This window comes from Mastacembelus armatus, chromosome 17 (assembly GCF_900324485.2).
Source record: "Mastacembelus armatus chromosome 17, fMasArm1.2, whole genome shotgun sequence".
In the NCBI taxonomy this organism is placed as follows: domain Eukaryota; kingdom Metazoa; phylum Chordata; class Actinopteri; order Synbranchiformes; family Mastacembelidae; genus Mastacembelus; species Mastacembelus armatus.
In genome coordinates, this window is record NC_046649.1 from 17,502,572 (window position 1) to 17,646,750 (window position 144,179).

Below are 144,179 nucleotides of genomic sequence, written 5' to 3' on the forward strand. Positions count from 1 at the left end.
AACTTTCTCGGGGGCACAAGGGCGTTCAGAAGGAAAAAAAGGATTATTTTTTGTTTTCTTTTCAGACTTTGACTGGTTAAGGGATTGAAAGGTAACCTTCTGGTCAGAGGGGCTAACCTTTAAGTTGCTGCCCAGCTCAGTGTGCTTTATGCCATTTCATATTCCCACCTCTCTGTTGGTTGTTTGAAATCCTGAGAAAGATGTACGTTTATGGTGAAAAGGAGAATGCTGTAATAGAGCACATGATTTTATAATTTTATAGTGGTGTGTTTCTGCACTCAGGGGGACAGCTAAGGTCCAAGTCTGTTTCGCATACATGGGGAAAAAATAAGTCCAAGAGTGGAATGATTTTTTTTTTTTTTTTACTGTGAAAGCACAGCCAAGAATGAAAATGCAACCCTAGTGTAACCTCACTATTCAATTTCTCACTTTCTCTTTAATTCCTTGTCCACCACAGACACTTTGTTGCCTTTGCTAGCACACAAATACAAAAGCGTACACAGATGCAAGCACAGATGCACACATACACACGAATTCAGCTGACGGTACTGAATAATTGAGAGGTTGCAATAAAAGAAATGGTGCACACTGGAGTAAGAAAACTCCGGGATTGCCTGCTGCTGAGAGTTAATATGAATCTTCCTATATAGATGTTAGGGGTAAAACACCACATTTTAGCAGTCTCCTGAGACAGCTGGATTCATAATTGTCCTTTTTTATTTTTCTCCCCTCTTTTTTTCCACCTCTTTAGTGCACATGGAAACTCAGCAGAGTGCAGCGCACAGCGAACAAGTCCAATGAAATGGAACAAATTTAACTTGATGGCCTTTTCACTACATCCAAGATTATGTTATAAAATATGAATATACAAATATTGAATTCAAATGTAACTAAAAATTACTTTGGGAATGTGGTTTTATGCTTTGAAAGTTATGAAAGCCATGGTGGAAAATAGAGAGGATTATACAACGCTGAAAATGGGACCAAGTAGTGTTTAACACATTCTTTGACTGGAACATGCACTTGACCCTTTATAAAAACAGGAAACAACTATTTTTCACAATTGTACTTCATCACACTACATTGCCCAAAGCATGTTGGCTTTAACTATTTACTCAAGCAATAACTCATGACAGGCTATTACACTGTATCACACAACACAATATCAGATTTTGACACAAGCAGTTTCTGCTGTATAACTTTGTATCCTGGAGACAACTGGGGCTGGTAAGTTCAAGACCATGATGCTCCAGGCCCCCTGGAAATGTTCAGGGGTTATGCTTCTTGTCTTATTTCAGGCTCTGTACTTGCTTTTTCATAGTTCTCTCCACCCTTGTTAGGTAACTATGGAGGTAAAAGTCACCCTGAAGCCATGTTCAGACTGATAATAATAGCACAACGCCACAAAGCCTCCTGCTTCATTTATGAGAGGCCACTGTAATGGCAAACCTGAGGCCCCAAAGTTGAGGATACTGACAAAAAAAGGGGGGCTGCACCAATTCAATTTGATGAATGAGTTTAAATGGTCAGGTTCTTGTCATTTTGAGGCTCTCAACCATCGAAGCATTTAACAATCCTTAAATCTTTAAAAATCTGCAACAAAATCACTGTATGCAGCCCCTTTTCTGTTTATTTAACACTGTGCTTACCACAGTTCAGGGATTACTCCTAATGCATGTGGTTGTTGGATGACCTTATTGTACACAACTGTTATATGGTTATTATACCTCTGGTACACCGGTGTAACCTGCTTTGTAATGGAGATCATAGACACAGAGATGAATGAATATAACCTGCATGTATTGAATTAAACTCTAATGGAGAGTTGTGTGAGAGTAATCTGCAGGTTGATTTTTACACTAATTATATCCCCATAGAGGCGTTTTAGCAAACAGGGAGCTGCATGGTGCTCATGCCAAGTCTATCCTTTTTGCATTGAATTTATTGTAATAGATAAATGATCATGATCATCAATAAATATGCTTCCAATATAAAATCACCAAGATGTCATGAATAGAAACACATAAACAAAAGTATTTCTAAGGCTTTATTGCTGCCTCCATATAACAGAAATAACTCTGACTTTAAAGGTATCAGGTACATCATTATGGAGTTAGTTATGAAGCTAGAATCACCATGGCAATGATTTTAACTTTATTTTAACTTTACAACCTTTCCTTTGAGCTTAGCTTCCATGACGATAGGGTACCAGGCTGTGATGTGCTGCTATTTATAAGCAGCCGTATCTCTGAATAAGTAATAGGACCAGAATAGAAGTATAGGTCACCTTTATACTCATTTCATCAAGTTCTTCAAGATTTCAATTAAAGTCTGCTGGAGATATTTCAGTCAAGGTAGCTTGGTGAAATGTGGATTTGTGACACTCAGGCTGACCTTTGAGTAAATGGCTTTCACAGCACATTTGTCTCATGCATTACAAATGTCTGTTACTCAAAAAGGTGACTGATTTTGATCATTAGCATGATATCAAACACTTTGTGGGGATGTTTGAGGAAAGGAGGGGGTAGAAGTGGTTTCTCACAGAGAGACTTAGAACAAACAGGTATACACAACAAAATCAGACTATGTCTCATATTGGACACGAAAAGGAACTGTTTATTATTAGCTCAAACAAAGCACGTCTGGGGATTAGAAAGGTAATTTTTTTTCCAATATTGTCCTACCCTAATAGTGAATACAGTGTTAGGATAATTGGCCAGGTTTTTTTTAATAAGTTGAACAACGTGGATTTAATATTGGAATATTTAATGTTTCTTTTCAGGTGCACAAACTAAAAATATGTGCAAAAAGATTACAAATACTGACTTCATATACATAATCCTCTATTTTCTAATATAGTTCATAACATTGGGATAGTTTCCTACAGTTCAACTGTGGTTTTCAAGCTGCACTACTCATACAATGTATCATACTAACAATGGAATAAATGACTGTGTATAATATTAAAGGAGACACTTGCAACAAGAATGGATAATTAGCACAGACTGCAATTCCTCTCAGCTCTGCGAAACATTTTAGTGCCTTTAAGCATTTTTTGCCTTTACACTCAGAAAATGTGTAATTTTTCTGTTTTGCTAACATCTTTGCCACAAAGCTGTATTACTTTAATGTTTGGTGATCTAATGGATGATACGAGAAAGAAGACTTAGAGAGCACTGAATATGATTTTGATTCTTGGTTAAGAAAGATGTTCAAATGTAAGTTTATATTGATACATGTTTAACTTAGAATGTGTCCAGAAACTTCCAAGTCTGAGTTACACATATTGTAGTGAAAGAGAGGGTTGCAGGGAAAGAGGACAGGACTTTGGTGTAAGGAAAGCCACTGCCTGTATCGGATATTTACTGATGGGTTTTTTTTGTTTGTTTGTTTTAGTTTAATACAGCAAGTCCTAAAAAAAACACATTTAGGTTGCATGCTTGCTAAGACTACTTTCATACTTCATTACTTTCATCTTTGTATGCCAGTGGTTTACCTTGCCACTCTGTTTTCAAGGAGGACACATAATGAGATTTGTTATGAATTGCATGTTACTGCATGTGAGCATCAGTGAGACCAGTGAACTACAGTCAGTATGCAGGTTGGAGGCAGATCACCAGTCTATCACATGACTGACACACAGAGACAGACAAACACTCACACTCAAACCTATGGGCAGTTAAGAGTCACAAATTAACCTAACCCCAACCCACGTGTCTTTGAGCTTTGGGAGGAAACCACAGTACCCTGAGAAAATCCACATGGACAGAGGGAGAACATGCAAACTCCACACAGAAAGACTCCAGAGTCAAATCACACTGCCGTGCTGACATATTTGCCATTCTGTGGTTAGGAAACAGATTGCCTAATTAAAACTGTCACATGCAACAAGCATACATTGTTTTGGTCTTTACAGATGGTTTGGTTCCACCAAAGTGCACTGGGAATTTTTGAAGACATGCCAATTACCTTATCAGTTCCTCCACTTAAAATAGTTCAAATGTTCAACAGCTGATTCCTATATTACATGTAAAATGAAAAAAAAAAATGCATTCACATGAGATTGCTCTCTGTTCAGTTCTTCACCATTGTCTGTGCTGACAAAGCTGCAGGTCATGTGTTATCAGTTGTACTGTGAATGTACTGGTCTAATGCTCCATGCAGTCTATTGGTGATAACAGAGTGACTAATAGATGGAAAGACTGATGCAGATGAAAATGAGTCACACTATAGGGAGTACAGTTTGCTTCCAGCATTTGCAAAGTATCCGATACCTATTTCACCGCTGGCTTGTCTCTGAAAAAGCTTGATTAGCAGCAAGTTATGCCACACCATCAGCACTGAACCTTATTATAACATCCAACGGGGGAAAATGTCACTCCTGCTTGGCGAGAGTAATATCATTGTACCTGAAGTCAAGAATGATGCGAAGCAATGATTCCAGCTCATATTCTATATACTTAAAGTAGTCTTTAGATGTTTAGTTTGGACAAAAAAATGCAATACCAAGATGAAATATGACTGAACTTTTAATAGTATTGCTGGGTGTGTCCACCATTCATGAAAATATGCAACGTTAATGCAGCCACAGGACATGATGCATGTCAAATATGAAAGGAAAGCGGTGGTAAAAATGGCATACAAATTAGGCAAAATTGAAGCCATAGGGGATCAAGGAGGTAGCAGCATGAAGTAATACATAAGTGCTTCTTCTATGAAGAGAGGGAGACGGGATAGTAGGTGAGTAGAGTCTCCCAATCTCCAAATTAATTTCTTATAGACTAAATTCCAAAACGCATACTGATGCAGCCCACAACTGATACAAAATATTTATTTTCTGACTGTGATCGATAGTTTGAAAATTGCAGCTGACATAATCATGGATTGCTTTGTGTATCGCCCAATCTATCAAACAGACAGGCTGTCAGAAGTGACCACACTGAATCAACTTTTGGTATTACATACACATACTATACCTGCAAATGTGTAAATGCATCTGTTTAATGACTTAAGCTCTCTGCTAGATAAATGTGCTAATGTATTGGTTTGTATTGGTTGGTAGAGTTGCAGTTTTTTGATTTACAAAATGGGGAAACGTCTTTGTTCGTATTATGAAGAGAACCATTTCTGAATGGGGGGTCCATGCTGCACTATAGCTGCCCTTGGCAAAGTTATACAATCCCTGCAGATCACTGTGAGTATGTGCATTGGCACAGGGGTTAAGCAGACTCACAAACAGGCATGTATACATCCTCAAGTATAGTTAACACACACACACACACACTTTATCTCTATATCTCTTTCCCTCTCTAAATGAAAGAAGCTAAAGGGACTTTGGCAGCAATTATATTTAGCTGCTGCAGTCCTTTTTCGATGTAGTGACGTCTCCCCCAGCTGTTTTTATCAAGTCATTCTGTCAGGCAGGCAACCTCGCACTGCTGCATTATTCATACTCTGCCATAGAGACAGGGGAATCGGAAGTCCCAACCACCACTTTGATGACATGCAAAGAAGGGGGAAAGACTCTCTGCATCTCTTACATCTGCTGTCACCGGTGCTTTCCCAGCTGCTGTGATCATCAAGTTCAATAAATGAGACTGTACAAGTGTGTGGAGGGGCCGTTACCTGGGGGTGGTGAGATTTGTGTGGGTAAATAGGGTCTTACATGTGTGTTCATGGGTATTACGGGTGTGCCTACAACCATGCATGTATGTGCTAAATCTTCTGTTCACATGTGCATGGAAAATCAAATTTTACTTAATGTTATTCTCATCCAGTTTTCCCCCTGGTATTGCATTTATGCAGTATGTTCATTAAAGCCATTCATCATCTTCAGAGCTCTGGGTTTTCCTTGTACAGGCTACTAAAAAAAGTTTTCTTTTTCACCATAAAAATTTTTCATGGTGAAACACCTTCCTGAGGCTTTGCTGGAGACAAATCTAACATCAAACTTGGATAACATATGTCTATGCACATTATTGGGTGACTACATAATCTGAACATTTCGACAAGGCAGCGAATGTGATGGAAAAATGAAGAATGCGTGTCCCTCATACATCATATTTCTCAAAGTCTGGGTGACACTCAGGTTTAATAGAGATTTTGGTTGTAAGAAATATGACTGATTCTCTGTTACAGAAATTGTTTTGTCAGTCTAATGTCAAAATTCAGCAAAGCCAAATGGAATCACAGTAGTGCACAGACAAACACACACACACACACAAAACAAATGGCCCAGAGATGAAGGCATGTATAAAACCCTGACGTAAAAGTAGACAAGTAACGGTGTGACTGTGTATGCTGACGTTTGTTGATTTGCTGGTGTTTGCATAAATTGCCAAACCTGATTGACAGTGAATTCCTGTGTTGACTCAGTGTGATTGAGCTGGAGATGTGAGTGCACTCTGCTGGCAGCATTCTCCATTTGTCACCATCTTGAGCCGTGAGATAGGACGAGGGGCGCCTGCTGGACCAGAGAGCTCCTGCCTGCCTCTCTGTAATCCCACTCTTAGCATGTACAGGCACGTCTATGGCCCCCAAGAACACCCATCTCATGGAAACTAATCCATTGATCCCTCTCCGCATGTCAGTCACAAAAGCAGTTAGAGCAATGAGCTGCAGAGCTATGCTATGTCAAGTGTAGCCCTCAAAGCTCAGGAATCGATAGTGTGAAAGTAATTTGGGATGCAAATGGTCAAATGATGGCTTTGTGTATGTGGCACAGAGACAGAGAATGCATTGTTGAAATAGATGCTTTTGTAATTATGACTTAAGTATTTTCGACACAATGTGACAACCATGGTAGTCTATGTTGTTCATGATATTCTTTTCTATTATGAAAATAAGAGCAAAAAAAGCCATGGACAACCACTGGGAATAATCATTTGTTAGCCTTTGTTTTTCTAGAGTCTAAGGACACTTTTTTCCTTTGTATATATTATATCCCAGAATAAAACTCAAATATAAAGTGATATAAAATGATTTATGAGGGAGGCTCATTGAAGAATAGGGCAATGAAAATGCCATCCGCCTGAAAATCTAATAAGCATCCTCTCTGAATCGGCGAATGAAGCGGTGGCATGTACAGGAAGCCTTTCACGGGGTGATCATGTATTAAACAGACTTCCCCTCCTCAAATATTCATGGGTAGGGGTTTACTCATTAATCTTTTATTATCTTCTATCGCTCTAGTTTGCATACATCAGGAGCTTGGAGCTGTTACTGGTTACAATCACCTTCATTTCACATTTTGCGTGACTTTTATGCTTATTATATTATTATATTCCTTCTATGCAGCAGACACCAACTAAAGTTGATCTGAGTCCCTTAACAGTAGTCCCTTAACAGTTGTCCCGTACTACTACTAATACGTGACTACCTGTACTTAGTTACTTTCCACCACCATAGAACTAAGATCTAGTTGGCTGTTTCCCATTGTCTCTGCTGACAAAGCTGCAGGTCATGTTATCAGCTGTACTGTAAATGTATAAGTCTAAACGCCCCACAGTCTGTATCGCTGATAATAGAGTGACTAATAGACCGAAAGACTGATGCAATTGAAACTGAGTCACACTTAAGTGAGTACAATATGTGCCTGGTGTTTAAAGAGTGTCTGTTACCTGTTTCACCCCTGGCGTGTCTCTGAAAAAGCACGATTAGCAGCAGGTTGTGCCATCATCAGCCCTGAGCCTGAGAAGAAAGTCCGTCAGGGGGGAAATGTCAATCCTGTTTGGCAAGACTGATGTCATTGCGCCGGAAGGCAAGATTTTTTTAAAACTCAAGTATAAAAAGTATACTTAAGAGCCCAGTTCTTTAAAATTCAACCATTTCTGAGACGCTGTGACTTGAACTTCGTGTTCTAAATGAGACTTTTGGGAGAGAGAAGTACAAACTGTCGCTCTGAGATGTAAGAGGTGGGTAGACCACAGAGGTCAGTGGTTCACTGCCTGCATACTTTGCTTCCCAGAACTGCCCCAGCATGATTAAGGATGTGCTGTGATGTGATCCCAGTTATTACCATAGTTGACTATAGGAGGGCAAAGCTTTGAGATAGTGTGTAGGACTTCAGGGGGACACTGGTGGGCAGGGGCTTTATCGACCTGCTCCCATGGATTGCTGTTAATAATACACAGGGACTTAACACGCCTACACATGTGGACAATGTGCAGACGGAAACGCATGGAGAAAGTGCACACAGAGGTGGTAGAAGAACAAACAAGGATTTATGCTATAAATATACCACACGCTCACAAAGAGAGACATTCACACAACCTCAGTAACACCACAAATCCCCCTCAGATTTCAGCATGTGAGGAAAAAAAACAGTTTTAAATTAGGCAAAATCTAAATACTGCTGCTTATAATGACTTTGCTTACTGTCATTCATCTCCTACCATATTCGTCTCCATGGTTCTCAGTAGTGCAGACCTTGTTATCCTGTCCACTCTCTTTCTTCTGACTTGCTGATAACAGTGCAATTAATCACAAGCTCTGGGTAGTTACTTACTGGAAAAACAGTAATTCTCCCACACAAAAAGTTGATGATTCTTACCTTAACCCCCAAATTAACTTCAGTAGAAACTTGTGTGCAGCTTTTAGAGGAGTGTAGTGCTTCTCTTAGTCTGTTAAATTGTTAAGTAACACATGCTGATCTTTTCAGCTCAGAGCCAAGAAACCATGATGCTCACAAACCTGGAAACTGCTCTGATTATTTGTTCGTATTGATCATGATAGAAGAACAGTTTGGGGCCTTCTTACTCTTCTTCCAGTCTACTGGTATGACTAATGTAATAGTGAATCATTGTTGTGCAGAACCCAGTCAGGCTCATGCTGTTCCCACTGGTCACCCAGCTTTGAAGAAGTATGCATGTCTGCCATCTGTTGTTATTTGGAAACCTGCTGCCACCATACAATGATACACTGATTCATATCTATTGACATGTTTTTGGACTTATATACAGCCCCACCCTAGTTAAGAAATAATTAAATAATAATAAAAAAAACTGCAGTATATATGTCACATGTGCATTTCTGGTGACTTTGAAAGAGTGTTAATAATTTATCCTCCAGAGAGCCCAGACAAATTAGATTTTTAATATGTCCCTCTCATTTCATCATGATCACTTCCACTCCACACACTTTTTGGAAATCCTTTAAGCAAACTAATTTAAGGAATCATTAGAAAAAATATTTTTATATTTGTCGACCACTCAGTTAATTGAATAGTCGACAAACAGCAGGTTCTAATAATTCAATAATTGATTATTCACAGGATCATTTTTCTGGCAAAAAATCAAGAACCATATCTGAAGGTGAATCACTAATAAAAATGGTTATTTGTGTTTATTATTATTATTATTATTATGTTTTGACTATTGTTATTGGCCAAAACTATTTAACAGCATTTAGGATCTAATAAAGACCAGAACAAGAATATAATTAATGTCAGTGATGTGTAAAATGCAAGACTAGATGTCTAACTGGTGTGGGAGGGCCAGGAAGCGTGGGGTTGTCAAGTTAAAGATAAAGTAATAAAACATGTGCCTTTGACCTGACCTGAGTTCAATTCCCATTGGCCCTTGAAACCAATATTGCACCATGCCATCTTGATCAGAAGTGACACACCCCCCCATTGTGTCTCTCCTCCCACTTCAGCCCCATCCAGCGGAACACAGACGAGAGAAAACCCCATCTGTGTGCAATGAAAATGTCACTTCACTGTTACAAATCCCTGAGCGCTATGCACCGTGCACTGTCATTGAAGTAGAGCCCAACTTCACACTCAGCGTTCAATCATCTATATCTTCAGTGACCTGTTAGATGTGATACTCGCTGGCTGAATTACACTTCAAAGACAAAATGACAAAGGACACGTACTGATCCCAGAAGTTTACTTGCCTGCACCGAATGCATTCAGGCAATCACGACTTGGCTGACGAGAACTAATGGCAAGTCCCAAGATTCATAGAAAGAACAAAGAGTCTGATTCAAACAGCACAATATTGCACCCTCTAATACTGTGCCAGCTGCAACAGATGGGCAGATGTAACAGCTGTGTGTCTAAATTAATAGGGTGTGCAGCATCAAGCTGACAGCCTGTCTCCGTGGTCATTGTGTTAGGTACTGATGAAAACTGTAATCAGACTACAAACACTTTTGAAAAAGGTAGTCGATGTCTTGTTGGATTAATTAAATTTATTTTGAGGGAATTACAAACATTGATTTTGTCTGTTCTATGACTTTCCTGCTAATGTGTGAGGGGTTGGGACTGTGGTGTGTTTCTTTCCAGACACATTTCATCATTTGGGTTTTTAATGATGAGTGGGGAATACAGTTTTACATATCAGTCCAGCTCATAACAAATGTTTAATTGATGATCACATCATATTTGAGCAAAGCCATAGCCTTTGCAATGCCCTTTAAGTGAAGACATTAGTTATCTTATTTAAGATATTTGCTGAATCTTGGAGACACGTGTGCTAAAGAACCAGTGTAGACAGTTCTGCCTCTTCACACTTACAGTTAATGATTTCTCTAACATTTATGGACAGTTTGTGTCAGTTTATTTCTGGCACTGCAGTTCTGGCAGAAGTCTTTCTTGTTTTCATAGTTTACTCATGATGAGTTCATATATACAGTTTTAAAAACTAAAGAACTGAAGACTGTTTTTCTGCAGCTCCATACTATTCAGTAATATTTTTAATGTGTCTGAGAAAAAAGAGGAGACCAATTTAGCAAACTTATTCTCACTCAGATGAGCGGAATGACGAAGAAAACCATTTTTTGGGAAAAGAATGTCGGTTTATGTTTGAGCTCAGCAGACAATTAGTGTAAGAGAAACTCCTGAGACAATTACAGTTTAGAAACAGAGCAACAAGAAAGATTAATGGGGCTGTCTATATCTTGCTTCAACTTCACTTATACACTTATACAATGAACTACAAATGTTTCATGATGATGAGCACTTGTACTTAATTAGCAACTTGAAGTGCATTTTGTTCTAAAACCTTTGCATTAAAGCAGCTACATAATTTAAGTATGATTGATTTTTAGATTATGGTTTAGTATTTGACTAAATTGGTATTAGATGTGTTCCTAATAAAAAAAAGACCCTGACTTATTCATAAGTAATGGAAAATAGTCTGTGTTAGCATGTAATCCTTTAGATATGACACTTTGGAAGCTAACGTAACTATTCTATAACTAACAATAGTGTACATCTACCAGGAATTTAGTTTTTTATTATTTTATTTTTTGTGGTCACCCACACCCATATGTACTGTGTGGCACACTTGTGAGGATATTATGTGAGATTTATACACGTCCAGGGATCGTGTCATCAAGGTACCCGCCTTTGACCACTGCCCAATCCACTTAGCACCGGCCCCTTATGGATTCTCCTGCCCACAGAAGGTTGGCCCCACGTCACTCTTTCGGGCTTTGCCCGGCTGGGCCCCATGGGGGGAGACCCAGCCACCAGGCGCTCGCCAACGGGCCCCAACCCCAGGCCTGACTCCAGGGCCCAAGGCCATGGTTCTCAACTGGAAAAAGGTGGCTTGCCATCTCCAGGCCAGGGGAGAGATCCTGTCTCAGGTGAAGGAGCTTAATTCTCTTGGGATCTTGTTCACGAGTGAGCGAAGGACGGAACGTGAGATTGACAGACGGATCGGGGCATCGGCCGCAGTAATCCGTCGTGGTGAAGAAGGTGCTGATCCGAAAGGCAAAGCCCTCAATGTACTGATCAAGCTACGTTCCTTCTCTCACCTATGGTCATGAGCTTTGGGTCATGACCGAAAGGAAAAGGGAAAAGGAAGTCTGGGTATCCCTGCTTGGGCTACTGCCCCCGCAACCCAGGCTTGGATAAGCAGAAGAGGATGGATGGGTGGATGGGTGGATGGATGGATGGATGGATGGATGGATGGATGGATGGATGGATGGATGGCATTTATACACTATACTTTACACCTACAGAAGCAAGACCTTCCTACCTGTCCGTCTCGCTGGCTATCTTTTTATTACATTGCTCTTTCTTATACAGCTGGAGACACTGCAACACCCCGTGAGGATCACAAGAAAATGAATCATATTGGAACACACCTATTTTTTAAGGTTTACTCTTTGGCTTATACATGTGAGATTTATAAGCAGCATCCTGGGCTTGAAGAAATTTACAAATAGTCTTTCTATTGTTTTACCTGTGGGACATGTTTTATTCCAAGGTTTCAGTGTGGTTTGAAACTGCCTCATGGGTTAGTAGTCCATGAATGGGGTAGATTGGGAATGGATGTGTCACCAGGTTGATGGTGTGTTGCCTCTAAGAAATGTCTCTGGAGGCACAAACATCTGACATGTGGTTTTGATACTGTCTAATTGTTTCTGATGAGAATGAAGTCATCCTGCGGCAAAACGCTTCACATCTATTCTTAGGAGAGCAGGAATAAAGAAATAAAAAAATGTAATCTCTCAAGCTCCCACTCTACAGAGAAAGTCCTCAAACAAAAATGTTAGAAAAGATTAAAGCCAAGTATTACTTCATTTCCATTTTATTGGAGAAAAATAGACCAAAAATATACTGAGTCACTTTATTTAGAATCATTTAAGTAAGATATCTTTTATTCACTGTGTAAAGAATGCATACTATAATTAGCTTTTATGCTTTGACTCTACACAGTTTTTTTCTCATACCTGTGTATTATATATTCCCCATTTCAGGGATAGTGGCAATCTCCAAGTTGGCCTTGCATATAGACAAATAAAAGCAGCTGTAAGATTTCCCAGCATCCTTGTGGGTATAACATACATCTGCAGTTCTGACTCGAGACTACCCTCACATGTCGCCTGCTCTTTCTCTCCCCCCACATTGTTTGTTTATCTCTTCTGTGAAGTAAAGCCAGAATCCTCCTTTTTCACAGTGCTTTCTTTATATGTGCACCGGTCTATGAGCGTTCACTCTATATCCTTTATTCGCCTTCACTGAAGCCATTTCTTGTTTGACTGTGAGCTCCAGCCAGCTGTGGCAGATTTGCAATATTGGTAGTTTGTGATTATTTTGCTCAGTGTTTCATTATTACCTGTGTTGTGACTTTGAAATCCCCTTTTTTGTTTTCACACTTTTCAGCTCATGTTTTTTTTTTAGGTTAATTTATGCTATTTGTGATTTCTTTGGACTGAAGGTAAATTTGGCAATATCTATTGGGTCTGCTGTCGTGACACGGATTGTGTTCATATATCTAATCATGTGCAAGCTCCATGAGTATCTGTTTATATAGACATAAATTTGCATATATGTAACTATTCATAGATCAACATCAATGCTGAATCCTCCTTATTCCCCAATGACACATCAGTCTGCCATATTTACATGAAATATGAAAAAGAATAGAAGATTGAGAAATACCAACGTAGGTTGTTTTTTTTTTTTTTTTTAGATGAAAAAGAAAATAAAACATCAAATGTTCCTTTTTGAATGATCAGCAGCAATCAGCAGCTATATTTTTTCACTAGGTTTGTCTGTCTTCTTGTTTGGATCTATTTATGAACTCACCAGGGAAATGTTATATCAGCTCTGATCTGTCCCACTAACTGAAGGAACCGGCTGCAGCACTGCAGCATCACAGGAGGCTTAACTGTTTCTGCACCGGTACTGGCCAAATCAGCAAATCTGCTCTTTGATAGAAACACTGATACAAAACAGCCAACATCTGGAGTCCTCTGAGCTTGCCAAAATTGTGGCATTCAGACTGGCTTGCTCATGTTTCATTACAGCTGCCAATGCAGAAATACTAAGTCAGAATTCGGCTACTAAAATGTCCAAGTGACCAGACCCACAAAATCTAATTTAGATAGATCAGATTGCTTATAGCCTGCTGTACATATATGCCATGCCATGTATGCTATGGGAAAAGGTGCCTAAGGTATTAAAGTTTGTATATTTTCTTTTTTGTCTCATTGTATTGAAAGTCACACAACCATTCACACATTTAGAGTACAAGGCAGGAAATACTTGCCTTTGAGAAATGTTAATTGACTTGGCAAAGCTTCTTGGAACATTTTCTTCTTGCCATCTTCTAAACAGTAGCACAAGTGGGAATTACAAGATATAAGAGCATATTCAAGTTCTCTCTTCAGTGATTGCTTTCAGTTCATCATTAATGCCTGGTTAAAAAAAAAAAAAAAAAGGCAATTTTGTATGGACGCCCATTATAAGAGTCTTTTTGTTATAATTTTGAATCCATTAAGGTTCTATCGAGATTAAGGTTCAAATTCCTTATGTATGTCAACATACTGGCAATAAAACTGTTTCTGATTCTGGTATCTGTTAGATTTCCCCAGAGCCTGTTTATGCGTATTGTCAACCAAATATAAAGTCTGTGGACTGAGTAGGCAGAGTAGGAGAATATGCATGTGCAGTTTGCTACAAACCTGGAGGAAAGAAAACTATTTTTGTTTATATGCTGAGTGAGCAGTTTTTATTGAAATCACTGGGCACCATATTGATGTAGTATCCATGTCTCATAATTCACTTTCTACAGAATGTTAACTAACATTAGCTGCCATTAGCTGCTAGTCATACGACAGCACAACTATAACAGCAAGTCAGGATATTAAAGTGAGCAGGTGTATGTTTTATTATTATGGAATTGAAATTTTTATCTCCTAAATAAAGATCAAAATATGTTTTTCTTCTAAAATGTAAAACATCAAAACCAGGTATAAACCCAGAAACATCACATTTTGTTTGTTGATGAGGCTCAATACAAATAAACCCACACACCCTTGCACCCCCCACTGCTAACTCCTCCACCTTTGCTGAAGACCTCTCACCACTACAGTTGTCAACAGTATGTGGAAAGCTGCAAATTTCACCTCTTAGGAGAACAGAGTTCTGTGCAGCTATCTCATGTTAACTTTAAATGCATTATGTTTTGCATTATGTGCTGATAGAGTTGATGGAAACAACAGTTGCAGACCAAAACAGACACACAGGTTAGGTGAAAAAGAAAATAGAACCAGGAGCTTCAGGTTTAAATTAACCAAAAAACATATTAGATGTGTCTGCACTTATTGCTATCCCTTCATGCCAGTGTGGCTGTTAACCAGACATTGTCAATCATTTACTTTCACAGCTTTGTGCACACACGGCCACAGTCAATGCCAAGTCTATATCCAACTCTGGGGCCAATCAAATATTTACCAACCAAAATAAGGAGAAATCAGACATCTTGCCATCTGAATAACAAAAGACCTCACCCTGCTTTTAATAAACCTCAGATTCCCAAATCAATATGAATTAAAGTATTTGATTACCAGTTTCCTAGCAACCCAAGACCATGGCCATCTGTTGCTCCTGCAGACAGACGAGTCAGTCTGTGCTTTAGCCAGCAGGGAGGAATTCCACCACGCTTTCCATCTCTCTAGCTCATGCAGAGGTTTTATTTGTATTTGTTTTACACCAAAAGGTGAAAAAAAACCCAACAGATAGAATTTGCACGATTTACAAAACACCTCAGAATGACTCTTCCCCAGAATCTGTTCAATAATTTTGCAGTGGACTGAAGGAAAAACATGTAATATTGATCCAGGCAAATGTCCCACTCTGTTCCATTCTGGCATTCACACGACTGAGAGGGGATACCTGACACAATGGATCAGGACACTCAACTGTATACACCAGGACAAGGTATCAGCAGTGACAACACCTGCCAGTAGCAGTGTGTGAACTCACTCCAAGCATGTTTGTTTCACAGGAGGATTTCTCTGCTGTTTAGATTGCTGCTCTTTTATTTTAAAATACAAAAAACTGAATGGAAATATTTTAATAGGATGTTTATTTGATAGATTTTAAATGTGCTCAGTTTTGATTTAATTATAGTGAGTGACATAAATGGGTCAGATCACAAGCAAAATCTTTAAAAATGTTTTTAAATTAGTCCAGTGATTTGATAGTGTCATTAAGTAAGATTAGTGGACACATAAGAGAGCTTTAAAAGAAATAGTGAAAATCAAAGCAAGAAAGGCTGATAGCTTCACTTTTAATCCCTAATATAGTTCCAGCTCCAGAATGTATATAAGAGAGGATCTCTTTGTGTCTAGACACCAGTGATTCTGTAGTGAGTATGTGGAAGAATGAAACCCCTCAGTTGAGTCTACAAAATAATCTGAAGAGCCTAGTCTTGAAGGGAGGTTCTGGGTTGTGCAGTCATAGTGATCTTAATATTTAAAGCACAGTGTCCAAAAATCAATTGGCTTAAGAAATGTCCTTCAAATTAAATCACAAAAACCACAGATTTTCCATGTTCAGTATAAAAAAATACAAAAGTATTTTCTGATTTAATTCTAGTTAATGTTTGTTTAAGTTTAGGCACAAAAAAAAACAACTTAATAGATTTAAGTTTGGTTTTTCCTGCTTCTTTGAAGGATCAGTGTGATCTATTAGCAGACATTACATATGCAATAAGCATAAATATTTTACCATTAGTGTGTAATCATTGTGAAACCCTTGCATTTTCTTATCTTAGAAAGAGCCTATTAAATCTACATAGGGAGTGGGTCTCCTATTGTGGACGCAGCCATGTAGCCATGTATCAGGTAGCCCAGAACAGACGAACCAAACACTGGGTTTAGACAGGAAATCAAGTTTTGTTTTAAAGGTGGCGGCCACCGTACCTTCCCTCTCACTTGGAAACCTGGGGTGGGGTAGAGGTGCTCAGAAAGTTGCATTCTGCAATTTCACCACTAGATGCCATTAAATCTTTCAGATTGTACACATTGCACCTTTAATGTTCAGCAACAGTCTTTATCATGCTTAACAATAATCAATCTTGAAACAGTAAACAGACAGACCTTAATATAAACTTCCTATAAACCTCCCTACATGGACGTTTTCCCCTATAACGACATCACCTGATTTCCTTTTTGCTCTATTACTACAGCCACTAGAGGGCTTTATTGCTTAAACAGACACATTCTGTCTTTTTGTCACTAGCCAAAATGACTGGTGCTATCATTGGAAAGATAATCTTTGTTGGAAAAATGGATAGAAAGAAGAATTTGGTGGAAAATTGGGAGTAATTTTGACAACTGAAAAGAAAAATCTAACTGAAATTCAACAATAAAGGAATAAAGGCAGAATGTGAGAAAAAAGGTTTCCCTGGTTGAATTATCACTAAAGCCTCACATTTACTCACAACAGTGAAAGAATATAAATACAGTTATATTGATCTGCACATACTGAGAGACACATCTGTCTGAACCTGAACCACAAATCAGTTCCTGTCCTGGTTTAGTTTCAGGAATATCCCTGTAGCATATTTTCCATTATTTTAACTTTTGCATGCAAGTCAAAGTTGCACATATGAATACACCTGAAGTACATATGATATGGCCATCTTACAAAGCTTAAGATCCAAATGGGCTTTCTTCATATACTTGCCTCAAGTGTTAAAATTTGTAGGAAATGTTAACTTCACATCATCACAGTTAGGCTGGCACAAACATATATTTGAGTGACATCAATGTGTTCATTTGACAAAAAAAAAATGAAGCATCTGTTGGCAGCTTAGTGTTGAACTGCTTTCCTGCCAGCTGGAGCCTGCATTCAGTTATTTGGTGCAGCTTTCGTTTGTTTCTTTTTTGTTCTTCTGAAACATTTTATGTGTCTGTAATTTTGGCTTGTGTTGTGAGTTGTTACAGAAATCTTGAAATTTGCTTTGCCCAGCTGAGAGTTTATAGTAGCTGATTTGGCAGTGGGACATCTACACTGTTTAAAAACTCTCCCGCATCCTCTTGTCCTCTCTTTCTCCCTCTCCTTCTCTTCCCCTGCCTCACAGCCAAAGTGATTTACCTCCAGGCTCTGTTTGCCATACACTGCAGCAGCACTGAGACACTCAATAATATTTTTCTATAATTAGAAACTGTAGTAGCACACTCATTTCCCCTCTTTATTCTTTTCTGGTTATTGTTGGCTGCATCCCTGTTGATATAAGATACATTATGTCACCATATGGCTACCTGACATAGACGTAAACAGTTTAATATCCTCACTTTTATTACAGTACAATAATTTCCCTATTGATTCTCTGTTTCGACAACAAAACCAAGAGTTAAAGAGTACCTCCTGTTTTAATCTTTATTATAGTCTTTATCTGAAAATATCTGTGCATGTTGTGGCACATTTAATAATGAACTTTATAGCACTTCATGAATTCAAAAGGAAGCATGTAAACATCCGCACAGAAAATCGTTGTTTGCTTTAGCTGTTGTCTCTTTGCTTATAGGATCCTCCCTGTTCCCTCCCTCAGCCACCACTTGCATCATTACACCATTCAGCCCCAGTGCTGGTGTTAAGGGGGTAAACCAGTGCCTTTGCAATCCTTCAATGGCCATTATTAGTATTCTGTGGGGAAATAAAAGGACCCATCTGTGAAGGTGGTGATGAGGGGGTGACAGGAGGACATGGGGAGGAGGAGGGGAGGATAGAGGGGCGTCCCCCATGAGGCCAGGGGATTAACCACTGACACATGGAGCCTGCTAATAAGGCAGTTTAGATAGCCTTATCTATAGGATCAGTAAATACACTTGTAACACACACCACACACACGCACTTGCAAAGACACTCATAAAGGCATATGATTGCATAGCACTTTTTCTCATACACACTCAAGTGCATCTCAACATCTATGACTTACACACACACACAGGCAGGCACAAATAGTCGCATCGCTGCATCTTTATTAAATTTGTAGTAGGGCCACATCTGGTCACATATACCCAGAGAACAAAAGGAGAGGTAGAGGGGGGAGAAACGCCCAGTGTCAGATATGGAGATTTCATTCCATGCCGCAGAGTATTAATGTGCGTGTGCACGCGCCAAGCATCTGTCACATATAATTGGAGGGTGTCAGGTGCGGACATGGGGCCAGATTCAGTCCACCCACAACATGAATTGTCTGCTCCTGTGACTGGTAGAATCTGTGTATCAACATCTATATTTATTATGGGGCTGACCCAGAGGTTTGGGAACGATGACTGCCTGATGGGGAATGAATGACTCTCAAGATTGTCATGAATCACGCTGCATCACCTCACAGACAAGGAGCGTCTCATTTGCAGTGGCCTCGCCGCTGCGGTTGTCGATTTAATCAGAATTCATTGATTGCTCAGAGCTTTTCTCCACTGTGGTTTGTGTTGGCTGAGTAAAAACGTTCCCCTTAATGTCTGTTGTAGCTATATATGTTTACACTTGAGTTAATAGAGCATCTTTAAAGCAGTAAAGGGGGTCACATTTGTTCAGGTGCAAATTATCTTCTCACCAAGTGCAGCACACGTGTGGGACGTAAATGTATGAGCATGACACCCTCCCTCTCATGAGGCTTACCTGTCACTGTTGGTGCTCACAACCCCCCAAAAGTCTCATGCGGCTTAACAGGAGAAACCACTGCACCACCAGCTTTGCCAGGAAGGTTTTGACATTTTCTTATAGTTGTTTTGTTTGTGAAACCAGTCCAAATTGTTTTGGTGTGCAGTTCTAGTTTCCACTTCATCAGGCCGCTCATGTACGTCTGCTGACATGAGGAAAAGTATTCGTCATCACCTTCAGGTTTCATTCATGCTTGGTAGGTAGTGTCACACGGGTTGATGGAGACTGCCTGAGTAGAAGGAGGCAATTAACTGAAATGCAAAGCAGCCACCACAACAACATGACAAGGAGGTGTTGCCTCCCTCAGTCTAGCTGTCTAACCTAAATTTATCTGAAATGGCAATAAGGTTTTGAGTGCCTGGATAGAAATAGATCACTGGGACCAGAGGAGAGACAAGGTAATGTAATGTCATTCACCACAAATCAGGTCTTGTTGGCTTCCTGAGATACGGTGGATCCAGAAATAGAATTTTGCTGACAGAGGAAGTTGTTAAAGATCAATACACTCTCACTTGCCCCCCATGCTTTATACCTTTAAGGCATTTTTCTGAGCACTGCATTTTGTTTTCACTGATCTTGTCTGGCTGTGCCCTGACTTCAGAGACAGTGGTTTTGACTCTAACAAAGTTTACTCCTAAAAGGCTGTAGTGCCTGCAGGCTCCGATTAGTTTAGAATAATGCAGGTTGAGGTCACTCATGAAGCATCAGCTTTTGAAAATTTAGGATTAAGTCTGCAGTTTTTAATGTAAAGACTATTCACCAGCATGAAAACTTTCTTGGGTTTAAGTGAGTGATGAGCAACTTTCATTCAAATTAATGAGCACCATTTTGGAGTGCAGAATCCCATTCCTATAATACATCCATGCATTGGGCATAATCCAACATTATGTGGAACTGTCCAATCTCACTATTGTTGTCTGGTGAGGCTGTGAAAACTATAAGTAAACAATGTCACAACAAATGGCAGCCAGTCCATAAACTGTATGTGAGCAGTACATTGCAACATTGGGTGATTGTTGAGGGTGATTTGAATCTACAGTAGTTATTTAAAACTATAAATGGAGGGTTTGTATGAAGAAATAGCTGGCATCTGTCTGGCAGAGTGCTGAGTTTTACACTCAAATTTAAACACTGATGATTTTGCCTGGCGCCAACATGCGGCAGTCAATCTTTCCCCATATGGCTCCGAACATGCTCACAAGCTGCTGTCAGTCAGTGACTAGATACCTCCTACACGTAGCAGTGGAAGTGATATGGGCCTACGCTACACGTCCAGCAAAACAGCAGCAGATGGTGAATATTCTGGATCCTCGAGCCATTGTGATGGATACCTTTGAGACTCGACTGAGTGACAGCTGTTTCTCATTCTGTGTCCAGTTACTGTGCAATCAGCCGCTCAGGGAAATGACCTGGAGGTATATTGGCAGGAAAACTGGCAAAAAGAGCTTAATCACAGATGTGATGTCATCAACATGTACCTTTAGGTGTATCATTAACAGATAATGAGATAAAAAAGTTGTTTGTTTTTTTTTAGAGGACTGGATAATGTGCCATTCATTTTAAAAACAAGACTTTAGTTAATGTTCAGAAAACAAAAACATGGGTTCTGCTGTAGATACAACTGTGCAGGGCCTTTCAAAGGATCACAGATTGTAGCTTTGAAAGCAATGCAACTGAAATATTTTCATACTACACCTACAGCAATAGGACTTTGATCAGTGATGATTTTACATTTATCATATATCGATTTACATTTTACTTTTATCCTAGTGGGCATTTTTATGCTTTTCATAACTTGCTTTGTTAACATAGAGGCTTTTTGTTCAGACGTTTCACTAGCTCACATTGGTAACACTTAGCTGTCAAATAAAGAGTTAGTCTATTTATGATGAAAGATGACTGCATGCATCTCACCTGCATAAATTGCAATCAGCTTAAGGAAACAGAGTGTCGGAACCATCTGAGCAACCCATCTGTAAAGCAATTTACACACACGCAGCAGGAAAACTCTAAACCTACAGAACTGAAGTGGGTCATTGGGGGACTTTCAATATCTTTACTGGTATATTTGCAATGTTTAGTGCCCTGTTTCCCACAGATGTCTTGTCTTCTTAGAAAATAGCAATGCAAAAACCTTATCCCAAGCTTTTGCTAGCGTGTCAGTGTCTGGCTGATATCTGAAATTGCTCTTTGTCGAACAAACAATGTCTCAGATGCGGGAAAAATGAACTGTAAGAAATGCAGCAACATATTCTGCTTAAACGTTTGTGTGAGAGTTACATTTTAGTGTGGACAACGCTAGATTCAGTGCTGTGTGACCTGTTTTGTTAAATACATTCTTCTCCTCCTTTTTTTTTTTCTACTTCATGTTTTTAAAAATTCAGCACCCATTGAAACTTGACAGGGAATCTCAAAAGGAAGCTTCTAGAAATTTGCTGAATGATTGATATGTATATTCAATCGGCCACATTCACAATTTTTATGTCAAATAAACACTATGAAATCATTTTCTGTCAGTTAAAAACACATTTATAACATTGGAGGATATAAGGATTTTTATATAAGACTTATGTTAAACTCTTGTGTGATTATTGCTTAGAAGTATGTGATCAGTCTACACTGGGCTCATACAAATTTGACTCGGTTGTTGTCACAGTCTGGTGTGGTTATGGGTAGATTTACACTGTCCCAGCCCCGGATTAATCCACGTTTCTTCTGAAAAATATACAGCTGGGGGAAAAAAGCCTTAAGGACATTGAACTAAAGTGCGGTTTCAGTACTTCTTCTACATCATTTGTGACTTCACCAAGATTAACATAAGTAAAATTAGCTTAAAGTAATTATGTGCAATGTGTTTGTTTTTATTTGAAGACATCTTTGGTGCTTAGCAGTCATTGCTGTGTTGTTTCCACTGTGTTTCTCAGTAATCACTGTGCCAGCTCGGTGATGTCACAGGACCGACAGCAGCTGCCAAACCCCCAAAACAAACAGGCATGAGCTGTTCTACGGAGACCACAAATAACAAAACAGCAAAAATGAACACGGCCTCAGTGTCTGAGGAGACAAGAATATCTGCTGCACTTTCAGGCAGTTCATATGTGATTAATGTGCAGATTTATTATTTGTACTCATCTGTTAGAGCTCTTAGCAGGCAAATGGGCAAACTGATGAATTGCTCTATTGACAGTGACTTCTTACAGCAGTACAACATTAGCACTATGAAATTATGCCTGCATGAGCAGTTTCCTGTGTATCTAACAAGATGCAGTACATTGTAGTCACTGATCCAACACAATAAATATACACAGTCTAGACCAGGAGTGAGCAAATACTGACGTGTGCCCTAATCAGCCTTCATAATAAAAAAGATGAACTTCAAATTTAAAGTTTACATTTAAACTTTTAGCACATATTTAGTATCAATTCAAATATTAACATCATGTAAATCCTAATGAATATGGCCTCATTAGAGGGTGATAAAAGAAGAAAGCCACTGTGTGTCAATAACCCTTCCTTGACATCTCCAACCTTGTACTGTCATTATTGCAGTGACAGTAAAACATGACACCCTGCATGTCATAGTCGATTCTCAGGGAAGAAAACTTTTATGCCACAAACAATAAATCAGAACAAATCCACATATCAACCACAGCTAAACATACATGTTTTATGGACTGTGGGAGGAAACTGGAGTACTCGGAGAGAACCCACACACAAGAACATGCAAACTCCACACAGAAAGGCCCCCTGGGTTTCCAACCTGTGAGGCAACAGTGCTAACCACCAAGCTGTCGTGCTGCCCTCTTCCAAGCAAAATGCAGTGCAGAATCCATAAAACTCTACTTGACCTTTCAGGGCAAAGAAAACAATTGAATTTTAAGTGATTACAATGCAAGTCACAAGAGGGGAGGTTACTATGCAGAATGTTCATATTTGTTGTTGTATCTTAGTCTAAAGTGGAAATATTTGTATTATTTTTTCAAAGCTACATTTTATAACCAATTTCATACTAAAAATGTAAAACTCAATAACATCCCTCATCCATCAGAGGAGCATTTGCTGATCAAACCAGCCATCCATGCCTTTATTGTCACAACAGCAGGAAAAAAAGAAAATTCAACGTCTGCATTTCAGGCCATCACAGAAATGATGCAGAGGTTTGGTGCTGATGCAGTGTCTTTCCAGAGCAGTGCTCAGGAGGTATGTCTGAATCACCACAGTGTTGCATAAATCAGTTACAGGGAGCATTAGGCTAAAACATAATATTTAAATGAGATGGGTTATTGCTGGTTGTTTCAGCAAAGTGTCAATCAAAGTAACAAAGGATCCCTAATGGTAAGGGCTATGTGGGAGAGGAGTTGCAACAGAAGGGAAGAGTGAAAAAAGGGAAACTGTGGGGGACACAGACAGAACCTGTTTCTCTACTATGCCATCCGGATGCTGTACCCCAGGGAGCACAGGATGTAGCTCACAGGTGTGAATGAAGAACCTGGTTGGTTGCCTCGCCTCCCTGTGTTTCCCACTCACACCTTCCTGCTTATCACACAACTTCACTTTTTATAGAGCTGCCACTGACAATTCCCGAAGAGTTGCGTGTTGCTCTGTGACAGGCAGTACCTTTTGTTTTGAATATGTGTGAAAAGATGTAAAAAGCCTATTCCTGCTTTGTGCCTGCGCCTCCTAAAGCAAACGCTTACCCTTTTGACGTGCATGTGAGGGAGGCAAACTCTAGGATCTGTCTATGTGAAAACTTGTAAGCATGAGAAGTTTGAAAAGCAGAGCAGATCCATTTTTACAAAACTGTTCCCATTATGAACAGAAGATGATGAGATAATATCAGTGTCATGATGCACTTTCTTTTAAAAACTGTAAACCAGAGGAAAAGGACATTGCGGTTTTTCTGTTCTCCTGCAACTTTTTCTGTATTAGACTTTGCCAATATTCTTTCGCCATGCTGGAGCATCCCCCAACACACACCCCTCAGTCACTCATATGCTCATATCACACTCATTAAAAGAAAAGAAGGATACCATAACCACAAGCTGTATGTGTGTATAAATTTGACTTTCATGTGCACATAACGTATGACGCCTGAACCTAACAAGCGTTTCTCTTTCCTCTCGACTGTTCACCATTCATTAACACTCATCTCATTGAGGAAATCTGTCAGAGCTTCAGAGAAGAGAGGGTGAATGATGTGAAAAGACAAGCAACAGTGGGTATCTGCTGGGGTAGGAGTAATAGGCTCTTTCTCCCTCATTTGGAGGGAAGTGAGAGACATGGGGAGGAGTGTAAAAACATATAAACACGTTTCTGTTCACTAATCTAATGCTGAGTTTTCACACCTAACTGCTCCAGCAATGATACATTATTCAGTGTTTGCACAGCCTCGCCCAGTCCAGGATGAGCTCTGTGACTGTTTGAGCTACAGGCTGAATAAAAGACAAGAAATAGGTAAAGCTGCAAGGTGTTCATATGTTGACCTCGTACTGAACTCTGAAGGGCAGCCTTTTACAGCCAAAGGTGACTTTGAGATTCCTAAAAGGGGAGAACATAATGTCCTAGTAAAATCAAGTCACCACACTCCATTAAGTTCAAAAGCCCACAGGCCCACCTGCTGTTGCACAATCTCACTGTCATTGTTACCGACAGAAATTTGTAAGAAGCACGTGGGACACAACTGTTCTGTGTTCATGTCTTTTGAAGAACCGCACTGGGGGAAGGCAGCTTTAAAGAACTTCGTTTGATGTTCAACAACACAGAGCCACAAACTCCGGGGACTTTTCCAGTTAAGTACCACTGACTGCAGGAAATGAAAAGCACTGAGCATGAGCGTGTTAAAAATGTATGTAACAAATTAGGATTTGCACTGGCATCTTCAGTCATAATAGACTTAGATGGGAGGACAATCCTGCAAATACCAGATACCGATATGTTTTTTTATTTCTTATTTCTATACAAATTAGTTAAAACTGCTTGGATCAAGATTTTTCATTTTAAAATTGGATCACATGGGAAAGGGGTTGTTCTCGACTCTGTAGGGCATTTTAGCATCTTTCAGCCCATTGTTTTGTTTTTTACAGCTCACAAGTTCAATATTGTTTATATTTCATCAGTGGCATGTAAGTGTGGTTCCCCACTGCAGCAGACATTTGTTTTTGTTTTTTTTCCCCAGCAAAACAGATCTGATAACAGTGTACACTACCTGTTCGGCACCAAATGGTTGACAGATGCTGTTGGCAACTAGCTGGTTAGCTTTTAGCAGCTAACGAGCTAAATAGTTTATTCTGTGTAGCTTTAAGTTATATTTGGATTCTACACAAACTATATCACAACACAAAATATCAACTATATGTTCTAGCTCACTCTATTTTACCTTTTTATTACTATTTTACTATGATACTTTTTTTTTTTACTATTTATAAGCACCTTTATTTTGACAGCTGTTGAAATGAATACGATACAATGTGTTGAGTCATTTTTGTAAGGGTGAACTCTAAGGATGTTGTTTATTTTACGGTGAACATCATATTCAAACTTAGCTTGGACACACATATAGTCACTGACAAATAGTTCAAGTTATCCATGACTGGCCAAGCAGCACAGGTACAGTGTTTCCCTCAAAGATTGAAGCAACTCTTGATCAGTGGTCCATTTCTGCAAAACCCTCGCCCACATCTCCTGTTTTCTTCCTCCCAGTTCAGTCTTTTCCTTCTTTCTGCTCTCAAGGGCTGCCGTTCACTGCAGAGTGCTTAATGGTAGATGTGACCGAACCCACCACAAGATGGGATTTAGGGGAGAGGGGCACAGGGGGCCATCAGACCTGCCACACTTTTTTCATTGTAGGCATCACCATATGCCCCCCTGACCACTGAATGATTCATGAGTTGAAATGCAAGTGGGGGTGGAGAGAGGGGGTTAGGTGTATGTTTGCAGCAGCCTCTCTTGTGAGTGCCATATTCTTACCCCTGACACATGAGAGATGTAGGAGGAGAGGGATGGAGCAATGTTTGTGTTGAAGGTAAATAAATACAAACATACAATAAAGGGAAAAGCAGAAACGTTAATCAAGCAAGCAATAAATCAGCATCACACATGCACACACACTTCTGGCTTTACACATTCATCAGACAAATGGTGACAAAGAAAACTGGGCGTGGTTGTGGCAGCACTATGGGTATCCCCACAGGAAAAGCCCTGAACGCAACCTCCCCTCCCCCTCTAACAACAAATACATGATTAAGACATGTCTAGAGGCAGGGGCAGCATTGTTAAAAGCTTGTATGGTTCCAAACTATGTAGTTTGAGCCAGGCTGTTTTGCAGCTCTAATTTGGGGAGTTTCTACCTCCAAGAACCCACCAATAACACAACCCAGGGACACAACTCTCTTGAAGAATCAAGATCAATTGTAAAACAGCTCGAAGACACTAATGGGGCAGATAAGAAGTGGAGCGATGCCTGCCACAGTGGAGCGATGATGCAGTACTACAAGGAGGGAGGAGCCATATTTTATTGATTCAGGCATTAATGTACATTATGTACAAATTGGTTCAGGGTGGCCCCTCCTGTGAAGTCTGTTCCTGCACAAACAAATTGGAGCATCTGTCCCAATATCCATGTGTGGGCATATCAGGGTGTGAATATCAAATCCACTAAATTTATGACTGCATTTTTTCCATTTCACCTGACTCTTTCACGCATCTTCTATAAAAACAAAAAGATTCATGGGAGAAAACTAGGAAGCTCTGCTTGTCAAGAGGACTAAGGCTGATTTTCTTTTTGACAGCTGAAGAGAAGGAAAAGTGGAGGAATGGAAGGAGGGATAAGTAAGGAATAGAGATGTCCTATATATCACACAGGTAGCGCAAACACTGACAATCGACAATCTGTGAGCCTTTTCATAGCAACAGGGCAACTCCCATGAATCACTGTCTTCAGGGAAGAAACAAAGACGTATGTCTCAGAATGTGTGTGTGTGGCAGTTTGTAGTGCCTAATTCATTTTGTTGAATTTCATTAATCATGTTTACCACCTGTGCCAGTGAATCTTGGTGTTATTACAGTATCTGTGAGACGTACAGTGTGTATCTGTGCTGCTCCTGCTCTGCAGGGATTGTGTGTTTAGATAAATGTAATCTAGAACCCCATCCCAGTGCAGGGTCTGCTCAAGGTCTAGCTGTGTAGAGCACAAAAATAGTCAGACACACTTAAAGACATGCACACAAACACACATTCACAATCTCTCTGTCACTCCATTTCCACACATATAAACACAACGGACACATGCGTATACACAACCGTGTCCCTTTGTGGACCGTTGCCATGCAACATTTCTCTGATTGGGTTAGTTGAGCTCTGGAGCATGTGCACTCACACACTCTCCTGCTGGTTGATGAGGATTAGATCACACACACACTCCTTTGCCACACCCATTCTCCACTCTCACGGGACACAGCTGCACTTCCAAGGCCAGGGGTGGAGGGAGGAGAAAGATGAGGCTGTTCCAGGAGGAGGAAATCAGTGCAGGGTTGTAGCTTTTCTTCACGAGCTCCTTGGAGACATGGCATGGTTCTTCAGTTTAATTACAGGTGCATTTGTTTAGTTGTATTCCCTTTACCCTTTACTCCATTTTCATTTTAGAAACTGCAACTTGAAATTCTAAAACCACTTGGAAATGTCATTATGAGGTCTGCATAATGCAGTGAAAGTTTCTTTTGCTGACTGCTTAGAGCATTTCTTCACAATGCCCACTGCTGTGAGTTTGTCAGGTTTGCTGTTTGATTTCTGTTGATTTGGTTTTGGAAAGATAAATTTGACTTGATAGGACTTCAGGTCAACATAACCCACTAGAGAACAGCAGAGTCGGTGGTTTGACTGTGTTTGCTTCAGTAGATCTCTGCTCACAAAATATGTGGCCCTTGTTGATCATGTAAATTCAACATTGAAGACCCTTGAAGCTCGATTCTAATGAAAAGGGTGGTCAGGGTGTGTGCAATAGGTCTTTGCTGCACTTTCTTTGTTTCCCATGTGTATCATTTTAAAAATGATGTATTCCAATGATTAGACATTGATTAGAAAATGTTGTTTACAAAAATTTATTCATACAAATCTTACAACACTTCCATAACATTGAGAAACGTAAAACCCCATATAAGGACTCCTGTGTGTATAACGATGTCACTAAGGTTCACTTTTAAAACACAATGTTTTCAGATAGATAAGAGATTAAACATTGAAGTAAGGCGTTTGGCGCTTTCAGAAATATCAACAACAGGCATTTTCTATGATCTGAACAACATCTCTGTTCTAAAACCCTTTTATTCTAGATAGTGATGCACATAGTTGTAAATAATATGTCGGGGCTCTTTTCTGATTAATAAATTACTGACCAATATCAAAATAATCAACAACACCTTATAATCAACAGTAACAAACACTGGTCATTGTTCACAACTCTCACAGACACTGAACACCCCAAACTCATGCACACACATTAAATACACACACACATTGCCTGCTCCACCAACATATACATTCTATACTTTTTTTTTATTTATTTTTTTATTGAATAAATCATTGGCCATGCTTCAAAAAGAAAGCCTAATTCTACTACTGTTGGGGCAGACTAAGCCAAGTGATTAAACAGAGTAAAAGGAAGTTTCAATGTAAGCTAATGGACTGCAGCATTGTAGGGCCACTAAAATTGCCATCTGTCACTTGTGGCGAATTTTTTTTAGTTTTATTTTTTTCTCACGTCGAAGCAAGGCACCAAAGCCAAAAGCTGTTTCCACCTCCACATGCATGCTCAGTCACTCATTCACACAAACAAACATTAAATGCGCGCGCACACACACACACACACACACATACACACACATACTTAAACATAAACAGAAATGCGCGCAAATAGGCAGTATCTTACATCCCAACACACATTCACACAAAGCCTGTATAGGATAAAGCCAAATTGAAGAAAGAGTATATTTATAGTTTCAGTGGTCTGGAGGGGCTCTGGCCACTGATTGGGTTGCAGGGGTGCATAAAGCTGCATTTGCATAATACTGAATAAATATACAAGAAATTTCCCTAATAAACGTCAGTGGGAAGATTCCTCTGCTGGAGGGCTGAAATTCATTCACCTCCTTTCTAGTGCAAGAGGGAAAGTCAGCGGTGTTTTGTCCGGTTTCACTTACATCCTGTTAATCTTTCTGCTGATATCAAAGTGAGGGGAATTCAACATCCGATATTTTTTTATCAGACTCATTGACCCTGATCTCGCTTTGTCAGGTGAGGTGATGCGGTGGTGCACTCATCTCCTGTGCATTTCTGCATGCAGGCACAACATCCTCTCTCTGGCTCATGTCTCTTATGTAACCGCCTACTTTGCTATCTCTCTTCCAGACACACACACACACACACTGTCTCTCTCTGTTTCTTCCATTCTCTTCCTCTCCATGCATATGTCTCTCTCTCACACACACACACCTTACACTCTTCTTAGCTCTTCGTCACATCCTCACTGCACATACCCAGTACACATCTAATGCATATCAGCTTTGTCTCAACAATTCAACCACAGCACTGTCAATTCAACTATTTAGCACAACGATCAAGAAGCAAAATAATCTTTAAAAACTGCTATCAGGACAAATGCAATCAACAAGAGTGGGGGAGGGGAGGGTCCAGTGACTTGTCCTATGATATCCACAACCACAGCAGCAGGGGAAGGAAGAATTCAACAAGTCAGTGCAATACCAGAATCCACCACCTCCCTGTTCACATTTCCAACACATTGAGGAGGGGGGGGGGGTTTGCTGGCCTAGAACAACCTACCTCCCAAATAGCATACTCCAAAAACACACAACGGCATGCAGCTTCTAAGCAAAATTAGCAAGGTGTCAGATTTTCTGCATGCACCAATAAACAAGAACAAAGAGTTAAATATTGGTAACTGTAAACTGGAATTCAGATGCTACCTTTCCTCAACACCTCCTGTCAAAAACTGTTTGATTTCCTGCTTCTTACTTGCTCTGGGTCCTTTCTGAATATTTGCAGTGCCGCCTAAATACAATCAACAATTGGAGCACATTCTCTTCGAATAATTCTGTTGGCTGAACACAGACAACGATGAGATGAATAATCTGCACTGTGTAGTTTTTATACTGTACTTAATACACACATATGGAACATTCTTTACACAGTCCTGTCAAGTATGATTTATCTTCCACAGTAAATGACTTTGAGGCAAGTGAGCAAGCAGTGTTTTCTGCATACTGTTAACAGCAACTTCAGTGCTTCCTTTGTGTTTAGCACAGGCAGGGATGCCCTTGCAAAAGCCTGCGGTGAAATTTCTGTTTAAAAACTGGTTGGATTATACCACCAGTTACACTAATGACCGTGTAAATCAATCAGTTATCCATCAAATGAGTGGCTGTGCAACAAAAGCCATCTAAATTCCCCCGGAGGGGCAGCAAGATATACAAACCCACAGAGCTCCCGTTAAGGGAGCAGGGAGAAGGGTGGACAAGGGCAACATCTATGATTTAGGATAAGCCGGATATGCCTCACATAGCATGCTCACTGCTTCTTTGGGCCTGTTTGGAAAACAAACAACACTAAAAAAATAGAAGGTTGGTTACAAAAATAATTATAACATTCAATACTTTGATTGTCTTTTTAAAATCTATTTATTTTCTGCATATGTAGATGACCTTTTAAGATTTCAAGCGCATAACGTTGAAGGTGCACAATTATCTTTTTCTTCTAATTTCTTTTTTTTAAGTGATTTTTTATTGTTTTCAACATCTTAACATGAAAATAAAATATTGGTCCACAAAGTATAACTGTGCGGTATCAAGTGCTTTTGTACAAAAAGAAAAAAAAACGATATTATTATTAAAATATTCATTTTAATGGCTTTACTTCATACATAAATACATGTTGAAAGAACACAGGCGCAATCCACTGGTTGGTCAGATATATCTGAATGACTTTGATTTAACGACTGGATGTATATACACAGGAGGGCAGTTTGGGCGTTTTAACGACGCTACAAATAAGCAAGTCGACGTCCTTTGTTCCTAACTCTCTGTCTGTACCTTCTTCCCAGAACCGCTGCCAGGTATTTCTGCACGGCCATCTGCTTTCTATAGCGGCTGTAGCTGTCGGTGAACATCCCATCTGAGTGTCTTTTGGAAAGGGGCTCTGACTCGTCCTCCATGCTGTTATCATCACTGAAAAACAACAACAACAACAAACAACAACAAACAGCAGATTAGGTAAAGCTGCAGCCTCCATCATCAGCTCCCTGCTCTTTTTGATTCTGCATCTCTTCATCTTGCCATAGCGCAAAGTTGACTACAGGTCGTTAATAACGAATTCACGGGCCTTTTTATCCTGTTTTGCTTTTGGTTCTTTTTTCTTCGTTTTGCGTTTGAAAAAAGTGCAGCAAGCAAGGCAGTAAAAAGAAATATAAGAAAAGTTATTAATTATTAATTTGCAGCTCATTTCATATTCTGACGCATGATTTTTCATTAGTTCTAGATCAAACATTTTATGCATTAATCACATATAAATCGCATATTGTGTTTTAGTCTCAGAAAACTCCCCCCACGCCCCTTCTTTTTTTTTTTGGAGAAGGGGGGAGGGCATGAGCGCAGTGTTACGCCACGACAAAAACAAACAAACAAACAAAAAAAACATGTCTAGACGTTTTTCCAATGGATTTTTAAAAAAATCAACAAAACACGCACATAAAATGAGAGACAGTGATGCAGCAGCCTGAACTCGTGCAGCGGGGAAGCATAAAAAATGATGACTGCAGGTGAACGCTGATAAGAAATGCCCTTACCCTGCACGAATTGTCATCAGAGAATGCAGATAATGTCTCGCTGTTAACTGACCCAGGATCTCCCTCAAGGCTCTATCTAATTCTTCCTCAGCATGCCTTTCTGATCTGAGATGATAAAACGCCAAAACACATAGATCATCAGTGACTAAAAAGCGCAGACAAAATGATCAAAAGTAGCCTAAAACGTCCCCGCCCTCCCGCAGGTCCATTACCACATCAGGTGTAATCAAATCGGAGCCTCGGAGCCTTTACACACACACAGGCTTTGCTTTTTGTTTGTTGGGTTTTTTTTTTAAATAACAATGTTGAAATCAACATTTTAGGCTACCCGGTATGAAAATAACACTGAACAAATAACATGAGAAACTCTGGGGAAAACAAAGCAAGCAAACATCATCGCAAACAGCAAAAAAAGTCATTAACATGGAATCCAGCTCAGGGTTTTAGCTGTGAAGTGAAAACACGTTTACCTCTTCTCTGGTGGGTAGTATAGGGTGTACGCGTCATCGTTTAGGGATGGTGGACTTCGTATAGCAATCTGATCGCTATCAAAACCGATGTCGGATAATGAATTGCCATCCTCATCGAAGGCGTCGTTTTCAAGTCTGCAAAGGGGAGAGCGTTCATCACAAACTGGATCTGTGCACAAGTGGGACGCAGGAGTGAAAGAATGCCAAAATGTCTGCATCTGCTTCTAAAACCAGTGGGTGGTTGGACACATTAGAGAGCAGGGAAACCAAAAAAAATATCAAATGCAAAAGCTGAGGGTGTTTTTAAATTAAACCTTTAAACGAATTGTTTAGATTTGATTTTTTTAATGTTTTAAAATGTGTTGAAATTCGTGTTTTATTTATTTTTTCTGCTTTTAAATACATATTAATCGTGATTTTTATTTAACTTGGTGCTTCTGCTCTAAACATAGGCTGCAGCCTCATTAATTATTGAAAAATAGAAACAATAGGTGTGAAAACGATCACATTTAGTGAAACCAAAAAAACCAAAAAAAATCAAATCAAATAAAAAAAAATTAAAGGACGCTGCAATAATGTAATGAAAAATTAGAATCGATAAGAACCACGCCCAAATTGTGGATAAGCTTTTTGCAGAAAAAAATAATAAATCTTAAATGGATAGAGCTCTCCTATTCGTTTTGCCTCGCCTCGCCTTAGTGACGCCAGTCCACCGTCATCCCAAGGGCTATCCATTGCATTGACTGCACTCTCATTTTTAATAAGGGGAGTTCTGTGAACCGTCCCACTGGACAGATGCCTCTACGCAATTTCCATAGCTATTTTTCCACACAAGATTAGATTTTCTTTCTGTGTTGAAAATACTGTATATCCTTTTGTTTTATTCTCGGATTTAAAATTCCCTGCATAGTTGGCGCAATTACGCACGCACACTTATTTGAAATAAATTGTCCAGAACCAAATCACTTTATAATTACTCACAAAGCAGCACCATAACTGAAACATTGCATTCAGCAGCATTTAAAATGAAGAGATTCCAACCATTATTATAACAATAGGTTATGCGTAAAGCTCAAACACCTACCTAATCTTAGGGTAACTTAGTCCGATAGGTGTGCAGAAGACGCTGTAGTGCATTAAGATTCCGTAGATGAGCAAGATTAAAGTCGCTTTACTCGAACTGGCCATGCTGTTAGAAAATGAGAAACAGTAAGATGAAACAGGTTAGTCAGTCCTACAGAAACAGCATGCTTTCTCTTTGTTCTGTCAAATTCACACGAGCCCTGATTACAAACTAAAAAGCTGGATCGAATATAAACCTGTTTCAGTTAACTGGATATACGCGGCGTCCGTCTGCTCAGAACAAACTAACAAACAGAAAGATATCTGCTTGTTTCATTCATCCCATTTGGTAAAAGTTTAATTGATGGTACTGACACCGACCGAATCCTTTGCATGCAGCGCCAAAGTCAACAAAAACAGCAGATCTCCATGCAGCGCGGAGAAAAAAAAAGAATCATTTCCGTTACTTTATCTCGCTCTCCATCAATGAATTTCTCCGAGTTTTAAGACAATCCGCAGATAAAGCACATACCTATAGCAGGGAAGCAGGGAGAGCGCTGTGCTGTAGGATGTGATCCGGGCGCGGCTGTGGTGAGTGTGTGTGTGAGAGAGAGACGGTATCTTTCTCACGGCACTTCTTTCCTGGCTGAAGCGCCTCCGTCGTCTCCTTATGTTCCCCTCAGTGCTGCCTATCTCACTTTTCTACACAGTTAGTGGACTCAGCCTTGTCGCAAGGTGGTGGAAAGTGGTGGAAAGTGCGCTGTATGTTCGTCTACATATCGTTGATCCAAACTTTTGTCCTGTGCTGTGATTGCCTTGGATTTTTATCCATATATCCTAAGCCTTGCCCCCCCTCCTCCTCCTCCTCCTCCCTCCAATATGTCACATTAAGGATGCTATAGACGTCATCAAGTCTTCCTCCCGGAATATAATAGTACAGCTCCTTCCTCATCGATGCATCCGTCAGACTCACCCCCCACCTCCCTCCTAAGATGGAAGTTTACTTCCAAACTTTCTTTTTTTTTTTTTTTTTTAAGCAGAAATGCTCGGGAATGCATGCACAAATTCACGCACTGTGCACAGGACGATGTGACGCTAATAGCCTATAAATCCATTTGTCCGTCACCGCGACTGCTCCCCCCAACCCCAGCACTCATCATTAATAAGTCCAATTAGGCTTTTATGATTATGACTGAGCTGGGAAATGATGGTCTTAGCTGCTGCAGCTGGTGGTTTCATGTAACTGGATGGTTTGGATGGAGCGGTTAGTGAGGGGTGAGCTCAGCCTTCCGCTGACCAAGTTCAAGGCCTCTGGGGAGTCGGGAGCTGTCCAGCGCTGAAATGAATCGTCTCAAATTGCTTTCTGACTTTACAGTCACTTTTCCCTAATCATTTCCAATAATTGTTCGCTGGGTATCGGGGGGTGGGGGTGGGGGCTGCTTAATGGCCGTGCAATGGCATCGCTTAGGCCTCGGCCTGTGCCTTGGACTGTTGAAATAAACGACGCACCTAATCGGATTTGAACGCGGACTGGTGACGCAGGATGCCAGTTCAGAGTGCTGTCAGCCTACGTGGCGTTTTGCTCAACATTGTTCTGAAATTATCTTTATCATTATAATGTGTTCCCTGATACGTGACAACGAAAAAATGAGCAGGTTGCAGATATAGAGCTCTGTGATAATTAACCAACAGCTGGGCCAGATTCTTTCTCCTTTTCTTACTGCTGAAATGTTTAATCTAGTTTGATAGTTACTCAGATCTTAACGATTCTCACCTCTCTATAATATCCCAATTATTATTATTATATATTAAAATAGTAAAATAAAACTAGAGTGTAGTATGAACTAGACAAATATTCCTGACACTTGGTATAAACTGATAGTTTGCAGGATTATCCCGGATGCATGTTATATGAGACTTTTAATTTGAAGGGATGACACCTGTGTAAAAGTCTCATTTGGGGGCCCAGTGTGCAGAGGTCAGCACACCCTGAGATTTCTGGCTGTCACTGAATCAGACTTCACTTCACCGGCCATATGAAGACTTTGTCAAAGAGGAGAGACATGCACGTCAGCGTTTTGTTTACTCTGACGCAAAATGACGAACCGAGCCGGTGACTGCCAGAGGTGGAGGAGGAGGAGGAGGAGGGAGAGGGGGTCCACAACTTCTGCTATGAAAAGCACAAGTTAAATCCCGCATGTTGTAAATGGAGCAGAGGACTCGTTTTAAACCCAGAGCAGCAGGTGTAGACGGGCAAACGGCGCCATCATGAGGAGAAGAGAAAAACAGAAAGTCGTGCACACATGAGGATGGTAGGAAAAGATGAGTAAACCCTCTTACCCAGGCGGCGTTTCATCTTCAGCACAAAGGCTGCTGTACTTTCACATCAGAACAATGTGTAGTTGTGTCCACTAACAGCTTTATAATTACAATAATGCCACACTTTTTTATTCAGGGGGAAACGACAGTGCTGGTGTTAATTTGATTGACTCCTTTATTGCACTAATATGGGTACATGTTATTGTATTGAATTGTGGCATAGGTTATTAAAGGTCAGTGGATCCAACACACTTTGGTTGTGACCCATTAAATAAATGTCTCAGACTGTTTCATGTCTCAAAGAGGTAAAACTATGTCACATCGCAAAAGAAATGTTATCTTTGGAGAAAATGAATTTCAGATTTAGGGAAGATTTAAAATACACAGACCTAAATGAAATCAAATGAAATAAAGTGGAATATAATTCTCAGCACTGTAAATTGTATGTTTATCTCCAGGTGACAAAGCTCTCTCATGGATGTAGTCCAGGGAAAAGGAGCAGGTTAGGTTGTGTTTGGTGTAGAGACAATGTCAGGGGGATGCAGGGGTCAGCAAAACTTCAGTCTTTATTAAGGGAGACCAGTGACAGTGGTGTCGAATCTAGAAGGCACACACAGACGGCACAGTTTGTCTTTTAATTTGATGGATTTGTTGAAGTGAAGACACAGTAACTGCATATATAGCAGGAAAACATTCAACATATTGCAGTGTTTGTTGTATTTCACCATGTTTTATTTGATGTTTATCATTTGTTATATAGCTGACACAGTCCCTTCTAAAAGGCATTGTCCTTTCTCTGAACTGTCATATAGAAAATGCAGGTTTGGTGGTGAGCACTGTTGCCTCACAGCAAGAAGGTTCCTGGTTAGAAACCCAGCAGAGGTCTTTCTGTGTGGAGTTTGCATGTTCTCAATGTGTTTGTGTGGGTTTTTTGCCCATAGGAGTGAGTGTGAGTGTGTGAGGTTGTTTAAATTGATAACATCGTCAGCATTTTATCATCTCAAAAACATTGCCAGAATCAAAGGGATCATGTCTAAATCAGACTTGGAAAGACTCATCCTTGCATTTATCTCTAGCAGGTTAGATTACTGTAACAGCCTGTTCACAGGGCTCTCAAAACGAGCTGTAAGGCAGCTGCAGTACATTCAGAACGCTGCTGCTCGGGTCCTGACTAAAACCAGGAAGTACAACCACATTACTCCTGTTCTCAGATCTCTGCACTGGCTTCCTGTCCCTCAGAGAATAGATTTTAAAACAGCACTACTTGTGTATAAGTCTCCTCCTGGCTCAGCACCACATTACATCTCTGACATGTTGATGCCATATGAACCATCTCGAACTCTGAGAACATCAGGGACAGGCCTTCTGCTCATGCCCAGAGTCAGGACTAAACAGGGAGAAGCAGCGTTTCAGTTATATGCAGCTAAAACCTGGAATTGTCTTCCTGATGATGTTAGACAAGCCTCATCTCTGGAAATGTTTAAGTCCAAGCTAAAAACCTTTATTTTTAGTGTGGCATATAACATATGACAACTGACAGTGTTTTATCCAAAGTGATTTATCTGCACTTAGTCTCCTTTAATATTAATTTCACTATTTTTGATTCTTGCTTATGTATTTTTAACTTGTATTTTATTTCTGTAAAGCACTTTGAATTACTCTGTGTATGAATTGTGCTATATAAATGAACTTGCCTTACCCTTGTCTCTATGTGGCCCTGTGATGGACTGGTGACCTGTCCAGGGTGTACCCCTGCCTTTCACCCAAAGAGAGCTGGGATAGGCTCCAGCAGATCCCTGTGACCCTGGTTAGGCAGAAACGGGTATAGATAATGGATGGAGGGATATAAAAAATGCATATCTGGGACAGAATAATCTAATCAGATGCCAGAGCTAATTCCATTAAGTGAATCTATGGTGCAGGATATTTAATCACAGATATATAATGTTTAAGGCCTGTGGTTTAAAAAGATGCCAGTATGGGGATGCCAAAAGCAAATGGAAATTACTGCGATGCCATTACTGAAAATGGTTTCGTGTGTGTGTGTGTGTGTGTGTACTTGTTTGGTACCTCTTGTTTCCCAAGGGGGCCACGTTTTAGAAGTCATCCCATTGGATAAACCTGCAGTGCTGCCTGCGCACAGTGCAGTCAGAGTCAGTAGGGGTCAGCAAATCACTTCAGACTCAGATAGATTTCATCATGAGCGATCATTGAGCCTGCAGGGTTATATCTGTAGGCACTGGTTTTGCTGATGCAGCGTGTCTAAGACTCATTCTCAACAGTAGCCTTTTATGATTATATAAATTACAGGCCTGGGTCCACCCTCTTTCCCTTTGGAAACATAATAGAACTGAAACCACAAACAGCCTGGTCTGTAATACAGTAAGTGCAGATGTACAGTCAGTGCTGCAGCCTGTATTTGAACACACCTAGGCCTTTATTTCAAGGCAGTAAAAGTAAAACCCTGAAATCTGTTCTCAGACCTAGAGGGCGCCAGATGCTTGTACACTGTGACTATAGTTCAAAGGTTAAACGGCACCGGCACAGCAGCACATGTAGCTGATACTTTAAATGATACAAGTGACAGTAATTCTGACGTGATCGGACTGAGTGACTCAATTGTAAACAGCTTTTATATGTTTGTTACGGTGCAAGATGGTGGTTTCTCCTTAATCTGACTCAGGGATGTCGGCCATATTGAGCACACGGGAAAACCATTCAATAGGAGACGAGGCGACGTTCAAGTGATATCGGAAATTATACAACATCGATGCATAAGCCCGGATAGACGAAGAAAAAAGGACAAAGCCTATGTTCATTCTTCGGCAGCCAAGGAAAAATATTAAGGTGTTATTAGTGAAATTTTACTCAATTGTTGTAGGCTAATACTTGTTTCAACAACACCAATTAAATTGCACAAGTCCCATGTTTTCCTCTCATTGAAAGTATCCTTGTTTAGTGTTAGTCTAATTATTAACAAAGGTGAAATGATGAAATGCCACTTTCTATTTCTAGTTTCTCTTTTCTTTGGGTTTGGGCTGTTGGTCAAATAAAACCAACAATTTGAAGACATTATCTCTGCAATATAGGGATTTTTAAAAACACAATTTATTACTAATAAAAATAATTTGGAGATTAATTGATAATTAAAAAAAGGTTGCAGGCCTTTTTTTATACAACTGGTACAACAAAGTGACAGGATCCACACTGTTGTACTTTAGGTGGTCATGAGCCAAAAAGGTGATTTAATTAACACTTTGTGATATGGAGGGATCATGAGAAACTGTGTCCCTGGGCACAGACATGTAAGAGGCCCCTATGTCAAATACATTTACAGGAGAAATCACAGGATTTGTCATCAGTTTGTATCTTCATGTGGTTGTTTTGTGTCTTTTATTTTTAGCCATATTGTGCCCATTTTGACATTTTTCATCTATTCATAGTCATTTTGCAACTATGTTCAGATGTTAGGCGTCGTTTTATGTTTTTTTTTTTAATGGTCATCATTGTGCACAGTGTGGGGTTGTTTTCACACTGTTTAGTCAGTGAGTGTTTTGAATGTCTTTGTAGCTGCTGTACTTTGTTGTTATTTGTAGACTTTCCAATGGATAGGTCCCTTCAAGGTTCTCCTTTAGGATCCCTTGGGCCCCTAAACCCTTTCAGTAATACAGTACATCCATGCGTTGAGAGCGACTGAATGCTGGAAGCTTAAAATTACGAGTCGTGTGTGAGTGCGTGAATGCAACGTTATTCCTTCTTCGGCCTGGTCGGCTCCTCGGTACTAGTCCGGCTATTGTTGTGTGTCTCTCAGGGCAGCACTGACCTCTCTGCAGGCGGTGATTTCTGGATATAGCAATTGTTTTGCTCGGCGGCTGTCTGCCATATTAACCAGGCTTTGTCATCTGGCCGTGTGTTTTCTTGTTACCGGGATATTAAGGATCCCAGCGGAGGAGTTTGGGCTGGGAAGTAGTCGGTCGGTATGGGACAGACGGAAGACTGAGATTCCACGTTAGTGAAATTTCGTGCGTCTGCGGTTTTTCCACTTCTTCTTGGATTGTCGACGGGAAATAAACACAAAAAAAAACAAAACAAAAAAAACGTGGAGGCAGAAAAGATCAGAGGACGCATGTAGCCGAAGTACAACACTGCTGAGGTCGCTTTTTAAGGTAAGAAATTCTCCTCTAAAAAGTCACATTTTCCTTGGAAGTACAGCGAAAGGGGCCTTGTTGTGCTGTGACACTTGGAGGAAAGTTGGTGGAAAAGGAGCAGGAGAGTTTCCTCAGTGTGTTATGTTATAATACAAAACCTGGATCGTTGTTAAGCCTTGATCCAGGACCAGATGTGTGGGTCATTGTCCTGGTCCAAGGCTGCCACAGTGAAATGAACCCGGATAACAAATCATGTCCCCTAATTTATAGCAGGTATTGTTTCAGATCATATTAGTGTTTACGTTTATGTCCCATAACCAAGTTAAACCAATTTCACTTCTCAGCTTTGCCTCATCCAGTCTCATTCACACACACACACACACACACACACACACACGATCAGCTGCTGCAGGCCTCAGCTGCAGGCCCTTTTATTGCAAGACTTCCCAAAATGACTAACCCCCTGAAATATACCTGAAATCAGCTTAGTCCTCACATGCCTTTATTACCACGCTGCAATTTGCACTGACAAAATCTGGCATTTGTGTTTGTGAGATGACATGAAATACAGTAATGCTGCTGTACTGTTGTGCTGCTGTGTGCGTGTCCATACCGTCAGTTTTCTAACTGTGCATGTGTCTGTTTATGTGCTTATATATCTGGTGCCACAATAATCCTCCTCCATGGTAATCCCTCTGTTAGTGCAGCCTCACTTGGCTTTACAGTCATGTCTACACACACACACACACACACACACACACAGACACACACACACACACACACACAGCTGGAAGGGAGAGGGCTGTTGGCAGAGGAGTGAGGAGAACTAACAGGTGGTCCTGGCCAGAGTTCAGGGCCTTGAGTTTAACTGGAGGCATTAAGGATCCTCACATACTCCTCGAGTGTCCTCATGGCATGAATGAGACTCTACAGTATCATTACAGTTTGTTAAATACAAGCTTCCAAATCTTTGTATCACTGTAGAAAGGACAAAGTTTAAACATGAAACAAACACACACACACACACACACACATGTTGGAAAGCTGAGCAAGAGTTCAGATTCTGATGGGGGGAAAAGAGAATCTTGAGATTTCAGATTTCCACAGTCGACACCCGAAGAACAAGAAGAACTCTTCTTTTTTACAGCGTGAAGATGGCTCTTTCTCTTTCCCTGCCTCCCTCTAGCCTTTGACAGGCACAGCAGGTGGCCTCAATGGCATGAATAGATTCGGAAGGAAGTTCCTGTCTTTCCCTCTTCCCCCATTGGCCCCTCCACTCACCATGATTGGCAGAGATGGCAGGCTGCCCTGAAGATAAGACCGAGCTGCGTCTCAGAGAGTGTGCCAGGGCAATTTACTGAGTTACGCTTCAGTAATGGTTTGCAGCCCCCAGTAGCCACTCATCTTTTTGTGATTGTGGCCAGTGTTTATGTTTGACAGCTTCCAGGCTTATACCCAGGATGTATCTTTCAGTATAAAAGACTAAGTTTGGCTTATAGACTTCATAAGCTGCTGTTTTGTGTGAGCCAAATACACTTAAAGCACTGTAATGCAGATACTCAGTAGCAACCTGATGGCTTTTTTTTTTGTAGCGCTGACAAAAATCAATGGAGAACAAAACACTGTAGCGACCAATTAATAGTTTAAGTGATTTTTCAAGCAAAAAAGTGAAATAACTTGTTTCGGCTCCTGGAAAGTGAGGATATGCTGCTTTGCTGTGTTTTGTCACTGAACACACACATTTGGTTTTCAGAAATGGGTCATTGAGATTTGTGTTTCTCAGCCTTAGCAATTAATGGATACTTGTGAATATAGTCCCAGTCCTGTTGTTCAACGATTCATGTTTTACTTGGAGTTTCAGTACAAATAGTAAATTGGTACTTAAGAGATTTATGTATTTTTTTGAATATACAACCCCTTTTTTTCCCATTAGATTAACTGTCCAGTCTAATAATCTGTCCACCCTGTGCAGCACTGATGCAGTGTGGCACTATAGTACCACTTTACTGCACTACAGACATGTATAGTGTAGCAATCAATTGTTCACATCTAACTTGTTACACTAAACAGTTGTGTAACAGAAGAGCTGTAACCCATGTTAGTTTCTCACCTGTCCAGTCAGTGAGCCAAATGTGTGAATGTTACATAGGTGGTATTGGAACGTTAGAAAAATTGACCCACAAACTAAAAAACTGAACTGATGTTAGAAAGATGTAGAGGAGGAGGTTTTTCACAAAAGCTTTTTCACCGTCCAACAAGCTGTCGGCAGTGGCTCTTTCGAGCATATCCCAAAAAGGACCCAGAAATTTTGGTGTGTACCAAAACAGGATTAAAGTTTGATCTCATTCCTGTTCTCTAATTATTCAAAGTAATTAAGTGTTCTCAGATCATGTGTTGTAGTTTCTGAATATACATCCTGGAAGAGCACAGTGTGCGTCACAGTGTTTTCCCAAATGGCTGCAAAGGTTATAAGTGGTAGCTCAAAGGTCAGAGGGCCGCTCCCAGAAAACCCCAGAGTTGCATCTTATCTGGTTAGTCAGAAATCTTAAGAGGTAGAAACTGTGTCATACCTCATCTGGCTGAGTGCGTCACACAAACCGATGGCCGATGATCCCATTTACACCTTCGCTATCAGAACTACACAGGCATTTGTTGAGAGCAGGAATTCATGTGATAAAAATAGCTTCAAATGATAACACAAAGCTTGACTTGCATTAAAGCTAAATATAGAGTGATTCTGATGGAATATATGATGATCAGTTACTGCATAATGTTGCATTTTCTTTTCATCTGTAGCTTTTTTTACTCTGCTAGTACATATTTCTAAAGTTTTCTCTAATTGTGTCCTCTTTTTTTGTTTTCTTGCACCAAACAGTTTCTATTCAAATGTCTGAGTTTCACTATTGACCCTGTTTTTCTCTCAACATGGCTCTCAAATCATTGCCAAATACTGTAAAGACCTTTCAGCCTGTTACTGTGACTGTACAACTTAATTATTTAAATAAAGCTGACATGTACAGTAGTGAGTTAGTCCTTTTTTCATGGTATAAAAATGTGGAGTTAACCGTTTGACCTGATAACATTTAGCGTTGGGATTTTTTTTTCCTCCTGAATGTTGCTGCCTGTCGGCTACAGGAAAAGCTCCTCTCCTGGATCTCTCCAGCTTTGTTGCATTGGGCCCTGTGGGAAACAGCGGTCTCTGTCTCTTTAATCTGACACGGCGTCACCGCCAGTCGGGCACACAGCCTCACACGTCACATGTCCTTGGATAGGGTCTGGCTCCAGCATTAGTTTGAACTCATATCGGTGCCTTTTGTGTGCTGCTGTACAGCATGTCTGGGAGTGAAGTTGCTCACAAATATGTGTGGGAGTGTGTACATACCTTTACTCCCTGTTTCTTGTCATATCTGACTTAGCTCATTTATACTTTGTCATTTTTGTGTGGTCGTATGGATTTTGCTGCTGATTAAGGGACTTTCCACTGTTTTGGTTTTGTAAATACGTAACATATTTAAAACAATTTAACTAGCCCCAAACAGCTTACAGGAGTATTTTTAAATCAAAGCCATGACCCACATCTCTGTTTTTTGCGTTCCCTTGGAGCCACCAAAACAATAGCACATTTCTTCCAGCTAATTTCATAAGATGGTAGAACCTCTCCCAAACATTGATGATGGTCGTTCTCTTGGCCACACATATTCTCAGACTTTCTCAGTTACTTAGTTCATTTCGAGGGAGGTTTTTCTTCTAAAGATTTGATGATAGCACATTCAAATGTGAGTGAAATAGAGCAGCACTGGGGATGGTGCAGGAATACCTACTGAGGAACCCCAGGCTGCAGATGTGTGTCCTTGACACTCTGGGAGGTGGTTTGGATGCAGTTACTCACTAAAGAACATATGCTGTAAACTACAGTCATTTTATTTTGTTTGTAGTTTTCTCACTTCGTACCAGCTGTGGTCGTAAATCTGTTTCTGTGTATGGCGGCATCTGGTTGTTTTGAATATTTAATCGGGGCACATGGTTTGATTGATCGTTGGGTTTTTCGGCTCCAATGGATTGTGTGTCTGTGCCCTTATTAGCATGTGTGTTGCTCTGCGTTAGCATGTGTATGGGATTTTATAGTTCAGGGGGGTGTGAAACTATGGGGGAGCGCCACTAGGCACTTTCTCTTTGTCTATAACAAAAGGTGGATGAGACTGAATAAAGAGGACACCAAAAGCCTTCCTCTGTGGTGCTAAACAGGGTAGGTGAGGTTTCCTGGTCTTCTCAGGGCCCAGGAGAGAAGCAAAATGTTAGTCCCATTTCCTCAGCAGTCTCTCTTTCTTATTGCTCCATTGTTGTCCTTAAAGAATGAGCTGCTTGGTCTCTGAAGCATCAAGAAAGGTGAATAACATAATTACATTACAGACCCTCCTTAGCGATTTTTAGATTTAGTTTTTGAATTATTGATAAATTAAAATTTTAATTAGATAGAATGATGGATTTCATTTTATATCATATTTTGTATTTCATGCCAAATAGAAAGTGATCCAAAGTAAAACTGTTGGACGTTAAACCAGTCTGACACGTCAGATCACGTGCAAAACGCGTGGGCTCGCTCAGTTTTTGCAACCTATTCGTTTTCAAAGCAAATACTATGAATGCATGCATAGTGTAAATAGGAATGGATGACAATCACTAAGGAAATTCGTTTTTTAATATATTATTAATCCTATAATCACTTTACAACATTTGGAAACATGATTTTAAAACGTCTCCCAAGCAGAAGTAGCCCCTGATACCTTGAAGAATCCTGAAGGTGTCCAGATACGATGATACAAATAAATTGTCTTTCGATCAGCCATGTTGTTATGAGTTTTCATTACGATCATCAATCCTGATGGTTTTACCTTAAAGCACATAGTCCAAATACTCTAAACACTACAGATTATCAGACTGAGACAGAATATGTGTCCTTCAGCCCCAGATACCAGGATATTTGATCCCAGGGCACCACAGGCACTATAATACTAGTCTAGTGTAAGACTCTCTACACTAGACCAGCACTCTGTCACAGTGTTTTCCTCCAGATCAGTGGTTTTTAGGTTTTAGGAAGCTTTAGGGTCAAACACTAAGTGATCTGGACATTTGGAAATATGTCATCATTGGCATGTTTGACAGGATAAGGTCAAAGGTGTCACTCATGTTTCTGTTGGCTTCTGCTCTGCTAATTTGCTAATTTTTTGTTTTCTATATTTCTTGTTCCTTTCATTGACATTCAGATTAATTTGGGAGATAAAATGCTAAAGAGAATCATCACAAAATAACCTTTCCGTAATAGAAATATAAGACATGGTTGATACACCAACAAAACCATGTTTTGACAACACCAGCAGCCATTGATAATAAGAATAGCATCTCACTGAACCAATCATGTATCTGGAATAGAGAAACAACCACACACAGTGCAGAGTGTAGGAGTAGCAGCCAGCAACAGTATATGTGCTAATATTTGGACTATTGCCTGCAGCTCGTGCCTGTATAAATATTGTACTTATGCACGTTACCTGAGACTTTTATCAAACTATGTTATTGTCATTTTGCAACAACTGCATTGCTTTGAGTACGAGCTGTTATGGTTTATCCTGTGGATGACTGGTTTCCCAAAACACCATCATTTGTTTAACGGGGCTCGTTTCCCAGCCAGTCCTCACGGTTGGACTGACAGTTTAACTTACTGGTCTGGTTGTATTTGCATTTGTTTCAAATTGAGCTCAAGCTGCATCATATTATACTTGTTGCATGTGAAAACAGCAGTTAAACATGCACAGTACTGCTGATCTGCTGATCACAGTTAAATGCAAGAATACCAATGGTGATTGTGCAAATGACTGAACAAAGAAGCATGTAAGAACCTGTCAGCTATTGAACTGAGACAATGGTGCATTTTCATTTTAAGCAATGTCTCTTCTGTTGAGTATCAGTCAGCCTCTCCCACCGTCCATCCTGTTCTTCAGCTTCTTTGTCATTTATAATAACCGATTTTCATCCAACCTACAGTCGCCATCATTCACTGTCTGTGTATGCTGCCTCTCAGTGCTGTTTGTTCATGGGCGAAAGTCAATACGCTATCCATATCAAATAAATTGATTATAGATCGATTTGTTTTAGCTGTAGCACAGCTTTTTAGTTTGAGCTTTTTAGTTTAGTTTTAGTTTGTAGCCTGTAAATGTGGCATCTGCATGCTGATTGACATTTGCTTTTATGCTCATCTGCAGATGATTTCCTTCAGAAAGAAACACCACTCTTTTATTTTTATGTGTAGAGAGTAGATGGTGTCATTTTGCTGTTCAAAAAAAGGAGTATTTATTCAAAAAAGATGTTTTTCTGATTGACAGCAGCTGGTCGTCAATTCGAGTGAATGGCAGACAGGTTGGGGGGAATAGTGAACAGCATTTGCAGTCTCCAGGTTAAACCCCTAATTCAGGGCTGAAGAACAACTGGTCATTTCAGTCTAATGTTGGCTTAGGTATAAAGCTGTCAACAGTATTATCAACAAATCAGAGTCCACTGTGCAGAAGTCATAATCAGAGAAATACTTTTCTGATTGCGTAGTTCACAATTTAATCTTTAAGTACTAGAAAAAGGACAGAAAATATTTCCTTTTAACTGAAGCAGAGTAAATAAACTTGTAAGCTTCATCATCGCAGGTTTACATGTACATGTGATTAAGAGGATCAGACGAGGTGATAAAATCAAACACAACAGACAAGACCAAACATGCAAAAAAAAAACACTTGGACATGTAGACACAAGCCAAAATTTCCTGACTAATTGCACATGCATCTCTTTTACATAAATGTAAATATATATATTATTATAATATACAGTGTTTGTTTGTTTTTTGTTTTTTTACATGTTAGCATGGACACAGTGCCACTGCTGTTTTTTGTCTTGATCTTGCCAGGCGTCCATCTATGAAAGGCAGCAGCACAAACCTTTGTTGCTCTGTTACAAACAGCTGGGTTCAACCTGTCGCTTACAGACACTAGAAACTGTGTTGTAACATTGACAGGAAGCCAGGATCTGAGTCACTGACAGGTCTTGGTGTGAGCAGCTTGTACTGTTGAAAAGACACGCACACAGACTGTAAACAGGGGCCAAAGGTGAGAGAGAACTGAGCAAACAGGGCAGGCTGTGTGGATGATGGTATCAGCTCATGATAACACATTCACACGTACCCGTAAACTGACATACGTTTTTAGATACCCTTCTTGTGAGGACATCATTTTTCACAATCCAAGACAAACACCCACTGAGCCAAAAATTACTTCAGAGGACAATGTTTCTTTCTGGTGGTCATAATCCTTGTGCTACAGCAAACACTCTCAGAAAGGGGCCTCATATTTCACCGTGTTGGAGAGGGGAGAACACCAACTTTTAACACCGAAGGGCTTTTTGCTCATCTTAAATCTGTGTCAGTGATGGTGTGATCACAGGGGAGAGCTGAAATGCCCATCGGCAGTAACAGGATCTAGTTTCTACCTTGGCTGGCTTGACAGGCTTTTGTTGGGACTTGTGAAGTCATGTGAAGTCACTCATTGGCTTGCAGTCTTTATCTTCTGGTGAGCAGAGTTACACAAAGACCATCCAAAAAGCTCCAGGCTGTTTGAACAATATTTTAATTATTTCTCTGTGTTTGTGGCAGGAACTCAGCCCAGTGACGAAGCCTGAGCTGAAGCCTTTTAGTTTCTGTTGCTTTTTTATGAACCAATACTGTCTCATTCCTGATCATCTTCAAATAACGAATTGCTTATGGTGATAGATGAGTCACTGATGACCTTTTTAAAAGCAGAGTCGAGGTTTGATTATCATTTTAAATTGTCATAATAGTTTTAAACATTGACATTAATGAACCATATCAGCATTGTCAACATATAGAAGTAGGAGAAATAACTAAGAACACGCCACAAAAATGCCAGAGCTTCCGCTGACAGTACACCTCATGCAGCAACAGACAGCTGATGGCCTAATCAATGTAAATGCAACCAAACGTGCCTGAATGAAACTATAAGCAGCTCTTCTTTTCCCTCCTCTTGCAGGCTTGACGATGGGTTGTGTCAGGAGTAAAGAGGACAAGGGCCCGGTGCTGAAGTACAGACCCGATAACTCAAATGCTACGCCGGTCAATGCCCACCTGGGGCACTACGGGCCTGACCCCACCTTGATGGGTCATTCGCCAGCTTTGAAGACACATAACAACAGCTACAACAGTCACGCTGCCGCGCTCACTCCCTTTGGTGGGGCGTCTTCTGTGATGACGCCCTTTGGCGGCGCCTCCACCTCCTTCACCTCAGTGGCTGTGAGCAGTCCGTTCCCCAGTGTCATCACAGGTGAGTCTGCAGAGAAGATTTACACTTCCAGAGGGGAACATGGAAACCAAGTAATCTGCATAAAAAGGCTTTGAAAGATTCTCAACTTGGGTAAAAGCTCCTTTACTATTCAAATATATTCCTATAACTTTGTGTCCTAAAGCCCCTTAAGAGACAAAACAGAAATCAAAAGCTGTGCTTTTTATCCAGAATGGCAGGCACAAATTCCCTCAACTAATCTGCAGCCTAAATACAACCTAATACTTCTGGAGCAATTTTCTGCAGTTTTTGTTTTTAACTTCTTGTAATTATGTGCAAATCAGCGTACAACTCTAGAATAAACTCGGTTCAGTGTTTGCTATGGTGAGGACGTTATGACCAGCAGATGTTATGCAAATTAGACATTTAAAACCAGTCAGCCAAAACATCAAGGGTGAAGAGAAATTCAAAATAGGTCTGTAATATGGGCACCAGTGCAGCAGGCATGGGTCCTCCTGAGCCAAAGAAAACAACAAAACATGCAGTTTATAGGCCTCAGTCATGCTCATTCAGTGTGTTTCCAACACGAGTTTGAGAGAGAATAGCTTTCTGGTTAAGAATTAGCTGAAAACAATGACATCTAGTGAAAAACAAAATAATCTCATGCAGTTCATTTGCTCACACTTAGCCCTCAGTCCCTGCCTCATTCTCTCAAGGAGAAAAATCTGTCCTCAGGTACTGGTGTACGTCTTACACCCTGCCTGTTCAATTTCCTCCCAAGATAAGCATATCAGAGTCATGCTGCCCCCCTGCACCTGGTCACTTCACGCTATTGACACATCAGCTGTTTTCATTGCGTCCAAACAATAACGTGACATTAGTTTGAATCGCTTGAAGTGATGCCACTGAGGTTGAGATTCATTAAAAAAGTTCTTCCCCAAGTTAAAGTTTGTAGCCTGCAGTCTGAGGCACATCTAGTTGTTTTCTGTGATACAGTTCTGAATTGTATCAGCATTATTGTTGATCTGATTATTGTCTGTTAATTAAACACTGAAATACAGTAGAAGTGACAAAAAAGGACAATCACAAAGAGCAATTTGTTGTCTTCATTTTGGTTTGATCTGTTGTGCAAACATTTTGGGAGAAGAACAACTTGATTAGAGGAAGCATTTCTGAGGGATTATCTAGCTCTCGTGTGTGCACAGCATTAACGCTCACTTTCTGTTACTTTCAGGTGGTGTGACGTTTTTTGTCGCTCTGTACGACTACGAAGCGAGGACGTCAGATGACCTGTCATTTAAAAAGGGGGATCGGTTCCAGATTATCAACAACACGTCAGTACATTTGCTTTCAACACTGATAAACTCCTGCTGTGCTGATGTGTGTCTACATTGTGGATTTGTGACATCCTAGTGTTAGTGTTGTGTTGTGTTGTGTTGTGTTGTGTTGTGTTGTGTTGTGTTGTGTTGTGTTGTGTTTAATCCCTCATTGTATGTCTGATATTAAGGCTGAAATCTGTCTGGGTTAATGGGTTCCTCTGATGGGCCATCTGTTTAGCCCTCAATCACTTTTCTCTTCCGCACAGATTATTCCTCTAGTTTAGAGAATATTTTGGATACAGCGAAGTTAAATGTACCACTTTTCTCTCCTCTAGTAAAGTAGTAAATTAATATCTGTTTTATTGATACAGTAGTTGTATTCAAAGACATGCAATACTATAATTTTAATACTAATATAAAATATAGTGTTACTTATTCCCTGCTTCAAACTTTGAGAGCACCATCTCCACCACTTCTATTGTCAACATCCATCACAATCATCTCCTGTCACTGTCCATGTTAATAATGCAGACAGTTTTCTTTAGTCTTCTATGAAAATGCCATTTGTTTTTGTAGAGACCCAGCAAGACAAGCAGCTGACTTACATACACATATGACCTTGCTTTGGTTTTCTCAGTATACTTTCATACCATCAGGTTTCTTTTAAGTGTTAGTGTATTTTTGAAACCTGCTTGTATGTGTGTATTGTGTTGTTCTAATTTCTGATTGGTTTGTCACCTCAGGGAAGGTGACTGGTGGGAGGCTCGCTCCATCAACACCGGACAGAAAGGCTACATCCCCAGTAACTATGTGGCCCCAGCTGACTCCATACAGGCTGAAGAGTGAGAACTCATTTCCTGTTCTAAAAATCTGCATCTCCATGTTTCGCTCCTGTTTTCTCCTTCTCATGCCTTTCCTGTTTCTCACCCTGTTCAGTAAGTTCTGCTTTCATTAAGATGACATGATGCTGCTTGGCAGTCACACATTGTGACTAATCCATCGTATACACATGTTTAAAAACAATGGAGCCCTGGTTTGTTGCTGGGAGCCGGTGGCATATTATGATTGCTGTTTATTCGGTGTGACCGAAATGTTGAGGGACAGTCCTGTTTTTAGGCAGCCTTGGCCTTGTTTCTAATTGGCTCATGGCCATTATGATATTATTACAGATGTAAGCTGCTCATAAAAAAAAAAACTGGGGAAACCAGCCAGTTAACTTTGCAACAATACGTGGCACTCATTGTCGTCTAAAGTCAGTACTGCGTATTGACAGTGTGTAGGTTTTTTTGGATTTTCTCCTGAAATTCATGTGGGAAAACAAAATATGGCTGTAAGATGAGATGGATCAGCTCATGTCAAACATAACTGGAATCTGAAAGAGTCAGCGTGTTCTTGAAGAAAAGCTAGATTTTAAGATTGTTTACAGCCATGAGTGAATGTGTTGCTTATTTATTCGTGGCAGCAGTGACTGAACTTTTTATGGGACATTTACGTGTAGTTGAACAAGCCAACGTCTGACTGCCCGGGGCAAAGTTGGTCATTAGCTGTAATTAAAATAGTGTGGTCTGAATTATTTTCACTTGAATCAGAATGAAAGTATTTCGATGCCGCTGTCTGTCCTCAAAGGTAAAACACTTAAGAAATGCATTAATGTTAACTGACTAATATCAAATCAGTTTTATTTGCCTGAGGTTTTAAATTAACAGTATAATATCAGACTTTATAAGATCCACAAAAGCTTTTCCAAGTCCCCACCATGTATATGTGTAAATATCTTGTTGGGCAGTATTTCAGTGTGAGGGCTCTTCGTATGACTAACTCTGTGATTTTTTTTTTCCTTTTTTTTTTTCCTATTTTGGCAGGTGGTACTTTGGTAAAATGGGTCGCAAAGATGCAGAGCGCTTGTTATTGCTTCCAGGGAACCAGCGGGGAACTTTCTTGGTACGAGAAAGTGAAACAACCAAAGGTAAGAAGATTTTATCTTTGGAATCACTACTGAAATGATACTGCTGAAGTTTTAGTATATTGGACAAAATATAAACCTGTTTTTTTTTTTTTTCCCTCTTACTTATTTTTGAGGGTTGTGGACATTAATTTGTCCAAATGTAGAGAAATGAAACAAATGAAAATTCTTTAATATATGTTCCAAGTCAGGTGTGCTTTTTTTGATTGATTTGTTATGTGAAATTGATCACTACTATATAACTTATTATGTGACTCCATATTTATTTTAAAGGTGCCTACTCTCTTTCAATCCGGGACTGGGATGAGATGAAGGGAGACAACGTCAAACACTACAAAATCCGAAAGCTGGATAATGGTGGTTATTATATCACCACCCGGGCCCAGTTTGACACGCTACAGAAATTAGTGAAACACTACACAGGTATGCAGCATGTCCACATGACCCAGTCACATGTTATTCTGCTGCAGGTAACATTTAGACAAATTGTCGTTTACAACTGGACAGACCAAGTCAGTTATTTTTCCTTCCAGACTTTCTGAATGTGAGAGCTGTTTGCTTTGGACAGACATGTTTATAATACCAGGGAGTGTGTTGCCTTTTTTTCTAAAGAAGTGTTTTCCAGTACTCCCCATAGTAACTTCATTTGTTATTTCAGCTAATGAATTCAGTGTTGAAAGTGGAAAATGCATTATTCAGCTGCATAGCTGCTGCTGGAATAAATGTTGAATAAGGTTAAGAGAGACTTTTTTTTCTGCAGTGATTTGAAACCTATTGCAAGCAGTGCATGTCAATGAAAGATGACACATGCAGGTCAAAGCAGTTATTGAAAACTGTGCAAAAATCCAGGTAAAGTCCTAGAAGCAGAACCTTAAACAAGAGGAGGCTTGTTAACACTTCCGGTGTGATGTTGCCCCTGCCCTGCTCGCCTCCACATGATGCATGCCCTCACTGATTTGCTCTTTATAAGTAATGACTGGTAAATTCAAAGCACTGCTCTCCCTCATATCCATGTAAGTGTAGCTTTTGAACTCCAAACAGAAGTCAGCAATAAGTGTGAAGTCATGCTGACAAGTAGGCAACAAATGCAAAGGCAAAATGTTTTTCACCTGATCGGTGGTTTTCTCATGTTTCTCCTTTTCTCTGTGCAGAATTCAAATGCAACAATTCTGTCACTGTCAGAGTTTCGCTGTGTCTCTGAAGGACTTTACATCTAAAGCTTTTTAGCTTTTTACTTTGTACTGAAACTGAAGTGAAATAGTTCAATTCAACCTGATTCACATCTTCGTGATCACATGTTTGCAGTCCATTTTCTGAAGTCATTAACTGTACAGTAGTATGGCTCAGCTTAGCAGGATGGTGATGTAAATTATCAGCTTATTCACTGACAACACCCATCTTTCTCTGTTTTTGTTCTTTTCTCCATGTGTCTTTGTGTCTTGTCTAGAACATGCCGATGGTCTGTGCTACAGGCTGACAACTGTGTGCCCCACAGTGAAGCCTCAGACTCAGGGACTAGCTAAAGATGCCTGGGAGATTCCACGAGAGTCCCTCCGACTGGAAGTCAAACTAGGCCAGGGCTGCTTTGGAGAAGTCTGGATGGGTAAGAGACCTTTAGTGCAGCCACACAGTGTATGCATGTCAGAAACACTTGCATATCTACCACGCACACTGTCTCTATGGGTCTTTGAATGAACTCACCCAGTATTTACAAAAGCTTTTATCTTGCTAATTATTCACTGCTAACAGTTAACTGTACGGTAGTGTTCGCTCCTTCTTAAAGGCTGACTGAAAACCAAAGTGCGTCTTTCTGTGGAGTCATTTAGACTGCATTAGAAAAGGTTAGACTAAACGGTATCGAGGGACACATCTGATATACCGTATATATTTGTTCTTTTTTTTCTGCCAAAACTCCACACTGCATACATTTCACATGATGTGTCATTTGGAATTTGTCCACATCTACAAGTAGATCCAAGTAAACAGTTATTTTTTAGTAGCAATTAATGTGCAGAAATGTTTCCAATTATTAATTTGAACCATAAAGTATCAGAAAAGCCTGTTACAGTTTTCAAAAGCAAGTCAATTTTGGTCTGAGATTCTTGTCTCTTACATAAGTGTAGTCTTTTGAGTTCTTTTTTTTTTTATTCTTCAAAGTAGCAAAAGGGCATTTTTGCTGTGAGAGTCCCTTTTGGCAAAGTTTTAAAATTTATAAAAGGATACAGGTTGGATCTCTTGTGTAAAATCTGCAATACTTTATGAAAAGTCAGAGTTCATGCTGATGTACCAGTAGCTCAACGATGGTGCTCTGCTTAGTTGCACTTGGATGGTTGCTGCGTTGACCGTGGCCTCCAACATTCATTTCTTTATACATACAGAGCTTATGTTGTTAGTAATGCACATACTGTTATGTATGTGCCCACTGTAGGACTGACTTTTGACACCAACACTGATCATGAATTAGCAATGAGTATAAACACATGTACCATAATGGTTATATAAAGAAACAAAGCCTCCCTTTGCCTTATTTATTACTAATTTCTTATAAAACAATGTGTTGACAGTGTTTAATGCTCATGAACTGCATTGCTTTATAGAATGAGTCATACTAGCATAAAGTCAAGTGGGACTGACCTTAGCAAAGAGCTCGCCTTGCTGTCACTGTGGCCCATAAACTGATGAAAATGCTGATTGCTGTTGGCCTCACACACACACACACACAGAGAACTCAGTAATCACGGGTCACCTCCCACGCCTCAGTCCTCGTGCCTGCATGTGAGACAGGAGCCTTTCAATGAACACAACTCTCTTTTTTTTTTTTCATCACTCACTCTTTCATTAAACCTGGCCTGCAGCAAGCCTCGACCTGCACAACCTCCACTGTGCAATCCCAGGAATCCCTCTCTGTTTCTCCCTGCACTGTTTGTTCTTAATGGCTTTTCTGCTTCCCATACTGAAAACCCCTTCTCTGCTAATGTGCTTTTTTCCTATATATTCTTGTGGCATTAGCTTTCATTGCCCTCTTATGTTCTCTCCACCTCATATTATTAGATTTTGTCATTGCCCTACTTTGTCCTTTAACATGTGTGTTTAAACAGTTTGCTTAGTATGATTCATTCATGAAGGTCAGCCTTATAATGTAAGCAGCAGATCTCCTGTCTCAGCTTACTGTATGTAAGCAGGGCGTGAGTAAGTGGCTCTCAACCAGGAAGTGGCTGATTATTCAAGCTGTCATGACCTTTTTCTCCTGAGCTTCTCTTTCCACATGAGAAAGATGCTTGAGATCACTGCCATAGTGGTTGATTTTAGGATTTACTTTTTAATCATTTAAAAGGATCTTTAATGTTTTTTGGTGCTTTCATTTTGTGGTAAATGTCTTTGATGAATAATTTTGGTAATAATACCCGTCACAAATCCAAATGGTTTATAGTGCCTTTTAAACCAGTGTGATGCATTTGTTTTTATTAAGGCACATGGAACGGGACTACTAAGGTGGCAATCAAGACCCTAAAACCAGGCACCATGTCCCCAGAGGCCTTTCTGCAGGAGGCTCAGATTATGAAGAAACTCCGACATGACAAACTGGTGCCTCTCTATGCTGTGGTGTCTGAGGAGCCCATCTACATAGTTACCGAGTTTATGGGGAAAGGTGAGGAGAGACATACACCAAGAAACAAAACACATGCAGATGACTGGAAAGAAGTGGCTAAGAACGATAGAAAGTTAATTATACAAAGCATATGTGGCATGTAACATAGCTGCTGGGTTTCTATGTAAAGTGCCTTGAGATGACTGTATTGTGATTTGGCACCATATAAGCAAACTGTACTGAATTGGATGCAGTATACATGCAGTATATGTACACGGCCATGGATAAACTCTCCAAAATCAAGCCAGCTGCACCTAAAATAACAGTTTTGAGACTGTCTTGTTCATGTAGTGTTTTTTTTTTTTTTTTTTTTCGTTACCTTAGGTTCCACCTATGGTTACAGATGTTTTTTGTTTCTTGGATGTTTGTGCTTCACTAGATGTGCTTTTTAATTAAACGTTATTGTCGGAAAGAAGATCAGGCAGAAATTATACCAAGCAGAGTAATAACAGAATACCTGAAATACATGATCTCAGAGTGTGATTACTTACCTCAGAGCTCTTGGCCTCATTAATCACTGGTGCCAGTCTGACAGATGTTTTATTCAAATTATTTTAGAGTAGTGATTTCAATACAAAATTTAATTTGGACTTTGGAAGCAGATCAGCAGGAGTGTGATGAAAATGAAACATCAATCTTTAATTTGGTAAATTAGATCTGGGTTGGAACTTTATTTTGACTAATTGTAAGTAAAAGAAGTATTGACTCTGCTTTAAAACTCTTTACAGGAAGTCTGCTGGATTTCCTGAAGGAGGGAGATGGTAAATTTCTGAAGCTTCCCCAGCTGGTGGACATGGCTTCACAGGTAGGATCAAAACTCAGCCTCTGAATGTTAACACAGCCATAGCTACTCCCTCTGCCTTTTACCTGTCCAGCGGCTCTTTTACCTCTGTTTGACGGAAGGATTGTCATGTATCAGCAATAAAGCAGAGAGCTCCATGTGGGTGGGAGTGTGTGTGAGTCAAATATTCAGTCCCTGTGAATAAGGGTTTCGTTTTGCTCTCCATTTGGCTGTTATATTTATTTAATCTCCAACCTGACATCTCTACCCTCCCCTCTCTCGCTGTTCCTCCTCGCTGCTGTATGTGCCTCTCCTCGTTCTCAACCACTTAACTGGCTGTAGCACTTAAACACTGCTCATGAGAGGCCACTTAAGCCTGCTGGTTCAGTCACCTACAGCTCTCTGCTCTTAATTCGCCTCTCCACACTCCTGAGCTGCCTGTTCTCCACGTTCAGCAGAGTGGAAAAGTGTTTGAGAATTAGGCCGAGACAAGCTGAATCCCTGAGACATTTCTGAGGGAGTTGACAGCTAGTATGAGGATAGTCCAGTAGTTCTCCTTTTGACAGCTGTAGATAATCTCTCCCTCTGCTAAATATTGCTAACCTCAGTGTGGGTTAAAATCTGGGTCAAATGTAACAAAACGAAAATCATTGCAACTCATTCTAATAGCTGGTTCCTCACTCCCTCTGTCATTTCCAATCTCGTACCAGATTGCAGACGGCATGGCCTTCATAGAGAGGATGAATTACATCCACAGGGACCTGAGAGCAGCAAACATTCTGGTGGCTGATAACCTGGTGTGTAAGATCGCTGACTTTGGCCTGGCTCGACTCATTGAGGACAACGAATACACTGCCAGACAAGGTGTGTGTTAAGAATGGATGAAGGAACTGCACTGGCTAGAAATAGGCAGCAAATTAATTCTGAATGCCTAATACCTGCCCTTCAGTTCACAGTTACAGCCTGACACTGGTTCAATATGTATTGTTAAAAATGCTAAAATGCAAATGGTATTTGCAGACTCGCTGCCAGGTTTTGTCCCTTTTTAGGAACTAGCATTTAATCCTTACATGCTGATGAACATGAGCTGTCAGGGTTTTTTGATTCTGTTAGTTGACAGTAATTTTGATTTTAAAGAAAATGCCAAAAACTTATTTAAATTCATTGCAAAAGTGGAGATTAATCAGCTGTAATCTTGTTGGCTGTTTCCTCTTTTTACCAGGTGCTAAATTCCCCATCAAGTGGACAGCCCCTGAAGCTGCTCTGTACGGCCGCTTCACTATCAAATCTGACGTCTGGTCCTTTGGTATACTACTGACTGAACTGGTGACCAAGGGCAGAGTACCATACCCAGGTGTGGAGAAGAGCTACATGTGTTTGTGCTTGTCAGATTTGGTTTTATGTCTTCCTTTGTTCCAGTTCACTTTACATGGGAGGGTGTGTTTTCCTGCTTTTTTAAATTTTTTTTTTATTTTATGTTTTAAAGTTCTTGGATATGTTGCTCATATGGAACTTAAATGCAGTGCTTTTAAGTTTTTTACATGTGAAAAAGTAATTTATTTTTGTTTCAGGATTATTTCAACATGCTTTTCAGATGTGAAAGCTTTTAATAGTGTTTTCTCACACATCCAAATTAAAATAGAACTGCATATAGATGATATGAGTCAATGCAGATGTCTCATCGGTGCATGGGAAAGTACCCCTAATGTGATCTCCCTCTCCCCATCCTTTGCCACCTCATTTCTGCCCCCTGCTGCCTGACAGCAGTACTGCAGCATGTCCTCTGTTGTGATTGACTGTCACTGATTACAGGCAGTGCCATATGGCAGACTTAACCATCATCTTTTGTAGAGGCCATCTGGCTCCTGTGGCCTCCCTGGTTTCAGCACAAACCGTTGTCTAATTAATTCACCCCAAGGCCACAAGTCCTAGTGACTGAACCTCCTTGTTGCCCTTCTTAAAATTGTTCTGTGACTCATTTTGGCTCCTGTCTTGCCGTGCTGCAGTCTATTTAAGGACTTCTCTTCCTTTTGCCTTGCTTGATAGTGAAGAAACCGTAGGAGGCAGGTAAACCAGGCTGATTCTTATTTTAGTTACTGCAGATATGGGTGCTTGGACACACTCATACGTATGACAGGCATGTTTATTGGGGAGGGGGATTTCAGGCAAATGATATAAATCACAGTAACACCTCAGCATCCTATGTGTCACTGCTGCTATCCTGGTCTCAGCAGCTGCTCTGAGCTTTTCCTCTCTTCAAATGTGAGATAATCTGATCCCTACTCTCCCACAGAGAGATGTCGGGGGGGTTGTGGTGGTGGAGGGGGGAGAATGTGGCTGTGACCATGCCACTGACCGCGTATCAGAACCTTTTTTAGCTACAGTTGAGCTCCCCATGGAGCCGAGTCACAGGGTTCAGGACCACTGTCTTCCTGTCTTCTGAAGGAATCCACAGCTTTCTTATTCTAGTAGGATGAAAAAAGCCCAGAAGATGAAGCAGCACTGTTTGTTTTTTGTTGGTATTTGCAAAAATTGGGTAATCTTGTTTACTTAATGCACATATGTTACCACTAGAGGCCGGGATAATTTATCTCTATTACAACACTGGAACATCTTTACTTCTACAAACTACTGATAATGTTTTGCCCTGTATGTGTTTTAACTAGAGCTGTCAATGTTAATGTCATAATAACAAGTAATGATGCGAATGCCCCAAATAACGCTTCTTTCTTTGTGTTTTGTTTTGTTTGATTTGTTTTTTTGTTTTTTTTACAGGTATGGTGAATCGAGAGGTACTTGAGCAGGTAGAACGTGGCTACCGAATGCCCTGCCCCCAAGGCTGCCCAGAGTCCCTTCATGAGATGATGAGGCAGTGCTGGAAGAAGGAGCCAGATGAGAGACCCACGTTCGAGTACATCCAGTCCTTTTTGGAAGACTACTTCACAGCCACAGAGCCACAGTACCAGCCAGGGGACAACCTCTAGTCTTGTGGTTCCGGGGGCAAACTGTGGCACTACAGAGAGGTACATCAGCAGAGATCAACACTTGGGACAACAGAAGTTCAGCAAGGCTGCACACGCTTTGTTGAAGCTGCAGAGATTTTTACCAACTAGCCCACGACCACACTGGTGTAGTTACAAATGCAAGAAGAAAATGTTTTCTGAAGTAGAGGTTTGACCCTCATGTACCAATGGACCAAACATTTGGGAAAGTGTCCAAGTGTCCAGATCGGTGCAGGCATGTTAATTTCTGGAAACCCTGCTAATCAGAATAATCCATATGGATGGCCACAACACTGTGATGAAAAAGAGAGAGCGATTTTCTCTTAATTTCAAATCCACTTGCAGATAAACTTTTTTTTTTTTGTTTGTTTTTTTTAACATGAGAAATGTTCCATCTGCTCCAGTTTTCCCCATTTTTATTTCACAAACACTTTTTAAGTGACCACTCGTCAAGTGTGTGCTGTGACTGTAAAGCTTTGATGGAGAAGAGTGAGGTGAAGTAGAGGATAAAGGTGTACTGTATGGATGCAATAATGTACTGACAGATATAAATTGTATTTTTAGCAGGTGGACGAATGAGAACCTGAAAGTGGTTTGTATGATTCCTTTTAACACGGTCGCTTGAATGGCAAATCACACCAATTTATTATGCTTTTACTTTTATTTTCATTTAAACTGGGACTTGAAATTGTAAAGATGCATTTTGATTATTTACCAGAGCAAAAAACAGTTTTCTTATTTTAACATTTTATAGATGTTTTGAAATGGACATTTCAGCTGTGAAATTTAACTGGGATTTAGTTCATGTTTGTCTGTAATTACCATCTTGGGTGCACAAATCTGCTTGTTGTAAACTGACTCTAAATTCGTTCTCCTTATATTGCGCACATTTACACAGTTTAGCAGAGCAGAAGATGAGTCATCCCATGATAATTGGTACAGGGAACTGTTATATCTGTTAAATTTATATTGATGTGTAAAGCTTACACACAGCTGTAGTATTTCTTTTTCTTCTCAGTAAAATCCCAACAACTTATGACTAAACATGCCTTCAATATCCTTTAGTCTGCTGGAGGGAAAATTATCCAAAGCCAACTACACAGAACAAATCTCTTCATTTGTAAGTGGAACTATGCAAAGCCATCTCCTGACGTTTACTAGAACGTCTCAAATGGCATTTGCCTGTGTAGAGCTCCTTTGTTTTTGTTTTTTTGTTTTTTTTTTTCTTACCAATTTCTCCAGTTGCAGAGATGCTGGATCAATTCTGAAGCAAAGTTACTAAAACCAGACAGAGTACACACCTTGCAGACAGTGTGGTCCAGATGGGGCTTTAGTGCTTTTGTAGAGATTGAAAATATGAAAGTACAGTAACAAGTTTTTAGAGGTACTTCCAGTGTCTGTCCAGATGTGTCTAATTCAGTAAGAAAGCTTAAGAATTGGACAAAGATGTGAACATTTTTATATACTTTCTGTGCGTCATTTGTGAGAACTTAATATGTGATTGTTCCTAAAGATGGGGGACTTGAACTAGTGGGGAGATAATAATAAAATTACTGAGAATGGCAACTAATATGATTTTGTACAGGAAAAAAATAAAACTTTTACTCAAAGGTTTTCGTTCAGCTGGCTTTTACTCAAAAAGACAGTGATTTTCATCAGGACATCTTGGTTTTGTTGTTTACATCAGAGAACTGAACTATAGAAAAGCCTATTTAGACATTTATGGATCATTCAAGACCTGTATTGTAGAATCTTAGCATTTCACTTGTTCTCAACTTTTTTGTTGTCATGTTGTTTCTTTTATTTACTTATATCGTTGAACAACAGGTAAGAAGTACATTTTCTTTTGTTGCGCTGAGTAAATAGCAATAACTGAAATAAACCAAACGTCAGTGTATTTAGATTTCAGTAACATTATACCTGCTACACAGGAAAATAACAAAGTTCTGCCCACAAACAAAGTGCTGGTAAAAGAAAAGCAACCACTATTTTACTCGTCCTCATACCTGTAAAGAAAAAGATGTATCTGTCAGTGATTTAAGTTATGTAATTGATTTTAAAGACATTGTAATCAAAGTTAAGAAAAGTAACTACACTGTGCATTTATCTTTTCTTTTTCAGCCTTTTTCTAAATAAATAAATCTGCAATAGAAGGAGAAGGCAGCTGATTGGTGGCACCTGTCCCTGGCACTAACACATAGCACTGTGCAGGTCATTAAAGTTCTTACCTGACCATCTCCTTGTACTTGTCCAGAGCCTCCTGGACCACATACTGGATAAAGGCTGGGTCCTTCAGATCCAGCTCCCCAGGAACAGAGATGATAAGGGGGGAAGAGTTCAGGATGTTTACCTCCACCTGGGTGTTGGTTACAGACAGGTTCTCTTTGTCATGGCTCTTTGGCACCACCTGGAGAGTGCAAGAAGTATTGTCACTATTGGATGTTGGTTGGCCTACATTTGGGTATTTTTAATGATTTGAATTAGTCTTAAATATCTATAGTATGCATTACAACCTGTTCCAAGAATCATCATCTTTATGTGCAAGGTTGTTATAGGCTAACAGCTGTGACCAGTCTTGCCCAGGTGATTGTGGGAGTTTGGGGTACTTCCACCAATATCATGAACCACCTCAGATCTTGACCTTCAGCTTGCACTAAACGAGGCGAGTGTGAAGTGGCTGGGATGAGAGTCAGAACCAAGTCTGAGCCTTTAGTGGATTGCTCATTCCAGGTTAGGATGAGTTACTGCCTCAAGTGAAGGAGATAATGCATCTCGTTCACGAGCGGGCGGGAGAGAAGCAGGATGAGGTTGACTGGTGCTGTTACAGCAATAGCGCATATGTTGTATTGGACTTTTGTGGTGAAGAGGAAGCTTGGTCAGAAGGCAAAGTCTTATTTACCAGTCAATCTATGTTCCATTGTTCACCTGTGGTCATGACTTTTGAGCAGTGACCAAAAGGGTAAGATCCTCCCTAGGATGGTCTCACCCTAATAAAGAGTCCATTAAAACTCTGAAAATCGATTTGTTTAATTTTTCTCAATCACCTTGTTAATATGAGCAAAGGTTTGTTTTGGGTGTTTCATACTGTTTGTGAAGTTCTCAGTTTGAAGTAGTTATGACTTAGATGAGTGTGTGAACAGTATTTAAAAGTTGTTTATGTTAAGCACTTTCAAATATTCTTATTTTTGCTTAACCAATATTACTCTGATATGTCTAGTGTCCAGTGTCATTTTGCTTTAACCACTAATACTCCTCCTGCTCACCATCGTGATGTGGAAGATGTTTTCAGGAGTGCTGCTGTCATTCACAGCCTGAGCCACCCAACTGAATTCAGCAGCCATGTTACTGAGCCAGCTGACTGTTTCATCAGCGTGGCGTTGGACTATAGACAGGATCTCATCGTACTGCTCTTTGGACACGTCCAGCAGCTGGGAAACCTCATCCAGTTCCATGTGCAGCTCACGAACACTGGGACACTCTGCAAACAGAAAGAAGATTGATCAGATGAACTGTGCGAAGACATCTGCTGACGTGCTCCCTAGACTGAGGGTGGTGGCACTTCACCTGAGAGCAGGGCTCCCTGACAGGCCTCACATTGGTTTTGCAGTTGCCAGCACTCGGAGATCTGTTTACGAAGGTCTCTGCACAACTTCCTGTTCTGTAGGAAACGGGGGAAACTTTCCCTTTCTACGCCAAAAATAGAAATCAATAATTTTAGCATTTGTCAGATATATTTGAACCTAAGAAGCACCAGTAACCTGCTGAGGTCCCCTCTAACCTTTCTTCTTCGCTTCTTCTACTGCGTCATTGAGGTCATCAAAGACCTGGGTCACCACAGCTCCAAATTCCTCCACCACACTTCTGCCAAAGTCAAAGAAGGAGTCCAGCACATCCTCCAGGCCCACACCCTTCAGGAAGCCAGAATCCCGAGCTGGGTAATAGGGATCAGAGGTGGTTTCTTCCATCAGGACATCGCTGGTGTTCAGGAAGGATCTCTGGAGGACTTTGTCAAGCCTGCTGCTCATCCTAGACACAATGGCAACACTGCGGTTCACCAGCATGCCCACCTTGCTGATCAAGCGGTTGAAAGAATCCTCAATACGGACAACCTCTGCGTCTGTGTTTTCAGGACCCTGGTTTACCAGGATATCCCCTGGGTCCATGCCAGGTTCACGAGGCCCAAAGCGCCTAGACACTCTGCGGAAGAAGCTCTCCACCTGCAAAATGGAAGTAAATGTCTGGTTTATGATTCCTGTAATATTTACTGTAAATAATTACATTTATTGATATTCAGTCATACATGTATACTCTATGTTAACGTAGGATGGGACTACACTTCCGTCAACTGGGAGAAGATGACAATGTCTAAGACATGGGATCTGAGTTCAAAAATAGGGTAAGGATTTACATTTTTCTGCAGCATTATCACAAGACGTTGAAGGTTAGAGAAAGAAAAACAGAAATCGGAGTTACTGTTTTCGTACTTTGGCATGAAAAGTTGCAAATCCCCTGCGGCAGGTGGAGGTGTAGAACATTTTACACGCATCCTCCAGACAGGGTCTGCACTCCTCCCACTCAGTCTGCAGGGAGTCTTTGCACTGCTCCTCTGCCTCTTCCAGTTTCTCACTCACCTCCTTAGCCAGTTGGGCTGCCCCCTGGTGGCGGAGAGGTTAACATTATTTTCATTATTTTGTTGCATCAGACTGGTGACCTCCAGGGTAAGCGAACATTAGAAGAATTGTTCTCACCGTCTTCTTTTCACTGCTGTGTCGGAGGGACTTCATGAGGTGTTCATGCTTCTGCCCATTCCTCCACATCACCTCCTTCATCTGTTTCACCCCATACAAAGCTCGCTTCACCTCCTCATCCACAAGTTTCTCACCATCCATGGACAACTCTAAGAGACACAAAAGGAAGAAAACACAGGTGAGACATTTTTATGGACAAATTTTTCAGTTAAAGCAACCAAAGGAGCAAAAAGTCTTCACTCAGTAATATCATAAATTACTTCAAAGTGGTTTATATGGCATCAACATCTAAACCTGACACAATAAACATGGCTGTATAAAATTGTATGTTATACACTAGAGACACACCCAAGTGGGAACTATTGTGTCTAATGTTTATTATGTGTTTATATTCATCAATTCTTGCAGCTGACTCACGTTTTAAGTTGGCCTCTGAGGTTCCTTTCAGTGGGCCCTCGGGAGCAGACTTGATGACACCCAGTGCCACCACCAGAACAGCCAAACCAAGCAGGAGTCTCATCCTTAAACTCAGTCACAATGTGTGATGGGGTAAAAACGGTCTGAGGGATAAGATAGGTCTGTGTGAAACTGACTGGTGCAGTCTTACATTTGCACACTCAAGATAAATAAGTACTTCCTGTATACAGGCAACAGCTCAGCTCAGTTTTCATGTGTTGACAAACAGATCCATAAATGCAAGATCAAGTTAAGAAACTGAAACAAGTGTTATTTAATCTGACCCAGAAAGCTAATAGGATTTGAGTTGAATAAATGTTTTCAATAGCTGTGGTTATAAGTAGGTCTGCCACTTGGTGGTGCTACACACCTGACTGGAACTGGAATAATACAATCATATACCTCTCATATTTGGTCAGATGATGAATGTTTCGTACATACAGTATCCCCAATATAAAAAAACTGTCTATCTATTAATTCTCTATGTAACAAATCAAAAACATACACTATGTATGTTTAGCTACACAGTTACACAAGTTGGCATCCAGCAGGGATTTACAGTAAACTGGGATGTACTGACTTGACTTATTTCATTATAGATTTAATTTGCTGAGACTCTATTACATCCTACTCACAGCATATCTCACTGATTTTTTTGTTTCATTTTTTTTGAAGATGAAACTTACTGTGTAAAAGTACAGCCTAACCCATTCAAATGGATAACACATTTACAAATTGAAAACAGAGGCACATGATGCCAAAACTAATATCTTCTTGTGAATTTGAATCTAAGTCAAATAAAATGTATAATTTTAAAGCTGTAAGTAAACACAAAGTGCAGTGTGCAGCACATAAGAAAATGTTTATTAATGCTCATTATTGTATAGTTTATTCCTAACCAACTGAATGTCACTAAGTCTACATCATAAGATAAGGAAAGATTATACTAAATGTGGAAAACAAGTTTATGACAGATAAAAAATATTCTCCTTCATAATAAGGAAACTTACCAGCAGGAGACGGAAGGTGCTTCTCCACTGGCAGGTCTAAGCAAAGTGCTCTGTGTGGACAGTAGTCCTCAGGTTATCCTGACGTGCTCAGGTCTATTTGTGCTCTTTCCACTTGAGATTTATCCTATTACTGTCTTACAGACCTGATGCTGATGCACAGTAATCCAGCAGTCAACATGCTGCCAGAGAGGTTTGTTTTCCATAGGAGGCTGCTTGGACATCATGTTGAATGGCACCATCTATTCATTTAAAAACAGGGGTGTCACATAAGACTAGTTTAAAAGCCAAAAATGTTTTTGGCCACAGGTAAATCAGACACACGGTATTTAGTATAATTGTATGTCAGATGAAAGAAAAGAGAACCTGAGTTTATGTTGTATTGTGTTCCTTAAATAATATGTGTTTTCTTGTAGTAAGACCATTTCTGCTAACAATACTTCACCAACAAATTAAAAATGACTCAAAATGTTTTTAAGTTCCTAATATGTCCTTCACTGGGAAATCCTTAATCCCCCCCCCCCGTCAGCGTCACAGTGAGGTGTACTTTAAATTAGATTGTTGTAGATTTGTATTTGACTGATCGTGGATTCTGTTTTATTCAGTAGCACCCTTTTAACTGAATTATGTAATGATTCACGTTTATAGAATCAAGCAACACGTTCCTGTCATTTATAAATTATCAGCAGTTATTCTTAAATTTATAAGCAGATGGGTGTTTTTGGGAAACAGTCCTGTCAGTAGGATGCTGTTCAGTATGTCCATTGTGATGGAATCTGAGGTATTCAGGGTGAAAGGGTCCTCATCTCCTCACTGGTGCCCAATTTCCCTAAAAAATGTGGCCTCTTTACATGCTGTGACCCAGAAAATAGGGTCCTCACAGGATAATAATCAAAAACAGCAGCACTTCAGCCCAGTCTGCATCCCACACCTTCAGCACCTGGTTCCTATAACACCGCAGAGACACACACTCCCCATGTTCTCCCACCATCCACCTAAACCTAAAACAGTTGACAATAAAATGTTCTGCGGCTACATGAGCACAGATGCAGAGGAATAAAGGGTAAACACAAAGCAGTAATGTAAAACTCTACAGTGGCTGAAATTGAGTCAAAATGACGTCTTCATTCAGTCTGAGGTTTGCTTGTTAACTTCATGGATGTCTTCAGGGTGTTGCAGCAGCTCCATGTAACTGGCTCACCATGTGGCCTACTGTTAGGCTTGGTCCAGATGATCAAAGTGGGGAGTCCTGGACTGAGCAGTCAAACAGGTGCAGGAGATACACTAAGGCAAAGGTAAAATGGATGGAAAATGATTAAATGCTGGTCTGACAGCTGTGAGAGAACAGGATTATTGTCAGTGATGTGTTATTGTCTCAATGTAGCAGAGATTTACTCTACATAAATACAATTATTAGCTGCTGAGAAATGGAAAATCCAATTGTACTGAGTTTCAGGGATATTTTGCCTTATAGTAAACTTCATGGTTTGCATATTGCATCTTGTTATGTCAGTTCTGGTATGGCCTTAGCTCCAGGCAGCACACAGCATCCGCAAAGCTGTTGTTAATCAGGATTTACTACACAGTGCGTTACTTTCCAGAGTTATGCGACACTAGTGTTCCTGCTGCTCATTCAGCGTTATGAAAATGAGGGCGCAGACGCTGCGCACAGATGTTTGAACACGTGGTTTCTCCGTGAAGCTCTACTGGCGCGACCGTCTCTCACGTTTGGATTGCTTCACTTTTTGAGCACCTCTGGTTAAAGCTGCTGCCCACACCACAGAGCCGAGCAGGATCGGGATACACCCACACCTCAGCATCTTCTCAAACTCCCAGATAAATAGGTTTTCCTTCCCTGCTCCTGTTACTCCTACTTTCCCAACTTTACGCAAAGTTCATTCCTGCAGCATCTGGTGCAGCACTGACGTTACCTGCAGAGGTTAGGGAGACCGTTCCCAGCCGCAAGACCTACGGATGGAGCTCTGAGTTTCTGCATGTTATTACTCAAGAACAGAGGCTTCTGGGATACTCGCAGATCCGAGGGAAACTTTTGCGAATTGCGATGCTGTGGATGTAACTTCAAACAACGGCGGTAGAGTCCTGGAAGCCACAATGAAAGGTAGGCTCATTAACAGTCATAGAAGTAGGACATATCCACAGTACCACCGATGACATTTTGCTCTATTTTCTCCACGTGTCTTCTACTTTGGGACTTTTCTGCGCTCCTTTTCTCGGCCTGAGTGGGGAATGCGTGGGCTCCATCTCCCGTCTCACATCTGCTTTCAATTAAGGGACTGTGTTTGAGGTTGTTGTGCATCTGGCCGCTGCTGCACATCCAACATCAACCCACAGTGAGAGAGCCATTCACAACACACCGTGTTAGTCACTCGCTCTGTTGTGTCAGCAAAAACAAGTCTGAAGTTATTCGTGCGTTGAAGCCGCTCTCTTCTTGTTGGATTAAAAGTTTGTATTGGCTTGAAGGAAACACCGAGTCAGACTTAACTGTGGTACATGAGCAGATTTATTGTGGTAGAACTCCCCACTCACCCGGACCCTTAATCCAATGACTTGCTGCGTTTCAGACCAAATGGCGCAGGACTAATGGTGGTCGTCATTTATAATAGAGTTTATATTTTCCGCTTGCACCGCTGCCCAGATGTGATTCGAACGCGGTGAACTGCGGTTGTGGAATTAAATTAACACAGTGCGCGTCATTCTCCCTCATACACACAAAGGGTCAGCAAGCTGGACTCTGAAAACACTACATGACTCCTGCCACCTCGTGGTGCATTTCAAAACACTACAAATCTCTGGACTGTGCTTGTGTTAATGAAACAGCTCTCAGCTGTAAAGCTGTGATCACAGTGAGGGGCAACGCGACCTAAAAGATTCTGATCTTCTTTGTTTTGTAAGAAACGTGCAGCACTGTGGACAACTCGGTTATATACATGCAGGTGGGCTGGTGCAGGAGGGTGTGCAGTGCTTTTCCAGAGCAAGAGAGGCAGCACAAGCCATCATCTCTTTGTCCTGTGGTAAGACACAAGCAAAATGCAAAAAGCTCTTCAGCTAGAAGATTCAATCTTGAGTCTGAAAAAAAAAAAACAGTTTCACTTAGTTATTGTTTCTGGAACTTGAGGCTTCAATCAATTAGGTTGAATTTGTTCATCCACTAATGAAGGTATGAGACGCAGCTAAAAGCCTGACACTGACTTCATTCACCTGCATGCACTTTATTCCTATGATGCCTGTGACCTTGCTGTTTGTTATATGGCTGCTACACATCTAACCTGTTGAAAACTTTAAGGAGCTTAAAGCTTATCTGAATTATACTGCAAAGTAAAAGCTTTGAAATGTCTAGTTACTAAATATAATAATCTGAAATATCCCATGCAGTAATACAATACAGTAATGCTCATCCCAAAACCCAAACAGTTTTGACTCACATACTGTATCTGGATCCCAAATCCATTCAGTTTTCTCAGCCCATCCCCTTAAATGTCATGAACTCCATTTCCCCGAAAGGCTCTTGAAAAGCCAAACATACTTACGGTAACATTACCGTTGTAATGGGACACAGTCATGTTGCTTGAAAACACAAACAGGAAATAGGGCAATGGGGGCATTGGAAAAAAGCAAATTCCTCAAGTAAGATGTGGTTTTACTTTGGTTTTACTTTTTTATTCTACTTTTTTTTTTTAACTGTTTGTAGTGTCCTTGTCAGTTCTTAACTCACGTTGCTCTGTGCTTAGTTATCTGACAGTTTAAGCCCTAGAAACAGTAACTTCAGACAGTTTGACTTCAATTTGAAAAAGAGACATTTGAGACACCTCTAAAAAGACAGTGTCCCGTCAGCTTTCCTCATTCTCCTCTTTTTGCCATGAGAAGCCACTCCATACACATATACAGTGGACAGCCACTGGCCTCACATTGCTCCGTCTCCCTGCTTTTGGTGTTAGAGATGAAGAGATAGTGGTTGCTGTCTGGAGAACTTTGGGACATGTAGTGTTTCCTCATTTTCGATGAACATAGATGATGGCACCAAAAAATAAAAAAACCCTTCCCAGAGGTGAAAGAGCTGCCGAAAGGAGACGACACTCAGGGCCTGTCACATGGTGGGAAAAATCCACCCAAGTGAAAGAAAAAGAGAGTTGACTTAAAAGAGCTGAGCAGTGCATATTTTTTGGTTTAATGGCACTTCACAAAGGATGGCTTCAGTGGCCTGCACAGCTGGGATTAAACAGGTGCTTTCTAAACACACATATACGGTTTGAAAGATACATACGTGTGTTTTAAACAATACAACCACTGAATGAGACTAATAGGATTGAAACTGGTTGTGAAAGTGCATTGTTCGCCTTAGAAACAGCAGTTTGAAGAAAGGGTCACTTTATCGGCTTTTCACTGGAGCTTTCAAATGCACTTCATGGTCTTCAACAACAGAAAACATAGCAAAGACTGAAAGAGCTGTAGAAAATGTTTGTTTAAAAAAGCTTAACTTCTTTTTTGGTTTGAGAATTTGAATTATCTCGATGCCTAGCTATTATGTAACAACATGAAGTACTGTAGTGTCCGTTTGTGTTGTTATATTTGTCTTTGTGTTAATATTATTATCTTTAATTCAGTCAATTCATTCCTTTTCTTTCTGTGTTCTCCCTCTAGACGACTTTGCTGATGAGGAGGAGGTGCAGTCCTTTGGTTATAAGAGGTTTGGTGAGTATCAAGTGATTTCTTGACGTCCAGCTGTGGACCACCTTTGCTGGTTCATATGCCTTATGACAACTCGGTGACATCAATTATTCATGGTATTGTATAAAGAAAATTGTCTTTACATGTAGTATTATGTTTGGCGGTGACCCTCCAACCACAATCCCCAAGGTTTTTAAAGAGCCCACACCTTGTTTCCCAGAAACAGACTTATTTTTGGAACCTGCTTTTATTTTTATTTCTCTGTTATAACAGCAGTGCAGTACAGTGAAAAGGAAACCACAGCATCCTGGGTGTTCCTGACCAGTCAACTCACTCTGTAACCTTATCAATGTCTCAGTCTACTTTTGTTTCACCTGGCCCAGAACTACATAAGATAATTTGGTCTGAAATCAAAATATTTAACCTCAAAATGGGTCTGCTCATTTCCTTTTCTTATAATTTCCTGAATGGATTGGATTCTAAGAAAACGTAAGACCCACAGCAGCCAGAATTTCCAGTCAGGTTCATAATCTCACCCTCACATCAGGTAATACCCACTGGCCAGATGTTGGTAACTCCCCGGCTGTGTGTAGCACATTCAGAAATGTTGCACTGACACATTCCTGAATTGTCGCGATCATTTCCACCAACAGAGATTTTAGCGAAATATGCTAAACCTCCTTTCTCAAACTAGTCCAAGCTTTCACTGGGTGGTTGCATTTCATCCTCAGGATAAGTTTTAGTATCACTAGTTGTTCACACAGACCATGACATTCACTCAGTGATAGCATATCTGTGTAGAACCATAACTTTAGTGTGATGACTTGGTGCCTCATAGTATTTTTCCTCTGTCAGGAAAGAGATCAAGTTTCAACACTTTGGGTTGAAATGGTCACAGCGGTCACACTGCGTTTAAGAGGTGTTTTAGAGTATGCTTGTCATTTACGCACTCAGCAGCCATATGTCGGGAAGTGTGAATCCAGAATCCCCATTGTGTGTCATCACAGTCAGTTTATACATGTACACATCTCACTGCCCAACACCTCAATGTGTGTGTGTTGGTCCAGCTCCTTGTACAAGAAGAGGTGAGTTTGGATTTTCTTTGTTTAAACCTAAAACTTTCTATAGAAGGTTCTCAGACTCCTCTTGCAACATAATCCACTTTTCCACCATTGAGCTGCATGTTCACTAAGCTCTTAGTTTCCCCATAATATATAAAAATACACTCATTTGTGTTATAGTATTGCCAAGCTCAGTCAGAAGTAGCTTTTTTACTAATCACGTTTTAATAGAGAATTCACAGAACAAACTGAGAATGTGGTTTATGCTGCAGGACTGGGTTACATTTTCATAGGTGTTCTTCCAAAGCTCTGGGTTGCCACTGGCATCGTTATAACCCCTGTACTCAAACTACCATAAGAAAGGATCTGATACTGAAAGGACGTATTTTCAGTGGACTATTCCTTTAATGGGTTCTCACTAGATAGATTTTCCATGTCTCTGGCAATCAACTGGAGGAATGAACACAATTTTCCTAATAATAATTCTTCAGTTAGTGTTTTTTTAATGGTTGTGAAGCACACTGTCTCTCACATTCTTCCAAAATCTTACATAAGAGTTCAGCCGGGTGACTGTAAATACCATAGCATAGCATAATTAGCACATTATTGTCTTAGTCAATTATTCAGGGATTCTCTGTGTCCTGTATGAAAACGTTTGCATTTTTGTTTTTCCAGTCTTTTCATCAAGTTTTTCTTTTAAAGCAGTATAGTTATATTTTGTGAAATATGCTTATTCATTTTCTTATGAGAGTCAGGCAGATACCAAGCTCATGTCTGTGCATTAAATAAAGTCTTAGAGCCCAGAGGTGATTAGAATGACTTAGCATGACGGCTGGAAGCAGAGAGTAACTATTTCTTGGCCACATTGTCAGCAGCACCTCCATCTTCTAAAAGCACAAATGAAATGATTTTTACATTTCTGTTTGTATCTGAAATAAACAAACAAGACAAGATGCATCAGTTAATGGTGTTGGTAGATTGATTCTTGAACTTTGAACAGAGTCAGATTAGCTGCTTACATCTGCTTTTTTCCTCCCTCTCTTAGGAGAGAGAGTGGTATTGATTTTCTCTTCTCATACAAATATCAAGCATATTTTACAAAATGTCAAACTATTCATTCTCATTTTACTACTACCTTTGCTTGTGTACTGGCAGGGAAGTTTGTTTTCTTGCTATTGGTGTGTTCATTCTGAGGAATTAGGTCCTTGACTCATTGTGACATCTGGTTACCACAAGAGGTCTGTTATCCCACTGAGTGTATGTCTAAACCTGAGAAGTTGCTGAGCTGCTTCCTGTATCCATACTGGAAGTTTATTCAGTACAAGCCAATATAGTCGAGGGAGTAGGGACTGTGGGCCTGCAGGGTCCATGACTGGGCTGTGCTGTGTCAGCAGTGTGTCGAGCAAAGAGGAGGATGAAAAAAGAGAGAGTGCTGTTCGTGTGAAGTGAATTTTTCAGAAAAAGTTGTTACTCACCTCTAAATTTTCCAGCTGCTTGTGATTGTTTCTGCTTTTATTAATATGCTTTTATATCCAAGAGGGAAACATTGGTCACCAGTTTCAGCTGAGAAGTGGCATTCCTTGCCCGACTTATTTTTGGGAGCAAAACAGCAAGTGGTTTTAATTTACAGGGACTTTATTACCAGAAAAGAATGTTTTCAGAATGCCTGCCTGTTACTTACAACCCCCCTCCAGGGCATACACGCATGCAGTGTGAGTTCTGTTGTCCTAACGAAAGATTACTTGCTCATGTTTTCAATAAAGAGCAGAGTGATTTGGAGCAGGAGAGGAGGGAAATTTTAAAAGATTACAAGATAGTAGAAAAAGTTAACAGTAAAGAAGAGATAACAACAACTAAAACACCACAGAACACTGCTGGACTGACCTGCTGTTGATCTTATTCCAGACCTGCAAAGTTTGAAGGAATGGTCTGTGACTGGTCTGAAAGACAGAAAATCAATCCTGGATTGACCAATGACAGGCAGGCAGGAATGCATCCCAGACAACGCACAAATCACTGCATTCTGGCATGGGCCAGTATAACGCATGCCATGAGGATTTCTGCTCAGAGCATTAGTAGGAGGCCTGGGTCAGCTGCAGGTCGGTCGAACAGACTGCACTCAGGGCTGTTTTGTTTAAGTTTTCACTTAATGTTACTGATAATGTTTCAGATCGTCTTAGCATGTCTTACCAGTCAGAGACATTCGTACTATGGAAGCATTAGAAATTCTTTAACTGGGATTTGATGAAAAATCATGACTGAACATACCAAATGGAAACAATTATGCCTAGGAAAAAGTATTTTACATGGAAAACATTGCAGTGTCATATTTCAAAGTTTTGTTTTTTTAGCTTTTTTTTTTTTGTAAGCTTGGCTGCCAAATGGCAGAAGTACAGTTTTTTTTTTAACACAGTATCCCAACAAACTGTCCACACTGTAGATTTCTGTCAGGCATATGTTGTGTGTCCTGCTGATACTGGGTACCAATGAAGGAAGTACGTGCCCCACAGAGAGCGACGATAACAATGCATTTACAAACAAACTTGTTTGCATTTCTGGTGGGGACATTACTTTGACTCACATTAATTTCCTGGAGACTTACCCTAAACTTAACCATAATCACTACCTGCCTAACCCTAACCCTAGTCTCACCCTAAGTTTAAACCAAGTTGTCTCATTAAAATTCAGTGATTTACATGGTGGGGACCTGGGGTTTGTCCCCACAAGGAAGCCAAGTCCCCCATCACTGTGTAAGCAGGTTTCAGTCCCCACAATGTATTAAAAACATGCTATACATACACACACACACACACACTCACTCACTCACTCACTCCTGTCTCTTGTGCATAATTTACTCAGATGTGAATGAATAGTTATTTCCTTATATTGCCTCTTTACTGGCATGCATCAAAGAAGTTTATATCTGGAACAATGTGGGTCCATGCATCATTTTTCTAAATTGGCTCCCATTACCTTGTTAGAGCTGTATCTGATTCGGCAATATTTTGGAACATTAAAACGCTTCTTTTCCTGCTTGAATCACTGCAAGGCTCCATTTACTATTAGTTTTGGAGATATAATATTCTTACATATTATCTGTGTACTAGGCACTTAGTAGACAAATGTAGTTAAGACTGCACTGCAGATGTCAGGGAAACAGCTATTGACTCAATATGTCTGAAAAGGATTTTACATATAAACATTGCAGCTCTGAAATTGCAGTGGAGCTACTGACAGTAGGTGATTTTATATATAACTGCAGTTGTTTTGATCGAAATCAGCCACCACTGTGTGTCTCCAAGGGCTCGTCTGACCCACGATAATGACAAGCCTGCAACCAACTGTCATCTGTGAGGGTGTCTTCTCTCACATAATGGATGTTTGTTGAGCTCTCCATTCACAGGAGGCTTTGGCTCTGTCACAAAACAAACACACAATATTGGAAATGTCTGACTCCATTTTCTGTCAACAGTCTGGGTCGGGCTGAATGAAGAAGTTCTGCATGTGGCTCAGCATCAGTGTTACACATAATGGAAGTCTTTTGGCTCCAGAGGGGGCCAACATCAACCTTGCTGCTTCCTCTCTTTGAAAAACAGCAGAAAGCTAGAATGAAAAATGCATTTTCCTTTGTTCTGCTGTGAGTCATTGCAGTGCTCTCTATCCAACTCTCAGACCTGGCTGTGCACCGCTTGCTCTGGCTGTGACTATGATAGCCCCAAACCAGTACATCTGTCAGTTTTACTTGTTTATGCGTTACTGCTCATATTGTTGGAAATACTGAAAATGTCTGAATATTGAGCTATGTGAAGTTTTTTTTCCACTCTCAAGTGTTTCAGATACCACATGTATGTGTTTGTGTATTCACATCTGTGCATCTGCTGCAAAGGAAAATGTCAGAAACAGTCTGCATGAACACACTTATCAATCTCTATGTCTGCAGGGTTGCAAACTACAGAGTTTCATAGGTTTGTTTAGGAAATATATGGATAACACTGGCTCAGTTCATTACACAAAAACAAATGTTCCCACTGACCTGTATAAGTTTTTTTTTGTTTTATTTGTATTATCCACTACTGGCACTATTTTATGGATAGTTTCCTAGCTCTGACACAGAAAGGTGATGTCCCTATTTTTAAGATTCTGATGTGCTTATAATTGTATGAATAAAAGATGTGGGATGCAGTTCAGAAATCTTAAACCGGGATTGTGCACTGGGTGGCAATAAAAATCTCAATCTCTGGTTAGATATCACAATGTTAGCAAAGGCAATTTTAATAGTCTGCATGACTAGATAGCACCAGCAAGAAGTGAAAATTATGGGCGGAGTGGTTGTTAGCCTCACAGTAAGAAGGTTACAGGTTCAAATCCCTTTCAAACCATGAGGCCTTTCTGTGTATAAATACACATGCATTTTGGGGTTATTCTAATTGGTGACTCTTAATTGCCCTTAGGTGTGAATGTGAGTGTAGATGATGGTAGATAATGTGTTTTATCTATCGATAAAGTTTAGTTTAATGATACATTACGAGTTTAGACATAGACCACAGTGAAATGTCAGTGGCAGTTACAAACTGATTTTCACATCAAGTAAAGCCAGACCTGGCTGGCCAGCTGACTGGGCCCACACTAGTTTTATTGGTTCTACTGGGTGATTAAGCTTGAAAGTAGTCAGCGGTGAAGAGATGGCACATGTTCAGGCTGATGATCATTGGACTGGGTGATGATTGTTGCTGATTCAGTACCTCAAGTGTTTGACGGCAGGCCACCCAGCAGGTCTGACCACACGAAAACCCAATTGCACAGATGGTTGTTGGAGTTAGCTCCAGTGTTGAAGTGCGTGCCTGAGCAGAGGTTTTGGGCTCATATGAGTGCATGCTTAAATATTTTCAACCAATATGACAAAATATGTCTCATGTTATTTGTGTTCATGTTATTGTGGTGACATAGATCTTAGGAAGAGCCTGGCTTTTTGATTGATCTCAATGCATCTGTTGTTTTCCAACACTTGGGTAGTTATTTGTGAGACTTCACTGGAGAAGCGACCTTACTCCAGAATAGCATGGTTACAAAGAATTGCTTATCAATTACACTTATATAACTCACATTTCACAAAGTGTGTTTTTCTTAATAATGGGAAAACCAGCTGAACATTGGTTAGTTTAATGATTCATTGATGTTTCAGACCAAAAATAAAGTCTATAAGCCTTTGGTTTACAGGACCCTCTTGTGCAATATGCCTAACCCAGTGAATACCTTAAACCAGTGATAAAAATGAACTTTTAAACAAAATGAAATCCAAAGTTCTTTTTGGGTCTTGCTATTAGTAGCTGCTCCAACAGCAAACATTTGTTTGGTGACTCTGCAAAGAGTCAATCTATGACATCAATTTTTCTAACTTAGGCTAAATTCCCATTATTATTAATTCTGTTTTGACTACATTGTGACACCTGGGGGACTATTAAAGACGGAGCGATTTTGTTACAAGTCTTCTGGCCAAAATGTTTCATGTTAATATTATGATTATGACGCAATAAATTATGGAGTTTGATTTTTTTAAATCATATGCCAGCAAGTTATCCCTCCTGTGTTTAATTATCTAGTCACAGCAGATCCACACGTAAAGTTCAGACAGAAGCGCTATGTTGTTATTTTTCCTGGAGATTATGTCATAATCAATTTCAGGCCAGTGTTTTTAGATTGATTGACTTCTACATTCACACCAAGTACCTTGTTCAGCTGCCGCATTCATCTGTACCTTTGTGCATCCATTTATTATTTATTTTTATAACACCTACCATTAGAGTCTTGTTTAATTTATCATCAGTTATAGAATTTGGTGCATTTTTTTTTTTTCTTTAAATCATCATGAACGTTTCTACTACAAACCTCTAAGGCCAAACTACATCCTCAACCTGTTTTGAACAATTATTTAACTTACTCAGTTGCAGTGCACAAACATGCAGTATAGTGAGGGTAAAACAATATTTACTGTCTATTTTAGATGTAGATGTGATGTGGCTGACCTGGTTAAAATGGATCAGTGATCTGTCCTCTCCCTTCTTCTGAGGTTCACATGGTCCTGCTTTATTTGAAATGGCCTCATTGCAACATGACAACACTAAAACATGAGCAGGAGGATCCAGGGGGTCTGTTGTTCTCCATTCAGGCCAGTAAAGTTAGTTTATGGCTGCCATGTATTTTTAAAGTCATGCATGTGAATGGTGGAAATTGAGAACGGTAATGGACCACTTCCTCTAATCGTGGATGTTTTTTCTTTTTATTTATGCTTTTCCAGACGCACATAGACTGAAACACTTGCAATGCAAAGTGTGGTACATAATATAAATGAGTCTTTACTGTGGGAGTTTAATGTTTACATTAGAAATTTTTTGTGTAATTGGTTTTCAAAATCTTGCTCGTCCATTTTTATTTAACCCCTTAAGAGAAAGAGCTGTATGATTTTTGCAGCAATGTTGCAACGCCATCAGGCTGGACTATATTTCCTAGACCATGTTCTGTGGAACCATGACATAATAATGTTAAGAGGTTCCTTCTGAAAACAAGGAAACCTTAAATGATATGTGTAGTTGTGGAATTGAAATACAAATGCAGCCTATCTTTAGTTAACTGCTGCTATGTGTGTGTGTGTATAAGTGTACATGTTCGCATATTCCTGTTTTAAAACATTCCTGTGTAATAGTGTAGGTGCAGGTGGATTTGAGTTTAATCTTACAGCTTTGCCTGGGAATTAATTCTCAGTTACAATAAAATATGCAGCCCACCAACACCACCTCCATTTGCCAGCTCCCAGTGGATCTACCGCACACGCTGCATTTCTTAACAGTCAATAGTTTGTATTTCTTCGCCTCAAATTTGTGGCTGCAGATGTGACTCTATTCTGCTTAATGTCACCATACACTGTCAAACCAGGAGACACACACAGCGAGCCTGGATTTCAGTCTTTGATGGAAACTGCTGACTGAAACTGAAAGATTTTTTTGATGTCTAACCCTGTCTCAGCAAGGATCTCCCAGTACAGTGGCCCAGCTTTGTTTATGAGTCGATTGCGTGCTTAAAACTCTGCCTCTTGAAGTTACAATATATGAACTATTTGTCATAGTGTTCCTCTAACTGAGCACAGTTGGGATGACGAAACAAGATCTAATTGACTCCATGTCCACTGCCTAAATCCCAGTTTTAATAGGCCATCTAACTGTTTTCTCTATGAATTAGGCTCTTTTTGGAAAACAGCAGTTAACTCAACTAAGAAGAAATGGACCATAAAGTTTCCCCTTGATTCTGACCTGTGGTCCACTGAAGGAAGCTATTTTTCTTCTGTCACTGGATATACCCCTGTTAATGGATCGCAAGTGTTCCTGTCTTAATATTGCAAAACTGTAGGTAAAATAAGTAAATAAACAAATGAAGGCTTCTTTCTTTTTCTTTCTTTCTTTCTTTCTTTCTTTCTTTCTTTCTTTCTTTCTTTCTTTCTTTCTTTCTTTCTTTCTTTCTTTCTTTCTTTCTTTCTTTCTTTCTTTCTTTCTTTCTTTCTTTCTTTCTTTCTTTCTTTCTTTCTTTCTTTCTTTCTTTCTTTCTCTCTTTCTTTCTTTCTCTCTTTCTCTCTTTCTCTCTCTCTTTCTTTCTCTCTTTCTCTCTCTCTCTCTTTCTCTCTCTCTCATAAAAAGGCTTACACAATCTCAAGGGATCCTAGTGGGCTTAAGAGCATGTTTTCGAAAGACACTAGATGTTATAGTCATTGTTTAGTTTTGTCAGCTTTGTTTTGTTTGTTTACAGGGTTGACAGTACAAAAATACACATGCACATTGCCCATTACCATACACTAGCATTAAAACACTAAATATGTAACACAATGAGATATGACAAAATAAAATACACACAGTTTTAGGATCACACAAAGAGAGACCTTTATGCATTGTAGTAACTTAACATTTGCTCCCAAACCAGAATGACAGGTACATGTGCTGCCCTAGACTGGACCAGTCACAGTTTTCTTCCATTGCTTGACAATAATTTAGTTTAAATAAAACAAAACTCTCAATCACTTGTTAGTGCATTTGCATCTTAGTTATAAACTTGCAGTTTAGTTAACATTCTCCAGCAGTTTGGCTTCTTTGACCTGCTTCAATAACGTTATGCTAAGCTCAAGTTTTGGTTTTAAATTGATACTCATTCTGTGTGTGTGTGTGTGTGTCCATATTTTATTTCTTTCAAAAATCATTGCTGATGTACAGACTTCTGCTTACTCTTATGACACTTGGCATGAAGGGCAGATCTATCAAATGTGTGCATACATCCTTTGATTTAGGCTCCTCTGTAACAAGGTCCAGATGTTCTAGATAGAGGAGCAAGGCCCAGTTTTAAAGTGTCATAAACCTGTTAGCAGAGAGTGAAAAAAACATAGCCCAGGCATGCTGGCTAGCTCAGCAATTCAAGGACCCTAATGTCTTAGTAATTTGTCTCAGTGGTAACTTCCCCTGTTGAAGAGTGTTTACTTGTTAACATTCCAGTTGGCGACTGTTAATACTGGGGTAGCTACAAAGGCCAGAGGGGGACATCATGATCCCAGCACACATTGTTAAAGGATCAACTTTGTCTCAAGTCACAGATACCACTCCTCAGCTGCATTAGGCAACATCAAACAATAGACTACACTTATCTGTGGACATTATACTGGGCAGCAAAAGAGAAGAGCATCCATCAGTTAAGGCAGCTGTTCCTAAGCAGTGGGTCAGGATCTGCACAAAATCAAATTGTCAGTACAACTTTGGTGACACCCTGATCTTTCATCGACCTCCATTAAGAGATTGACATTACAGTTTTGAGAGAAATATCTTGATAACTGCATTATGGTCCCCACCACAGGATGAACTGTAATAATGTTGGTGATTACCAGGCATTTAACCCAGCACCATATTTCTATAAAATATTAGTTTGTACAAGTACAATGTTTTTTATTATTTATTTATTTATTTTGAAGTTTTGGCATGCAATTAGTATTTAACTCAAGGCACAGTGGTAATTGTTTACCTCTCTCCTAATTTTTCCTTTTTTCATGTAAACAACACAGATCCCTAATAGAACAATCTGTGTAAAATTCCACTGAAACTACATGTGGTGTAGTTTGATTATTCTTGTCAATCTTCTTCTGGCTCTGTAATAAACACATTTGCCTCAGGGATGGAAACATATTGTTACTAAAACTGTTTAAACTGTATTTCACCCACCCAGATACCTGTTTTACCTCCATTTTTGTGTTCCACTTGTGTGTTTTGGTTTGTTGAACCTTACTTTCAAACCAAATGCTTCAGTAAAAGACCAATTATGATAATTACAAACTGTAAGTTGTACCACAATTATATGTAATTATAGTTTTGATAGTTTGTACATTTGTAGATAGATACCACACAGTAATGTAACCACTTCAATGAAAATATGTGTGTTTCGCCTGGAAAGAATGCAGCACTTGGCAGCACTGTGATCTGTCAGAGTCCATTCAGGTGGAGAAGACAGGTATGGACTGTGTGTGCGACTGCTGGTTCTTTAACCATTTCAGCATTAATGTAACACAAAATGACGTTGTGACGTGAAAGAATTCCTGTGGTAGCCACCTGAGTACTCTATGTAACGTAGTATTAACACTCTGCACAAAGGCTCTTCACACAAAAAGGCTATAGCCTGCACAGGCTTTCTTTGTGTTGCCATGGAAATTTCCACTGCCAGCCAGGAGTGAGAGCAGGAAAGTCTAATGGCAGGTACATGAAATAACGGAAAACGTGTTGAGATTTTTTTTTTTTTTCTTTGACTGAATCAGAGTCCAAATGAAATACAGCTGTTTTAGAGACACCACAGTGAACTGCCCCCATCTTTCTCTTCTCTTGTCTCTTTTCTACTTCTTCCTTTTCTTCTGCCTCTGCCTTTCTTCACTCTCAACAACAGTGAACTAATAGTAAGAAAAATATTAAGGAAAAAGTGAACACCCCTCATAAAGACTGTCCTCTCATTAAAAACCACTCCGTAGGTTAATGCAATCAGTTACATTTAAGTGACACTGAGAAGTCATGTAAAAAAGACAATCAGACAATATTATATGTAGCCACACTGCTACCATAGCTAAAACGTTGTTTTGAGATAAATGCATTTTTGGAAAATATATATATTTTTTTGTCTGTGTTCATTAGCTCGGCCCGTGTCTACATAAAACATGCCAAACCTGGAGGTTTGTGGTTGACAGCAATAATATGTAGCACACCGTATGCTCTGCCATACCTTTGCTCCGTCTGGGCTTTTCTGGCATTTAGTTACCTCTTGGGGATTATCTGGACAGAGTCCAACATGTTGACTAGGACATCATGGCTGCGATCCAGCTTCTAGGCTCTCAACAGCCTCAGACCTCACGTGTTCTGCACCAGGCTGTTTGGTTTAACAATGTGTTTTCAGTCAGCTCATGACATGTATGTGTTAGCACGTTTATGTGCTGTGGTAGTTTATGACCAGAAAGGAAGCGTTCACAATAGTCCTATGGTTATGAAACATAATATTCTTGGTGACTAATGGGGGTTTTGACACAAAGTACATCTAAACAAGTAAAATATTTAGCAAATTTACGATTTTGAAGTTTTGTTTGTATTTTTAAAGCCAAGCATCCAATTTTACATGATCTCTGGGTTTTATTTTACCACTTTGAAAAAAATATACATGACATAACATACTGCTTTGCTGTACCATGTTCATATTATTGTCATCTTAGTAATAGATATGTGTCGAGTCATTAAGGTAATCAGTGTAGTTTACCATGCTTATATTAATATACCTTAACATCCTCTGCTGCTGCTTGTCCTGTATCTTGCATTGCTGTAGAAATACCATAGTTTTCTTTATTTATTCTGTGTAACAGAACACTGCCTCTGCCTTGGACGCATTTTCACTTCGTTATTACTGGTACCACATGTCTGACAGAATTGTTGTTTAAGTAAATTTGCTCGGTGGGGACCAGAAATCACTCCAGTGAAAAAGAGTCGGAAAATGTTGTAACCCTGGGCAAAGCTTCTGGTTGCTCTGCCCAAAATGAATTTCCAGCATCACTGCTGGGAGAACATGACAGTCTGGGTATGTAAACTAAATAGTGACATTGTTAACACTAGGAACTTTATATTTGGTGCAGAGGCTGCATATAATCCTGACATTTAAAGCGCTTTCATCTTAAGTTATGAAAATGACGCTGCCAGCGATGTTGCCACCATGGTCCATTTCATACACTAATGAGCACAGAAATACCACTGCTGCCCTGCACTTGGCCAAAACCTGCAGACAGTTGGCTGCTTGTTTACATGGTGTGTTGTTGTCCTTTAGGCAGCATGTGGTTTGGACCAGTTGGGGAAGGAGGTGGGTTCTCTAATGGAGCTCTCCATACTAGCTCCCAACATGAGGCTCTCAGTACACATAAGGACAACAGTGGCTTACATATCCATGTCTGCGTCCACGGCTGGGCCCCTTTGAGGTGGTCACATGTGATGTTTGCACAGATGTGTGGGTTCAAAGTCAAGAGGCCAGACCTCCACTAGCCCTCTGGTGGTCTTGACCACCCCTGACTGGGAAGAATCGAGCCTCCTTTCGTTACAGATTGTCCCATGTCCCATCACAGGCAGAGCCTGGCCTCTGATTAGGTTTAAGGGAAAAAGTCATATGAAGATGTGAGTCCAGCTGAGGAATTTTTATAGCTTGCTCTAGTGGAAACAGTACGCCTACCCATAATGCCATAGGGCATGTTTTGAGGATGCCATGGTACTTTTGAGAATGGCATGAGCCAACGACATTATCTACTATCTTTGTTCACTGGACTTCAATGTTTGTCAATGTATGTTAATTTAGAGGCCTAGTGAAATGTATTTTAATGCTCACAGCATAAAGATCTCATGGCATGACAGCTTCACTACATTGTCTTGTTTACAACACTGCTTGTGTTTATAAGACCTGTGTTTAGTGATGTCACCTTGTTAAGAGATCCTAGGAAATACTTGAGTCTCTATAATCATACCTAAAGGAATCAGAGTGAAAATAATACCCATACTGTAATAAATTATTGCTGTCCTGTAAGTCATGTTAGGTGTTACAGCATTTTAAGGAATGTGTTAATCTCACAAAAATGAAAGTGTATTTTAAATTGTTGTGTTGTAACTTAGGCTAAGATGTTTAATTACCTCCCTATCTGGTAATGTGTTGTATGTTTCTACAAAGTCGGTCTCTCTTCCTGTATAATCTGATTTAAATTTGTTCATCTACAAAAACACCTTTCTAGCTTGTGGGTGTATACCAGTTGCATTCTTGCTCTGTTTGCCAGCAGCTACTTGGTCAGTCCTAATGAAGTCCAGTAAACATCCTGACTGTAGTATAATGTTTTGCATTATGGTGTTAAACTGGACTTGTGAACATCTGTGATGTGAATCACCAAAAATGTCACTGTTCTATAGTTTTAGGTCAGATGCCCATGAGCATTGACACAGAACAGGAATGGTACTGTTTTGTTTTGTTTTCTCTGGCATGTGGACAACACATGTGCAGTGTTTTTTAACTTTTTTAAATTTTTTGGGATATTTGTGAGGGCAGACATTTATAACTGACAGTTGGCTAAAGAAAGGCACACTGTGACCCACTTTAGGCATGCAGTAATAAAGTAAGTTATAAAATTTAAAAAAAACATCCGATGTGATTTCATTTTTGAATTAAAACATCTGTCTCATTTCTATGAACTCCCTTCAGCTGCACAGTATTTACGTTACTACTGTTTCTCAACACTGCATTTTGTTAACAGAATGAACTAGACTAATTAAACTAGACTTAATGCATGCTGCACAGTCATTTGTAACACAGACTCTGTTGTATGTTGCAGGAATTCAGGAGGGTACAGAGTGCACCAAATGTAAAAATGACTGGGCACTGAGGGCGGCTATTGCACTCCTCTATGTGCTGTGTGCGCTGCTCACCATCGCAGTGGCTGTTCTTGGATACAAAGGTAAGTGCAAACTGAAAGAAAAAAAAATGCTTTTTGTACAGTACAAAGCATTTATGCTATCATTTATTACAGCAGGTCTATCCTTTTCAAACATCTCTCAAAATCAGTCTGCTATTTTTCTTTCTCCTTAAAGATATTATTTAGCCTTAATAAACCAAAAAAGTAGGTCGGTGTATGAAAAGGGTCAGAGGAGAATGACCAGGAAACTGAGAAATTTTATCTGCCGCAACATTTGGATGGTGGGGTCAGAATTTTGCATTAACAACATGAAAGGATGGATCATCCTCCCTTGTATCAGTGAATCAGGATCTGTGTGATATTTTCTTGGCACACTTTGCACCCCTAAGTACCAATTGAGCCACAATCTACCAGTATTGTTGCTGACCATGTCCATCCCTTTATGACCACAGCGTACCCAGCTAAAATCATCTTAAATTGGTTTCTTGTACTTCAGTGGCCTCCACAATCACCAGATCTCAGTCCAATAGAGCACGTTAGGGATGTGGTGGAATGGGAGATTTGCATCATGGATGTGCAGCCGTCAACTCTGCAGCGACTGTGAAATGCTATCATCATATCAGTTCGGATCAAAGTCCAGCGACTTCTTAAATCAACTTGTTAAATTAGGCAGTTCTTAAGACTTGCTAGTCTAACCCAGTACTAGTGAGGTGTACCTAGTACAGTGACCAGTGAGTGCATAGACTTTATTTGCAGCAGATTTTCCTGTCCCCTGCCATCCACACACACTCTATCTCTGTCTTTGGCTTAGAGTCTGAAGGGTTTGATGAAAGTCAAGTTGTTGCATTGAAGACAACCAAATGGAGAACTTTAATTTAGCCAAGTTAAAGAGTTCAGCCAAAGATTTACTACTTGGAGAGGGTCCCTTGATAGTATGTATTGTTTCCTCTCCCCCAGATTTATATCTTTTGGAGAATAACCATAACAAGAGATAGGAAACATGTTATTGTGCAACAATGTCCTCACTGCAGCGCATTGACCCTGGTTGAGCTAAGGCAGTAGTGTAAAATAGAAACTTAGTCATTCAAGTTATTTCAGAGATCATCAGGGTAGAATGTGCTTTGTGTATTGTGCAATTTTACTCAACTGCAGCCCTGAGCAATCATAGAAAACCTGTCAAAATATCCCTGAGCAAATATTCAGTCTTGTCCTTTCCAACCTTGTGAACCACATGCGCCAACAATCAAACAAAAAGCACATTTGCCCAATAGGCAACAACTTTATTCAAAACACAGACAAGTTTAGATCTAAATCTGAGTCATGCCTCATGAGTGCTGTCAGAATTATTTTGAGTTTCCAGCTTTGGGTCTGTGTTAGTGTGGAGACCATGCGATTTTGATGGTTTGGCTCTAATGTCTACCAGATGACCATGCATGCACTGACTATTCGGGCTTAACAACCCAAGAGGAGATTTTATGGCTTGGTAGCAATTTGCTGTTTCATGAACCACAGGTTGATTCACAAATGGCAGCAAGGGTCCAAAATATTTTGTGAGAAACCAGTGTAGACAAGATTGTGATTTATTTTATGTTTTATGTTGTTGTTGTTGTTTTTTGTCTAACATCATATCATAATGCTTTTCCAATACAGGATTGGGAGGGGTGAATAGATTAAGAGCAGAATAAGAAGGTATGTTAGAGATCAGGAAGATAGTGTGGTAGATATCTCTCTCTTTTTCTCTGTTACTAGTGGTATTTATTCTTAAATGATAAATGATAAATATTTAATTTGACTGTAGAGTTTAGCAATTCTGAGGGAAAGAGAGAAGTGAATCAAGCTGCACAATCCAGATTTTAGCAGATGACCAATATATCTTTGAAAATGGGCTCATGGGTATTTGTTTGTCCCAAGTGCATGTTATTGTTGCGTGTTTTTGTTACTTCTGGAATGATAACAGTGTAAGCTTAGGATGTTTTTCAGTGCAGTTTTTAGACGCCCACATATCGACAAAAAAACAAACCGTGCAGGAGAGGAGATGGACCCTTGCTGCAGATGTGAGGAGGAAAGAGAAAGTGGAAACAGAGTCCGAGTGTACTAGTGTGGTATTCATTATGTGTTTGACATTGCTTATACTCATGAAGTGGAATTTGTGAATGTACTGTGAAGATTGAGATTTGTATTGATAAACAAATATGCAGTTGCCTGGTTACAAAAATCTTAGGAAACTCTTTACCCTGTTCAACATCCACTGTTCAGAACTTGTACAGTATTTACGTTTTCAGGTAGTTGCTGGAAAGGTATGAGTACAGCAGCGCCCTCTGCTGTTCACAGTCAGCCTGGCTGAATGGTTCAGTGCAGCCAAGTTAACATTTCAAGGTTTGATGATATTTATTTGTGTGTAGTAATACAGTGTAAATTTATTTAAATTACATTTAATCATTTACATTTTACATTTAAGTAAAAGTACTCATTAAGCAGCAGAATAGCTCATTCAGAATTTCCATTCCTATATTAGTATATAATTGGATATTAATACAGATGCATTATTGTATAAATAACATCTTAATGCAGTAGTTACTAAATGTTGTTGTTCTACTACTGTGAGGAATTTAAATCTATAATAGTGCATTGTACTTTGCAAACTACACACAGTAGATTTGTATTAAAAATGTTAAGCAAAGTCATTACTAAAAGTAGTTATCAAATATATTAAAGGAAAAAGTGTAATATCTGCCTGTCTAATCTATCCACCTACAGAAAGTGCACTTCCTATTAGGTTTTACCATCAGTGGTGGTTATGTTAGGGTTCCTCTTGCCCACAGTTAATGGAAAATGCAGTATCGCAAAATTTTTAACTGTTTAACTTGTATCATAGTTTTTTCTGTAAGTGTATTTTCTGTACAATTCTATTTACATTACACCCTTTTATTACTGTTTTGTCAGTGGTCCAGAGAATGGACAGTGTCACAGAGGGCATACAGAATTATGGAGGCAAGATCAGTGCTGTTGAGACAGATTTAAAGAAACTAGGTGAGTTAACACAAGATTAGATGTCAAGTATGTATAATTTTAAACTACAATAGCTATGAAAACATTTTTTAATGTTTTTTGGACTGTGACATTTACCATGCTTTTATTTTCTATTAATATAGATAATTTCCTGTGTCACCTTTTCAGATGATCAGGCTGGAGAGAAATCAGTTAATGCCACAAGTGAAATCAAGACCTTCAAGTCTGATCTAGAGACATTACAGAACCAACTGAATAACATTGCCCTTAGGGCTAATAGAAACAGGGATATTCTGGATGAACTTCGGATCACAGGAGATGACATGCAAAGCAGTCACATTACCCTGCAGAGTTATCTGGATGGCAGTACTGCCACACTGCGCGGTCTAAACCAGACCCTGAACTCCTACAGTGGCATGCTTGATGACCTTCAGACAGACACTGCGCGGCTGCAGTCAGAGATACAGGGCCAGGTCAAGATGCAGAGTCAGACCCAAGTTAGCATTAGTGCACTAAACATCACACAGTTCCAGCAGCGCAGTCTGCTCAGCACACTGCAGAAGATGGTTGAAGACACAGGCCAGGCAGTGCAGAAACTGAAGAATGACTATCAAGGTTTGCAGCAAACAGCCAGACAGACCCAGGCTGACACAGAGTGGTTAAAGGAAAAAGTCCAAAACCTCCAGGTTTTAGCAGCCAACAATTCTGCCCTGGTCCACACCAATGGGGAATCTGTTGATGATTTAGGGGCTCAGATCAGCACACTAGCCAGCCAGATCCAGAACACCTCAGCTCTCACTGAGGGGCATGACCAGAGGCTGCGTGAGCTGATGGACCACCAGCGAGACTACGATAATGCCACCTCATCCAAGTTTGATGAGGTGGAAGCACGATTAGACAGGCATGAGAGTGACATGGACCGTGTGACTGGAAATGTGAGCTTTTCTGCACAGCTCCTAGGCACTATCAGCTCCAACCTGAATGGCCTGAGGTCCTGTGCTGAGACAGTGATGCGACATTCAGACCTGTTACTGGGGCTGAATGGTAGCTTCACAGAAGCCAGGACGGCGAGCATAGAGCTGCGTGCCCAGCAGGATGAATTGGCAGCCAGGCTGGACAGAGAAGTGACCAACTTGTCTATGGTGATGGAGGAGATGAAGCTGGTGGATAGCAAGCACTTACAGCTCATTACCAACTTCACCATCCTGCAGGGTAGGTGTTTTATGTAGCAGTATAAATGTAACAGTATACTCTGCACCAGCACAATAACAAGAAATGAATGTTTTTTTTCAGGACCATGTGAAAGCATGCTCAGACCCCAGCAATAAGTGTACATTCTGACACATGTAGCTCTCTCTTCTGACTCTTCTGATGTTATTTTTCAGGTCCACCAGGTCCAAGGGGCCCCAGAGGTGACAAGGGGCCTCAGGGGCCAGTGGGTCAACCAGGACAAAAGGGTGATAAAGGAGACAAAGGCGTGCCAGGATTGGTGGGACCTAAGGGAGAGAAAGGTGCTGCTGGACCACTAGGTGCGACTGGTCCCAAGGGTGCACCTGGGATTAGGGGTTTTCCAGGGTCTAAAGGTTCAAGAGGTTCTGGAGGTAGACCTGGAAACACTGGTGATAAAGGTGACCCTGGGCCCCCAGGGCTTCCTGGTAGAGATGGACCACCAGGTTTTTCAGGACCACAAGGGCCACAGGGGCCCAGGGGGGCAGCAGGACCTGCAGGACTGGATGGGCCACGCGGACCTGTTGGACCCATTGGCCCACCTGGTCCTCCAGGGCTCCCTGGGCTACCTGCGCCACCTGTCTTTATAAGGCCTCCTGAGTCCACTCAGATACCTGAACCTCCCAAACCACCTCAAGCTTCTAAACATACAGAGGCACCCCAAAGCTCTGTGTCCCAACAGGTGCAGCCCCCTGTTGCTCCTACATCAGTCCCTGGTGAGTTCACTGATTACATAAGGATAGAAAACAGACATGTTGTGTGTAAAAGGTGCTGTGTTTTTTTTTTTTTTTGTAAAATGTGACAATCTAGTAATTAATCATTCCAGGTTGTCCCCCTGAGTTCAGAAAATTTGGAGACAGCTGCTATTACTTTTCCTCTGGTTCTCAGAGACTCAACTTTGATGAGGCCCACCAGTTTTGTACTAACATGTCATCTCACATGCTCATTATCACTGACAATGAGGAACAGGTAAAATAAATCAGGTCCAATACTTGTCTTTCATTATTTTTTTAACTATTGACTTTAAAGAATGAAACTAACCATTTAAAATGAAATGACTGACTGGCAATTCATGGACTGATTCTCTTGGAAAATATTTGTTGCTCTTCTGTCTTTAGCAATTTGTGAGAAATGCGATTGAAGGAAAAGGCTATTTCTGGCTGGGCCTTACTGACAGAGAAGAGGAAAATGTCTGGAAGTGGGTGGATGGTACTATACCTGTTTTCAAGTGAGTAAACCTGTCAAATTGTTTTTACAGCAAACTGAATGAATTTTTATGACTCCTTATTTCTGTTCAAAACTACAATTTTATGAATGCAACAAACCCTTTGTATGATATTTGAACTTTGATACACCCATTGTTTATATTGTTTCTATCAGGAAGTGGAAGCCAGGCCAGCCTGATAATTGGACCCATGGTCATGAAGATGGAGAGGACTGTGCTGGTCTTATCCATAATGCCAACTGGAATGATTTCTACTGCACTGACCGCATTGGTTTTATCTGTGAACGTGCCTCTGAATGTCAGTATCTTCTATAAACAACATCTTCTTTTATGTGTGTTTGTGCATGTTCAACAAAATCAATCTGTTGGTCATAGTCTCAATGTTTCCAGACTTTCCTTCTTTTTATGGCACTAAGCCAAAAGTTAATTGATTCCTACTTCACTTGTACATTTTTGATTTTCTAAAACAGCTGAGCACATCTGGGACAAATGTTCATGTTATAAATGTTGAAAATTGAAGTTTGACATACTTTACAGTGGTGTGATTGTTTATTTGAAGTTAATAGTTTTTGGGAAAGAATGATAATCTATGCCACAGAGGAGTAAGCTGTCGCATGTCAGATTTTGACAGCAAATGTTAAATTCAGTGTTGGTTTGGTGCTTACATTGATTTATTCAAAATAAGAAAAATTTAGCCAAACATATCCCCTAAAAATTTTAGAGATGTGGTCCAGTCAAAATGTTTTAAATTTAAACACAATATTCCAGACAACAGAGGGCTGATATTTAGACAAGGTGAATGTACTAACAGACATGGGGATGCTACCAGAAACAGTCAGTTAAATGAAATGTACCTTTAGTGTCATGTGATGAAACATTTGATGTATATGCTGTTTCTTCATTATAAGGTTGCAAATTGTAAGCACACTGTAAAGGTTTTAAAATGTATCTTAAGTGTTGTATTTTTTGTTCTCTTCACAGTAAAAGTTCCAGTTTTATAGCATCCATTTAAGACAGTGCGAGCTGTGTCTGGGAGGCTGAAGTTGAAGCTGAAGATGCAAGGATGACAAAGGACACAAGGAGGAGCTCTAGATAACTAGAGGACTCCGATAAAACCAGCCCAGCCCAGCATCGCTCAGACTTGGACTCATCTTTGTCGTAAAGGCACTTTACAACACAGTATGGTGCAGAAGACAGAACGAGCACAGAGCCAACCAACTATAGTATTGATTTAATATTTGTACTGAAGCAAATATAAGAATGTAGTCATTTATTCAGGCTATATATTTTAGGCTAAGTCCTCATTTGGTACAGCCACTGTTGTACAGGTGTATCTGTAAATAATATTTCACAAAAGATATGAACTTTGTGTCATTTTATTTTTTGACTTCTGTCAAAAAAATCTACATCACAGGATTGTGTTGTTAATAAAGTGGAACTATTTTTATATTGTCAGATGCTTCAGATATTAAAACATAAGCTCCCGGGACAATTATGAGGACCCACTCAACAGCAGCAAAAGACGTCAAACTCAGCTAATAAACACAAATGAAGCTAGTGTAAATTTCACCTTTCTACAAATTGAAATATATTTTTTGATCACTGATGATGCTCAATGTGAGCAGTGCTGCTGTTTTATGAAGAACAGTATGTCTTAGACTGTAGACTGCTAGTGTAAGTGTTACACAGGATGAAGCTCACATTAACAATATGTAAATGTTTTGTAATGTAACCATTTCAAGATGATTGCCTTTATTTACTTTGTCAAATATAATATGTGAAATATTCTACGTTTTCTATAATTTGCATAATCAGTTGTTATATGATTGCAAATTCATATAATGCTTAAGGAGTCAGTTTGTAATCTGGCTCAAGGGTCAATATGTGTTAAAAAATAACTATGGATCAGGCCAGGGCACTTATCACAATAAAATGAAGAAATTGTCTGTGGATTCAATGCTTTTCCTACATTATATATCATGGGAAGACATTTAAACTTCTCATGAATACATTAAATATATCAGCCTCATCTGCAATCTGCTTTTTTTTTTTTTTGCAGGTTTTTTATCCTATTTGTCTTCATCATTCTAACATCAGAGGTCAAATAAAAGGTAGAAAATATGACATGCCACCGAACCAAACTAAAAACTAATAGTCTTGCTTAATCGACGCTTGTCTAGGCTTCATTTTGTTGGACCACCCAGGTCTGAAATGCTTTGTTAGTAGCTACTGTGTTCACCCTTTGTCCTGCATGTCAGTGACAGCAAAGGTTTATATTCATTTTATTCAGAATTTGCACAAACTTCATTAAATGAAGCGTTACACGGAGTTAGAGTTTGTTCAGGAAGCTTCATCCTGCCCTCAGCTGCATACAGCTGTTGCCACACAGCTGTAAATGGATAACGTCACGTGATCACCATCACCTGACGATGACATGTTATTTTTCACGGCATTGGCGATTTTTAATCTTATGTTTGGTTGTCTCTGGAGTAACAGTGAAGACAGACCTACTGACGTGTCTGCCTATTATAGTCGATGATCGCGGTTTGATTAACGTGGTACCGTCAGCTTCAGTTACCCAGAATGCCTCGCTTGTTGCCGTGACTGTGTAGAATAGTCATCTAACGTTATAGCTTTATTTGACATTCATGAAGTTGTTGTTACTATGCGTGTTTATCGTATGAAATAAGGTAAAACGGGACACAGGAAAAACAGGGGAAGGCGAAATCAGTTGTTGTCAATACCCCAGCGATGCCTCTCTTCACGACCAACCCGTTTGACCAAGATGTTGGTGAGTAATCAGAGCTCAAGGCTAATTCTTACAGGCTAGCTGAATTAGCTTTGTTTGTGTTCTCCAGCCGTGTGTGGTCTTTTAACCAGCCCATGGGCTGTTATATGTTGTGTTATATGGTCGGCTTACAGTATATATTATAGTATATATAAACACCCGACGCCTGTATTTTGCCTGTTATGATTGAGTTTGCTAACTTAGCTTAAAGATTTAGCTAGAAGCAATTAGCATCCAAAATCCTTAAAAAACGTTCATAATTGAACATTTGAAGAATTTTCCATAATAGTGCTTGTAGTTTTTATTATTTAAATCACACCATGTTAAAGGTTTAGGCTCTTGTCAGGTGAAGTGGTAATATACTACATGTTGTAATAAGCTAACCTAAGTAGCTAGCTAGCCTCTCCCTAACTAACCAGTATCCCATCGTAAGGTTGTGTTCACCAACCCAGACATTATTTCCGATATCTCACAGATAACAGAAGTGAAAAAGGATGCGGACTGATGTCTGAAGTCATTAAGCGATGATGTGCTTCCCTTTCTCCCTTTGTTATGTGCCGTGTGGCTAACCACATCATTAGCATAAACAGACAGACGCCTCACTCCACAGCAGGGGCGACTCTAGGATCAGACTTTGTAGGGGGCCTCAGCCCTTATGCCAAATGCTCTTCCTGCTGACCCCATCCTGTTCTCTCCCATTCTATCCCTCTGTATCCTCCTCTCTCCTTCTTTGTGCTGTCAACCAAATTGCGACTTTAACATCCAATCACAGAATCTATTACCTAATAAGAGGTAACGTTATAACTTGATCTGTATTGATTTATAGTGTACTCTGAGTATTGGGTCGCTTTGGGCAATGCAGTCACTTAGATCTCATTTTCTCAATTGAACCTGATTGAGAAAAAAGAACATATATCTGTCTATGGAAGTACTGATTTCCAATGTAAATCTAGTTACTTTCTTGTGTAGTTGCACAGTGAATATGAGTAATTAGTTCATAAGAAGGATATGGGACTTTGTAATGCTTGATAATTATCTATGTGGAGTGAAATTGCTGTTACATTTTTTGCAATCATAAAACTGAAACTTCTTTAATTTATTAATGAAGAAGAATGTTATTTCCATTTCATTTCCACTTACACTGAAATATTAAAGTGCATCACTTACCTGTCAAGTAAGTCAGCTAATGTCTGACAACAATCACAGCATGGAGCTGTAACCACACACTGTCTAAGTCACAGTTATAGAGATTCAGAAGCATCGCTAACGTTATTTGCTAACATCAACTTTTTGTCTTAATTGTGATGTTTATCTCCATTTCTACTACTTCTTGTATTCTGCTTTTATGTGCAAGGCAGATCACAAAACAAGTTCTCAAAATTAACGTTTGCAAAATCTAACGTTAAGTTAATAATCGGCCTAACAATTAATACTTATTCATATTTTTTAGGAAAGCAGAGATGAATTTTAGGTGTGCTCGAGCACCCTGAAACAGGGTCTAAAATCACCACTGCTGTAGTGGTACCATACCAGACTATAGCCCTCAAATTGAGCAGTAAATTTAGTAAACTCTGTGATAGGTATGTTTGGGCTGCTAGGTGTTATTTCAGTGGTCTTTTGGTGGCTGGTAGCTGTGTGGCAGCGCTGGTGACCATCTGTTTTTGTCTAATTAAGTTGCCAATTAAGTGTCTTTTAAGCTTCTTGCTTACGTTGGTTGTTGTGCTTCTTTCCTGCAGAGAAAGCAACCAGTGAGATGAACACAGCTGAGGACTGGGGCCTCATTCTGGACATATGTGATAAGATAGGACAGTCACGCACTGGGTTAGTTAACTGTCTTCGTTCTAAGCTGCACACAAACACATTTATCAGGTTGTCTTTAAGAGTTTTCGTTTGGTAAAACTGGTATCCCAGGTTTAGAGATAGAACCCTGGGCCAAAAATATTAACACACAGTTGTATTTCATGTAGTACAGCTGAATTGTTGTAATTGTTGCTAAGCAATCAATTTCTACAAACCTGCCATCCTGCTACAGGCCCAAAGAATGTCTCCGCTCCATTATGAGAAGAGTGAACCACAAGGATCCCCATGTGGCCATGCAGGCACTGACTGTAAGCAGCTATGTTTGTGTAATGTTCAGTTCATGGGGGTGTCATGTAGTCTTTTGCTGTCTAACCCTGAATTAATATTTTCACTGCTTTATATAAATTGATCCTAATATGATAGTTATATCCGAAGACGTGCCACGAGTTAAGATGAATGGTTTGCTGTACACTTTGTCCTTGTAGCTTCTTGGTGCTTGTGTCTCAAACTGTGGGAAGATATTTCACTTGGAGGTGTGCTCCAGAGAGTTTGCCAGTGAAGTCAGCATTGTCTTAAACAAGGTCTGTGGTCATGTTTCCTTTCAGTGTGCTATCCACATAACCCTCATTAATTTTGTGAATAACTGAAATCAAATTCTCTGCTCTTGCTCTGATGCTTTTTTATGTGCATCTCCAGGGACACCCCAAAGTGTGTGAGAAGCTGAAGGCGCTGATGGTGGAGTGGGCAGAAGACTTCCGCAATGATCCGCAGCTCAGTCTGATCTCAGCAATGATTAAGAATCTACGTGAGCAGGGTGTCACTTTCCCAGCTGTGGGGTCCCAGGTAAATGAACATGGTGGTCTTTGCCAAGCCATATTACGTTTTCTATTTGTTTTGTTTAAATAGGGCATTTAGGATTGTTTTGTTTAAACAAATAGACTTATCCTATTATGCTTCTTTCCCATGAGTTGTTGCATTGCCCAGGTATGTCAGTATAATTTTTTTACAGGCTGCAGAGCAAGCAAAAGCAAGCCCCGCTTTAGTGGCAAAGGATCCCTCCACCTCAACAAACAAAAAAGAGGAGGAAGACTTGGCCAAAGGTAAGGAGGGTTCTGGGTGATGATCAGACAGTTTTTGTACACAACTGAAATGCCTTTATAAGGTTTTCAGTCCTCTGACATTGTCATTAAAAGCATTCATGCTAATGCCTTGGGTCCTATGTATGACAAAATGACATAAATCACTATATACACAGGATTACTGAATTAGAGATGTTTAGCTGGGTTTACTCAATCACACTGTCGTTCACACGTCTCCTTTGTTTGCAGCTATTGAGCTGTCACTAAAGGAGCAACGTCAGCAGCCACAGACCTCTATGTCCAGCCTGTACCCGAACACCTCCAGCCTGCTCTCCTCACACAAGTCAGACGGCAGGAAAGTTCGTGCCATCTACGACTTTGAGGCTGCTGAGGACAACGAGCTCACATTCAAATCAGGAGAAATTATCACAATCCTGGATGATAGGTGAACTCACACACAAATAAGTGAAGCACACACAAAGGATTCAAACATTTGTGAATATACCGAGAGTATGTAGGACAGTTAGACCATCTGAAAATACATGATGTCACATTTCAACCCATCTGAAAGCAGCCTTTGGAAGCTGAAAAGCTGTTTTTTATTTAATTAATAAAAATATCCTTGTGTTTATTTTCTCTGCAAATGGAGTAGTAACATAATCTGCTGACCTAATTTGTAGAATCTTTAATATGAGATATGTCTGAAGCACTGAAGAGGTGACGGACAGTCGGTAAAAGCGGTAGTTTCGCTTTTGTTTCTTTTTTTATTTTAGTGACCCCAACTGGTGGAAAGGGGAAACATACCAGGGAGTGGGGTTGTTTCCTTCTAATTTTGTCACTGCTGACCTCACTGCAGAGCCTGAGATGAGTGAGTACATACATACACACACACAAACCTTTTATCCGCTTAGGTCATCTCTAAACCTTTTATAGCCCATTTCTTCCATTAGCGGTATTGCTTTATTGATTCCAGAGTGGGAAATACTGACATACACATGGCTGATGGAACAATACAAATCACAACGCAATCAAGATATTTGTGACACAAACAGAAAATGATCTATGGGATTTTACATGCAGTAAACAAAAACACTGACTTTACTTCTGGGAATAAGAGTTGTTCTGAATGACACATTTCCACTCATTAGAGAGCGCATCCCCCGACTCTTTCTTCTGATTCTATTATAACTTTCAGTGTTTTCCTACTGACACATTCTTGTCTAAATGCCAAACTATTAAAAGAAAACATAGCAACATATTCTTGGGGCTGTCTCAAGATGTTCATTATTTTCTCAGAACCCCATCAACAAAGCTCGGTCATTTAGCACAGTAGATTCTGAGGTTTTCATTGCTGTCAGCTTTGTCTTGTTGCTGACTGGTGGGTGGGAGCTTTTTCATACAACTTTATTAAATCAGAAACTAAGTTGCTGTGAAATACTTATCTTGGTATCACCTGTGGCCTGCACAGCTTCAACTTATTGTTTTGCGTGCTCGTTCTTTAAAACTACATGGGGGCAATTTTTTCCCCCCCATTTGTGTAAAATTCAATCCAAACAACTCAGCAAATATGACTACAGCTGGCAGCCTCTGTTTCTGTGTTGCCTGGTTCTATGTTTCGATACACAGAAAGTAACTATAGAAAAATAAAATTTCAAGATGATTTCTCTGTAGCTTCTATCAGATTTTTAACTTATATTTTCATCTCATACCTGGACCAAACCTTAGCATTGGAGAAAGAAAGAAAGAAAATTGCTGAATGTCAAGTCAGGGCATCGTGACTTATGTGTAACCGGTTGCTACTGTTACATTGTTTTGCTATTGCTGCATCCGCTGCTACTTGGAAATCCACAGTGAAGACAGAGAAAAAGACAGTACAGTTCAGTGAGGACATCCAAGTGGAGACCATTGAGCCTGAACAGGAGCCTGTATATATAGATGAGGTAAGTTATGTGCTATGTGCATTGTATTAAAAGCCTCATTAATTATATAATTGTTGTGCTGGTAAGTTAAGAGTTTTGTTTCAAAAGTGTCATCTGCTCCCAAAATGAATGGCAATAAAGTTTAAAAGTTTAAATCGAAGATGAACTCACAGAAACTTTACTTGAAACCTTTCAGGACAAAATGGACCAGCTGCTGCAGATGATTCAGAGTGCGGATCCCACAGACAACCAGTCAGACAGCATTGAGTTACTGCAGTTGGAAGGTAAACTGAATTTGAGATTGAAATAATTTAAGTAAAAAGAACGAAAGAGTAAGAAAAATTATTACCAACAAATGTGGCACTTCAGCGTAGAGTTGAATTAAAGTTGTGTTATATCAGTAACACTGATAAAAATGTTTTTGATTCATCAGGTGCCTGTAATCAAATGGGGCCCCTCATTGACCAGAAGCTGGAAGATATAGACAGGTAGGTACAATGTGCAGAAAAGCTGTGCTTTACTGATTGATAACCATAAAATGTCTGAGGAATAAAACATAAAACCTATGACATGAAACTGTGTAATTCAGACCCTCAGTGAAGATGTAGTTGTGGGGCTCTTAACTCTGTGTATCTGTGTTTGTACCATCAGGAAGCACTCAGAGCTGTCAGAGTTGAATGTGAAGGTGATGGAAGCTTTGTCTTTGTATGCCAAGTTGATGAATGAGGATCCAGTCTATGCCATGTATGCCAAGCTGCAGAGCCAACAATACTACATGCAGCAGCCAGCCAATGCAGTACAACAGGTATAGTCAGCTCGTCTTAGATATGACCATGACCCTTCAACCAGTGGTTTTCATAAACAGAAAAGTCAAGGCCAAACTTTTCATCCACTTGGTGGTAGTATTGTACTCATCTGCAGTATCATTATAAATATAGACAGGGAAGAAAACTACATGCGGGCAGCATGGTGACTGAGTGGTTAACACTGTTGCCTCACAGCAACAAGGTCCTGGGTTCGCAACCCAGCCTTTCTGTGTGGAGTTTGCATGGTCTCCCTGTGCTTGCGTGGGTTTACTCCGGGTGCTCTGCTTTCCTCCCACAGTCCAAAAACAAATATTATTCAAATAATATTCAAATATCTTTTTTTCATCTTGGTATTTAATGTACATTTATTACTTGTCACCTGTTAATTCATCTTCTACTGCTTCCAAATTGTGGTCAGTTTTTCCAATGACTTGTGCATGTGCATGTTTGTGACACAGGTCTACCCTGGTCAGCCTGCATCAGGTTCATATGCTATGAGTGGTCCTGCAGTGCAGGGTTACACTGTTCCCATGGAGCAGCTTCCAGCTGGCACTCCCATACCTGGCCAGCCAGCTCCCAGGTGAGATTCATGTGCCCTGCTGTCTTGTCTTGGTAAACTAAAGTGCATAAAGTTCAAAACATTTTTAGTGTTTGTCAGTCTGTCTTTGGGGTTTCAGTAATCACCGTCATTCTTCTCTGTGTGCTGTTTATTGGGAAAGAAAAGAGATTCAGAACAATTTACACAGGAACATAATCCCAGAACATGTTCTCTCTTATGCTTTTGCACGTTTATATATATATATATATATATATATATATATATATACCTATTGTTGTTATAGTATAATCTGAATCTACTGTATATGTTTCTTTTACACCAATGGAGTCATGTTATTCTCACAATTCTGTTGCTCCAAATTTCACTGTTTCAATACTGCTAAATCATTCATTCATTCATTGAGATTACTGCTATTGTTCCCTGAAGATCAGAACCCGTAGTCTCTCCCAGTCCTTATTGACTTTTTAATGTCAACATTTGGCATTTGTGCTAAAAAGAGAAAATGAAAATATCAGGTTGGTGGGTGTGATATTATCGTGTTCTCAAATTATGCTAAAATGTCCATGTGAGCTAAATTATGGGTGAATTCCATACCCCTTATTGTTAGTGAGCCTCCATCAGCAACATGTCAAATAGAGGCCATGTCTCTTGTTTGTGAGACTTGAACATTATTTATTTAATAATACTGGTTTTATTAAGCAGGTCTTTAATGATTCACCCATCCATCTGCTATTAATTACTCCACCTTGGTCTAGTGCTGTAGTTAATGTTGCTTCACTCTTTCCAGTGATGTTCATATGTACATGGGGCAGCCTCCAGTCTACACTGCAGCTCCAGGCAGCATGGTCCCAGCAGATGTTCAGTCCTACCAGAACCCAGCCATCGCTCCTGGTCCTGCTCCAGGCACAACTCACGCAGGCATGTCGCAGACGCCAAACTACAGCGCCCCCTCTGGCCCGAGCATAGCACCTTCCCCAGACACTGCACAGGTGCCCTACTCAGAGAAAGCCTTGCTATAGGGGCCCCTTCAAGCTCTCCGTTATCCCCACACATACACACACATGCTCCAGACCTGTTCAGATAATGATCATAGATAATTTCTTTTATTTTGTTTTATGCTTTATTTTGTCATGGAACACTAGATTGATGGAAGAATTCAAATGAGAGTAAATTGACCTTGACACACTTTTCAGTTCTTTTCTGGGAGGTATTTAGTTAATAATACGGTTACACTTCTCATTGATCATGAGGCTTTGATTTAAAGAGATCAAACCACACCATATGTTATGTGTTCCTTTAGGACAGTATTTGGTTATAATCAGCATTTCCACTCTACTACTTGATTTCTTTAGTGACTCAGCTGTGAAGACATGAGGGTGTGTTCAATTGCACTTGTAACGTGACATTTTGGTCATAAGTCAAACCTGATCGCATCAGAAACGATCTAATAGCAATATATGCACTGTCCATTTTTAAGTACAAGACCTGACATTAGTTGCTTTCCCTACAAAAATCTTCTAGAAAGTTTCCTTGAAAGAACTGGGTTATATAATTTTCGACTCATTATAGCAGGACGTTCTTAATTTTAAGCTGGAGTTGGATTTTTAGGGAGCTGTTAATTTCCAGAAGAATTTCTTTGAAAAAACAAAAAGTATGTTGAATTGTATGTTTGTAGAAAAAATATACATTTTTGCACATTGATTCTACTGTGTGCTTAGAATATCCCTTGCAATAGACTAGAAATGAATTGGAGTTTATTTGTTAGAAATGTGCCAGTTTTTACAATAGATAGTTTAAATTCTGTAGTTCTTTCTTGTAAACTTTCTAGGAAAAGATACAAAATTACAGGCCTATTGAATAAATAATTACCGAACTGCTTTGAAAGAACAAGTTTAACAGTACACACTTCAACATAACCACATTAATCATATGCAATTACTATTTGATTTAGTGTGAAATACACACAGGCATCCCCTTACATCACTATGAACATGAACACTGGAGCTACACATGATATGCAAAGACAGTACAGGCAGGTGCAGCAGTAGGCACACATGCACACTGTTGGACCCTGCGGTTCACACTTCCCCGGCCCTGTATTATAGTTTAGTTTTCACTCACATGCTAACACGGAGATGAATCCACAGCATACCACAGCCTCATTCACTTAAAAAAGCTGCAGCACTGACCATGTCACAAAAAGGGGGTGTCAGTTGAAATTGACCTTTCCTTTTTTTTTTTTTTTTTTTTATCATCCGTAAAAGGACGTTTAGTGATGCTGAAAACATTACTGCATTCTGTATATGTTGTCAACTTTTAGAAGTACTGAAAACTGAAGCCACTTTGTTTTTTGGAGGGAAAAGAATTAGGAGCAATCGAAGCATGCACATGACTCTTGTATATACTGTACTGAACTAGTAGTGAAGCCACATGACGACCTCATGAGTCGGCTGTATGTTAACACAGCCCTACGGTGAACTCTGCAGTCATGACTTCCCAGGTAGAATTTAAGGTGTAACAGCCAAAGAGAAGAAAATGCTCAGATGCCAGTAAAGTACAAACATTTCAATACGATTGACTCCCTACTTCATATTGCAGAGCCTGCCTTTTCAGAAGGAGCTGTTTGGGATCCTTGGTGGTGTATGTAGGACTAGCGCCGTCTCCATTCAGGAGCTGTACTAACAGACTCATACCACAGACTTGGCTACTAAGGGGTGAACTCTCAAACAGCCCCACTGTCTTTAAAGCATCTCTAGTCAGTGTTAAAAATGTTTATTTCATAGTGCGTTTTAATTTATGTTTTAATTATTGTTATGCTATTTTAAATGGAGAGGCAGTGCAGGATGTATGTATTCAGAGAAAAGTGGAATATGTGATATTCTGCCTAACTTAGTTGTATATTTAAGTCGCTCACATGACGACATGTCGCTGTGTTTGATACTTGCTTATTGTACTGTAGGGTCAAAAGGTAATGTGAAAACTGATTGAGCTCCCCATGTGCATTTCAAACCTGTCCTTTGTCAGAGCTGTCTTAACACTAAAACAAACTCTACCTGAACTGAGATACGGTTGCTGTGATCCTCGAACAGTCAGGGTTTGTAAATACCTCTTTCCAAAGTCTTCATAAGCTCTCAATTACAGTAACACTTTGAGGTCAAGATCAAATGTTGTGCAAAGTCTCATCCATCTGTACGGCTTCCATGTGTTAAAGTCTTTGGGAAAGAGCTGATGTTTACAAAAACTGATGAAAAGCTGATGAAACAGGAAGGTTTAGCTGTTGTTGTATAATATGGAATGATGCTAAATGAAGGAATATAAAGCAGTTTTAAATGTGTTAGATTTTCCAGTTGCAGAGCAAACTGGTCTCTTAATCTGACCATAAATTTGTTGTTTCAGTTTCTCTTAAGATATTGCAATTCAAATGTGCTACTTCTTTCCATCCCCGTGCCGCCTTAAGTATATAAAACAATGCCCAACTTAACCTTGGTACCTTGGGTTGTTGGAACATGAGGCTATTTAATCTTGATTTTAGAATTAATTTATTTGATTCAGAGATAAGAAATCTTTTCTTTGCTGCCTTCAACTAAATGCTCGAATTAAATAGTGCTAATTTGTTGGATCAACAAGGGCCGAAAATATCAAAGTAGCAGCTATTCTGGTACCACGGGACCAGGAGCCAGTTAATCAATACACGTTATCCAAATATAACATCCTGTTGCTCCACAGCGTTGGACTGCAGCCCAAATGTAACTTTACTGTACAGGATTGAGATGCTGCCTGTTTTTAAGTTTTAAACCAACATTATTGTAAAGGTTCTGTCTAAACTTGTACCCTGCTGTTTGTATGTATTCTTTTAACCATACTTATTAATTGGTATTCACAATAAAACCAGGCCAAATGTACAGAATAATATCTAAGGTCTTGTTTTATTGTTTTTTCACCCACATTGTTTTTTATTTTACCACCAATTTGGACATAATATATATTCAAAACCAACTTAGAAACCATATGTGTTATGGGATTGTTATCTACTTTGCCTCTAGATGGCGATGTGTGTGTGTGATACCTAGAAGGTTAAATGATCAAAATGAAATATTCGAAACAACTTATCAGGTATTGATGAGGATGCCACTGTGATTGTGATTGTGACTGTTTAATTTAGCATTTTTAAGTTGTAGCATTTGTTAAACCAGCTCAATGCAGAGAGATTTTACCTTTTCAGTTTTATTGTTTATTTTCTCATCTAACAGCTCATTTTAAAATTGTTAAATGTCAGTTGGATTAAGTTTTTTTTTTTTTTTAGGTTGTGTGTACAGTTTAACAGCAGGCCCTGTGTAATTTTCCTAGTTGAAATTATGGGATGGGAGTGCTCTTTTTTGTGAGCCCATAAACAGGAGAGCATGACCACCTCATTACTTCAGCAATAAAAGAAAACAGCCTCCTCTGCAGTGTAGGAGTGTCAGTGTACAGAGTCCACTGAGTCCACTACAACACTAGACTGTTTTTTTTTTTTTTTTTTCACTAAGGAAATGATTCTCAAAATCTTTAGCTCCAAGTTCAGACCAGCAACTGCCGTTCAGGGACCATGCCCTCGGGGAAGACGGTCAAGCTCATACTGTATGAGGTGCTGCAGTTTGCAGCTCTTATCATACCAGTCTTGGTAGTAATGGAAAGGTTTGCCATCATCATACACAATGTGAAAGGACAGGATCTAACAGCCTACTGGCTAGTCGTGGCAATCTCTATCGCCTACGTGACCTCTATGACCCTGGTAGTGTGGGTTCCTCTGAAATATCTGGTCCTGAAGCAGCGAATTAACACACAGTGGTAAGTACAGCTTTTGACAAGTAGATCAGTGTCACAGTATTAATGTATCTACAGAAACAAGATCTTACATATTTGAGAAGTCAGTCAAGTAAATACAGCAGAGTTAAAATGACAATACCGACTAGTAAAAGCTGTGATTAGAGATTTTGGTGTAAATGAATAACATTGACTTAACTGATTTTTAGAAAGTAATTAAAAGTACTGTGGCAATACTGCCTTATACCTTGTTGCAAATAAGTCTACTGCACTCAGAAGTGTTTAAAGTAAAAGAGCCCATGATGAAAAATGAGTTTTGGATTTAATCTAATCTGGATTTAAACAAAGTAAAATATTTGATAAACTGATTATATGTTTTGTGTTTTCAGCTTTTGATATAAAAGAAAAATGAAAAACAAAAACTGCAGCGTTGTTTAACTCATTTCAGTCAGGAGTATGTCATGGTGGCTGTTTGTTCATGTTAGCAAACGTCATCTAAATGTCATTTTATTACTGACAGTACTGAGTCATGACTTTGACTCTGCTACCTGCACTACTGAAGTCTGTTTCAGTTTTCTCTCGTCCACTCATTGTACCTTGTGGTCATGGCCTTTATTCAGAAAAACTTGCACGGTCCAGCTTTAATCTAAAAAGTAAATAGTGACTACAGATGTCAGATAAATGTCATGAGTATTAAAATGTGCAGTATTTACTTCTGAAAGGTAGTACAGCAGAAGGCGACAATGATATGTTAAAATACAGCCTATTCTTTGACAATGACACTATCATTTATCATACTGAGATGATCATAATTTAAAAGGTAACAACCTGTTGTGTTTTTCAGGAGACCAACAGCGCTGGTGTATATCATCCTGTGTACATTCCCATGCTTTGCTCTTATAATCACCAGCTCCAAGGTAATGTCACTAAGGCTTGTCACAGAGGAGCCCCCTGCTGACGTCTGGTTCTGTCATGCTCTGATGGGGTCCTTGAGCAGCCATATTTGTTGTAAACAAACCGTTTGTGGCACAAGCTCGTTTTATGTGTTAGAGAATATGTCTAGACAGCTCTGTACTTTTTCACTGAGTGATAGCAAACATTGCACCACAACTACTCAGTCAGATTTGGCACTTTGTATTCATATACAAGCATTTTCTCAACGGATACTGAGAAGACTTTCATAATGAAAAGCAGTAAAATTGTTCCCATCACAAGACTATACTCTCTGTCTGGGGTGTTCAGTAACTCGGAGCGCATGTATTAGATTAGTCATTAACTCAAACTGTAGTACCAGCCTCCACTCAAAAAACAATTATTACACATGCATATCCATTTTCTTCTTAGACAAGCGGAGACATAAATACGTGCATCAGACCACGAAGGCACATCAGACGTATTTATTCAGCTAATATTTCTTGTATTAAGGCCATTCAGCAATATCTTAGTGTCTGTAATAATGGGGTAATAAAATCAGATGGGTTCATAAAATTTGGAATGCAGGAGCTTCTCTTTCTCAGTCCAGCCAAATGTGGTAATGACGAGTTTCATTTTCGTTTCTTCCTACTTCATTCCTCATAATTTCAAAGTGACAGATCAGTTCTTTCAATTATTGAATTTATACAGTATTTGTTTTAAATATTATCTTTTGTACGATAGGTGCAGGTGGACAGTGGACACAGGAGTGACCAATTCACTGAGTTGCCTGTTTCCTTGGTGCTTTTCTCTCTTATCTGTGTGGACATCATAGAGAGGATTCGGCCGTGCAGGCTCACTGGACAGTGTAAGGCTTGATGTTGTTGGAACTATTCAGAATTAAATGAAGTGTGTTCTCTGTGTCTCTGCATTTAAAGTGTTTACATTTAATGCTGCTGTTGGCAGTCATGAACACGTGAATGCGACTGAAATCACATTTCTAATTCTAATTGTAATTTTCATCAGTCATTAAGTTTACATTACAACTCTAAGGGGCCCTCAGACCCTCAGAGGTCTCCCAGATTGCTGTGTTGCAATTACTTTATGGTGATTTAATTAATTACATTTTTTGTAATATGCACCACTGAAGAACTATAAAACTCCCCCAAAGTGCATTTTAAGATAACATTATACCATCAGTAGTGGTGCAGTATGACTGAATGAAGCTAACCAAGCACTTTTCCATTGGCTTGACTTTATAATAACCACAGACCTTTCAGATAGAGTCTGTTGTGTAACAGCTGGTGTTGTGTGCTCTTGTCAATTGCAGCAGACAGCTTGGATCCTGATCTTAATATACCCCCATACCCCATCCTCACCCACCTTGAACAGGTGACCACAGTTTCAGGCCAGCTGCACAGTGATGAAACCCAAAGCCTTCCAGAGACCAGAAATGGTAGGGTCTCAGGCAGATGGCAGGACAACACTGGTTCACCCAGCCCCTCAACGCTCAGCTCACGAGCACCAAGCACTACCTACCTGTACTCCTCACGGCCCCAGTCATACCCTGGCCGTCTGGGTTTCCTGTGGAGGAGAGATGAAAGATCACAGGTGTTTGTGGATAGCTTCCTCTTTTGGTTGGACACGGTGGAGATGGTGAGAGTGGCAGGAGAGCCACCAGTCTTCTACTCAGCTTGGGTGTTCCCCATCTATATTTTTGCTTTCCTGTCCACCCTCCGCATCGCCGTCACTCCTAACAACCCCTTATTGTCTTCTGCTGGAGTTGCTCTGCAGGACCTTCCTTTTTTTATCATTCGTTTTGCTTTACTTATTGTGTTTGGTTACGTGACACCTGTGTTGTACCCGCTGAAAAATGCACTGGTGAGCCTGACCTTTGTCTACTTCACACTCCTGAGCAAACTGAGGATATTCAGAGGTCAGAGCATGTTTTAAGGAGGAGTGACACTTTGCAGTTGTTATTGAGAAATCTGCTTTGATTGTGGTTGGTTGAACAGCTGGTATATTCATGTGTAGGAAGAAGCAGTAAGGAAACTGATACACGCTGATACAGATCTGGAAGCGCTGCCTGTCACGAATTGTAATGGGTGAAAATGAATTGAAAGGCCTTTCATCCGAGCGTAAAACTGATTCTGCATTTAGAACAAATACGTTATGTTGGTTGAAGTTGCTGTTCTTATTTTTCGGTGACATATTTGAATGGCTTAGAATGTATTTATTGATGCTTAATTTGAGATTTATCGACTATATTTTCATTTTTTATATGTACAATATTTAACATAGTACAAATGGTGAGAAAAAAAACCAACTTTAAATGATTTCCAACAAACTGAACTATATTAAATAAAGATCTGTTGTTTTAAGACTAAACATTAGGATTTCAGCTGGTTAAAGCTGTGTTAATCATGATCTATAAGATCTTATCAATGTAAAGTTTACATCTTGATTTTTTATTTTGATCATTTTCATACTTCAGATTACGCCTCATACCCAGTGGGAAGCTTATTTCCAACTGGGTAGAAAGATTTCTTCATAGTATAACTTTCTATTCATTTTATTTGTTTACCTTCCTCTAAGGGAACCAAACCATACCAGAAAAATGCCATGTGTATCGAAGCATAAGCATTTCTAACTTAGCTGGGTTTTAAACATAAGCACTGATGTTGTCATCGCAATGTAGACAACTTGGGGAATACACATTATTCCTCTCATCTGCATGGATCCTACTGATGACAAAGTATATTGATTTTCTCTCATGATTTCATTTGCAGTTTTCTTCTTCAGCATATGTTCACTTCTATCACAGAATTTCTTTTTTTGTCTTGCCATTTCTGATCACTTGGTTTGTCCTTGGCTTTTGCAAAATAGTGGCTCACCCTCGTCTTCGGCCTGTGGCTCAGGCATCCTGGTGGTTTATGTGTTTTCATAGCCATATAACTGGATTGTAGCCTTGGTGTGTGTGTGTGTGTGTGTGTGTGTGTGTGTGTGTGTGTGTGTGTGTGTGTGTGTGTGTGTGTGTGTGTGTGTGTGTGTGTATCAGTGTAAAATACCACGGTGACAGCACAGGGGGAAGCTGGTATATACTGTAATCGGCAGTCCTCCACTAGGGCAGAGTCTGAGAGAATTATACCCCATGGAGCTGTTGTTCTTTGTCCATCTGATGGACGAGCCAGGGTTGTGGGACAAATTGTTTAAGGGAATTGCCAAAATAGCAGCAAACATCCTGCTGCATCTCTGGTGATAAACAGTGAATCTCAGACAGAAATTTATATTAGCTTGAAATGCATTGCCACGCTGAGAAGGAAGATTTGTTAAAGGCATTATTAATAATACACACAGCGAGTGACAGGGGACTAGAACAGAAACTGTAATTTACACTCAGGGCCCAGAGCTGGCCTGCTTTCATTTACTGGAATATGAACTGAATTAACTTTCTTTAATTTCCCCACAGCCATGATCCTCCTCCCCCTTAATGATTCCTTCTATAATCTTCAAGAAAGCATTAGAGCAGTTCAACTTATTGTGGTCATTTTACAGTATGTCATGTTGCCAGGAGAGTACTTTTTAAATTCTCAGGACACAGAAGAAATGCCCTGACTGATCAAAGGAAGAAGCAACAGCCTGCGTCCATGCCTCTGTCTGAGTCTGTAAAATCCACGCTCACCTATAAAGAGTTCTCTCAGGCACAGGCTGCTTTCTTCTTCTCTTGTCATCAGCTGATCCTTTCATACACACAGAGAGAAGCTTTGCTTTAATTCATCCAGTTTTATCTTCATGTTCTGAGAGTACATTGCAAAAGTGTCCATTTCCCTAAAGTTTTATTAAGAAGATGAGAAAATCTGCCAAATCATTTCAAATGATCAGCTTATTTCAAGAATTAAATAAGTTTATTTTTTCTTGATTCAAATTCAGTGACCTGCCTTTTTCTTTATCACGTGAAAAAATAGATGCCATAGCTGGGATTTTAGAACTGCTGGAGTATTTTGATTATCTCCCAACCAAAGTTTCACTTATTCAGTGAGATAGCTCATCATATGTTAGATGGATTACCACAAAAATCTCAATTAAGTTGCCACAGATGTTTATGATTCATGGATGATGTTTTGCTGATCCCCTAACTTTTCATCTAGCAACCCCACATGCTCAAAATTCAGCTGTCCAAAACTTTGATTTATGATCAACTGCCCTCAAACTCAGACTTTCCCATCATCCTCAGCTGTACTGTATTTCTGGTGAGAATGTTGAATGTACTTGCTAAATAACAGCTTGTTAGCATTCTCGAAGCATCAAGTAGAGCCTCACATAGCTGCTGGCATAGCTATAGACTTGTTTGCCTAAAAATATTCACATTCAGCTTAGAAACAATGGCAGCTGCTCACTGGTGGAAGCTTTTAGGAAACGGACTGTTCTTATTGGCGGATTTTCTTCACTTGTGTCAAGAGGTTTTTGGACTCAGCTTTAGACAGACATGGCTTGAAAAGTGGAGATTTTTTTGCAACACGGAACAAAAGCAGAGTTAATCCTCGTGCTTCTTCTACTCCCCCTCAAAGTAACATGAAAAACAAGAGAGCAGGACAGCAGAGAGGAAAAAATGACACAAAAGCAGCAGGAGAGAGAAAGAGCAGACAGTGTGGACAGAGATAAGGAGAATGAGATAGAAGGAGGAAAAAAGAGGACAGATAGAGATGACGGAGGAGGAGGAGGAGAAGTGGGGGGGTTGCTGTTAAGGAGGGGTGGAGGCTTTGTAATTCTGAGAGGCTGGAGGCGCATTTGAATTCAGGCTGTGTGTCTCCTGCGCTAGCCGAATGTTACCTGCTCTAGCATGGCAACAGGGAGAGAGGGAGAGCGGTGAGCTTCAGCTGCAGCCTCCACACACACATACACACACGTGCTTACACAGTCACAACAGGAGTGCAGGGAGGACTCAGGTAAGCAGGAACGCCCCTGATGAGAGAGGACCGTGGAGAGAGTGAAGCAGCATGGAGAGGAGTGAGGGAGGGATATTGGAGGAGGAGCTATTGAGCTGGGATTTTTGAGGAGCAAGAAAAGAGGAATCGCTCAGGACCTGAAAATCTCTGTATCTGGACTCCCAGGGTGGGTTTTCGAGGGAGGGATAGACAGGGATACAGGCAAGGACGGATGTGGAGTGATGCGAGAGCTCTGATTGGATAAATCTGACAGACTACAGAGCCCTGACAGACACACAGGGAAGAAAATGACATTTAGTTTTTGTAGCAAGACAATTCCTAGGGCTTAAGCTGAAGGAGGCTGAAGGGGAAGGTTTTTCGACAGGGTGCGAAGGGACAGAGAAAGGACTGAAATGTGGTAGTGGGTGGGTAAATAAACACAGGATGGCAGATAAACCACCTGTCTTTCTGAGATGGGGTTAGCACACATACCTTAATACAAGACGTACGGACCTCACTCAAACACTCCTCAGCACATCTGGCTGAGTCTCTGGGACAGTCGTCGGATTCAGGATTGCAGAGCGCAAAATTTTGAAGATACTGTGAAATGTTTGGCATCACGACCACCTGAACTCATCTGAGAACAGAACTTATAAGAGGGTCCAGCCAGTGAATCTTCAAGTGATCGTCGCCTGCGACAACCTGTGGACAACTGGATTCTTTTTCCTTTTGTTGGATCCCCAAACTCCCCATACAGCTGGCGATCAGGTAGATCACCTGTACCATGAAGATCCTGTGTTTGAACCTGTCCTGAAGCAACCCACCCCAAAGGCTCTATTGGCCTGTCCTCTCCTTTCCCCCTAACTGGATGTCTTGATGTATTGCTGTGGGCTGGGACACTGGCGGAGAGTGCAGTCCACCTATGTAAGTGACCATCGCAACATCACTTGCACATCCATCCCGATCTTTTTGATCCCATAGCAACAGCAGAGTTGTGTTGTGGAGGGGAGGGTGTGGGTGTGGGTGGGGACGGGGGGTACAGCTAAAACTGGTTGTACAGATGAACTGGCAGATTATTGCCTCTTGTATTATAGCCACTATTCAGGGTACACTTCTGCAAATAACAGTAAGGTTCATTCACATTTATAACCAGGTATTTGTCTTAACCATGAATAGTAGCCCAGGGAGTCTGCTAGCAGCTGTGAGTGTGACTCCTACAACCTGTTATTTGGCAACAGTTTGATTTCAACATGCAAGTAAAGGCAACTTATGGAACATTTTTATGGAAAGTGATTTTTTTTAAATACATGGCACCTCCTTAGAAGAGTTGTTCTCCTTCACATCATCTGTCCTGGCCGAGTCGGCTGAAGGAGGAGAGGAGTGAGGGAGGACACACAGGTGCAGTTATTTCGTTACAGGCCAGATTTTACTGTCCTCTCAATGACGGAGAGGAGCACAGAGGACAGCCTCACTCCTCTCCTCCACCTGTTTGTTTTTGTCATCTTTCCTCAAACTCTCTCTTCCTTTCCTTTTCCCCTCTTTCTGCTTTATCAGTATATTCATTGTCTCTGTGTGTCTGTGTGTGTGTGTGTGTGTGTGTGTGTGTGTGTGTGTGTGTGTTTTGGGGGGGGGGGGGGGGTCTTCCGAACCTCTGTTAACTCCTGTTGCAGCAGATACTATAGAGCCCCAGAGCTGTGCATTGTGTGATGGCACAGGCTGCAGAGGACCCTGTCATAACCACATTCCTGCATGAAATGGGCTTACTGTCAGCACTCAGCACTCAATAGACTGTCAGCATAGAGCCTCGCAGATTACCACATACTGTACTGCTGCATGCAATGTGCGCACACCTCAGCAACTAGCCAGGAAAGAAGCTTACAGAATCAAAAAGCCACGGATGGCTAAAAGCAGATATCAAGAGGTGGGACCTGGTGCCTACATTCAATGTAGTGTCATTGATTTTTTTGTGCTTACAACACTTTGGCTTAAGTAAAAACCCTGAGCCAAGCAAATGCATTTAAATATAAAGAAGGTTTTTTTTTTAATCTATAAAATGCATTGTTTGCACTCAACTTTAAGTGGTTAATTTCTTTCTGTCTAATGTGGTGCAGCAAGTACATTAGTCATTTGTTATTTTCACTCCATTTGTGGCAATGCATTATGTATTGTGTTGCCAACTACACATTGTCATCAGTGAGATTCAAAATTCAAAACATTTTACACACTCAAGCTGGCAAAATATGCACATGCATGTATGGATTTTATTATCTGTACAATTTGTGCACATCAAGCTCATCCTGTCTGGTTTACTGCACATCATAGTTTTAGTGAAGAAAAGTCAGATGAGACAGTTAGAAGACAAACAGTCATTTTATGGCTGTTTACATCTCGGATACATTGTGTTTAATGATTTGTAAGAAATCAAGACATTTCATGAGTGTATTCAATGGCATTAACTTCCCTAAGACCTTATTAAAGTATCTTTTTAGATAACATTATTATTCCTCATGTCTTATACGATGCCAATACATCTATGTATTTACAGTATGCCTTACTTTATGCACCTTCAAGTTTGTTCCTCTTATTCCAGTCAATTTATGACCATTTGAAACCAACTGTTGTGGCACTCATTCTCACTAGCTCTCCTTGGTTTGGTTTCTACATTTGTATGTTGCTTTCAACTAAAGCAAAATGAATAAATAAATAAATAAATAGATAGATAGATAAATAAATAGATACATACCCGAGGTACAGCTGGTCCTCCTAACCTGGATTCTCCTGCTGTAAACTTCAATGTTTTCTCGAGGAAGATGCACATTTTGTCACTTATGTGACTGCTGGAGGAACACATACTATCAGTTATTTATAGAGGCATCTTCTATCAGTATTTTTCTTTTTATCTGCTTTTCTGCAGTTTCAGTGGGACTGAGACATTTTAAATGTCATAAAATCTGATCACTGTGTCAGCGTATTTTCAACTGTTAACACATATCTCAAGTCTTTTAAGAAGACACAATCAGAGACACTCCAGCACTAAATAATCTTGTCCTTAATAGCCCTTTGATCAGTTTACTGCTGTATTTCTACCTTTACGTTCTCCAGATTCTGTTGCAGTTATTGGGACATTTTTGGTTTCGGTGCCAGATTAAGTTCATGTGCAAGATGCGGCATTAAAGCTGTTCTGCTGAATTTTGATACTGCAGAGGTAGCTGTGATCCCTTTCCTCCTGTGGTCTATTTCTGCTGAGCTGAATTTGAAGGACCACAGATCCATATGACGCTAGGGTGGACATTGATTCTAATCCTGTGGACTTTGTAAACATGCTGAAAATTGTGGTTGTTATTGACTTGTTTCCTTCTTAGCACTCACATTGCTGTTTTCTACTTCAGCTCGAGGGTAAAGGACTGTAGTCTGGAAGAGCTTCTGTGTAGGACCAAAAAAGTTTTCCAGGGATGTTCAGTCTCAGCTGTTTAGTTATTTATTTCTATATTATTTAAATGGAGCTGCAGATCTTAAACAAAATATACTGAGTCTGCTTAAAAGAGGAATTTAGTATGATATATTTCCTGCTATCAACAAGATAAAAGTAATTAAACAGAAGTATGTTAACTGGAATACATTTTATGCCTAAGGAAAAAGTTCAACATTTGGGGAAATACAATTATTCTCACTTTCTTTTCCAATACTTAGATTGAGTAGCTCAGCACCATGTTTCTCATGTCTGTGTGTCCAGCTGGTGTCAGGAGGAACTGCAAGTGAGGGCTCTCACTTTAAAATTAAGGAATATGCCTACCTACACCTATAAACTGACTATTAACACTTTTTTGGTTTAACGAATTAACAGAGATGGAGAGATAAATGTTATATTATTGGGGAAGATAAATGGAATTGGCATCTTCCACCTTCCAACTGGCCTTAGGAGGACTTACTTGCAGTAACTATTTCCTGATCATAAACAGTCCATCCATCCACCCGTTATTTCACTAAGAAATAGTTACAGTACTATTTACAGTACAGTTCTGAGTACAGATATACTCACTTCAGAAGTACCGCCCGGCTGATTCTGATGAGCCAGCTAGCTGTTTCTCAAAGCTTCCAATGATGCTAAGCTAGGTTTATTACTTACCAGCTGAAGCTTGGATTTTAAGTACAGACTTAAGTACAGACAAGTGAGAGTGGTATTGATCTTCTCATTTCACTGTCAGAGAGTCAGCAAATATGTCTAAGCAAATGTGTGTTGAACTTGGAAAACTCTAAATTGATTCTGGTTTAAAAGCAACTTTGCTCAGGTTGCATTAGAATTTTGGGATTGTAACCTCAGAAAGGAGCATGTTAAAACTGAGTTGTAATATGGGATTGGCAGACAGAGATTGTGTATAATACCACCAGTCTCTTATTCTGTCAATCCGTCTGTCCCTCTCTCCAACCAATCAGAAAGCTCGGCAGCAAGATTACAATCAAAATTACATACAAGACAAAAGAACACAATCACACAGAAAATACAAAATTACAAAAGCTGCTGCAGCCCCCCCCAGCTTTCTATTGTAGACTCATATCTTTGTGGAAATTATGGGAATAATGTATTTCACGGCAAATTCGGTGTAACGTGTTATTTGTCCATTAATCTCATGTCAGGGACCAGCAACCTGCTGTTCAGTCTATGGCGCCCTGCCGTGCCCTCTATTGACCGGCCCTCTCTAATCGTCTGTCCTCTCTCCTCCACTCTTTCACCTCCTCCTTCTTCATTTACTCCACTTTGATCCTGAAACACTCTCTATGCCTCCATCTCTCTGCTGCTGCTTTCCTACCCTTCACTCCTCTGCAATTACTTATAACTCTTTTCTTTTCTGCTACTCTCCCTTCATCCATCGCTTCTCAGTCTCTCCTCTTCCAGATGTTAGGAAGGCAGGATTGGCCACTGGCTGGCCCCAGCCTCCAGCATCACGGAGGAGGAGCATCAGCCAGATGTTTGACTGCATATTCATACAGGCTTTATGAATCTGTAGAGAGCAGACACTGAGGAGGAAAGGAGGATTCAGGTGGATCACTGAGGGAACTTTTCTGCATTTTCTATTTCTGCCTCTGACAGGCATTTCCGGAGTTATCCTATCTTTGTTACATTCTTGTGCCCACTCTGCCTCCTCCTCCCTCTTGAGTCAGTTTTGGAGCATGTTTAACCGAGGTGTGATTGGAGGGGCCATGCTCCAGGCAGATCTGGTAAGGGTTTCTGGCATGGGGGAAACAGTGGAGGACATCAAATGAAAAGCCCATCTCCATCTCTATCTCGAGCACACTGTTGCTGCTGCTGCCAAAGCTGGACTGGAATCCGTGTGTGTGTGCGTGTGTGCGTGTGTGCGTGTGTGCGTGTGTGTGTGTGTGTGTGTGTGTGTGTGTGTGTGTAAGGAGTGTATCAGGAGTCGGGCCTGTGGCCTCTCCACCTGCGAGGCATGTCGAAAGTGCCCAAGAACAAAAATGTCTCCTGGGTGAGTACTCCCTCTCTGGCAGGTGGGGGGAGGAGTAAAGTGGGGATGGAGGGACAGAGCTGCTGGTGGATTATAACATTTCAGTTTGAGTGCTTTTCCATTTTCCTCAGCCTTATCTGCTTTGACATGTTTTATTTTGGGTTGTATTTTCTTATAACGTATCACATATATAAAGGCATACTTTGTGTTCCAGATAGAAAACAGAACAGATAAAAAAGTTGGCTTTGATGGCTCTTTTGCACATCTGCCTTGATGTGTCAAACAGCTGTGCGGTCAAAATTATCCTAAAGCCTTTTGTGCGATTCTCCAGCCTGCTTTACCCGATCCTGCCCAGCCAGCTGAAAGATGAAAGAGCATTAACAAAAAAGATGCACGCCAAAAGGCGATGATTAGGCTCAAGTCAGTGAGCATGAAGTGGGAGGAGCTTACACATGCTGAGTCTGCATGACCACAGTTGAATGAAAATAATTTCAGTATCCACTGCTGTTTGCACTAACAATAACAAGTCTTTTTTTTTAGGTCAGGGCAGATATGTGGTTTCTAGCTGTGTGGACACAGTGGAGGGCAGGGTGGGAGGCCAAGGTCTGGAGCTTTGCCTGAAATTGTGCGTGCCATCCATCTCTGCCCTGGCAGCCATGCCCTGCATTACTGGCACCAGCTTGACAACAGACGCATGCACACACACACGCACGCACATGCATTTTCGGGCTGTAAGAAGCTTAGAGACAGATGTTTGTCTATGTATGCGTGAGAGCATGTACACCCAAACATGTGTAGTGTGTATACAAAGGGGGCAGAGTGTGAGATGAGAGGCCTGTGCTTTGTGGGATAGTGTGTTAGTAGTTCTGTGAACAATACAAAAGTAACAAAACCTGAACTTGAAAAAACAACCTCAAATCAAAATCAACTTACTCGCTTGTTCTGAACACAGTCCTCATTAGCAGACTGAATTTGTAACGTTTCCTTTGAACTGTAGGTTCAGACTTCTCTAATTAGTTGAGTATAAATTTTTAACACCTGCAGTTCAATGCCAAGTGAGCAAACTCAATCTGCTGGTGAAGACTGTGTGATCGTTTAAAAAGCTGCAGGACAAGCAAATACCAACAAGTGAATTCTGATTTGGATCTTCTGTCAACAGTGAAAAATGTGAAGCTCAATATCTGCCACAACTCCTTCACAACTTGCATCCACTTTCTTTTACAAAAATATATTTAAACAGCAATTTTCTTTATTATGTATTGAAAACAAATCAACAACCATCCTCTATAAACCATTTATAGTAAGTCAAAATATGTTACCTTGGGTTTTGTTACTTTACTGTATGTGGCAGGTGCCATGGATCTGTACTTTTCAGAATATTCCTGACCACATTTTTGAGCTTGAGTATATTATTGTCAGGAGAATATAGACACCACAGCTGAGATAACAATCACGTATTCTGAAGTTATATCATTCTAATCAGCAGCTGGTGTTTACCCACATGTTCATATTTTCATTTTTCCAAATCCTTTAAGGACTTTCTTTAAGTATTTAAACCCAACAGGGATGAGTCCTTAAAGTGCACAAAAAAGGAAGTGAGAGCAAACTAATGTATAGATTCTATAAATGCTTCAGCAGCTTTTTATTTTGCTTTGTCAAATTTCATTCAGTAGCTCCTTTTAGCAGAACAGTAATGGTCAAACTGCCTTATGTAACAATTTCACATTGGTGCTCAGAGATCCAGTTAAGGATGGGTGAGGGTGTTTTGCTGGCAACTGAGGAGACCTGGCTCTTGCTGGGGGAGATTTTAGGTGTCACTGAGAAGATTTAGTAAAGCCCCAAGTCTGGTTCAATCCCAGGTCATGGGCAAAATGACCATGACCTGAGAGAGTTTGCTTGACATTTTGGTGAAGCTTTTCTTTCTAGAGTTGCAGAGATACTGATAGGGACATTGATGTGTCTTTGTGTATCTGCAGCCTGTGTGTGCAGCTGTGTATAGTGTGTATGACCCAGAGGTCACAGTTCCTTGCTCCACACTGTCACAGCGTGGCCCAGCTGACCACAGACCTGTATTTTCTTTTCCATTCTCAGTTATGTAACACTCTGTCTGTGTCCCTTGCCTCTCAAAGCGCTCCATGGAGATTCTGGTACTTCACCATATCAACCATCTGCTGATATCCCCTGCCTGGCTGGTTATAAACCACACTGACAAATGGACTAGCAACATTGCTTAACTTTACACTAAGATATTCAGATTCTTTAATGGAAGAGCACACTGTAAAAGTGCATAAAGTTAATTCATGGAAAGTTTTACTAAACCTAAAGTAGAGAAGTACGTGGGGAAAGTAGTTTTGGTGGCCCACAGTCCTGAAAACTATCTGCATAGGAAGATACTGGAGTAATTGGAACATTTTCTTGTAGTTTGGATGAACTGATGCTTGTTTGTTTGTCATGCAAAAACACAATCTTCAAAATATTATTACTCTTAGCACAGAGACAGGTGGCTGCATTAGGCAGTACAGATATGGATCCACTGTAAGCACTTCCACACAATCTGGACGACACAAGGATAAAATGTGTAATGAGCGAGAGGGCAGCCTCTGTGTGTAGCTGACACCTGTACACAGCTTTAAGTAGTGACACAATCTCACTGAACCAATGTAGTGTGGAGAGAATTATTGAGCTCTGTGAATGATGGATACTGAGTTTGTTTGCAGCTCGAAAGGAATTAAGTAGTGCTAGCTTTTTAATTTCATCTTTCTATTTTGGAGCCAAGCCATTATAATGCTCCCATTCCTGCAGCCAAACCACAGGACGCTGTTTGGATCCACACGCGCTCGCGCGCGCACACACAGGCGCTAATCACGCACAACGCGCGTAGCAGACGGAACTAACATCAACGAGTCAGTCCTCACTTTGCGTTATTTAACACTCGGGGAAAGCGCGGACTGGTCGGACACCTTCGGTGGTTGAGCTCAGAGCGAGTCCTGCGCGGCGCAACAGATGCTGCGTCGAGAAATAAGCCTTTAATACCCCAGGACTCGGGAAAGGGTAACTACACTCAACTCAGTACAGACTTAAGTGAAACCCCTAAACGCAACTCGTCCGTGTCTCCGGTGGTGTCCTACGCGTCTCGGGTTCTCGGGAGATCTCAACTTTACGCACAGAACGGCGCTTAAAGAGCAGCGTTTGTTGCATTTTCATTCTAGGATCCGCCGGAGCGTTTCTGAGGTAGAACCAGGCTCATGGCATATTTGTCCACATCCCCTTTACTGGTGCCAGGTGAACGGTAACTGGAACTTCTTACGACTGTCGAGCTGCTTTAACCAACATGCCGCCCAAGAAAAAGGTAAAATATCCAAGATTTTTGTCTTCTTCTGTGTGTGTGTGTGTGTGTGTGTGTGTGTGTGTGTGTGTGTGTGTGAGTGAGAGAGAGAGAGAGAGAAGACAGAGAGAGAGCGTGCGCGTGCGTGTATGCGCGCGCAGGACAGGAAGGGTAGGAGAACGCACCATCTGTTGTACTAGGCGTTAATCCTTGTGTGAGGCCTTTCCACATCATTGCACTCACTGAAACAGTCACAGATAGAGATGCATGACCACATGCATGTATTATGTCATGTATTATGGTTGAATACAACAGGTCTCACAGTGAGTTGCATAACCAATAACCTGCAAAGATCAAGTGGAAACTTTTTTGTAGTTTGAAGAAAACAGACATGAGGGAAACTCATGAGAAAATAAGTCACATTGTTTCTTTTCATAATAATATGAAGTGTTAACTCTGGATGTTTAAGTTAAAAATACATCCAATAAACTAACAAAATAAAAACAAAGACAAAGATTTGAACTACATACATTTTTAAATTAGAAGAACTAGATTTGCAAGTTCTAACAACTTCCCCAGCTGTTGAATAAATTAACAAATTTAAATAATTCAGACTAAGGTAAAAGTAAACACTACAAGATTACTTGTAGCAAAGCACAATGTGTCTGACTGTTTTAATCATCTGTATTCTGTCGCACAACAAAAATGAGCTGGAAATAGAGATTTCGCTTTATTTGGAGGAGGTGAACCAAAGGTTATTATTTTACTTTCTAAAAAATCTATTACCATATTTCCTGTGTCTTTCTGGAGAGAAAATAGTCTCAACTTTGGAAACAAAAATCGTTTTCATAATGTAGTGGACAGTACTGAAATGTAATGTTTAGGTTTGTGTCGTCCAGCTCAGTTAGTTTTTATTTCTTCTGGACCGGAAGAAGCAGCAGTCTTCAGGGTCTAAAAACCAACTGTACGTTGCAGCAAACGTCAGTCAGACACAGGTAGTGATGAGTTGGTTGTTGCAGTGGCACATTGAGCAGCCTCATATTTCCCACAGGTGTCCAAAAACAGAGCTAACAGGAGAGTGACCATTGGTCTGACATCAATCAAGCGTATGTGCATGAAACTTAGTTCCAGATAAAAATGTGATTCCAAGTTAGCCATAGCGTATTGAAATAACTGGGACACCTGAGAAACACAAACTGGGACTTACCTGGAGAAGGAAAAGCTTCTTAGTAGCAGTTACTGAGGCTTTACATCCAGGTAGCAGCTCCGTGGAGCAGTGAGGCAACGGAGCTGTCTGCAAAGTTCTGGGGTTTTTAAGGTTATGGTTGCATTGTTTTGATTTTTTTTTACCTACTGTTTGTCTGTTTTTGTATTAATGCTGTCAAATATGATGAAATGAGATATTTTCATACTGGAAATGAGTGACAGACATGCCAGTTGCAGTTATAGTGTTGGTGCAATAAGTGAGAAATAGTTTTAACAGGAATGCTTGGGGCAAATGTTTTTTTATAATCCCCACACATGCACATGCCCCTCCTTCCCATACCAGCTCTAATCATGTTGCATCATAATACTGTGCAGTGCAGAAGAGCAGAGAGACGTACCATCTCAGAACCATAGATGAAAAGTATCTTTTACAGGAGTACAGCAAGCTGGGAATTAGGTTCTATAGATAATATTAATGCCGCTATTGAATCTCTATCTGATGACTGACAGGGAGCTGGAGCACATGCGGTGTAAGCAGCAGTGGCCATGTGTGAGGGGTTTGCATTTGTCTCTCTCTCTTTAAATCCTGGATTGACGCATGCTATCTTAATCTCCTTAGACAATCATGACCCAGAGAGAGAGAGAGAGACAGGCAGACAGACAGAGAGAGAGGAGGCCAAATACACATGGCTTCCCCCGCTTCCCTTCTGGCTTGATAACCCCCCTCCACCCCCACTTCATGATTTTTTCCAATTTAGTCTTTGGTGCAATGATCTTTCCAGAAAATCCTGTTTTTTTTTCTGACATTTTTTAAATTGCTCAGATTCTGTTAATGCTGTGAATGATTAGTCATTAACGAAATGATAATCAATTTGTATTGTGATCTTAAATCCCTCCCTTGAACAGAAATGGTTTGAAGTTGTTTCTCTCGTAACATTAATGGTGAAACATACTAATCATATAACCTTTATGTTGTTTAAAGTGTTTAAGCTAAACAAGGTTATGTTTATCATACATGTAACGCAAAGACATAACAAGGTCTACACTGTAATAGAAGGACAGTGTTTGATGTTTGATCTCATCACCATCAAGTCATGGAGCCTTGGTTGTTTAGCACAGTATCATGCAGCCAAGTGTGAGACCCCTCGAATGGGGTTCTCAAAAAGTTGTTTCAAAAACAGTGTGAGTTGATATTTCGCCACCATTACTATTGTGAACTATGTGTGTGTGAAATCTTGACTCTGTAGCTACTGTAACTGAGGCGGTCAGGGCTAGCTGCCATAGTTACTTTTTCTTTAATTAATAACCAACCACAAACTGGTGGCAGCAGTAATAAGGATCAAACCCATATCAATGGACTATTTACACATAAATGACATTTATTGAAGTAGAGATTTGCCACCTCTTTTGATCTATAATTGTAAATCTGAATGACTGTGATGCAGCCTTTAACTCCACAGACGAAGCCTGTGCCAAAATAAAGGTGGCAGTGCCAGCCTGGCCATATCTGCTCTATGGTAGCATCAGGCCCAGGGCATGGAGCCAGTCTCCTTCAGACAGATGATGCAAAGCAGCTGATTAGACAGGCCTTGGAGAAAACCAGACTGGAACACAGAGTGAATGTGAATGAACAAGGCTGATAATGACCAAGAGACACAGTAGCAAAGAAATCATCAACAGAATAATATCAGAGTAAAGGAACAGGATTTGATTCTGAGATGACTAAGGTCTTACTGTTCATCAGCTACAAAAATGGCCAATACATGAACATTTTTATAGGAAAAAATTAGGACTTTGTGTACACCTGGGCTTACTGCCAGCAGCTCATTGGATGGACGACAGAAAATTACTCACAATTAAAGTAGTAAGCTGCTCTACAGACAACAATGAAGTGTAGTGAAGGGTGTTTAGGAGCAAGGCTGTTTTTTGTGGTTTTTGATGCATAACTCCATTGAAGCTGACCAGGAAGGTTTTAATGAAGCCTATTAGTCTTCTGTCCAAGAATTTATCTGCAGATCAGCTGGAATATCCTGAAATCACAGAGATGGTCTACTTTTATACTTTGTACACTAAAACCAACAAATCTACTTTGAGATTTTGGTAGTAAGTGTCACATGGATTGAGATCTGTGTCAACAGTACCTGTGACTTGTCTAAAATAAAAAGGAAAAAGAGGTTGCTCCAATAGCAGAGTTATTTTGGTGTCTATGCTCTGGAAAATGAAAGACTATTCATTTCCTGCATAAATCACTTTGGTCCATTTCAGAAAGTGGAATCTTATTTTTCAGACTTCCTGTGATTTTTTATATCTTATCCTTGATTGTTTTGATCATCGTGTATATATCCTCATGTGGAGCTTTTTTTTGTTTGTGTAATATTGTAGATATTTATATGAAGTTGTATGTAATATGGATTTATACCATTTATGTAGGCATGTGTCTTACTGTGTAAACTCATGACTGTGTATGGTTGATATGTGAGTGCCATGTTACCAGCTTGAATGACAGTGTAGACTTAGATGTTTGACATCTTCAGCTGTTAGGAAGTATAGTAGCAGTGATTTTGAACACCGTCAAGCTGACCTAATCATACTGACCTTCCCTATGGTGCTCTGTCAGTTCAATGGCACCTCACTACACTGCTTCATCACTGTTAGTGTGTTTTATTAGGATGTAGTGGATACTGGAGTTGTGGAGGATGATGTTTGTTTTTTGTGTTTCTCTAAGGATCACAGCATATAAGTTACAATGGAAGAAATATTTTCATCAGTGGGAGTCATTTATGCTTAGGTGGCATATTTCTCACATAGGTTGCCATGGAAATGACTCTGCATTTGTTGGGGGAGAGTGCAGCAGGAATGATATCTGTTGTGACATGAGTGTATACTGTCTGCTGTCTGCAATGGATAATTGCTACTAGTGCGAAGCTTTGGATATTGGCAACTAGTGACAAGTGTAAATGGATGAAGTTCTAAATTAGGAACCACAAAAAAAAAAAACAGACCAGGCTTATAGTTAAAGTTGTTTGTGTGCTGCTGGTTAATTATCTGGTTATCAATTGTCTTACAGCAGCCTATGTGGGAAAGTTTACCTTTTTTCACAAAACAATGATCTGTTTTATTACGGCCATAGTCCTGGTGAAGCAGTGCCATATAAACTAATCCTTATCTTGCTGTGTTTGAGATTTTATTGATTATTCAATGTAAATTTACTTCTCCTCTTAACTTTAGCTTGAAAGACCTGTCTGCTCATTGTGACCTCAGCTATCAAATCTGTTGTTGTAGTCACAAACAGTAGAAATCTAAAAAAAAAATCGCTTTTGCTAACGAAGCATGAGGAGTTGCTCATTTCTCTATAGTCATGATGCAAATAAAATTACATAAATGTATCTTTCCATTTTTTTTTTCTGTAGTGGATTCTGGAGTAGTAATGCAAATGTGTTACTTTCTCAAATTCAATAATGAATAAATAAGAAAACATTTGAAAAGCTGCCTAAAATATATTTAATGTTGAGCATAAGTTGTAACTTAGCCTTTCTTTAAAACCGAGTCCAGAGTACAGTTTGTCCTCTGTTGATTCGCAGTGCTCCAGGCCAGCCAGCTGGCTCCTGGTGACTCGATGGCACTGATTATTTCAGGTTTAGGGATGGATCCCATCTCCCCAATCAGATGCCCCTTTCTAATGTCGTCCCCTGGCGTGTGCCGAAAGAGCTGTGTAAACGTTTTTGAGTAGCAAGAGGAGTCACCTTCAGGTAGCACATGGAAAAATGTGACTTGTTCACATCATGCTCCACCTTGCTTGGCCCACCCTGGAAGCCACATAATCACGTTAATGGGCTGTGATGCTTCTCCAGCAGGGAGAGACAGGGATCAGCAAAGGGAGGTGAAGAAAGTGATGGAGATGAAGGAATAAATTAATGAGTAGAGAGTTTGACCAAAGACTGAAGTAGGAAAGGCAACTTAAGGGAGCCATATTGGACATTTATATGTAATATAATATGATGGCTATAGAATATATGATATGATTATTAATCGATTTTTCCATTTAAATTAATTGTAATGAGATTTATAGTAAAGCCTTTTTTATGTCACAAGTGATGCCTTGTGAGAATTAAAATAGGGCTGTAAATTGATTATTTACAATGTAAATTAATCTGCCAATTACTTCTTAGTTTAATCAATCATTAAACTATCAGAAAATAGAGAAAGCTGTCTTGACTGCACACACACACACAAACACAATCATAAAATATTTACATTTTCATTTTCTGTCAGTTTACTCATCATGTAAGAGTATACTATTATTTTCATGCCACAGCTTAAGTTACAGTTTATGAAATGTGAATGATGTTGACATTTTCATACAGTACTATACATTAATACACGAAAAAAGGCAAATCCTTTTCCTTCATGTTATTCCATAATTTTGCTTTCCCTCACCCAAATAGTAGACATCCCTAAGTCAACTGCAGTAGTGAGCTTAACATTGTTTAATAATTCAGCGGGGGCGTTTCGTACTATTGGCCGAGGTGGCATTGGCTTGCAGAAGAGGTAGGTGCTGTGCGAACAGATGTCTACACCAGCCATGGGTAAACAAAAGCCCATGCCTGGGCATAATTTTACCCAAGGGAGATTTATTTCCTCCTTTCGTATTCCTTCCTCATCGTGTTGAAATCTCTGGCAAGATATTGTCTCCACTGTATCCTGCTGCTTTTCTTTATTGTCTAATTACAAACGCTGTCCCTTGTTAATCTATTGTGTCCCCATCCTTCTTTTGTCACATTATTTGAGGTTTTGTAGAAAATGCTTTTTTTTTTAGTTATTTTAAATTTTTTGAAGAACATGCTGGTAAATTATTTTCACTTTATTTCAATTTATCTTGCTGATAGCAATTGATTGTTTTTTCTTTTTTCCCTGACTCATTTTAATTCCTATTATTTGACACCCTTAGCTTAATTTGTAAATCAGCTTTAGGTATTTTAAAAATTTTTTCATCCTGAAAAAAACATTCTGTTGGTCTTCTTCATTCAACATGTATCCTCGCTTTACTTTCCTAGTGCATTTTATTCTTCTCTCTCACCTTTCTCAAACGTCCCATCCTCTCTCCCTGCAGCTCTCATTCACTCATTTCACTTAGTTTCATAATACAAGCTATTGAAGCTGAGTCTTTTAGAACTGAAGATAGGGCTAACATAACTATTGGCCTATAGTAATGACATGCTGTATAATCCATCATCGTCAAAGTCAGAGCATCTCACTAGCATCAGGCAGTGCAGTGTGTGCACTCACATGGAATAACGTAGAGAGTAGGAGTGGGTGACAGGGTGAAGGAGAGCCAAAGGGAAATTGTTCTCTGCTGGTTGAGCATGAGATTTGAACAGTGAACACATTTTGAACTGACATTCATATTCACTGAGTGTAGACTCATAATCCTTTTTAATGAAGATAGAAATGGGCTTTCTTACAATACTTTTGTCAAAGACACTTTGTTTTGGATTGTTTGGCTCTTGCAACCGGTGAAAGTGACACTGTGCAGAAGTCATGGAGAGAAGGTTAGGATTGTTTGGAATTCATGCTTTGTGTCCAACCTTTGTTTAGGTTTAGGCTCCTGTAACACTTGCTAAAGTGGGAAGTGTAATGTAATGTTAGCGGTAAACTGCAGTTTTATAGTTTATAATAATAATATTCCCATTGATAACTCGACTGCAACAGTAGATTTATTTTATGTCATTAGGCTGTTTCTTGCTCTAAATATAATAAATGTGATTATGCTTTCATTTTTCCTTGCAACAGATTGATGGTGGGCAGTGTGCATATTTATAGTACTGGAATTACTGGAATCAGTGTAACTTCTATATTCAGCATCTCTTGCTGAATAGTATGCTCTTTTCATTCACTGTGCCAGAGTGGGATTGTAGCGAGCAGGCGTACACAGGCTCCATGTGTGTTACTGAACAACTTGTTTCACGTTGGTGTCACTACGAACTGTGTCCAACAGCACTGGAAAGTCAGCTGTTCAGCTACAGCAGACTCTGCTTCTCTGACATTTAATTGAATGGAGACTGTTGTACTCTGTTGCCTAAACTCTAAATTTACAGGATTTTAGGTTACCAAAAGTGTGCACAGTAGGTAGTCAAGTTGTCAGTCAGTGTGACTTTTGCTCTGCACTGTTACCCCAAACATTTAAAAACTGTTTTTACAAATTGTCCAATGTTCATACTGTCTGTAGGAAAAATGATCCAGCACTCCGGGCACAGGTGGTTGAGAAATTAATGTAATGTGAATGCATGGTATTTGGAAAAAGTGACTTTGACACACCAAGAACTTGGGATCACTGTTATTAAAATTCATCAGCCTGAGCAGACTGTCTAAAACCAGAGAGCTGATTTGTGACTTTGAGATGGAAGTGTGTATCGTGAGTGCCAGATTGACATAGGGGGCTGTGCCACCTCCTGGCTATGACACCGAGGGCATTAATTACCATGCCTTTGAGGGGACAATCTAATCTCTGGGACACATGGCACATAAACCTGTGTGTCCCGGGAGAGATCTGCTGCAATGTTACTTGACAATTAAAGGCATGAGGGTGCTGGGAAAAAGACGCGAATATGAGAAGACATGCCTTTAGATGTTATTAGGTCATAAGCAGAAAATTTACTCAAGTGACTCATTTGAATTATCTTGACTTGTGATACAAGCACAAGAACGATGTCTTGCCTCATGAAGTGGGAGGATTGTGTTTGAAAGACACAGGAATTTATTAGGCAGAGAGAGCGAAGCTTATTATGGAAAATATAGACTCCAGTGTTTTCAGAGTTTGACATTTGGGACTAAAAGTCAAGATATTCCAATCTCTCTTGCTTTTATTTAGGCCATTCTTTTTCCTCAACACTTTATGGAAGAATACAGCATTGCTGGAGTTTTCCTTTTATCAATATTAAAAAAACTCACACTGCTCATTTGTCCCGCCTGGTTGGAGGTATATTATAATATCAATCCTTTAGGCTTTGACTAGGTTGTCTTCAAGGCACCAACTTAGGCTGTGACTAAATTGTGATGTTTTATATCATTGTTATTGACACTTTTATTTAAGATTTCAAAGTTATGTATTTTTTTTGGTGTTCAGATATCTTGTTTTGTATTGATTAATTGAATCATCACTGCAGCTCAACATTCATGACATATTGAATATTTGTGGATCATTTATGAGACAGTTGTGTTCATGTGATTTACACTGAATAGAGTTCATTTAAATCATCCTTCTTTTCTTACTCTTCAAAAAATAATGAATCGACGTCTCTTAACAAATGCACTGCACTGCTAAATCAGTCTCTAATGCATTGCAATGCGTAATAATTAAATCAGTGCAGGGAACTGATTCGCTATTCTCTCTCTCCTGCAGGGAGAGCGTCAGGACTCAGATGTCGTTGAAGAAAGAAACGCCCAGGTGCAGCTGGAGAAGGCCAAGGTACTTTCTCAATGTTGCATCACGGTCTCACCCCATCCAGCCCGCAGTGGCCCTCACAGGCTCATTTTTCAGAGAGCCTGTTTTCAAGGACACGATTTCTGCACAGACAGGAAACAGAGACATCAGGACATCAGATTAGTGGAGCAATATTCTGCTATTAAAATGAGTCATTGCAGTCTTCATCCTTGTCATCCGTTTATGTGCTCAGTGTCTGTAGAAGGATAATAATGAAGGATATCAATGCTGATTCAGTTAAACAGAACTTTGACACCTTCTTCAGTTGACTGCATTGGAGGAATATAATCATAAAATATATTTCATGGCATGATTTGAAACCTTGAAACAAATGTACTGTTGCTGCTAATGCTTGCAGAATTTCTTTAAAATTGTAAAATCAAAAGTCTAAAAGAACAGGTCAACTGAGGCAATATATAATAAGATCCATGATACATGATGGATTTTGCTGCATATTTCTCAGTTTTCTAGAGAAAACAAGTTTGTCAATATGTCAGTCTAAAACGTAATGTAAAAGCAGGTCTTCCACTGGAATTAAAAAAGAGAGAAATGACCACTAAACCTTCACCTGTCTTAATTGTAGTATCATCCCTGTTTATTGCATCAGAAAGTGGGTTTTCACTTTTATATTTTATATATTTCTGTAGATATAATGACCATGAAGGCCATTACAGCCAAAAATATCAAAATATCACAACTGGTATTAAACACTTCACCTCTTTTTGCCTTTTAAGTAGCAACTACAGACACCCGTCCCACTGAATATTGAATTAAATCCTCCCCCACAGACTTAATGTGCTCCCAGTGGTGCTTTGTAATTAAGGCGGCAAACACCCTCGGCCTGTCCCCTGCTGACCCAACTGCCTCTGCCACAGCCTCATTTCTTCAAAGTGGAGTAATTAGCAGGTTGATCGGCATGGCACAGACTGATAGGATTACAACACCAGCAGGCATTCAGTCTAGAGGAAACATAGAAGAGGAAGATGCCATAGCAGATATTTTGATTTCTAAGGATTTGTTATTAATAACATTAACATCGCCCCTGTTGAAGTGTCCGAGTGAGTCATGGGAGTCTGACTGTGATCCAGCATGATCAATACCAGGACCCTAAAACCAGGAACATAAAATTCAGCCATTATTTATTTTATTACCTAAATACTGTGTATCCGTTATCCAGGTGTGGCAAAATGTCTTCAGTGTTAAAAACTATAACAGGTTGTGTGCTTCTACATTAGTTGGCAAAAGTACAACAAAAATGTTATTGTCATGTTAAGGCAGGAATTTAAATTTTTGAAATTGAGTGAAATATGAACTATATTGGTTGAAAATGTGTGTGTCTGTGTGTGTGTGTGTTTTGATTAAGATGACTGTGACATCCGTTGGTAATAATACTTTGGTGTGAACACCTGTCCTGTGTCTCCAGTACAAGCCTGTGGCATTCGCTGTACGTTGCAACTTCTCTTACACTCCAGCAGACGACGACAACGTCCCTGTGCCAGGCCAGGCTGTCACCTTTGAGGCCAGAGACTTCCTACATGTCAAAGAGGTTTGGAAAAGCAGCACACAGTCATCACACCATACAGTAGATCACAGTGACATAAAAAGCACCATTGTAGGAACTGAACTCAGTAAACTCAGAGTAAAACATGTTGGTTTTATGCAGCAGCTCTTTTAATCAAAGACAATAACAGAGATCCTAACACTAAAAAAATGGCTGTGAAACATATATATTGTTTTTCTTTTAAACATCCAGAAGTTTAACAATGACTGGTGGATCGGACGGCTGGTGAAAGAGGATGGTGTGGTGGGCTTCATCCCCAGTCCAGTTAATCTGGAAACCATTCTCATCAGAAGAGAAGTCCAGGCGAGGAAAGCTGCCAAAGCCTTAGCCAAGTATGTACATCAAGCTGCTCTTTCCACTTGATCCCATACAGAAGGGTATTAAACTAGTACACAGCGTACTGTGGTGTGCTGCCTTGTCTTGTTATCCTAATAATAATCTTTATTGGTGCAGCACACATACAAGCAAACCTCATTACTAAATGATATACAGGAGATTATATGATGTTTGAGGTATTTAGCTGAAAACATCAGGGATTAGTCAAACTACATTTTTATTAGAAAGGTAATATCAGTCTGATGAGGCACACACCAAGTCACATCAGAAAATATTTTATAGCTACAAGTAAAGCAACCATAGCTGGATTAAACTTCAAGGGTTCACTGCAGCAGAAATAAGATGAGGCCCCAGCTGACACCATTGAAATCTAGTAGAACCTTTTACCTCTGTTTCCTCTTTTTCATCAGCAATGTAGGAAACGTGAAACTAGCATTTATCATTTTTATCAGCACCGACCATTATTTTGGCTGTTTCAATGTCAAGTATCACTGGCAGCAGGTTATATTAAGGGAATATGGAATTGCTTTGTTTTAATTCTGTAAAAGTGAGAGTTAAAGTTTTTTAAAGTTCTCTGCAAACTGATGTGTGTTCAGCTGAAGATTGTTTTCCTTTGGTCAGTGTCAGTAAGCTGTTGTTTTTTTTTTTCTCTAATCAGCCTGGCTGACAAGAAGATCTACTTCACTCTGGCAGATTTTCACTTGACCTAGTTAGTCTGACAGAAGCACATCTAGGGGATCTTGGAAATTTGGCTTTAGTGGCAACTGTGTTTGTACAAACACTTCAACAGACAACTAAGCTTTATATAGCCCTATCTTACACAGTATGTAAGTAGATACCACTAAGCACAAAAAGTTTTATGGCATACATGAATAGTAGTGTTTTCATCATGACTGTAGGCCCTGAGAACTATTGTCTTTAGTGGGAAAAATTAGACATAAGCTAATTCAATACTTCTCTCTCATTTCAGCAAAGCAGCTGCTCAAGCAGCTCATGATATGAACTCAAAGAAATACACTCCGCCCTCACAAGGTCAGTGTGTATTAAACTGTGTAAAATGATTTTTTTGTCAAACTAAATTACTGGTGAGTTAAAGTTAGGCACTTCTCTTATTCTTCTCTGTAAATAGCTAATCAGCAAGTGAAAAAGAAACCGGTAAGAGACTTTTTTTTTTGTCTTTTTTAAAAAACAGGACAAAATAAAAAAAGACAGATTTCAACATTTTTATCATGTTTACTCTGTGTTTGCACTGCCTCTTGTAATATGTACTGTGTGTAATAAACTGAATTAGTCTTTTGTTTTATTTATATGTGTTTATTTATTGATTGTGTGTATAGGGGGAGCAGGTGGCTATGTATGATGTAGTGCCTACAATGCGTCCTGTGGTTCTAATGGGACCATCACTGAAGGGCTTAGAGGTGAGGCTGCCTCACATATGCTAATCTTAGCTCTTTATACCTTTTCTTGTAAAGGTCCCGAGATGCTGGAAACCTTAGAAACCTAATTTCGTATTTAAAAAAAATATTGGTGTTCCGTGTTGAACTTGAATCCAGATGAAATTAGTTTAAAATGTGGATTTTCTATCTAATTCCAGGTTACAGATATGATGCAAAAAGCACTATTTGACTTTTTAAAACATCGATTTGAAGGCAGGTAGGTTCAGATTTATTTCTTAATTGTCACACATCTTTTGTGGAAAAGAAACATAATGAAAATTGTGGCTTTAGATAAAATGTCTGTTACTTTGGCTCTCTTTCAGAATTACTATCACACGGGTGACAGCAGACATTTCTTTGGCTAAACGATCCATCCTCAACAATCCTGGCAAAAAAGCCCTAATTGACCGGTCCAACACCCGCTCCAATTTAGGTTTGTTGTTTTATCATCCTAACCTGCAACCACCCCCAAGGCAAATTAATCTTGGAACACCTTTTACCTGTTTGGGTGGCTGGGGTTTACCTCATCAGGACAACTCAGATTCTATCAGTCACACATCAATTACCACAAACAACACAACAAAATTGGTTTTTGAAAAAACTTTGAGTAGTTGTCTTAGCTCTCAGTTTTGTGCTTGTGGCAAACCTCACCCTCTTGGAACCTTAATTAGATTTAAACATGAAACTGATACTGTCTGACCAAGGAATGAAATAAAATGTGTCAGACTTACACATTGTCTTTATTTCACTGAAACCCAATGCAGTATATGTCCACTGGATGTTTTTACTATCTACTGCAAAGTTGAACCCTCATTCTAATAATGTTTGAGATTATTGCATGCATCACAGTAAAGACATAAAGATATTTGGGGACATATGTTATTTTGCTTTCTTGCGATGAGGAGATTGATACCACTCTCACTTCTGTACACAAAATACAAAGCTACAGCCACTTAGCAGCTTAGCATTAAGACTGGAAACAGGAAGAAGGAACAAACTTAACATTGTCAGGAGTACAAAATAAAATCAGCCTACCAGCACCTCTGAAGTTCATTAATTACCATCCTATACATTTGTTTAACCCGAACTAACTGTTTGCCTTTTTTCCAGCCTTTATTGCGGGCTAAGATATTAATTGCTGGCTATAGCTTTATATTTACTGTAAATATATGAGCGTGGTATCATTCTTCTCATCTAACACTCACCAAGAAAGTGAATATGTTGAAATTTTCCACTGAGCACTAGCTACAAAATAGACCATATAGGTTGTTGAGTCGTGTCAGTAAAAATGTGTGTAGTAGTGAGTGTGCTAGATATTTACTGGGCATTTGCTATTCTTAACACAATGGCAATGCATAGTAGGCTAGTATAAATTCCCCCTGCCTTAGAAGAAGAAAGAATGGGCATAAAACAGAAGTGAGATAGGATTTACTTGGTTTTCTCTACTCTTGTCTTTGTCATTGCTCTCTCATCCCAGATGCTGCTGGTATGTATGACTGACAGCACCAGTAGTCCATGTGTGTGTGAATGCTCCACCTCTCTTCCTTTCTTCCATTCAATACTTCATATCTGTAACAGCAGCTGCTGTTCTGACACTGCTTCAAGAGTAAAAATAGGCAGGGCATTGACTTCTTGTCTTTACAACTGTTCACAATTAGACTGAACCAGGATCAGGATTGTTTGTTTTAGTTTTTGATTTAATTTGCAGTGATTTAATCTGTGACTACTGCAGTATAACTTCTTAAAGGACTGAAAGCCCCGGCCTTCTCCATGCCCCGCTTTCCTGCTCTCCCTCTAGTGGCTAATCTTCAAATTACTTCTCCCATGACTGAAATATGTGCTTCTCCACATTTGTTACACAGCAACATAAAAACACTAACTTAATATTATTCTCCACTTGTCATATGAGTTGCTGACAGATATAAATAGTAAATCATAAATATATAAAATTATTATTAAATGTTAAAATCATTAATATAAAGACATCTTTATATGTTGTCTGTGAGGTACGATGTGTTGTTTTAAATATAAACAAGAAACTTGTGCAAAGAAATGCACAATGAAAAGATTCCCTGGATTTTAGCTGTCAACATCATGCTCTTGCTCTCTGCTTTTGCAGCCCAGATTCAGGGAGAGGTGGAACGTATCTTTGAGCTTGCCCGCAGCCTGCAGTTGGTCGTTCTAGATGCAGACACAGTAAACCACCCTCTCCAGGTGTCCAAAACGTCCCTTGCTCCAATTTTGGTCTATGTCAAGATCTCCTCACCAAAGGTGAGCTGCATTAAAGAGTGTTGTACATAAAGTACATTTTACTACAATTGGGCTGCACCTTCCTATGGACTAACTGTTCCTCACTTGTCTCAGGATGACGATCTTGTAAAGTGCCGACAGCAATGATAATTTCCCCTCTCTCCAATCCTCTTCTGTAGGTGTTGACTAGATTAATCAAAACTAGAGGGAAGTCTCAGACAAAGCATCTTAATGTTCAGCTGGTGGCAGCCGATAAGCTTGCCCAATGTCCACCGGTGAGTGTCATCTAGTGGCTACTGTGGGAAATTGGTACAATAGTAGTGAATTCATGGATTGTTATTATGTCATGTTGTAATGTTATATATTTCAGTTGTTCCACTGAATTATGCATTTTATTTTGTCTAGTAAAAGTAATTAAACCAGAATATGGATGAAGCGCATTTATTTACTTTTATGAAGCCTGTAGCTATCACAGGTGACGGTCATGCCCTCAGTATGTTTTCTCTGGAAGTTTTGGGGCTTTAGTGGCTCATAGGGAGTTTACACAAGATCTATATTTTGTTTAAGCTGGTTCAAGCATTTTTAGATTCTGTGTATTTTTTACTACTCATAGGCTGCAAAAAGTATTGGTGGTCTTTGAAGAAATTTTACGTTTACATTGAATGGTCATATCACCATTTACATTTATATGAAAATGACCTTATGAGATCATCTATTTCCTGATATCTATGAATCTCATTGCACGATTCAATTTAATGTCTCAGATACAGGTTAGTCTTTTTTGTTTGTTTCCTACTCTTGTTCTTCTTTCCTATTTCTTGTAGGAAATGTTTGATGTCATCTTAGATGAGAACCAGCTAACAGATGCCTGTGAGCACATCGCTGATTATCTGGAGTCCTACTGGAGAGCCACTCATCCACCAGAAATGGAGCCTGCCAATGCACTAGTGGCCCAGCTGGCTGAGAACACACTCCCCGCCAGTCCTTCAGCAATACCGGTACATGAAACACAACTACATCTGGGAAAAACTGACAATAAAATAACAGAATGCTGTCATCTCATCTCATCAGATTCATATCATGAGTAGAGAAAGTCTGCTGAATGTATAAAAACTGTGTTAATTGTAAATTATCAACACAGCCACACAGAATGATAATGTTTGTTGACAGAGAAATTTCAAGTGTTCCATCTGTATTTGTTTCCATGTTCTCATCTAACATTTTCATTTCATTTGTCCTCATTCTACTCCACTAGAAAGTTGCAGAAATGAAATAGGTCAAACTTTGGTGAGTGAGATACGTTCAAATTTTAATAGCTGAGTTTTCATTTCAGGCTTAGATTCCTGCCTTCTTTAGAACTTAGCTAGCACTGACATCTGTATATTATTAGAAAAAACAGATTAATATGTGGAGGGTGTGGGTAATCTTCCAACAATCTAGGAGGAGAAAAGTACCTTAATGACATATAAATGCCATAATGTCAAAGTCATAATAAGAGAATTGATCAGAAATTATCAATCCAGATTCAATGCACTCTTGATTAAATAGGTATAAACATACAGTAATGGTATTGTCGGTCAACAACTTGGCTGGAAAAAAACAGTCAATAGTTGACTGATTAATAGATATTACTTACACTGCATGTTCATTAATCTGGTGATCAACATTAAAAGATGTTGTTCTATACTGTAGAACATATATCTGAAAAGTGAATCAGTTAATCACTATTGAAAATAATGGTTGCAGTAGCTGTAGATCAGATGCAGAGAAGAGAAGCAGCTAGTGTGTGTTCCTTTTGTGTGAACAGAGGCAACAAAACTACAATAAACAGCAGAGTGTCCCATGACTAAAAGCACTTGAGGACAAGCTGTCTGTGTAATAGCAGCCATGTCTTTGTATGTTTAAGTTAGTGTATATGTGTACAAATACAACTGTGTCTGTGTCTTAATTTGAATACATAGCATTAGGACACATTTGTAGTGACATTTATTGTGTGACTCATTAGATGACACTGTGTTGGTATTTCTTGTCCTAGGATGAGCAGAAAAATAAGAAGTCAGCAGCACCCAAGAGGAAGGGTTCCCGTGAGAACCATTTAGACCAAGAGCCCCCTTCAGGCCAGGCTCAGGAGCAAAGGGTTCAGGAGGGCCAAAGAGAGGAGGAAGAGCAGCTCCTAAAGAGTGAACCAAAGAGACCCCAGCACACTCACCACCATCACCATCATCACCACCATCGTCGGATGGAGCACCAGAGCCAAACCCAGCACAGCCAAACATCTGGTGGAATGGATATACAGTCGAGCAAGGATTATAGCCAGCGGTTTCCCCGCAGGCACCAGCCTGAGGAGAGGGAGGAGGAGGTGGAGGATGTGGTGGAGGAAGATGATGATGAGGCTCGCTATAACAACCGGGGCCATAACCACCACCACCACCACCACCATCACCATCAACATCAACACCCCCGTGGGAACAGCCAGCCACATGTTGGGGAAGATTATGAGCAGGAGCACAGTGAACGCAATCGGCAGCACAGGCATCACCAGCGTATTCCACCTCGGACACGCCATCCAGATCACTATCCTGTACACAATCACCATAACTACCACCACTACCATGGTAGATACAGGGACAGGGACAGGGACAGGGACAGGGACAGGGACAGGGACAGGGACAGGGACAGGGACAGGGACAGGGACGGGGACAGAGACGGGGACAGAGACAGGGACAGGGACAGAGAAAGAGAAAAACACAAGGATAGGGAAAGAGACAGAGATAGGGATCGAGGTAGAGACCGAGACATAGATGCACGACAATGGCCCAGAGATTCCTATATACACTAGTGACTGTTGTTTCTACTGTGGACTGGTGCATGGTTATATGCTGCTCAAGTCATAATGCACTAATAGACAGGGCACAGTGTGTTATCTTTGTAGAAAATGTTTCTCCTTATATTGTGTACCATTTTTTATTTTTACCCTTTGCCAGACACACACACTTTGTCCTTCTTTACCAAAAGGAATTTTAGCACTTGTAGGATATGTTTTTTCTTTATTTTCACCTAATTCATATTGGTCTGTGGTTTTGCACAAACAACTGCACTGATTCACCGATGCAGTATTCTGCTGTAAAACAGAGCTGCATTTAATAATTTTAATTTTAAGTTGATCTGTCAGTTGTTCTCAGTTAATCAATTTGTCAATACAAATGTTTAAACATAATGAAAAATATTTCTGCGGTCCAATGCAACATACTCTAATGTGTTGTTTTGTCTGAACTATGTCCAAAACACAAAAACGTTTAGTTGGCTTACATACATAACAAGGAAGAACATTATATCTGCACACTGTCTCAAGAAGAAACTGCAAATGCTACATTTTGATAGTTGATAGTGCTTAAAATACAAGGATTGACTATCAACATAGTTAATAGATTTATGTTATGTTGACTGATTTATTTGACTCATAGATACAGCCCCATTTTCAATTTGGCATTGGTCATGCAAATAACAGCCATGTTTGCACTAATTGTTAACAAAAGTCACTTTTTATACACTGATAAACAAAAGAATCAAGAAAGCAATTGGCAAATCAATCAGTAATGACAATAATCATTGATTTCAGCACAAAACAGGTTATGATGAGACACAATGAAATAATTAACTTTGATCTTGAGATTCAATAAAATCACTTAAATGGCTGTTTTCATTTTCCATGCAATGAACACAGTTTATGATTTTTGTTTCTACAAAGTTACACAAAGGGATGTTTTGTCTAATCCAAGGGCCAAATAACTGGGGAACAACTGACTTGTGTGTTTCATTGTCACATCTTACTCTGCCCTTATATATTTAAAATCAAATGTGTATCTTCAGAAGCCAACAGTTTATTTTAAACATTGATATGGAAAATCAAACTATTTTTCTACATGATTCTAAAGGGAAGTCAAACTTTGCTTCCTAGTTTTTTAAAAGGTATTCAAGCATATTTATTGACTTGCATTTGCTCTATCCAGAAGCATGAATAATCTTTGGTGACACTGACTTGTGTTATATGCAGGATACACTATGCATCTTGTGATAAAATGTATGGCTTGAATACAATCTCTATGCATTTGTACATACATCATAATTGCCTTGTTAGGTAAATGTTAGGAAAACTAGATTCTGTTGCAATGGTTGGCAGCACTTGCCCTAGTGTGTATGATGAGATTGAATTGACTCTTTTAATTTCCATTTTTTGGGCAATTTTTGTTTTGTACAGCATTCAGAAATTAAGTTTGACAGATACGCATTCTATTGTTGAAAATCATTAAAATGTAAAACAAAGTATGTGTTAAGTGACGTTTTATTTGAGGATACAAGCACCTCCCTATGGAGATATTTAATTATAATAATTATCTCAATTAACTACAATTTAAAAAAAGATGGAGGGGTAATATTTTATTCAATTTTTAGTTTGAATAAATAAATGATGAATGGAGATGTGGAAATGCACAAAGGTATTATATATAATAGATACATTTATATGCAATGAATAAGAATTAAGGCAAGCCAAATTATCTAACTATACATAATAACAATTTCTACAATTTTGTGGGGGGGAAATGGAAATGGAACAAATCTACCTGGAGACACCCATGTCATTCTGGTGTTTCGTTTGGGTTCTTTAATGTGGGGAACAGCGCCCCCTGTAACGGAACGGTTGATAAATATCAGTGTGCGTGGACAGAAATGGTAAAGCATCTTTACCACCACTTGCGGACAGAAATGAGGCAAGATAACGATACATAAACAGTTGACGCATATAGTATTGTTGGACGCTTTCCTTTGAAAAGAAAGTGAGAATTTGATTGTGAACCCACTCTTTCCCTCTCACAACAAACATTTAAAAGTTAAGAGTAACGCGATGCCAAAAAGAGTTAGACTCAGTTTTAGCCTAGCTAGCTAGCTTGTTTTCTGCGTCTGTTACTGAATAGCTTTAGCAGCTAACATTAGCTAGCAGCACTGGAGATAGGAGAAGGGGATTTTTGTCAACAACGGAACAACCGAAATGGCCAACACAACGAGAAGTGGACTGGGACATTATATACATTGATACTTCCATTTCAATGAAGGAACGGAGGAATGACTACAACAAAAAACGTGAGTCATGTTTCTGATTGATTTCTGTGGCTTTGTGTATTTTACAACAAACGTTAGCATTAGTTAACGGTGTTCTTGATGTTGTGAAAATTAAGTTTTGTGCTGCGCAGTCTGAACAGTCACGGGTGCACGGCCCGGCGGATTTGTTTTCCAGTTTTTGTATTTATTAGCTGTTGAGACCCCTGTTGACTGAGCAGTATGACTGACTGTGCAGAAGTTCTGCCAGGTGCCCTTAAGTGTAGCATTAAGTTTCCTTTTTGTTTTTGTCTTTAAGATGGAGGGCTTTGTGGGAACTGCCTGGCTGTTATATGAACCCATGCTCTTCTTGTCAGTAGTTCTTGATGATTGTAGTTGTATATTTGGTCTTGTTGTCATGCTGCAGAATATACATCATTGGTGGCTGTGCATAATGGATAACTATACTAAGGTTTAAAGTAATTAAAATGTTTGACAAGTTCTGATGGTAAGAGCTGATGTCAATGTTTTGGTCTTTTTAGCAAACAGTTGTTCCAAAATTGGAAGCTATATAAAAACTACATTCATAAAGAAGGCAATGATTTTCAAATTTAATAACCCCATATTTTATCCACAACAGAGCATAGAAAACATAACAAATATTTAAAATGAAAAAATGTACAATTTTAAGAAATAAAAATGAGGTAATTTTGAAATTGATTGGGGATATATAACTCATACCAAGTTTAGTTTTTCAGCATTGTATTGTACACAGTTTTATAGCTGAGAGGCTATATAAAAAATGTGTTTGACTAATGTATTTTGCGATTGAAGAAACACACATCCCTGCTTTTTAGAATGAACTTGTGGATACATTTCCACTTGAATTTCATCCTTTATCGTTAGACAACAAAATTCTGTCTGTGACAGTGCACAAGCAATGAATTAGTTTTGATCATTTTTACAAATTGATTTAATGTACACAAATTTTTTCCCACAGCTGTTAAGCCTGTTAGCATTTCTGTTAAACATATTGAATTTAATAAAAAAAATTGTGCAACACAAATGGGCATAGAAATGTTATACTGTTGTCATGGAGTAAAAAATGTAAACACCCCATTAAACATTAGTTGGTTAAGCTAAGCAGTTCAATATGAATAAACCCTTTAGGATTTTCCTCTTAAAGTTTATGGATAATTCAAACATAATATTCAATGTGGTCTTGCCCATGTTTACTGCTGTATACAGTATAAAATCTTTTTGATGCAGTCATTTACGTTTTCATCAGAAACACATATGTTAGGAGTTGCCCAGATTGTTATGAGTTAAATGTCATCTACACTATGATATCCTGTAGTCTTAAGTTGAAATATGAGCCAATGTGACATTGTTTGTAAAAGATTTATTAGACATTTCATCTATTAGTTTTACATACTGTGAGTTCTGTAGCATATACAGAAAATCATAATACAATCTTAGCAGGTATAGGAGTTTAAAAGCAAAATATTATGGTAAGCTGTTATAAGTAAATGTCAAATAAGACATCTTACAGCTTAAATCATTTTTTTCATTAAGGCCAGTAATTACAACTGCTCTGAAACTTTCATTTCAAAGTAGAAAATAAAATTAGCTATTAGTTATACAACCATTCAACACTGGTATTAACATTACACTGTTACAGTAGGCCCAGGGTTCTCTTCCTCTGCATTTGCTACCAGTTTAGCAGTGTCCACCATATTAGTTTGAGCCCTCTCATTGCTGAAGAAAAGTGGATTGTCAAAGGTAGTCAACTTTTCAGGGATAAGTAGGCGGCTGCCAGACTTCTTAAAGAGGAAGATGATGACTGTCCCAGTGACAATTGCAGTAATGATCAGCACCACTGCCAAAATTATGTGGCTACGGGTTTGAGGCTTCATTATGGTAGGTGCTGAACAGAATAAATATACAGATGTTTATCAGCCAAAAGAATACAGTCATACATATGAAAAATGAAATCATGATGGGATGTAGCTTACCTGATGTTGATAGCATTTTTGGTAATACTGGAAACAGGACAAAACAACTATTCACAACAATGTAAAACTACATTTCTGTATTGTTTCTTTATACTACATACTTTAGGTATGTAGTATAAAGAAACTATTTCTAATGTATTTTTTTTGTAAAATTGGTAAATTTCAACACTGTTAGACATGTATTAGACTTTCCTGTTGATGGAAAAAACATTTTTATTCAAGCTTCCTTAGAAGTCCTATTAAGTATGATGGTCTCACCTTTAGGTGTTTTGCAAATATATGGTCTATCATTCCACTTATTTCCAGTCTTCCATTTCCCATCTGAAACTTTAATCATTCCATAATCGCGCCTATCAGGTTGATCTAGATCCCAGTTAGTGTAGTCCATGACTGTTTTGTCCAACCATTGCCAGTAGCCTGGAGACAAGGAGAGATTCAGTTTTGGTTACTGATTTCTGAAAATGAATTGTTAAAATGACAGAACTAGGTCACTTTAAAACTAATAAAATAAATTCATAGTATCAAACTATAAATATACAACTTATTATGATAATATTTAAATAATGTTCCTAACAGGTAAAGCCAGGATGTACTTTGACATGCCATTGGAAATCACTTTGATGAAAGTGAGGTTGGCGCATGAAAATCAAAACAAGCTACAAGATCCTAAAACACTCTAGTGAACATGCTGGTCCTTGCCCGTTTGAGTTTTTAAACTGCTTGTGATTTACAAAGATCATTTATCCTTTTTCAGTGTCAACAAAGTGTAGCTGAATATTTCCTTCATGAAACAACAGACATTGTGACTGTACCTTTGTGTGTTTTATATAAGCCAATCCAGAAAGAGCTGTGGCTGTCTTCAAGTGTTTTCAAATGGTTTAGAATGAAATTCTGCTCAGAGGGATCTTCGATACTGGCAAGAGATCCACCTTCACAAATAAAAAAAACAAGCAAAAATTTCTTGGTTGTAGTTACTGTATCTTTAATTGTAGTTAACGGTTTGTGATTAGTTTGCGTAAAATACAGCTTCTACCTTGAAATGCCCATCCCTATTATTATTATTTTCTTACCATGTTTTGCACAGTTGGTAGATGCATCTGGCCACTCAATCCTTTGTGTTAGAATGAGGTAACAATAACCCTTAAATGGTATCCAGTCGGATCTTTGATTAAATCTGTAACTATGTGATTCTGAGTTTTCTGGGCAAAATCCTGGGAATTCACTTGGTTCTGTTGGAGCTATATCTGTGAATGAGAAAAAATTGATGTTACTCTAAACACATCAACAACTTACAATACCTGTTTTTAAATCCAGTGCACTGAACTGAGCAATATTGTAGAACCAAAAAATGACAGCTTATTGAATTCAAAATACAATGGTAAGATAATGATAGAATGTAATCTATGATGCTGAAAATGACAAATATATGACTTTTCTTTTTTAATGGGAGTATATTTTTTTACATTTTGGGATTTAGGAAGAGTTGCAAATGAGTTTATCAAAATTCAAAAGAGCCTCACCTGTAGATTTCATACAAATACTTGTCATGTTCTGAGTGCAATCAGCAGTCTTCCATTTTCCATCCACATCCACATACACACAGTTTCTGTCACTGCTTGGTTCCATTGTACCCCAATTAGATGAGGTCATATGCCAGCCATCAACATATCTGAAATATCCATTAGTCTGAAAGCCAAGATTTAACAAACTGTTAACATAGTTAATTCAAAGCATAAAATCAGATTTTTGCAAAGAAATCAGTTTCTTTTGTTAGAGCCTGACCGATGTTTTTTTTTGGGGCTGATGCCGATACCAATATTAAGAAGTTTTAAAAAAAATCCGATATAGATATATTGACCGATATTATTTATGTGTATGTTATAGTACAGTACCAGTCAAAAGTTTGGATACACTTGCAAAGGCAATCGCATTTCACTTCATGTGTCCAAACTTTTGACTGGTACTGTATATAGAATACTGTATATAAACACAATATATATATACATAAACATATTTTAAATGCACATTAAAAAATGTTAATATCTGCGGCATATTCACAGATATCAATATATCTGTGATAGGCTCATATCGGCCGATTAAAATCAGCAAAATGATGTATCGGTCGGGCTCTAGCTTTTGTTACATTAAATGATGAATTAATGCATTTTTTTGTTAATCAGATTACTCTCTTTGCTTTTCTTATAATTAGTTAGCATTGGATAATGCTACATATTTAGAAGAATGTAGAAATGTAGAAAACATTGAACTTCACTAAAGTTGTATCATTTGCCATGTTCTTTTATAAGGCAATTTTTGCCCAGTACCTGCTTTTTGTTCAGTCCAATCCACAGAGGAGATTGGAGATTCAAAGCCATTAGCTCGGCATAGATCAGTGACCAGTCATTTCGCAGGCTAGCCAGTTGGGCACCATCATCTTCACAGTTTTTTCTGGCTGCATCCCAGTTCATTTTTTTAGTAACCACCTTGATTGAGTCATTAAATTTTTTGACATATTCGGCAGAAGTTGTCGGTTCAGGGGAATCCGGGAGAGATGGGTCTATTTAGGGTGAGAAATGTAACATTTAGTTTTTACATTGCTCTTAAGATTAGTCCCTTGCTGTGTAGATGTTTAGCAGTTGCTGTTTTCCATTTGCCTGAAAAGAATATTAATGCCTAACCCAATTATAAGACTGTTCTGCTGTAGTTCTAGGGATGTCAGTAAAAAAATTGCTAATTGTTTTGAATAACTTAATTGATTAAAGGTGGTGCAATGTAGTTACTATATTGTTGGACCTATGTCATTCTATTACAAAACATATTTTCCTGGTAGCCGTAAAGTTTAAAAGACTTCCTGGAGTGAAAGTTGGCATCACTGGGACCACTGTTAATTTGATCACTTTTTAATTTGATTCAGTCTTTTGATATAAGTGTATATTAGTCTTGTTAAAATGTTATTTTTGGCTAATTGTTTTGTTTTAGTGAACATAAACTAAAAGTAGTTTTCATCCTTTTTGTCCTTTTTAATTTTTCATATATTTTGAGCATTTTGAGGCTCCAGCAGGTGCCATCTTTGTGTTTTATTGTTACCATGACTACCATGACCTATGGCAAAGTTTGTGGGAAAGTGTCTGTGTGTCCTGCTCTGCACAAAGCGGATTCATTCACAGTTGTGCTAAAACCCTGTCCACTACCTTTAGAAGGTAAAGGTATATAATATATTTTTGCAGTTATTTTTTTTGCATTTTCTCAATATAAGATGCTTATTGACAGTAGTGAAACTTTGAAACAAGTGGTATCTTGGCTGGAGGAGGACACTGAACAGGAGCTACCATTTACAATTCCAAAAATGCTGCAGGTCATTGTATAAAATTTAGCATTCAATTGGTCAGGATTTCATTTATCTGTCTTTCACATTAAGATTAACCCTCTGGGGTCTGAGGGGGTTTTTGGGGCCTGGACAAATTCTGACATGTCCTGACATTTGTGCTTTTTTCAGTGTTTTTTAAACATATTAATGTCTAAAGTCTAATAACACTGTAATCAGCACAAAATTGGCTACAATAATATGTGAGCTTCAAGTTTATACATTATTGTGTTTTTGAGAAAAAAGTGGTTATGCATGGTTAGTGAAAAACTACAATTTTTTACTCACTGAAATAAGACCATAAAACACAAACAGAACATTGGTTCACAAGACTTTGGAGACCAGCATGTTGTAGGCTAAAGTGTTTACTTCAGAGTGCTGTGAATGTCATCTTGTTCACACATTCACAGTAAACAATACACTGATTTAAATTTTCTAAGACACTTTTTGTCCAGAAAGGCCATATGCAAGAGGGTGTGTCTGAGGATGAATAGTCATGTGATTTACCTGAGAACACAAAAGACGCACTGAACGTCCAGACAAAGGCGCGCATAATGAGCCTTTCAGTCAATGTAGATGGGACGGATTAGTGCTGTACAATACAACACAATGAGGAGCCAAACGATCCTCATTTCACTTAAAATCAGTGTTTTTACTCTGAGGACAAGCTAAACTGTTTGTCTCTGTGTGGAATGTAAGGAGCGCCGCTTCACGTGCGTAACGCGCCATCATCCAAACGCGTCGAAAAAGTGAGTAAATTCTATGATGAAGTTTGATATTTTGTGTCATTTCTCGGGGGCGTGCACATATTTACCTGGTTCACCTGAGATTATTTACATGTGAACAGTGGACAGTGTACAAGGCGGGACCGCATTACCTGTAATGAGGTGAGACAGGAAAAAACGGACTTCTCCTTACGTTCATACGGATTAAATAAAAAGTGATGATTTGTTTTTGACTTGAATTGTTTCACTCAAAAGAAAACATTTCAAGCTTTCTAGCCATATAATTCTTATTTTTATGAGCCAAGTATTCGCTGAGATTCTGGTTGTTTTATTTACGCGTCTGTGAAGAGAAATGGCAGAGACAGAAAAGTCCGAGAGTGCACCCTGTCGGCTTTCTTTATTTAAAAAAACCACAACGTTTTGTTGTTATTATGATAGTATGCCACTAAAACTAGACCCTTTACAGATTTGAATGATATACTTCTTTTATCTGTACGATCAGAATTGACGGAGTAATTTCAGTTTGTTTCGGCCTTATCAGAAAAAGATGAGTCAAAACGCGCCGGCGCGTGCGTCGACCCCAGAGGGTTAAGATTAAGAGATTAAGAATTTAC

General features: G+C 39.6%; 7 protein-coding genes across 8 annotated transcripts in view; 4 read left to right on the plus strand and 3 right to left on the minus strand.

The window, feature by feature from the left end:
- Positions 1-31,255: 31,255 nt before the first annotated feature.
- On the minus strand, positions 31,256-34,699 carry adcyap1b (adenylate cyclase activating polypeptide 1b). 2 transcript variants are annotated; one of them, XM_026312864.1, is made up of 5 exons: positions 34,332-34,699; positions 33,822-33,926; positions 32,738-32,872; positions 32,268-32,372; positions 31,256-31,650 (listed from the first exon to the last, which is right to left on the minus strand). In XM_026312864.1, the coding sequence occupies exons 2-5, from the start codon at positions 33,923-33,925 to the stop codon at positions 31,467-31,469; spliced, it is 528 nt and encodes a 175-aa protein (XP_026168649.1). In that variant the 5' UTR covers position 33,926; positions 34,332-34,699; the 3' UTR covers positions 31,256-31,466. The 2 variants fall into 2 exon arrangements, with proteins under 2 accessions (XP_026168649.1, XP_026168650.1); XM_026312865.1 differs by lacking the exon at positions 32,268-32,372.
- Positions 34,700-39,873: 5,174 nt separating this feature from the next.
- Positions 39,874-60,924, plus strand: yes1 (YES proto-oncogene 1, Src family tyrosine kinase). Its single transcript, XM_026312741.2, has 12 exons — positions 39,874-40,284; positions 48,351-48,641; positions 49,834-49,933; positions 50,662-50,760; positions 51,781-51,884; positions 52,155-52,304; positions 53,329-53,484; positions 55,351-55,530; positions 56,259-56,335; positions 57,022-57,175; positions 57,534-57,665; positions 59,087-60,924. The coding sequence occupies exons 2-12, from the start codon at positions 48,359-48,361 to the stop codon at positions 59,293-59,295; spliced, it is 1,644 nt and encodes a 547-aa protein (XP_026168526.1). The 5' UTR covers positions 39,874-40,284; positions 48,351-48,358; the 3' UTR covers positions 59,296-60,924.
- A 177-nt stretch (positions 60,925-61,101) lies between these two features.
- Positions 61,102-67,582, minus strand: clul1 (clusterin-like 1 (retinal)). Its single transcript, XM_026312743.2, has 11 exons — positions 67,456-67,582; positions 66,726-66,808; positions 65,528-65,766; positions 64,479-64,621; positions 64,062-64,210; positions 63,798-63,968; positions 63,092-63,530; positions 62,878-63,000; positions 62,577-62,791; positions 61,542-61,720; positions 61,102-61,319 (listed from the first exon to the last, which is right to left on the minus strand). Exons 4-11 carry the CDS (start codon positions 64,579-64,581, stop codon positions 61,304-61,306), a joined length of 1,395 nt encoding a protein of 464 aa, XP_026168528.1. The 5' UTR covers positions 64,582-64,621; positions 65,528-65,766; positions 66,726-66,808; positions 67,456-67,582; the 3' UTR covers positions 61,102-61,303.
- Positions 67,511-102,466, plus strand: stam (signal transducing adaptor molecule (SH3 domain and ITAM motif) 1). Its single transcript, XM_026314226.2, has 23 exons — positions 67,511-67,643; positions 70,184-70,234; positions 84,179-84,301; positions 87,203-87,289; positions 87,437-88,480; positions 88,654-89,211; positions 89,322-89,464; positions 89,614-89,723; positions 89,876-89,954; positions 92,427-92,511; positions 94,245-94,329; positions 94,541-94,616; positions 94,794-94,889; positions 95,005-95,151; positions 95,318-95,408; positions 95,637-95,832; positions 96,161-96,255; positions 97,239-97,327; positions 97,503-97,590; positions 97,740-97,794; positions 97,958-98,111; positions 98,571-98,692; positions 99,459-102,466. The coding sequence occupies exons 1-23, from the start codon at positions 67,637-67,639 to the stop codon at positions 99,688-99,690; spliced, it is 3,813 nt and encodes a 1,270-aa protein (XP_026170011.2). The 5' UTR covers positions 67,511-67,636; the 3' UTR covers positions 99,691-102,466.
- Positions 102,467-103,208: 742 nt separating this feature from the next.
- Positions 103,209-107,402, plus strand: tmem236 (transmembrane protein 236). Its single transcript, XM_026312635.1, has 4 exons — positions 103,209-103,498; positions 104,319-104,391; positions 105,131-105,254; positions 105,717-107,402. The coding sequence occupies exons 1-4, from the start codon at positions 103,257-103,259 to the stop codon at positions 106,337-106,339; spliced, it is 1,062 nt and encodes a 353-aa protein (XP_026168420.1). The 5' UTR covers positions 103,209-103,256; the 3' UTR covers positions 106,340-107,402.
- A 19,292-nt stretch (positions 107,403-126,694) lies between these two features.
- cacnb2b (calcium channel, voltage-dependent, beta 2b) lies at positions 126,695-135,344 on the plus strand (the record flags this gene model as incomplete). The annotated part of the gene is made up of 12 exons (XM_026313407.1): positions 126,695-126,769; positions 128,208-128,330; positions 128,538-128,677; positions 129,652-129,713; positions 129,811-129,836; positions 130,019-130,099; positions 130,276-130,334; positions 130,441-130,550; positions 132,237-132,388; positions 132,547-132,642; positions 133,192-133,365; positions 134,403-135,344. Coding segments are annotated over 12 exons (1,902 nt in total), but the record flags the coding sequence as incomplete, so codon positions are not given.
- A 3,502-nt stretch (positions 135,345-138,846) lies between these two features.
- LOC113134207 (macrophage mannose receptor 1-like) overlaps positions 138,847-144,179 on the minus strand; it is an 18,107-nt gene continuing 12,774 nt past the window's right edge. The window contains exons 27-33 of the mRNA XM_026313446.1: positions 141,801-142,033; positions 140,997-141,162; positions 140,547-140,720; positions 140,289-140,405; positions 139,735-139,893; positions 139,477-139,503; positions 138,847-139,388 (exon numbers count right to left, since the gene is read on the minus strand). Coding sequence (XP_026169231.1) covers positions 139,129-139,388; positions 139,477-139,503; positions 139,735-139,893; positions 140,289-140,405; positions 140,547-140,720; positions 140,997-141,162; positions 141,801-142,033 — 1,136 coding nt within the window. The 3' untranslated portion in view covers positions 138,847-139,128. The remainder of the gene's footprint in view (positions 139,389-139,476; positions 139,504-139,734; positions 139,894-140,288; positions 140,406-140,546; positions 140,721-140,996; positions 141,163-141,800; positions 142,034-144,179) is intronic.

Excerpts from the sequence above, each read along its gene's own strand:
- tmem236 (XM_026312635.1), top strand. The coding sequence starts at position 103,257 with ATGCCCTCGGGGAAGACGGTCAAGCTCATACTGTATGAGGTGCTGCAG. Across the intron at positions 104,392-105,130 it reads TTATAATCACCAGCTCCAAG|GTGCAGGTGGACAGTGGACA; the intron begins GTAATGTCACTA and ends TTTGTACGATAG. Across the intron at positions 105,255-105,716 it reads GTGCAGGCTCACTGGACAGT|CAGACAGCTTGGATCCTGAT; the intron begins GTAAGGCTTGAT and ends TGTCAATTGCAG.
- stam (XM_026314226.2), top strand. Across the intron at positions 89,212-89,321 it reads TGCTCCTACATCAGTCCCTG|GTTGTCCCCCTGAGTTCAGA; the intron begins GTGAGTTCACTG and ends TAATCATTCCAG. Across the intron at positions 97,795-97,957 it reads AAGCTGGAAGATATAGACAG|GAAGCACTCAGAGCTGTCAG; the intron begins GTAGGTACAATG and ends TTGTACCATCAG.
- clul1 (XM_026312743.2), bottom strand. The coding sequence starts at position 64,581 with ATGAGACTCCTGCTTGGTTTGGCTGTTCTGGTGGTGGCACTGGGTGTC. Across the intron at positions 64,211-64,478 it reads CTCAGAGGCCAACTTAAAAC|AGTTGTCCATGGATGGTGAG; the intron begins GTGAGTCAGCTG and ends TGTGTCTCTTAG. Across the intron at positions 63,001-63,091 it reads AGAAGAAGCGAAGAAGAAAG|AAAGGGAAAGTTTCCCCCGT; the intron begins GTTAGAGGGGAC and ends TTTTTGGCGTAG.
- yes1 (XM_026312741.2), top strand. The coding sequence starts at position 48,359 with ATGGGTTGTGTCAGGAGTAAAGAGGACAAGGGCCCGGTGCTGAAGTAC. Across the intron at positions 49,934-50,661 it reads TTCCAGATTATCAACAACAC|GGAAGGTGACTGGTGGGAGG; the intron begins GTCAGTACATTT and ends TTGTCACCTCAG. Across the intron at positions 57,176-57,533 it reads CGAATACACTGCCAGACAAG|GTGCTAAATTCCCCATCAAG; the intron begins GTGTGTGTTAAG and ends TCTTTTTACCAG.
- adcyap1b (XM_026312864.1), bottom strand. The coding sequence starts at position 33,925 with ATGGCCAGTTCGAGTAAAGCGACTTTAATCTTGCTCATCTACGGAATC. Across the intron at positions 32,873-33,821 it reads CTAAGTTACCCTAAGATTAG|ACTTGAAAACGACGCCTTCG; the intron begins GTAGGTGTTTGA and ends TCCCCTTTGCAG. Across the intron at positions 31,651-32,267 it reads CTGATGACAATTCGTGCAGG|TGATGATAACAGCATGGAGG; the intron begins GTAAGGGCATTT and ends GTTGTTTTTCAG.